The 138913-nt window shown below is 31.9% G+C and overlaps 17 protein-coding genes, 1 long non-coding RNA gene, 4 other non-coding genes and 2 pseudogenes across 38 annotated transcripts; 15 read left to right on the forward strand and 9 right to left on the reverse strand.

Annotated features, from left to right (window-relative positions):
• Nucleotides 1–8557: 8557 nt before the first annotated feature.
• On the forward strand, nucleotides 8558–16097 carry LOC111293168 (cellulose synthase A catalytic subunit 2 [UDP-forming]). The gene is made up of 14 exons (XM_022885937.2): nucleotides 8558–9023; nucleotides 10283–10478; nucleotides 10563–10789; nucleotides 10910–11012; nucleotides 11096–11279; nucleotides 11445–11711; nucleotides 11848–12193; nucleotides 12354–12491; nucleotides 13014–13139; nucleotides 13232–13444; nucleotides 13528–13798; nucleotides 13908–14104; nucleotides 14202–14552; nucleotides 15029–16097. Exons 1-14 carry the CDS (start codon nucleotides 8943–8945, stop codon nucleotides 15611–15613), a joined length of 3285 nt encoding a protein of 1094 aa, XP_022741672.2. The 5' UTR covers nucleotides 8558–8942; the 3' UTR covers nucleotides 15614–16097.
• A 1109-nt stretch (nucleotides 16098–17206) lies between these two features.
• LOC149516324 (uncharacterized) lies at nucleotides 17207–17842 on the forward strand. The gene has a single exon (XM_089766350.1). It carries the CDS (start codon nucleotides 17279–17281, stop codon nucleotides 17630–17632), a length of 354 nt encoding a protein of 117 aa, XP_089622476.1. The 5' UTR covers nucleotides 17207–17278; the 3' UTR covers nucleotides 17633–17842.
• Nucleotides 17843–20309: 2467 nt separating this feature from the next.
• On the reverse strand, nucleotides 20310–30337 carry LOC111291973 (uncharacterized). Of its 8 annotated transcripts, none has more exons than XR_016345508.1 (15): nucleotides 29599–30337; nucleotides 29055–29133; nucleotides 28851–28907; nucleotides 28218–28273; nucleotides 27130–27361; nucleotides 26702–26788; nucleotides 26533–26610; nucleotides 26302–26385; nucleotides 26075–26139; nucleotides 25809–26004; nucleotides 25618–25706; nucleotides 24800–24914; nucleotides 24348–24430; nucleotides 22904–23035; nucleotides 20310–20605 (listed from the first exon to the last, which is right to left on the reverse strand). XR_016345508.1 is itself a non-coding variant. In XM_022884129.2 (13 exons), the coding sequence occupies exons 1-13, from the start codon at nucleotides 30147–30149 to the stop codon at nucleotides 24395–24397; spliced, it is 1722 nt and encodes a 573-aa protein (XP_022739864.2). In that variant the 5' UTR covers nucleotides 30150–30337; the 3' UTR covers nucleotides 24186–24394. The 8 variants fall into 8 exon arrangements, 3 of the variants coding, with proteins under 3 accessions (XP_022739864.2, XP_022739861.2, XP_022739863.2); XR_016345510.1 differs by having other exon boundaries at nucleotides 20487–20605; nucleotides 22904–23023; XR_016345507.1 differs by lacking the exon at nucleotides 20310–20605 and adding an exon at nucleotides 22345–22661.
• A 729-nt stretch (nucleotides 30338–31066) lies between these two features.
• On the reverse strand, nucleotides 31067–35146 carry LOC111292862 (protein LIKE COV 2-like). The gene is made up of 7 exons (XM_022885469.2): nucleotides 34936–35146; nucleotides 33622–33674; nucleotides 33417–33526; nucleotides 32724–32891; nucleotides 32438–32535; nucleotides 31847–31973; nucleotides 31067–31540 (listed from the first exon to the last, which is right to left on the reverse strand). The coding sequence occupies exons 1-7, from the start codon at nucleotides 35050–35052 to the stop codon at nucleotides 31440–31442; spliced, it is 774 nt and encodes a 257-aa protein (XP_022741204.1). The 5' UTR covers nucleotides 35053–35146; the 3' UTR covers nucleotides 31067–31439.
• Nucleotides 35147–36921: 1775 nt separating this feature from the next.
• Nucleotides 36922–41674, forward strand: LOC149516325 (ribonucleoside-diphosphate reductase large subunit). Its single transcript, XM_089766351.1, has 17 exons — nucleotides 36922–37214; nucleotides 37289–37350; nucleotides 37443–37530; nucleotides 38059–38322; nucleotides 38429–38669; nucleotides 38760–38836; nucleotides 38928–39098; nucleotides 39188–39280; nucleotides 39379–39528; nucleotides 39619–39705; nucleotides 39873–40037; nucleotides 40124–40243; nucleotides 40368–40570; nucleotides 40655–40804; nucleotides 40919–41066; nucleotides 41183–41266; nucleotides 41366–41674. The coding sequence occupies exons 1-17, from the start codon at nucleotides 36987–36989 to the stop codon at nucleotides 41456–41458; spliced, it is 2424 nt and encodes an 807-aa protein (XP_089622477.1). The 5' UTR covers nucleotides 36922–36986; the 3' UTR covers nucleotides 41459–41674.
• An 8969-nt stretch (nucleotides 41675–50643) lies between these two features.
• LOC111292318 (ethylene-responsive transcription factor ABR1-like) lies at nucleotides 50644–52113 on the forward strand (annotated as a pseudogene). The gene is made up of 2 exons (XR_016345512.1): nucleotides 50644–51116; nucleotides 51312–52113. The product of XR_016345512.1 is annotated as an ethylene-responsive transcription factor ABR1-like (transcript).
• Nucleotides 52114–54714: 2601 nt separating this feature from the next.
• On the forward strand, nucleotides 54715–54841 carry LOC149516326 (small nucleolar RNA SNORD14). Its single transcript, XR_016346055.1, has one exon. It is a non-coding gene; the product is annotated as a small nucleolar RNA SNORD14 (small nucleolar RNA).
• Nucleotides 54842–54996: 155 nt separating this feature from the next.
• LOC149516327 (uncharacterized) lies at nucleotides 54997–56118 on the forward strand. Its single transcript, XR_016345513.1, has 2 exons — nucleotides 54997–55135; nucleotides 55909–56118. It is a non-coding gene; the product is annotated as an uncharacterized LOC149516327 (long non-coding RNA).
• Nucleotides 55284–55407, forward strand: LOC149516328 (small nucleolar RNA SNORD14). The gene has a single exon (XR_016345992.1). It is a non-coding gene; the product is annotated as a small nucleolar RNA SNORD14 (small nucleolar RNA).
• Nucleotides 55605–55728, forward strand: LOC149516329 (small nucleolar RNA SNORD14). The gene has a single exon (XR_016346039.1). It is a non-coding gene; the product is annotated as a small nucleolar RNA SNORD14 (small nucleolar RNA).
• On the forward strand, nucleotides 55912–56035 carry LOC149516330 (small nucleolar RNA SNORD14). Its single transcript, XR_016346054.1, has one exon. It is a non-coding gene; the product is annotated as a small nucleolar RNA SNORD14 (small nucleolar RNA).
• A 377-nt stretch (nucleotides 56119–56495) lies between the features above and the next one.
• LOC111292480 (exosome complex component RRP4 homolog) lies at nucleotides 56496–58822 on the reverse strand. The gene is made up of 6 exons (XM_022884889.2): nucleotides 58532–58822; nucleotides 58308–58455; nucleotides 58133–58222; nucleotides 57618–57683; nucleotides 57423–57491; nucleotides 56496–57015 (listed from the first exon to the last, which is right to left on the reverse strand). Exons 1-6 carry the CDS (start codon nucleotides 58684–58686, stop codon nucleotides 56578–56580), a joined length of 966 nt encoding a protein of 321 aa, XP_022740624.2. The 5' UTR covers nucleotides 58687–58822; the 3' UTR covers nucleotides 56496–56577.
• Nucleotides 58823–61230: 2408 nt separating this feature from the next.
• LOC111293053 (uncharacterized) lies at nucleotides 61231–61931 on the reverse strand. The gene is made up of 2 exons (XM_022885763.2): nucleotides 61798–61931; nucleotides 61231–61696 (listed from the first exon to the last, which is right to left on the reverse strand). The coding sequence occupies exons 1-2, from the start codon at nucleotides 61871–61873 to the stop codon at nucleotides 61539–61541; spliced, it is 234 nt and encodes a 77-aa protein (XP_022741498.1). The 5' UTR covers nucleotides 61874–61931; the 3' UTR covers nucleotides 61231–61538.
• A 4219-nt stretch (nucleotides 61932–66150) lies between these two features.
• Nucleotides 66151–74730, forward strand: EME1B (essential meiotic endonuclease 1B). Of its 8 annotated transcripts, none has more exons than XM_089766353.1 (13): nucleotides 66151–66614; nucleotides 66864–67019; nucleotides 67173–67261; nucleotides 67647–67829; nucleotides 67918–68071; nucleotides 68179–68288; nucleotides 69009–69184; nucleotides 69876–69939; nucleotides 70057–70175; nucleotides 71488–71577; nucleotides 71973–72087; nucleotides 73033–73208; nucleotides 74195–74730. In XM_089766353.1, the coding sequence occupies exons 1-12, from the start codon at nucleotides 66329–66331 to the stop codon at nucleotides 73201–73203; spliced, it is 1713 nt and encodes a 570-aa protein (XP_089622479.1). In that variant the 5' UTR covers nucleotides 66151–66328; the 3' UTR covers nucleotides 73204–73208; nucleotides 74195–74730. The 8 variants fall into 8 exon arrangements, 7 of the variants coding, with proteins under 7 accessions (XP_089622479.1, XP_089622478.1, XP_089622484.1 ...); XM_089766352.1 differs by having other exon boundaries at nucleotides 74155–74293; XR_016345514.1 differs by lacking the exons at nucleotides 73033–73208; nucleotides 74195–74730 and adding an exon at nucleotides 71042–71152 and having other exon boundaries at nucleotides 66243–66614; nucleotides 71973–72010.
• A 242-nt stretch (nucleotides 74731–74972) lies between these two features.
• On the reverse strand, nucleotides 74973–75676 carry LOC111291726 (uncharacterized). Its single transcript, XM_022883657.2, has one exon. It carries the CDS (start codon nucleotides 75457–75459, stop codon nucleotides 75118–75120), a length of 342 nt encoding a protein of 113 aa, XP_022739392.1. The 5' UTR covers nucleotides 75460–75676; the 3' UTR covers nucleotides 74973–75117.
• A 528-nt stretch (nucleotides 75677–76204) lies between these two features.
• On the reverse strand, nucleotides 76205–80096 carry LOC111292516 (putative serine/threonine-protein kinase At1g54610). The gene is made up of 5 exons (XM_089767259.1): nucleotides 79421–80096; nucleotides 79007–79291; nucleotides 78371–78688; nucleotides 77657–77878; nucleotides 76205–76557 (listed from the first exon to the last, which is right to left on the reverse strand). Exons 1-5 carry the CDS (start codon nucleotides 79817–79819, stop codon nucleotides 76447–76449), a joined length of 1335 nt encoding a protein of 444 aa, XP_089623385.1. The 5' UTR covers nucleotides 79820–80096; the 3' UTR covers nucleotides 76205–76446.
• A 1051-nt stretch (nucleotides 80097–81147) lies between these two features.
• Nucleotides 81148–84501, forward strand: LOC111291724 (TSL-kinase interacting protein 1-like). 2 transcript variants are annotated; one of them, XM_022883654.2, is made up of 8 exons: nucleotides 81148–81284; nucleotides 81915–82059; nucleotides 82195–82403; nucleotides 82493–82725; nucleotides 82839–83085; nucleotides 83472–83885; nucleotides 84037–84147; nucleotides 84287–84501. In XM_022883654.2, the coding sequence occupies exons 2-8, from the start codon at nucleotides 81930–81932 to the stop codon at nucleotides 84380–84382; spliced, it is 1440 nt and encodes a 479-aa protein (XP_022739389.2). In that variant the 5' UTR covers nucleotides 81148–81284; nucleotides 81915–81929; the 3' UTR covers nucleotides 84383–84501. The 2 variants fall into 2 exon arrangements, with proteins under 2 accessions (XP_022739389.2, XP_089622485.1); XM_089766359.1 differs by having other exon boundaries at nucleotides 81176–81284; nucleotides 81920–82059.
• A 331-nt stretch (nucleotides 84502–84832) lies between these two features.
• On the reverse strand, nucleotides 84833–86765 carry LOC111291725 (uncharacterized). Its single transcript, XM_022883656.2, has 3 exons — nucleotides 86434–86765; nucleotides 86046–86126; nucleotides 84833–85352 (listed from the first exon to the last, which is right to left on the reverse strand). The coding sequence occupies exons 1-3, from the start codon at nucleotides 86590–86592 to the stop codon at nucleotides 84957–84959; spliced, it is 636 nt and encodes a 211-aa protein (XP_022739391.2). The 5' UTR covers nucleotides 86593–86765; the 3' UTR covers nucleotides 84833–84956.
• A 1139-nt stretch (nucleotides 86766–87904) lies between these two features.
• LOC111292382 (uncharacterized) lies at nucleotides 87905–90492 on the reverse strand. Its single transcript, XM_022884748.2, has 3 exons — nucleotides 90106–90492; nucleotides 89936–90016; nucleotides 87905–88439 (listed from the first exon to the last, which is right to left on the reverse strand). Exons 1-3 carry the CDS (start codon nucleotides 90262–90264, stop codon nucleotides 88038–88040), a joined length of 642 nt encoding a protein of 213 aa, XP_022740483.2. The 5' UTR covers nucleotides 90265–90492; the 3' UTR covers nucleotides 87905–88037.
• A 1422-nt stretch (nucleotides 90493–91914) lies between these two features.
• LOC111292663 (UDP-rhamnose/UDP-galactose transporter 4-like) lies at nucleotides 91915–98011 on the forward strand. Its single transcript, XM_022885154.2, has 6 exons — nucleotides 91915–92067; nucleotides 93585–93811; nucleotides 95384–95568; nucleotides 95658–95858; nucleotides 96047–96208; nucleotides 97436–98011. The coding sequence occupies exons 2-6, from the start codon at nucleotides 93682–93684 to the stop codon at nucleotides 97763–97765; spliced, it is 1008 nt and encodes a 335-aa protein (XP_022740889.1). The 5' UTR covers nucleotides 91915–92067; nucleotides 93585–93681; the 3' UTR covers nucleotides 97766–98011.
• A 6042-nt stretch (nucleotides 98012–104053) lies between these two features.
• Nucleotides 104054–108351, forward strand: LOC111292204 (systemin receptor SR160). The gene has a single exon (XM_022884457.2). The coding sequence runs from the start codon at nucleotides 104491–104493 to the stop codon at nucleotides 108079–108081; it is 3591 nt and encodes a 1196-aa protein (XP_022740192.2). The 5' UTR covers nucleotides 104054–104490; the 3' UTR covers nucleotides 108082–108351.
• A 4518-nt stretch (nucleotides 108352–112869) lies between these two features.
• On the reverse strand, nucleotides 112870–116629 carry LOC111292173 (putative WRKY transcription factor 13). Its single transcript, XM_022884418.2, has 3 exons — nucleotides 116131–116629; nucleotides 115664–115882; nucleotides 112870–113289 (listed from the first exon to the last, which is right to left on the reverse strand). The coding sequence occupies exons 1-3, from the start codon at nucleotides 116445–116447 to the stop codon at nucleotides 113112–113114; spliced, it is 714 nt and encodes a 237-aa protein (XP_022740153.2). The 5' UTR covers nucleotides 116448–116629; the 3' UTR covers nucleotides 112870–113111.
• A 9550-nt stretch (nucleotides 116630–126179) lies between these two features.
• LOC149516331 (agglutinin-1-like) lies at nucleotides 126180–129243 on the forward strand (annotated as a pseudogene).
• A 453-nt stretch (nucleotides 129244–129696) lies between these two features.
• LOC149516332 (uncharacterized) lies at nucleotides 129697–134822 on the forward strand. Its single transcript, XM_089766237.1, has 9 exons — nucleotides 129697–129733; nucleotides 133055–133078; nucleotides 133544–133596; nucleotides 133717–133721; nucleotides 133806–133902; nucleotides 133950–134077; nucleotides 134222–134295; nucleotides 134363–134376; nucleotides 134493–134822. The coding sequence occupies exons 1-9, from the start codon at nucleotides 129697–129699 to the stop codon at nucleotides 134820–134822; spliced, it is 762 nt and encodes a 253-aa protein (XP_089622363.1).
• Nucleotides 134823–138913: the final 4091 nt, after the last annotated feature.

The raw sequence follows: 138913 nt of genomic DNA on the forward strand, positions 1-138913 counted from the left end.
AGAGATATTCAGACGTCAGGACAAATGTGTCCATGTAATATTTCTAATTAAAATAAGTTCATATTTGTATAGGGCTTGTGCACTTTTGTTCTATATATGATCTAGAATCATTAGGTTTTCTTTGATTGATATTTTTGTTATTTTTTCCAACAGAAATGAAAAAAAAAATTAAACTATAAGCTGAAAATAAAAATAAAAGTACCAACTAAACCAATTAACTTTACATTGCAACTATTTAATTTTCTCTATTGCAATTAGCAAAGGACAAAAAAACTCAATAAGAAAATGATTTTAACGGTGGTTAGGTAAATTAATTGAGTTAAATCTTAAATTCTTCCCGCTACAGAATAATTTTATGGGCAACGAAAGAAAGGGCACGGGGGATAAAGGCATAGAGGGAAAAGAAGAAAAAAAAAACATACATATTTATCACTTTACCATAACTCATTACACAATTATTTATTTTACTCAATTTAACAAATAATAAGAGTAAAAAGACTTGATTATATATGAGATAATTTTTCATAAAACTATACCGATTTTGTATTTTTAATTTGGGAGAAGATTATCCAAACATAGCAATATGATGTAGAAGATGAATGCCAACCAATTGGGTAAAACACTTGGTTATACTTATATAATTGAAATATTTAAGATTTTTTTGTACAAAATATATCATAGTTTGAGAATAAAGGAAGCAGTTGTAAACTTCAATATTATTAGATACCATCTTTTAAAATTATTATATAAATCAATTAAATTCAATTCAATTTTATATATATTTAGGATTTTTTGTTACCTTAATATAGCATAAAAATCCAAAATATCAAGGTCTATAATTTAGGATAATTAGTAAGATGAAACACTATCTAGCCTAAAATAAAAAAAAAAAAGACGATTTTGCATGATAATTGTTAGGGTATGTGGGGTTCAGCTCCATGTGTTATTTGACTATTCAAAGGCCATAGGGCTTATGTTTTAGGCTTTTTTAAGATAGCTCTACATAATAAAAGGTGAAAATTGGTTTTGGTGAAAAAGAAAAAAGAAAAAAAAGGAAGAAGGTGGCACTGCAAACCAAGGGAAAAAAAAGGTCAGGAAAATAAAAAGAAAAATGAGAAGAGAGAGTTGGTAGAACGAAAATCGATCCGTAGTCCGATTGAGTTGAAATTTTATCAACAGGCTTATGATTCAAAGTTCTATATTTTGAAAGTTGAAGATCGGGTTTAAAGCTCTCTAGAAACAAATCCAAAGTGTATTTGTTAAGTCACCTATTTGATGAGATTTCTCTAATTATCTCTCTAGTTATTGATTAGCTCTAATTTTAGCTAGAGAAAAACTTTGTATATCCATTATTTGATAGTGTAGATTTTTCGAGTGATCTGTAATTTTTTCCTTCTACACTGAAGGGTTTTTCACGTAAATCTTGGTGTGCTTTATTTTTCTTGCATTGTTGATTATTGATTATTATCTATTACTATGAGTTTATCGCGATATATTACTTCTACTTTATTATGTTTATTACTTCAGACCCAACAAGTGGTATCAGAGCTAAGGTTACGGATTCAAATCCTAATGTAGTACTAAGAAAGAGATTGTAGATAGATCAAAAGTTGACCACATCCATTAACTCTATATGCTCGAACATCGGTATGCAACAGGTTCAACTTAGATGCAGCAAGTATATAATAATATGTAGAAACAAAACACCCAAGTGGATAATGTGTTGAGTCAACCTAGAGTGTAAAGCTTGAGAGAGCATTGAAACAACTTCGGTGGTAAGGTTGAGTGCTGTGGCTTGGCCCAAAAGCATACTAGAGATGTGAAATTGCCTGGCCTAAAGGAGGTGTTGATAAGACTTACCCGCACAAGAGAGCCCAGGTGAGAATTGATTAAAACTCATAAGTGAACGGAAGAGATTGTTAGGATATAATTCATATGTGAGTAAAAAATCTCACATCATTAGAAAATCTGAATGAGACATCCTATACATGCATAAAGAACCCAAGAACCTAATAACTTAAGTTTTTAAGCTTAAGTGATGTCCAACATATATGTATAAGCTCTCTGATATGCTCTCATGGGCTTGTTATTTACTTAACATATCACCATCAGTTCCTTTAGGCTTTAACATTCTAAAAGAGTGTAGACAGGAAAAGATGCTTCACACTTTCACTTAAAAATTTTTAGGTGTAAAGCATTCATGTATGTACCAAAAGAATAGATGTCAAAGCTTGACAATAAATCCACACAGTGTGTGTTTGTAGGATATGATGGTGAGAAATTCGATTATAGTATATGAGATCTAATAAAGAGAAAGACAGTCAAAAGCAGATATGTGATCTTTTATAAAAAAAATCATAGCAGAACTTGAGAAAAATGAAAAGACTACACGAGTTACTATTGAGTGTGATATTTCGACACTGATAAGGGTTCTACAACAAAAAGGCACAAATGATGAAAATAAGCTAGAAACAAAACTTAAGGATATGAATGTACTAGCCATAATTAGTGATGAGCCAAATGCAATCAAGTTTGAGTAACAGAAGCAATATTCTCCATCAAAGAGTATTGAACAAAGAGAGCTACCTTTGGCATCGGTGATGTAGAGTCTCAACTTAGGAGATCTACTAAAGAGCACAGACGATCTACCAGGTATTCAAGTTTAGATTTTATTTTAATTATCAGTGAGAGAGAACTAGAAAGCTTTCAAGATGTACAGTCTACTTGAGATAGAGAGCCTCAATTAAAAGTAATGAAAGAAGAGATTGAGTCATTATGAAAAAATGATACATATGATCTTGTTAAATTTTCACAAAGAATGAGGCTATTGAAAAATAGATTGGTGTTTAAGTTAAACATGATTGTGATAAACTAGTGAGGTACAAGGCTCGATTGATGATAAAAGATTTTTTTCAAAAATCAGGCATCGATTTTGATGAGATCTTTGCTCTCGTTATGAAGATGAGTTTCATTCGAGTGATACTGAGATTAGCTGCTAGTTTGAATTTTAAGCTTGAACAACTTGATGTTAAAACTGTATTTTTTCATGGTGACTTATAGAAAAACATTTATATGAATTAACCAGAGGGTTTTAAAGTGAAAAGAAAAGAGCACTTAGTTCATAAATTGAAGAAAAACTTGCATGGCTTGAAACAAACCCTGTGATAGTAGTACAAAAAGTTTAATTCTTTTATAGTGAACCACAGTTATAAAAGAATGGCAGCGGATCCTTATGTGTATGTCAAAAAACTCTCTGATGGTAACTTCATTTTTCACTTATTATATGTTAATAATATGTTGATTATGAGACAAGATACTGATATAATTCGTAAGTTGAAATAACAATTATCTAAGTCTTTTGATATGAAGGATTTAGGTCTAGCAAAATAGCTTCTCAATATGGACTTTATCCAAGATAGGAGAGTTGAAAAGCTATGGTTATCACAGGAAAAGTATGTTGAACGAGTCCTTAGTAAATTTAACATGCAACATGCTAAATCAATTAGCAGTTCACTTACTAACTATTTTTATCTTAGTGAGAAATCTTATCCAATGTCTAAGAAAGAGCTATTAGTTATGTTTAGTATTCCTTATTCTTCTGGAATTGATTCTTTAATGTATCTTATGGTTTGTACTCGACTTGATATTGCTCATACAGTTGGTGTAGTAAGTAAATTTCTTTCTAATTCGGGAAAAGTTCATTAGGAAATAGTAAAATGAATTTTCAAATACTTGAGGGGCACCTCAAAAATATGCTTTAGTTATGAAGTTTTATAACCTATTCTAAAAGGGTTTACTGATGCTGACATGGCAAGTGATCTTGATGATAGAAAATCTACTTCAAGATATTTGTTCACTTTTACAGAAAAAGTTGTGTCTTAGTAGTCTAAATTGCATAAGTGTGTTGCTTTGTCAACTATAGAGACTGAGTATATTGTAGCAACCAAAATAGGTAAAGAAATGCTTTAGATGGAATATTTTTTTCTTGAATTGAGGTTGAATCAGAAAGAGTATGTGATATTTTGTGATAATCAAAGTGCTTTAAATTTGAGTAAGAATGTCCTGTACCATGCTAGAACAAAGCACATTGATATTAGATATAGCTGATTATGTTCAGTGATTAAGGAACAGCAGATGTTATTGAATAAAGTTCATATTGATGAGAATGTAGTAATATATTGACTAAGATACTTCGTAAAAATAAGCTTAAGCTCTGCAGTAACTTGGTCACAATGAGTTCATTAGCCAAGATAAGTTCTAAATGAAACTGCTATAGTGATAAATCTCCTCCTAATAGAGCTAGAGGGGGAGATTGTTAGAATATGTAAAGTCCAGCCCTATGTGTTATTTGACTATTCAAAAGCCATAGGCTTTGTGTTTTAGACTTTCTTAAGATAGCCTTACATAATAAAAGGTGAGGGCTGATTTTGGTGGAAAAAAAAAAGAAAAGTGGCACCGCAAACCAAGAAGAAAAAAAGAAGCCAGGAAAATAGAAAAAAAAAAAAAGAATAGAGAGTTGGTAGAACGAAAGTCGATTTGTGATTTGATTGAGCTAAAATTTTGTCAACAAGTTTATGATTCAAAGTTTTACATTTTAAATAGTAAAGATCATGTTTAAAACTTTCTAGGAACAAATCGAGGGTATATTTGTTGAGTCATATATTTAGTGAAATTTCTTCAATTGTCTTTTTAGTTGTTGATTAGCTCTAGCTTTAGTTAGAGAAAAATTTTATATATCTATTATTTGATAGTGAAGATTTTTTTGGCGGTCTGAGATTTTTTTTCTTTACATTGGAGGATTTTTCTCGTAAATTTTGGTATGTTTTATTTTTTTTTTGCATTATTGATTATTAGTTATTATCCATTACTGTAAATTTATTGTGATATATTACTTTTATATTATTATATTTATTGCTTCAAGCCTAATAATAACAAGTTATATATTAGAAGTTAAAAGCTTAACTCGTTGAATTGAAGGAAGAAGCCATAAACCAAGTTATAATGAAAATGACAAATAAAATATCACATACAGTATTCGAACTGCAAGCATACATTAGATAATAAAAGATTACAAATATTTTCTCATCATTTCAATATTGTGTACTAAATTTAACAGCAGCCAATTTTCAATTATACTATTAGAAAAGTCATTAAGAAAATGCACATGCATTAACCAAAAAGAAAAATAAATAAATAATGCATGGCTTGCTTATGATTTTTTTCCATTTTTGTTTTGAAGAAGCTATCTAATGTTTAAGGTTTTATTTGGATGACGGTAAAATTAATTTTGATGAAATTAAAAATAATAATAATTATTATTATATTTATGATTGAAAAAAAAGTTACGGTAATTGTAATTAAAAAAGTGTAATAAAAAATTTATATTGAATGAATCTCTCTAAAATTAACATTTAAATTTAATTAATAATGCAATGAAATTAATCACACTGCATCATAAAAACAGTGAAATCCAAACCGTGCCTGAGTATTTAGCTATCGAATGTTTTGTTTCAATCCATTGACACTTCTACTTGTGTAGGAGGCCCATGAACCTAAAGCCTGATGACTCTGGGTCGTTCTAACATCCTTCTTTAAGGTAAATCTTGCTTAAATGGCCCTGGAAGCCATATCATTTAAATTCGTCAGCCTCCACTCAAACACATTAATTTCTGAAACTTGGGCTGGACTATTTAAGATTCTTAAGGTCACAAGGGAGGTTGATGGAAATAAATTTATTTAATGAATATTTTGAATGAAAGTAAAATCCTTATATTTAAACTAAATAAATTTATTAGTATTTAAAGTAAAAATTTAGAAATATAATTAAAAGGATGTTCATTTTCATTAGTTTAAAAAATTTTCAACATGTGTTTATAAATTGATATTAAAAATTAAAAATTATAGATATAAATTATATACTATATTATTATATAAATACAAATATAAAATTATAAATATAGTTGATTCTATGAACTGGCGCCAGGCTGTTTCCAATTCCCATTTCAAAGAGAAAGGACCAAACCAAAGAAGAGTGATTCAATTCTGTGGTTTTCAATTCACTTTCCATCCAAGCAATCACTATTGACAGCTGTACCCTCTTTAATTTTACAAAATAAAATTAAATAAAAAACCAAAAGGGTCCCATCTCCCATCTAAAAAAAAAAAGAAAGCACTTTTTTTAGTTTAAATAATTAATCTTGATGGGACGCAATTAAATTAGGGCAAAAACTTGCTCAGATCAAGGACCCCATCATCACATGTCTTACCACGTGGCATGTTTCAAGACAAGACCACTTGGCCAGGGCTTATAATTAAAGCGAACGAGCTCCATTTCTTTTTCATTTTTTTCTTTTTACTTTGGGATCATACAATAATAATTTCCCCAAATAGATTAAAAAGTCATTAACGAATTGATACTTCTCTTCTGCCTTTGAATTCACGTTGTGAAAACAAAGCAAATCAGAAGAAAAATGCTTATGCCCTAAAAGGGTTAAAAGGGGCCAATTACACATCTCCAAGTGTGTTAGTTAATGATCACAAATCCATAGATCATAAAGCTTTGGGGATTACTTTTCCTTTTTTTAGGGTTGAGATCAAAGCTTAATACAAATATTTGTGGGCAAAATGCACATTGATGATGTAATCATAAAAAAGACTTACAATAAAAAATAAAAGGGAAGGAGGCTAATTGCTCCACCGACAGCCTATAAGCACATGTGGCATGAGAAGCACAGTTACTGCCCATCTATCATGAAAATGACTTGATGTGGAAGCCCACACCCAAAAACAAAAGTGACTTTCTTTATCATTAAATTTTAATAAAACTAAACTAAACATTTTCCTTTAAAATATTTTTGTTTTAATATTTGCACAGAGGTTTTTGTCGGCTGCAGATGTCATGGTTGTGCTGTTAGGATAATTGAATCCATGAGTTAGGGTGATGAGCTTACCTCCCTTCTATTATTGTCTGATGCTGACTTTGAAAAATTAATTGATGAAAGCTGAATTTGCAATTTTAGGTGAATCACACTCCAAATCTAAGTTTGACAGACAACTAAAAACTCTGGTTTTGCAAAATAAATATATATGTATATTGTCTAAATTATGAGCTTTGGCATTGTTACAAAATGAGTTTCATTGCTCTTCTGTTCTCTTGATTCATTCTCAATGATAATATATTATAAATGCATAAAATCAATTAGATTTAATAATATAATAATATAAATATAATAAGAATATAAAATAAAAAATAATATAACTTAAAATTTTAATAATAATTATATTTAAATTTAATAAAATAAAAAATTTATTTTATATTTTTATATTAACATAAATCAAAATATATAATTTTCAAATAAAATATAATATAAATATGTAAATTTTAATATTTGATATTATATAACTACACAAATCATCAAATTTAAAATCAATTACCCAAAACAATATAACTAGTAATGAAATTTTTTTGTATTTTCAAGTAAAAGTTAGAGATGGCAGAAGATTTTTCCCAAATTACTAAACGTGTCAATGATGTTGAAGATTTCTGTGGCCCCCTCTTTTTTTCTTTTCGAAGTTTTCATTCTGGCATAGGTATGGACATTAATGAGGACAGGGGGACATTTATGTTCCAAAATTATTTAGAAGCAGTGAGCTCTGAATAATCAGAAAATATATATAATTTGTTGATATGATGGGAAATTGCTGTTTTTTTTCCTTAAAATTTTATGGTTTAGATAATGATATTTTTTTAATAATATATATCATATTGAATTATACAAGAGAGATAAAAACGCCTCTTTCAATTTATATCATCGTATTGGATTACATAAAAAAGGACTCTTTTAAACGATGAAGACTTGTAGTAACAAATAGAAGATATTTTCAAAGGTACTCTCAATTTCTCTCCTTTTTTTTTTTTTGTTTTTTGGGTAATAAATATAAAATAAAAGTTCAATTTTCTGACAAAAATTTAAAACCAGAAGTATAAAAAAAAATCCCAAAAAACAAACCTAGGAAAAAGGGTTAAAAAGAAGAAGAACCAACCAGATCTGAAACCACTCCACCTCCCAAAATCCTCAACAGTCAAAAACAACTCAACAGTCAAAACAATCCGTACGACTACGTTCTAAAGTCATAAACAGTGAAAAATTAACAAATATCCTTTTTTAATTTATATTAAAGAAAATAACACTAAAAAAATGCTAATTACTATAATAAAAATTAAAAAAAAAAAGGATATAGGATGTAGGATCTGCTCACGCGGCGCACATCATGCTTTATTATTATTATTTTTTTTAACAACCTGCCAGTTTGCGCGTTTTCTGATTTCACTCACTCAAACCAAAAAAAAAAATCCTTGAAATTTTTAAACTAAAAAATAAAATAAATAATTTTATTTTTAATTAAAATCTGTCCGCCAACTGTGGTGGGGCAACACTCCAGCGCCACCGTCCTTTTCTGGACCCCACCATATTTGCTTGCCTTTTTCTCTTTTTTTTTTTTGGCTATCTTCTTTCTCTCTCTAATGAGATGTGTTCTGTCTGTCATCTCTTTCATTGTGACGCGTCCGCATTTCAACATTCTCGTCACTCTTTTTCTCTCTAAAAAACTTCTTATTTTTCATCTTTTCTCTCTCTCAAATTGCCATTTTAGATTGAGACCAAACCAGCCAGGTTACAGAACAGACTTGGCTTGCTTCTCAATCCAAAAACCCTCACCCTTTCTCTTCGTTGCCTTTGGCTTTTCCTTTTAATTTTGTTATTATATCGTTATACCGTCAAAGGCTTCTCTCTCGCAATAGGTTTCCTGTGATGGGAGGTGAGGGGACCAAAATTGGATCTTTTCAAGGAACTTGGTAGTACTGAGACTTCATTTCATTCGCTGAAGAAGAGACCGAGTTTTTCTTAGTTGGGTTGTTCTTGTTTTTGTTGCTATACTGAGTTATGGACACTGGAGGTCGACTCATTGCTGGTTCTCACAACAGAAATGAGTTTGTTTTGATAAATGCAGATGAAAATGCAAGAGTAAGACACTCGAAATCTCAAAAAAAAAAAGGAAAAAAGAGAAAATTTCTCATTTTTGGCTTTATTTGTTAAATTGAGGAGTACCCATATGCTTGTTTTACTGTTTTATGAATTGAGTTTTCCGTTTTGGTGTGTATATATTGCTAGAATATGTGAAAAAGTGGACTTTTTCTGATCCGGGTTTCACTAGAAATGTAACAAGTTAGGGTTTTTTAAGGCTACATTTACACAATTTGGTACCTTTTTCATGCTATTTTGAGCCTTAAATCTCTAAATCTTTTCGTTTACTTTTTTGGGGTTTTCTTCATAGGAGGATACAAATGTTGAGCTGTTCGATTTTTACTTGGTTAATATACATTTCCATAAACATGGTCAATATATCTTGATATAGGTGAAGAAGGACGGTTTTTTTGTTGGTAATTGTATGATTTGTGATTTTAATAGGTGACTAAGATTTATCTTTTGCATTTGAGGTTTCGTGTTCCTTTTGTTTAGATTCTGGGAATTTGGCATGATTTGGAAGAAAGCATACGATTCTGATTATGGTGTACATGTTGGTCATACCAAATTGTTGAATTTTTAGAAATTTACAAATGAATGTTGTGAATTTATTGGAAATGCTGAGTGAGCTCTGCATTTGTTGGAAATATTGATATAAATTTTTAATGAAGTAGCTTATAACATTTTTAATCCTTTCAGGATCCTTATGCATGTATGGTTTAAGCTATTGAAAAACATGTTAATTAATTCCTTCCTCTCATCCTCTTTCGTTTCTCACATGTTAATTAATTCCTTCCTCTCATCCTCTTTCGTTTCTCTTCTCTTTTTGTTCTTTGTTTCTATAAACCCGCAACACTCTCAGAAAGGAGGAAATGAGGAAGGAGGCTGGTTCTATAAAGCTATAAGCATCAAATGTGGATAATTAGAAAAATTAGCATGGAAGTGAAGAAAATAAATTCCTCATATCTGTAGGTTTATTTTATTTGTGAAACCTTGTCTTGTTTTCAAAATATTGCATGGTAAATGGAAATGGAAATGAAAATGATGGTAGTTTTGATTGGTAACTAATCAAGGTTTGATGTAATTAGCTAGTTAGCTTCTTGTACATTAAACATTTGTGAAATTCAGTGATAACTATGTTCCTTCATGGGTGTGGAAATAGAGCATTCATCAGTGATTTTAGTTTTTGATGGATTTGTTGTTGTCACATTTAATGATCTGGTGCTGATGGTACTCTTTATGGTTGTGGTCTGTATCAGATAAAGTCTGTGCAAGAATTGAGTGGGCAAACATGTCAGATCTGTGGGGATGAGATTGAGATTACAGTGGACAGAGAGCCCTTTGTTGCCTGCAACGAATGTGCTTTCCCTGTCTGCAGACCCTGCTATGAGTATGAGAGAAGAGAGGGAAACCAAGCTTGCCCTCAGTGCAAAACCAGATACAAACGAATCAAAGGTGAGATTGTTACTGCAATATTTGGTCTACATTCGCAGCCAAAAAGTACTTACCAATGTCCCTAACTTGTGATGTAAACTGCAGGCAGTCCTAGGGTTGAAGGTGATGAGGAAGAAGATGACATAGATGATCTGGACAATGAGTTTGACTATGATGCATTGGATCCTCAACAAGTTGCTGAGGCTATGCTCACTGCACGCCTTAACACTGGCCGTGGTTCCCATCCTTATGCCTCTGGAATGCCCGCAAACTCAGAGCCAGATTCTTCTCCTCCTAGCTCTCAAATTCCTCTCTTGACCTATGGTGAGGAGGTTAGTCTATCTTCTCATTTCTCCATTTACACATATTTAGAGTTCCAAATTACAGATGCACTGTGTTTTTACACTTTACTGCACAAACAATAGTTGCATTATAACATTGCTTTTATTTAGGGTTCGGAGATTTCTGCTGATCATCATGCCCTCATTGTACCCCCGTTTATGGGTCACGGAAATAGAGTTCATCCAATGCCTTATACTGATCCATCCGTACCTTGTAAGTCATTATCCTTCTGTTGGTAACCTATTTTCAATAAATTGTCTCTCTAGTCTCGAACCTTAGTGTTTCTAATGCTGCAGTGCAACCTAGAGCAATGGTTCCTAAGAAAGATATAGCAGTATATGGTTATGGAAGTGTCGCATGGAAGGATCGGATGGAGGAGTGGAAGAAAAGGCAGAATGACAAACTTCAAGTAGTTAAGCACGAAGGAGGGAATGGTGGAAACTTTGACGGAGAAGAGCTGGATGATGCTGATTTGCCAATGTAAGTGACTGTTTAATGTGTATGGTTTGAATTTTGCTATTAGTGTCTATAAACATTGACAGTTTTTTAAGGCAGATTTGTTTCTGAAATTCTGCACAATGGCATCCCTTGCTTGTACCTGTAGATTAGTTTATTTGTCATTTAACAAGTTGTTTGTCTTTTCAGGATGGATGAAGGCAGGCAACCACTTTCAAGGAAGTTACCCATTCCTTCAAGCAAGATAAATCCATACAGAATGATTATCATACTCCGTCTTGCAATTCTTGGCCTCTTTTTTCACTACAGACTTCTGCATCCCGTCAGGGATGCTTATGGCTTGTGGTTGACATCTGTAATTTGTGAAATATGGTTCGGTGTTTCATGGATTCTGGATCAATTCCCAAAATGGTATCCTATAAAGCGTGAAACATACCTTGATCGGTTATCTTTGAGGTTTGTGTTGTTACCCTGTGTTTACATGATTATTTGACAAATTCAGATTCCCACTTCCACGTTCCACATTTAATTTTCCTTCATGCTATTTTGAATATGGTGCCACTTTCCTTGCTAATTTTACCTTTATGCACAGGTATGAGAAGGAAGGGAAACCATCAGAATTAGCTAGTATAGACGTTTTTGTGAGTACGGTGGATCCAATGAAAGAACCTCCACTGATCACTGCAAACACTGTTCTGTCCATCCTTGCTGTTGATTATCCCGTTGATAAAGTTGCATGCTATGTATCAGATGATGGTGCTGCCATGCTCACATTTGAAGCTCTTTCTGAGACGTCTGAATTTGCTAGGAAATGGGTTCCTTTCTGTAAAAAATTCAACGTTGAGCCCCGTGCTCCAGAGTGGTATTTTTCTCAGAAGATAGACTACCTTAAAAACAAAGCCCATCCAGCTTTTGTCAGGGAAAGGCGAGCAATGAAGGTGTCTGACTTCTTGTAATGCATTATAACATGTGTTCTGTTTGATTTCTTTCATATTTTGAGTTCTCAAAATCATCTGCAGTTTCTAATCAATCTGAGGTTGTATTTAGCAATTATGGTTTTTTGCTTTTGATAGCTTAGTTTGTTATTTGATTATGCAGAGAGAGTATGAAGAATTTAAAGTTAGGATAAATGGGTTGGTAGCCACAGCACAGAAGGTTCCTGAGGATGGTTGGACAATGCAGGATGGAACTCCATGGCCTGGAAACAGTGTTCGTGACCATCCTGGCATGATTCAGGTGAGATGGTGTTGCATTTGACTTGCATTATTTTCTGTCATTATATTCTGAAGTGCTTGTAATTCTGAAGAATGAAAGATGTAGGAAGAACTACTGTAGGGAACACAGGACCTTTAGGATTGATGCAGTCCTTGATGATATGCATCATTCATTGTTACCTTCTCTTAACTATTTCTTTGATTTCTTTTTGGTGGCCATGCACGTGGGACAGACTTGCAGAATTGATGTTTGATTGGGAAATTGGGTTTATTTACATTTTTTGTGATTTGTGAAAGTAGCTCATGATTTAAGACTTGATTCATCTTTGGTGCCTCGTATGTGCATGGCCATATGTTAATCCTACTTCATCTTGTATTTTGAGTTCTCTTATGAGAGATTTTTTTTTGATACACAGTATCCTGGGACATAATTTGTAGGGACTTTCGAGTTGCTTGCTATTTTGATTTAGGGGGTACTGGTATATCTCATTCATTCATTGATGTTCTTATTTGCATAACATAACTAAAATTTATCTTCTGACAGGTTTTCCTAGGTCACAGTGGTGTTCGCGATATTGAAGGAAATGAGTTACCCTGCCTAGTTTATGTTTCTCGTGAGAAGAGGCCAGGGTTTGAACATCATAAAAAGGCTGGGGCCATGAATGCTTTGGTAAGACACAAGTTCTTTGTTTTTCTGTTTCATACTCGTTTGGCAGTTAACACATGGTTTCAAACTTATGAACTTTCATTGTTTGTGTGAAGATACGAGTATCAGCAGTCCTCTCAAATGCTCCTTATCTTCTGAACGTTGACTGTGATCATTATATTAACAATAGCAAAGCACTTAGAGAAGCCATGTGTTTCATGATGGACCCAACATCAGGGAAGAAAGTTTGTTATGTACAGTTTCCTCAAAGATTTGATGGAATTGATCGACATGATAGATACTCAAATCGGAATGTTGTGTTCTTTGATGTAAGCTTATTCCATTTCTTCCCTATTAATTATCTGTTCTTTTCTTTTATCTTTCAAAACCTAATCTCATAAATCTAAACCAGATCAACATGAAAGGATTAGATGGCATACAAGGACCAATATATGTTGGAACAGGGTGTGTTTTCAGAAGGCAAGCACTTTATGGCTATGATGCACCAGTTACCAAGAAGCCTCCTGGCAAGACCTGCAATTGTTTGCCAAAATGGTGCTGCTGCCTGTGCTGTTGTTCTAGAAAGAACAAGAAAACAAAGCAGAAGAAGACGAAGAAGTCTAAGCAAAGGGAAGCTTCAAAGCAGATACATGCTCTTGAAAACATTGAAGAAGGAATTTCAGGTAAGGGCTCCATTATGAGGGGCCAACTGACAGTTCCAGTAATCTTACTATGTTTCTATAGTGTATTTTTAATATAACATTCTAAACTAGAAGTCTGTGTCACTGACAGAGTCAAACTCTCAGAAGTCATCTGAGGTGTCACAAGTAAAACTGGAGAAGAAATTTGGTCAATCTCCTGTTTTTGTGGCTTCTACTCTTCTGGAGAATGGCGGAGTTCCTCAAAATGCAAGCCCTGCATCATTACTGAGAGAAGCAATTCAAGTCATAAGTTGTGGTTATGAAGATAAAACAGAATGGGGGAAGGAAGTAAGTAAAAACTGGAAAATCAATCTGAATACTTAATATAGGCAAGTTGTAATTTATTAATATTCATAATCATCAAAATTTTCAACTTGCAAACCAGGTTGGCTGGATATATGGCTCTGTGACTGAAGATATACTGACAGGATTCAAGATGCACTGTCATGGTTGGAGATCTGTGTACTGCATACCTAAACGACCTGCTTTTAAGGGTTCAGCTCCTATTAACCTCTCAGATCGTTTACACCAAGTTCTGCGTTGGGCTCTTGGATCGGTTGAAATTTTCCTGAGCAGACATTGTCCGATTTGGTATGGATATGGGGGTGGGTTGAAATGGTTGGAACGATTTTCCTACATTAACTCGGTCGTATACCCATGGACCTCCATTCCCTTGCTTGTTTACTGTACCCTTCCAGCTATTTGTCTCCTTACTGGGAAGTTTATTGTTCCTGAGGTAAGAACCTACATTGTCTTGTTTTATGCTTCATACTAACATTCTAAATCTAGCTTTTAGAAAGAAAAGTTTGTTCCTGTTGACTCATTTTGAATTGATATCAAAGCAGTGATATCTGTTTGAAAACTGAAATGTGTCCATGTGCCCATGCCAGCATAATAATTGAAGCTCTAGATGTGTTACTCATTGGTCGACCATGTCACATTATCATGATTTGCATATTTTCGAATTCTCTTTCCTATCTGTCATATGAATTTTTTTTTCTTGTAGGTAGCATTTTTCACTTGCTAACCTCAAAGAAGAGAACTAGGTTGCTTAAGTTAGTTTCTTTGTTGAGTTTTGATTTTTCATTGTAAGCTAGTCCCCACATATATATGGTGGATTGCATTGTTCACTAAGCTATACTCTGTTGACTTTTAACTTCTACTTACTAACTAGGGCCTTGTCTAACATGGAATTCTGACTATCACTTGCAGATTAGCAACTATGCCAGTCTTGTATTCATGGCTCTCTTCATATCAATTGCTGCAACCAGTATTCTTGAGATGCAGTGGGGTGGTGTTGGAATTGATGACTGGTGGAGAAATGAGCAGTTCTGGGTGATTGGAGGTGTTTCATCACATCTTTTCGCCCTCTTCCAGGGTTTACTAAAGGTTCTGGCTGGTGTCAGCACAAGCTTCACTGTGACCTCTAAAGCAGCAGATGATGGTGAATTTTCTGAGCTTTACCTCTTCAAGTGGACAACCTTGTTGATCCCTCCCACCACCTTATTGATCATGAACATAGTCGGCGTCGTTGTCGGGGTCTCGGATGCCATCAATAATGGGTATGATTCATGGGGTCCATTATTTGGGCGGCTATTTTTTGCCTTTTGGGTTATTATCCACCTTTACCCCTTCCTCAAAGGTTTACTTGGAAAACAAGACCGGATGCCAACCATTATTTTGGTGTGGTCTATTCTGCTGGCCTCCATCCTAACTCTCGTGTGGGTCCGAATAAACCCATTTGTCTCCAAAGATGGCCCTGTATTAGAAATTTGCGGGCTGAATTGTGATGACTAGGAGATTGCATGAATAAAGAAACAGCTATGGCTCTTCAGTCATCTCATTTGCAATGGTTGTTGCCAAATTGTTGCAAAATCGATTTGTGTTACTTCTGAGCTGCTGAATGCTTCAGGTTATGTTCCATTTCATGATGAAGCCTTTTTAACACGAGCAAACCAGAAATTTTGTGGGAAGCTAAATTATAGGTTGCGGTTGGTGTTGTAGATATAGAGGGGTGGAGGGCTGACACATTGTTCTTTGTCCTCTTTTTTTTTATTAATTCTTTTATTATATTTTCATGGGTTTTAGGTTTTTTTTTTTGTTATGTATTTATTAATTCCCTGGTCAATTTGGGGGATTAGGTATAGGTGTGTCTCAAAATTTATTACCAATTTATATTTCATTCTATTGTTATAACGTTTCGTCTGGACTCTAGAGTTTGTCCAATGTACGCTCATAAACTGAAGTTATGAATATTATAAAACTGTATTTTGTTCCCTCATGTAATTTGCCTTCATTTCTTTTTCACTTATTTACAATAAATTTTGGCTAATGTGATCAATGCATTACATGAAAGAATTTTGTTTATCTAGTATTTAAAAACATTCAAAGTTAGCTAAATTATTATTTTTATTTGAATTTACCCCCAAAAGTTTCTAAATATTTTCATTAAAAAAAAAAAAACATCGCTATTACGGCGTTATTTTTTTGTCCGTACACCAATTAAGGATTGGTATCGCTTTTTAAGAGTATTGAAATTAACCGAGGTTCATGGAAGTCGAGATGAAGTATTGAATTTTTAATTTTATTTAATTTTATTGAATAAAGTTCGATCTTTGACGGTCTCAACAATTGATTAAAGTTTCAATTTCGTTCTTCCTTGTACCTTCTTTGTAGCCAAATGTAAAGTAAAAAAAAAAAAAAAAAAAAAAGGGGGAAAAATTGCAATACTTGTTATGAAAGAGAAGAATTTTTAGCCACCTTTAGAAAAAGCTGAGTCAATATTTCCTTCAATTGACTTTATAAACCATATTTTTGTCACTGTCAATGAGTCATGATCCATTTCATAGAAAAAAGTGTACGGGCCATATAAAGACATATACCCCAATAAAAATCATCCTATAACTTTGACAAATTCATGATCCAAGGTTCAAAAATCCCCAATCAAAACTTGATCAATCCAGAACAATCAACCATTTGATGGCTGATCATGAAACAAACTTGCAAATTTACATTTACATTGGTCAAAATTTTGATGGGGGTCCTATCTTCATATTCCCAATTAATTTCTTCATTTTGGGAAGACCAAGATTACAAGCAAAGCAACAAGAAGTTAGGGACAAGTTTTTAGGGTGTTTTTCTTGTATGATGAGAAATTAAGTTGAAAAGAGAGTCAACGCTGCAAATAGTCAAACAATCATACGAAGTATTGTGTTTTTGGAGTTGTGTATTAAAATAGAATCGGAAGCATTGGATCAAGATTTTATAAATATTTTATTCGACCATATGATCTTCCTAGCAAACTCCATAGCAACAACGCTGCAGTTTCGTTTTCTTCCTTAACAACTCATACAACACGTACCCTCAAAACGCGCTCTACGCCAACCCCATAAAAGCAAAAAACCGTTCACAAAACAAACCAAAGAAGGAGAAGAAATTAGCCATTGTTTTTGTTGGTTTCCAATGTCGGAATCGAAGTCTTTACTTAAGTTGCAAAGGTTATCGCTGATATCGGACTCGGACATGGCAGCAGCGGCTCAACAGCTGATGCAACTGAGCGATGAAGATAACAACAGTAGCAGCAGTAACAGCAACGGCAATGACAACATCAAAAACAAAGTTAAAGAAAAAATCAAGAGCAAGAGATTCTTTGAACAAAGTCAGGATGAGATAACTTCTGCAAAGATTGAAGAGATTTTTGGGAAAGAAGAAGAGATTTTGAGACCAATTAAGAAGCAGAGGTATCGATTCCTTGAGAGTATTTACAAGGAGACAAAGCCTTTGAAGGTTAGCTATAGCAAGAATTTATGGTATTGAAGAAAACACTAATGGGGTTTCTCTCTAAGATATATTATTAGGCTAATCAAAGGCAAAAAGGAGAATGAAGACTTTTTTTTTTTTTTTTGCCTTGCTTGTTAGGGAGTAGAGCTGAGCTTCTTAAACATCGGGTTTCTTCTGGGTTTGGCTTATAAATCATGATCATGAAGCTTCAACTGACTTTTAATAAATTTTCTGTTTTACCTTTAACTTTTAATTAAGTTTTAGATGGCCCATGTAACTAGATTTAGTTTGTTCAATATTATTGCTTAACAGCTTTCAAGAGTAAGATTGGAAAAATGTCTATGTTTGAGTAAAGGTTAGTTTTTAGATGATTGAACAGAAAAGTTCAGCACAGCTTGGCAATGGCTGCCTTTCCTTTCAGCTGCCATGCACATTCACCTGTCTTTGGATTAATTATCATTTCATGTGGGATCTCTAACTCTAGGTAATTTATTACTGATATCGCATGTGAAAATCTTGACAATGAAATCTTTTGATTTGGGAAGATTTTTTCCCATCAATGTTGTTACTAATGGTTTAATGCCATTAAAGACCGAGATATACGATGAAAGCGAAGCTTTTTTCTTTCTCTGGTGCACGCATGAGAGTGTGAGAGAGATATATTTTAGATTGAACTCAATCTAGTTCAATTAATATAGGGTCCGGGCAGTGCAAAAGAAGTAGTCTTTTACGTACACACAACCGAGAGCTTGACAGATCTTGGCTTCTATTATAGATATTGTTTGCATTACAGGTTCAGCTAGCTTCCTTGATTTTTCTTGGTTAATGTTGCTATTTTATCTTTCTCAAATATTGCTTTTGATGTCTTTCTCTTTACATTATTAACTATGTCTTAATTTGTCCGTTGCAAATTGATGAAGGATTAGAAAATTTCTGCTTGAATGTGTAGAAAATATAAGGAAAATACTTAAGCAGACAGCAGTCACCTGCTTCACCATGAAATCCTCACATACAAACATGTATAATTATTATTATTATTATTATTTAACTTTCTAACAAATACATGTGTGGGATAAGAGTAAAAACCTGTTCTTAGCTATAAAAAAATTAAGACAGTTATTAATCTTAGAATTTATTAGTCATCAATTTGGGGTTCTGTTGTTTTAGGATGAATAAGCAATATCGCATGAATATCCAAAAAATTGCAAATGCATGCATAGAGAAAAGATATATAATTTTTAGTTTCTTTTTATTTTCAAATTTTTATTCTCTAAAAATGGTTTCCCTCCCCCCTCCCTCCCAAAAAAAAAATTTACTAATAAAAATTTTAAACAAATACACAAGAGTTCTATGAAAACAAATGAATCAAATCAAACTTAAGTTATCATGTAACTAGGTTTGCATGTGTGTGTATATATATTTCCTGATTAGAGATTTCAACTTTGAAATTTCTTTTTGAGTTTGTTTTGTTTATAAGATCATGAGTGGGTAAAAGTAAAACCATAGTTAAAAAGATGAAGGAGAGTTAATTATCTTTGAATGTTATATGAATCAAATGAAATATAAAATGTAAATATTTTAAGAGAATCGAAAATAATGGAGCAATAAATCATTGAAAATAAAAAAAAAAAAATTACTTGAGATTCATTCACCTATAAATAAAAGACTTTAATAGATAAATAAATTTGTTGGTGAAGTGAATCATTCCCTTTATAGTAAAAGTAGAAGATGATCTTCTCTCATCTTTAATTTTATGTTAATTGGGCTTAATTGGCTTTTATTCAAATTCATCTGCAAAGCTAATATATATAAGAAGAGAATTTCACATCTACTACACCATTGCTTCATGGTCGGTTTTCAACAAAATGCATTAGATAACACATTTTAAAATTCACTTAAAATAAATTTTCAATCAAAAAGTGTTAAATAAAATAAGTAGATATAGACTTACTCATCACTTAATACAAAAATGTTCAATAAATTTTTCTTATAAATTTTTTTGAATTATTATCTGCAATGAAAATAAAGCTAAGATAAAATTATAAATTTTCAAAATTCAATATTTTATAGTTATCAAAGAATATATTTATATTCAGTATTTAATCAATAATAAAATTTCAAATTTTAATATTTTATAGTTATCAGAGAATATATTGTTCTCAAATTATTATATTTCCCCCCACCAAATCAAAAATACAAAGCCCAAACAAAAAAAAAAAAAAAATTGGGTTTGTTGGGTTTACCTTATCTATTTGCGGAAAAAAAAGAGTTATTACCTTTGTTATATATGCATCTCCTTCTATTTCAAATCAAATATCTTATTGCGAAAAAGATGAAAAAAAAAAAAGTTTAAGAATAAATTATGTAACTTTTGGTATTTACTCAGATTATAAAAGGTTGAAAAATAAAATGATTAAAAGATTATGTAATGAACATTCGATTTAGAATAAAATACAACAATATAAAAACTTTGGCTTGATGCGCAATGGCCCATCAAGAAATGATGAACAGCAAAAGTTACATGTAATATATGAATATATCAAGCAATGTTGGCCGAAATAGCCTTTCGCTTCATGCTTCAAACATGAATTCTTCTGGAACTTGAATATATTTTAATGGTCCCTCGAGATATGATCAATAATAGAACTTAAATACTTACAATTGAACCATTAAAATCGATCGATTCAAACAATTGAAACAAAAATTATATATACAATCGATTCAATATTCGATTCAATTATTATAATTTTAGTTATTACTCTGATATCGAGCTTTTTCAAAGCTTTTATGATCCGAAAGTCTACTAAATCTTCTTCTCCCACGAGATAAAATGATCAAACAAACAGCTAGTTGCCTAGATAAACAACAAAAGATTAGCCCTTTTGGGGTGTAGGAGGTGTAGCTTGTTGGCTTCCTTCATTATACCATCGGTTGCTTCGCAAGCCTGGTGACTGACCTTTTCCTTATTGTTTGCTTCGGAAGCCGGTTGAATAACTTTTCCTTTACCTTCTGCTTACAACAAAATACAAATATAAATCAAAATCAATTTGCTCAATATATAAAAAGGATGCACACTAACACATATAATTTCATTGTCTCATTTATTTTGACTAAATTATCCATTTAATATGATATAAAATAAACATATGTAATGAATTAATTAAATTTTACGATATTAAATACGAAGTAATGAATTAAAATTTATAATCGATATATAAAGGAAATTGTAATAGCATAATGCCCCTTTTTCAACTGGAATGGATGTGTATTGTTACTCAAATATCATGTATATGTATCGATCGAGTTTACCTTTAATATATATATATATATATTTATAGAAAATTTGATGGTGTACGTGTACCAGGGTTTCTTGGGTCCGGAGGTGGACAATTAAAAACGAGTTGGCAATGTAATTGACAGATGAAACTTTCAGGCATCAAACAGTATTTTGTGTTAAGAATGTGGGTCCTGCACCATTCCTTTACACCAATTAAAGGCCACAGGTCTTACTCCTTTTTTTACTAAGTCCTAAATAAATAAATAAAAAAGGGGTTGTGTTTTAGGAGTGGATGAGAGTGTGGCGTCGAAAACTGAGAGGAAAAAAGAAGAAAAGGAAAGTCAGAAAAATAAAGATAAAAGTGAAAAAGAGAGGTAGTTGAATGAAAATTGATTTATGATTTAATTGAGTTAAAATTTTATCAAATAAGATTATGATTTAGAATTTTATATTTTGAATGAAAAAAATCAAATTTGAAGTTTTTTAAGAATAAATCTAATTTATTGAATTATTCATTTAGTGAAATTTTTTTAATTTTAATTCTAATAAAAAAAATTTTATATGTTTATTATTTGATAATAAAAATTATTTTTGATAATTTGTGCTTTTTATCTTCTATACGGAAGGAATTTTTACATAAATTTTAATGTGTTTTATTTTTTTATTATTATTAATTATTGATTATTGTTATTATTATAAGTTTATTACATATTGCTTTTACGTTGATGCATTTGTCATTTCATGCCGAACACTTTGTCCCACAATCTCGCATGCAACGTGGGTTAGCTGTTCCTTGTGTCTTAGCTACTTGAACCACGTTTGACGATATTAAGGAACACAAAAACAACCTCACAAGGACAATTTTCTCCACCTTTTCTCCCAAAAAAAAAAAAAAAAACACTTTCATTTACTTGTTCCCATTTTTTAAAAGATGTCCAAACTTTTCGAGTGCTCGATTAAATTCTAATTCAAAGAAAATTAATTAAGTACTTGAATTATTGTCTAATTTTTTCAAAAGAAGAAAAAAAAGAAAAAGTAAATTGCTAAGTGAAGGTTTGATTTATATATCATGAATCTTTCTAAATTTACTTAACGTTTCTCCTTAAAGATCTCCAGAAATTGCTCTTTCTTTCTTTTTAATTAGAAGGTCAATCTATCTCAAAACTTTTGCTTTTTTTTTAGAGCCAAACGTATGTATCTATTTTACAACTTTGATTATCAACATGTCATCACTTTATAATTACTTTTTTAAAAAATAAATGTCATATTTTATATATGCACCATATTTGGATTTTAATTTTTTGTACATATCATATTTGAATTTTTGTACATATCAACAATAGAACTTAAATGCTTGCAATTGAATCAGCCATTAAAATTAATTGATTTAAATGATTGAAGCGAAAATTATACTTAATATTGATTCAACATTCGATACGATTATTATAATCTTATTTATTACTCAGAGATTGAACTCTTTCAAAGCTTATATGATCTGAAAGTTTACTACATTTTCTTCTCCCCCAAGATAACATGATCAAACAACAATTAGTGGCCTTGATTAACAACTAATGATTTACCCTTTTGGGGCATAGGAGGTGCACCTTGTTGGCTTCATTCATGATGCCATTGGTTGCTTCGGAAGCCTGTTGAATGATCTTTCCCTTTTCCTTATGCTTACAACAAAATGCGAATATATAGCAAAATCAATTTGCTCAATATATAAAGTGGATGCACACTAATACAATATAATTGCATTGTCTCATTTACTCTAACCCAATTATCCACCTAATACGACATGAAATAAGTGTAAGTAATGACTTAATTAAATTTTACAATATCAAATACGAAGTGATGAACCAACATATATAATCAATATATAAGTAAAATAGTAATAGCATAATGCTCATTTTTCAACTGGAATGGATGTTTATTATTTATTCAGATATCATATGTATGTATCGATCGAGTTTACATTTTAAAATATATATATATATATATATATATAAATAGAAAAATAGATGGTTTACCTGTACCAGCGTTTCTTCAGTTGGAAGGACTTAATTCCGGAGATGCGCATTTATAAAAGAATTGGCAATGCAATTGACAGAAGAAACTTCCAGGACACAAACAGTACTTTTCCCCACAATCTTGCATACAATCTGAGTTAGATGTTGTATGTGCATTAACTATTTGAACAACGTTCAACAACATTAAGGAAAACAAAAGCAGCCTCACAAGGGCAATTTTCTCCATCTTTTCTCAAAAAAAAAAGAACACCTTTTACTAGTTCCTTTTTTTACAAACTTTTCGAGTACTCCGTTAAATTCTAATTCAAAGAAAATTAACAGAATACTTGGATTATTGTCCAATTTTTCCAAAAGAAGAAAAGAAAAGAAAAAGTAAATTGCCAACATCTTATGAAAATAGAAGTTTGATTTTTATATCATGAATCTTTCTAATTTATGTAACGTTTCTCCTTAAAGATCTCCAGAAAATGCTCTTTCTTTTTCTTTAATTAGGTTAATCCATCTCAAAACTTCTGATTTTTTTTTTTTTTGGAGCCAAAATTATGTATCTATTTTACAACTTTGATTGTCAACATGTCATCATTTCACATTTTATAGATGCACCATATTTGGTATTTGGATTTTTTTGTTTTTTTGTACATACCATATTTGGATTTTATAACTAACGAAGATTTAAGAAATAGAAATAAATTAAAATTTAAAACTTAATTCAATTTGTTCGTACAATTATCATATATATATATATATAATTTTATAGCATCCAATCATGTATTATAAAATAGAAAAATCCACGGTGTCACGAAGGACATTATAGGTTTTACATATATTTTAATGGGTTTAAGACAAACAGATAAACTGGTTTACAATAGAGGAAACAAATAAATTGAAATAAAGCTACTCACGTCGAGTTCATAAAATTTCTCCTTAAAAAGGATTAAATAAAATAAATTCAAGTAAAGCTATTTATGTTAAATTCACAGAGTTTCTCATTAGTAGTTAAATAAAAAAAAAAAAACATAAAGCTGATTAAATTATCCTTATCTAGCAATTTCAAAATAACAATAATATATATAGTAAGAAAGATCAACTTGCTTGTCCTAATTTTACTTATCTCTCATTTTTTAGATTTATTAAAATCAAAAATTAAAAAATATATAAAACTTTTTTAATTTTTATGCTATATAAGATGATTCTTCCTTTTATATATATATACACACACACACACGCAGATTGCTTTTGACTACAATATGACCCATTTGGCGGCAACCAACTGACAACGATGTTGAATAGCGATGGCATTGGTTATGGAAATTGCCAACAATAATTAAAATTCAATCACTAAAAAAAGTGTAAACAAATAGCATTATCTTACATTTAGGTCATTGTGTATGATTATAATAAAAATTCTAAACTCAGAACAAAACGAGTTCAGATATAAACCTACCGTCCATCAATCCAGACATGAGAACCAATCCTGCGAGCCAATGTTGTTCAACCCTTAAACCTCGCCTCATACTCGTGGGGTTGCTGCAAGAGTTCATGAATTTAATAAATACCAAAATTACTCCCCTAAAACGTAGAACCAGAGATCCCTAGACCAAAGTGAACACCAGAAAACATACTTGACTAAACCTAACTATCAGGAATTGGTAGTAACTCCTTCACTGTATCTGTCCTTAATTATCCCTAAAGATGCATATGACCATTGCTAGGTGATAGTACCAACTAGTTTAACCTGGTTAGTCTGAATGATAAATTAGAGAACAAGGTCAATTCAAACTTCAGTAAGGATTAACGAGACCATGAAAGCCTAAAGGATTTGACTGAAAAAGGATGATGAATATATTTGGTTCTGTGCAAATGTTTGAAGTATGTCAGGGTGGAAAACACATTTACCATAAATAAAGCTGATATTGATCTGCCTGCAAACCATCTCATGTGCATTGAACGTTGAACTTTAGCCGCTGCATCTGCCGAGTCAAATTGAAGATAGACATAACCAGCACTGTTTCTGTAGAAAAGATAAAAAAGTGTTACAAGAAAAACATTTTCCATTAAACTGCAGTTGGGAAATGAAAAAGCAAATCCTTATTTCATCATAAAAGTTCATAACAATTTTCAGTTATTAATAAAATATGAATTGGTAAATCAGACAAGTTAAAATGAAAAAGCCTGAGAATGCTTTAGAATACAAGTCACTGATTGGCACCGAAAGATGTGAGTTAAGCATGATGAAATGACCACTTGCAGTATGTAAATTCTTCTCCTACCTTGTAGAAAAGAAGGTCAACTACCACCAGATATAGACCATGCATAATCGCCATAACTTGCACATGTCTAAATAGTTTCTTAAAATAATACTAACAGATTAATAGACATAAAAGATGTGACCATCCCCTTGCATTAGATAATTCCTATATATCCAGTCTATGAAGAACCTGATTGATGGAGACACCATTGATAGCCATTCAAAATGGGAACTCAATTATTAATTTATAGGTTAATAGAGTTATCAAGTAAAGCAAACCAAAGCATAGATCGACAGAACTTTCCCCTTGTACAACATAGATACACCATTTGCTCTTTGTTAATAAACAATAAAGAATAGCTATAAAATATACTTATACACATTTCGAGAGCATAATGATGAAGCTAACTACAAAAAAAAACAGCTGTAAAAAATTAGTTTATCCAATTGACAGTGTAATGCTTACTTGTCCACATAAATATGCTTCACCCTGCCATATTTACTGCATTCTTCTTCAACATCCTCTTTAATTTCCAAATCAAAATCTGGTTCCGTCTGCAATTCAACTTACAGAAAATCACTACGCGGTAAAAGGAAGGAAAGGAGACAAAAAGTAACAAGGAAATAGCATGTTTAGAACAGAAAAAAATTTCAAACCTCAGTTGCAGGATCAAACATATTCTTCAACAGCAAACATCCACTGGACTGTCCAATAGGATCAAGGGCTGTAGTAGACATGACTGGAGGTAGAACTGGTGCTGGATATGCACGTAGTCCATTGACAGGTAATGTAGCAACCTGTGGATTTGGAGCTGACCCATTAAGGAGGGGTACTCCCAGGGAGCTTGTAATACTGTAAATCTATTACATTAGATACATAATATGATTAAACTAGAAAGGACTATTTGAAAGTACAAACCAACCTTGTCGCAATACCAGAGCGATCCAGTTTCTGCATAAGTGATGCTCTCGATTGAGCATTCAAAGACTGGATAAAAGATACAGGAACCAATTAAGCAGAAAGAAGAAGAGCAAGGGAAAAAAAAAACAATTCGTAAGCAACTACTATTAGAATGAGACAAACTCGGAACAAATCTATAAACACCAATATTCATTAAATACCACTATAATAATATGCATTTTAACTCACCAAGCCACCACCCTCATCATCATCAAAGTCCACAGATTTTGCTGCAGTATCTTGGATACCAACATGATCAGTAACAGATGAAACCTATATGCAAATTTAAACACAAAGATGTTAATTTGGAAGACTACAATAAAAAGACAGTTATAGTCACAGAAGAACAAACACACAACTGATACTGAAATTAGACTACTATAACGTAATGCTACAAGTTCATAAAATTAACAAGCCTACCTTAATGGTTCGACCAGCAATCTCCAGTTTTCCATTCATTGCACTTTGAGCTGCTTTTGCATGCTCAAGTTGTGCAAACTGTAAAAACAAAAGGCAAACAAGAACATGCATAATTATGACTATACAGGAAAATAGACATTATAAACTCAAGTCTTCAGCTATAACTAACCTGAACAAACCCAAAACCTTTGCACTGCCCAGTCTCAAGGTCAAGCGGTAGTTGCACAAGCTCCATGGGACCACAGGGTTCAAATATCTGAGCCATTAACATAAGATGAAAAAAGGGCTTGAAATGAAAATAATGTACCTTTAAATAACAACAATGACAACAATAAAACAGGATAATATCAACATGGAAAAAAGTTGAAGTAAAAAAAAGACATCTCCAACACATTCATGAAACTCCTTCCAAACTATTTCCTAAGCAACTACTTCTAGAATTTGCTTCATCCACAATTTTTCTTTTAACAACAATCCAGTCAGCAATTAAAAAGATAGTTTATAGAACATCAAAAAATAAATGATTAACAGTCATTGATAAACCAAATCAAATAATAGTAACTTCTAATTCAGCTGAAGAGATAATGGTCATATTACCTGTCTAAGCTGAATTTCTGTCATATTGAAGTGCAAGTTCCCCACATATAATTTTCTATCAACAGCTCCATATGGTCCAGCAACACCATCTGCGGCTGCACCAGAAGTATTGGACTGAACAAGATTCTTTTCAGCTTCTGAAGGTTTAACCATCACAGGTTGACCAAGAAGCAATTGACCAGACAAGGCTATCGCCATTGGCACAGACATCACATCGTAAAACTCAATATACCTGCAATTTTATCAGTGACTGTAATTAGTTTCTCTAAAAATATGAGGGAAAAAATTACAATCAAAACTTACAAAGCATATAGCAAAGAGATCTAGGGAAAGAAAAACTGTAGTGAAGAGGGCTCATGCTGAGTTATCTTTTGTTGAATCTGATGGCTCATGCAGTAAAAAAAGTTAGCTCAGCATAACAAGATTAGAAAATCAGAATAGATATCATACACCACAATAATCAAACAACACAAAAAGATTCGAAAAGGAGGTCAAAAGATTGGCATGTCATTTTCAACATCAACAAAAAGCAAAAGCTGGGGACGGCACCACCTTATCGCTTAGATTATACTCATAGAACAAAGATATCAGAAAGAACTCAGAAAACTACCAAAATTAACAATGAAGTATCAAGAAAACATCCCTCTTTCTTTCAACCTCAACAACCACAAAATTTAAAAAGAATATAGTAGAAGAAAAAGAAAAAGCCTAGCAGGGAGTGGCTAGTTGTTAAGAAAAAACCACTTTTAGATTAAACTGTTTGTAGTATCATTAAATCCTTATCAGAACCACTAGCAAGTTAAGAATTGGAATAAGGAACCCATGTTTATAAGTTGCCTTTAATGCATAGAAAATTCAAAGTAGAAGAGCGGAGGGAGAAGAAAAAAATTCAGGTTTATGTCATCTACCTTGTGAACGCAGCATGAATTGATTAAACATGAGTGCTATTTCCATCATCCCTCATCATTATCGCATTGCTAGTGCATTTAAGAATACAGTTAAACTTGATTCTTGAAAACGAAGATGCTAATACTTATTTCACAAGACAGCAAAAGAAAGTATAACTTTGTTCACATAAAGGCACATACCCAACTCCCTTTGATCGTCTTGAATTCCTATCCATGATCAGTCGAACATCCCTCACCTGGAAGTAATTAAGGGAAACAAAAAATTTGAGTTCAAACAGAAAATAATAACCTCAAAACATTAAATTTACGGGGAGATTCCAGACTTTCAAGCTTCCTGATGAAACACTTATCAAGGGGTGTCTGCAAGATTCTATTGTTCAACACATGTGCTTTTAACTCACCCCACATATATAGTATGTTGAGACACAACAAAGTCATAATACTACTTGTAACTGAAGGCAGAGGAGCACATACTGCAAGAGGAAGCAGATGTATCTCAATAATATGCATTCAAATCATTCTAAACATTGTTTTATGCATTAACTTATGGTTATTATCAGAAATGTATAAAGATACAAATGAATTTGAAAAAAAATTGCAGACTATGAAAAATGAGATTGCAACATACTAGAAATCTTAATAACGAGTGTTTTAATGGAGATAATCCTAGTATTTCAAATGTCCTTTCATCATTCCATTAAAATTTTTCCAAACCAATTAAGGTGAAATCCAGGCATACTTGAAAGAATGGTGTAGAAATTATGGTACAACCTTCATACAAGAAATAAAATACCCATGTTAAACCTGACTAACCTTGCCTGCTTTTGAGAACAATTCATAGATATCTCTCTCAGTTGCTTTTAGAGGCATCTGTCATCAAGCAATTCAAGGTGAAGAATAACTAATAATTAGTACAAATGAAAAAAAATGCAAGTTTATACACACATAAATATAACATTAATGCCTAATAATCCTTTGAAGACGAAAGCAAAAGACCAAAAAGGACAATGCATCTACCTGGTAAGCAAAAACAGTTCTCTGGTCCCTCTCAGGATCAGCTTCAGGCTCCACTACCTCTTTCTTCTCCTTAAATCTTCTGCAACATCCATATTCATTAAATAATTTAGAATACCACAAAAATCATGCTCTAAAAATAACAAGTCTGCACAAATCTATAACAGCTTGCCATCCACATCATAGCAAAAATATGCATCCAAATGGCACATTAGTTATATCACTCTAAAGCACAAAACTAACTAAGAAACCCTCCCTTCCCATTTCTTCCCTTATCAATCACTCAAATAAACAAATTCTTGACCATCAAAAAATAGCATGAACTTCATCCCCAAGGGGACACCTGAACAATGAGCACCCCCACCATGTTTTTTGAACTTGCTTAGATCATGTCAAAGACAACACAATGCAAATATATATTTAATTGAATTCAGCAATCCTTTAGTCATCTCTACAATCAGCACAAACATACCAAAAGTCCCACATTGGTGATCGAAAATTCATTTTGCGCATATACTTTACAAGAAAATTAATGATAAAAGGATACCTGCTATCTCTGATGTCAATTTCACGTTCTCTCTCCCGCTCCCTCTCTCGCTCGCGATCACCCTCGTGCCTCCTTGACCTACTGCTGCTTCTCTCTCTCCTCTCTCTCTCCCTTTCCTTCTCCTTCTCCCTCTCCCTCCTCTCTCTCTCCTTTTCCCTCTCTCTCCTCTCCCTATCCCTCTCTTTCCCCTTATCCTTATCCCTATCTCTCCTTTCTCTGTCCCTTTCCTTTTCCTTTTCCCTCTCTCTACTGCTCCTCTCTAAATCCCTATCCCTCTCTCTCTCCCTTTCCCTTTCTCTATCGCGGCTGCTTCTACGCCGATCCTTATCCCGATCTCGGTTCTCCTCGTCGTCCTCATCGCGGCCGCCTCTCGATTTCTTGCTGGTGCTCTTGCCTTCATTATCCTCTTCCTCTCTCTCGCCATCCCTCTTCCTATAGCTTCTCTCGCTCTTGTCTCCCGATCCTCCTCCGTCTTTCTTCTTCTTCTTCTTCTTCGAATCTTCCTGCTCTTCCACGGTTTTTTCTAAATACTCGTACTCGTCGAAATCCATTATCCTTCTTTTTTTAAATTCGAAGATTTCAGCTCTTTTTCTTCAAGGCATTTGAATTAGGAACCTTGAAGAAATCAATTGCAGGGATAGTGCTCGGAAAGTTAGGGTTTTGTTGAGGTTTCGATTGAGGGGTTTGGCTGTTGGGGCTTAGGTTTGTTTAATTTTGGTCCTCGAAATTTGGGAAGGGTGCTATTGGAACAAAGTCCGTGGGTTTTAAAGAGAATTTGCTAAGAAATTTGCAGCTAGATGTACTAAGGTATAAATTTTATAATTTAATTGAATGGTCGAAATTTATCATTAATATGATGTGGTTTTATTTTTATTTTTTAATTTTAAAATAAACTTATCATTATATTTTAAATTTTGAAATAATTAAAAAAATATTTATTGAAAATTTTATTAAAAAACTATTTTATATTAAATAGTGGGTAGTTTTTTAAAAATTAAATGAATGTAACTTTTAATTTTAAAAAAGTAAAATTAAATAAAAAAATCTAAATTTTTATAATAAATAACATTTATACCATTCATTTTATACGTTTACTAATACTTAATTAGAGTTTTTCCTTTTTTTTGTCAATCCTTATTAACTCTGTGACACAAACTCATAAATTTTATAACTTATAAATAATAAATATATATATATATGAATTTAAGGAAAGCTCTTCGATTGAAAATTTGTTTTTCTAAATAATAAAAAAAAAGGTGTATATGCATCACCCCTTTAATCTTAGAGAACAAAATATTATCATCATTCATGTAATCAATTAATAAAATTTATATTCTTAACTCTATTCAATCGCTTTATCTTTATTTCTTATTTTTCATTCATGATTTTTATTGCACAATTTATTTAATTTTATAAAGGGTTTTTTTTTTTAATCATGTAAAGATAGTTGAGAAGGTGGCTTTAAGTATAGAACGAAAAATATATTTAAAATTGAAATATCAATGGTAAAATCTCTTGTACATATGGTGAATATATGATTATAGTTAGAAGGAGAAATACACTGTTGATACATCAGCTCTCTTAGATGAGCTTAACACAAAGATTTGAGAGATAGAACCGATATTTAAGACATACGTTCTCCGTCAGAGTGTTGTCTTTTGATAAAATTATTGATGCAGTAAAGAAATACAATAACAGCGGTGATAATCAAAGCTACTATTTATGTAATTATGTAAGTGCTGACGATGATAATTGCTGTCAACAAAGAATATTTTCACGCTGGAACTTAAGTGAATGAAAACAATTATAGAGCTACCTGATATTCCTCTTCTGTATATGTATTACGTCATTCTGTTCAATGGGAATCTTTCTTTCTGCCGATCAACCCTTTCTTGAGGAGAAATTACTTGTGGCATTGTCATACCTCCGGAAACGATGATCTCTGCATTATCACCAATAATTAAGAATAATGAATATACATAGTTGAAAATAAAGTAGAGATTGATTGTTCATTATTGGAAAGCTGGAGTACTACTGCACAAGTTGTTTAAACCATGTTATGCAAGAAATTATGGATAGGTATCAATTGATTTTTGTACATTGCTATTACTCAGATTTGGTATCCTAGCAAATTTTGGATAGCTTTGTTTTTTGTCATGTTCATTCTTGCACATGAAATCAACAAGGTTAGATCAACTACAAGCATATGGGTCTTGGCATAAATCAACAAGAAAAATAGAGAAAATACCTATGCCTTCTCGGATCGACAGATTGGGCCTTATGATCTCTTTGGAGTTCACCAGGAATATATCACCAATGTAAAGATGGTTTGTTGGGACAAAAACACTGCATAGCTCTTCGTCCTCATTTTCTCTCTACACAATCAACAAGCAGAACTACTAAAGGAACTTGTACGCAAAAAACAAAAATTACAGAAAGGAGCATTTTGCTATTTACATGCCTCAAAAAATATGACAAAGAGCAGTGTTTATTCAGGGATCTCGTAGAACAATCGGCATGTTATAATCATCCCAGTAGAGCTAGCACTATATCATCAAAGCTCATCTTGATAGAGCATTCCATGAGAGAACATAAAAAAACACCCATGGATAGTTACCATAGAGACCTTCCCATGCCAATTTGTTTTGCAGAGCATATCAAGTCTTGTTTACCATAAGAAAAGCCTTAATCATATTCTTTGTTAAATCAATTAGACAGGCATATAAGAGGCAAATTTAAGTTTAAGTGGCCATTTAATGATCACATGGGAAGCTTATATGGAATACATGGAAAAGCAGTGTATGTTGGCAAAACAAGAGATAAAATATTAAAATAGTACCTGAAGGATGACAGTGGATGTAATAAAGCCAAATGCATATTCACCAACACGTGGATGACGAATGATAGCCACCTCCTTAAATGCTGTTGTATTTTGATCTACAGGGACAAAGATAAAATCATTGTATGATTGAATCAAAGTCATCTAGTAACTATTCTTTCATGCCAATAAAACAGTATATCTTGGCTTATGAAAACATGTAAAAATAATTTTGTTGATGCAAATCACTTATTGAACTAAATTTATGACAAAAATCAGAATATCAGAGTAGTTAATTAGGTATAACCTGGAGATATAGCAGCACTAATTTGTTTCGAGGCTGAGTATATATGCCTAACAAAGGGCATTCGCTTTATAACCCATTCTCCCACTGAGAAAACAGCAGCTCCCAACCATGATGAAACAAAAACACCAACAAAGAAGACAAAGAGCAAAGATGTGATAAATCCCAGTCCTGCAAAAAGTAATCACAGCTCAGACAATCATTGCTTAGAGCATAAAAATCTCCAAAGAGATCAACATAAAATGCAAGAATGAAGATAAATAAAAGTTTTTGTCGATGAAGCAGTATGTCGTGGCATGTACATATAATAATCATTCCAAATTGATCACAAAATTTACAAACTAAAAATTTATACAAATCATAAACGCTTCAGATGATATTCAGAAAAAGGAAAAAGATGTCAATTTTTGAAACCCTCAGGCTACAACTTCTAGAAGCAATGTTCACTATGAAGTTAAAAACCTCAATTGCAATCTTGAGTGCTATCCTTCCTTGAATTTCCTTACAGAACATTATATGATGATCTGCTGATTTCAATTTTTGCAGTAAACATACATTTTTAAGTTATGAATAAATTTTGGAATTTGATGATAGATAAGCATGGTTAACTAGTGATAATAGGAAGCAAGAACTTATAAACTTAGCCATACTTGACTCATCAAACATCGAAGCCATGTGTAGTACAGTTAAACTTACCAAATATGTCAATGCCAAGTTGTTCATATAATGGACTGAAGAAACCGTCAACAAACTGAATAAACCACCAAGTAATGAAAAATGTAACTGCCACAGGAAAAAGGACCACACTGCCATTTTGCATGTCAACACACCATTAGGCTGGAAATATCAAATAATATAATGAAGGACTGAGGACAATTTGGGAAATATAAAAGCTTAATACCATCCAGTCATGAACTTCTTTGACACCCAACTCTGGAGGACAAAACAACAAGCCTGAAAAATCATTAAAACACAAATGCTCAGACTTGAAAATAAAATCGCAAGTATTTCTCACATTATCAACACAAAATATTTATTCTAAAAAAATGCTCTAATTGCTCCCATACTTTCTAAGACTTTATTGAAACTAGCACATAATTATTCTTTTTTATATGGTGCAAACATAGTTACTTTAAAACCACTAAAGTAGTCAAAATCTGAACCGTTCCTACTAATGACTTGAAAATATTTAAATTCCTTTAAAAATAGAGTGCTTGAATTTCCATAAAGTATTTCAACATTAGAAATGTCAAATTAGTTTAACCAAGAAATGTATAAACCATAAACTTTATATTGGAAGCACTCCATTGTACAAGTCATTCAAGGTGTGTTTGGTACATAAGATTATAATAGAATAGGAATAAGATGATATTATGATTAGTATTAGATTAAATAATGTCATATTATCTTGTGTTTGATATATGCAAGAATTAAGATAAGATAATTTATTTATTGGTCAAAATTATCCTTCCTCAAAGTTTATATAATTTAAATTATTGATGTAATTTTTAAAGGTATAATCAAACATATAAATTCAATCCCATAAATTAAAAATAATCCTTTTCACTGTGAGAAAATTGAATCATCCTATGCCAAGAGGACAATTAATCCTCATTATAATCTTATTCCTTTCTTTAGATACAACCCAAACATAATATAAAATGATTATTATCCTACCTTATCCATCATCACATGCATCAAATATGACCTCAAATTCTTAGTATTTTAGACAAAAAAGGATCATTCAAATTCTAAGCCACAAACATTTATCCTAAGCACTTTCATTCTCCCAATACACCGCTGTTGATTAGTTTTCCACAGTAAAAAGACCAGCCAACTTCATCAGCGCATCAAGATTTTCCCTCTTAAAGGTTAAAGCCAGACGGTCGAGCATTCAAAAACAACAAATTTTCTGGATATAACAGGGGATCCAACCAGTTGACAGCAATTAAACATAGTGAAGAAGAGATTATGAAAAATCTTTAGCGGTATTTGACCATTTTCCTTTTCTGCACTCAATTTTTCGTTAGTCACAAAGTACATTATTTCCAAAGCTTCAATTACAATTGCATTTGGATTAATAATTTCAAGATAAGTCAAAGAACAAAGATCTGAAAACTCGGTGTGAAATTGGTCGATTATTGAGGGAAGTCAAAGCTAAATTTTAAAAGCGCATAAAAAAATGGGGGCGGGGGGGTAAAAGGGCGAACTGGACCTTGCGACTGGAGGAATTGGGGGAGCTAGGTGGAGACTTAGCCGGATCTTCGGGATCGACACCACCATTTTCGGCTTGGCTCAGTGGAATCGACGTTGATTCTTTCTCTTCCGCCATTGGCTTTTCTTCTTTTCCAGTGAGAAAAAATCTTGACTAAGAGGGATGTGGGAAGATGCAAGTTAGAATGTGAGAGAAAATGAAGGGATTTTGATTTTTAAGTGTTACTGTAATTACTAAATTTAATTTAATTTAATTATGAAGCTTGGACAATAAGGAAAAAAATATGATTGGATAGGAATTCGGGGTCAAAGCCAATTTTGCATCCTTAAGAAATGTCACGTGGCGCGCGGGTTTGGGTTCGGCTTAGGTTTCTCCCTCGCAAAGCAAGTAATATTTGGTGGCGGTATCACGGTTCGGTGTTAATAAAGATTTTTTTTTTTAGTTTTTAATTTATTTTTAAATTCTCTATTTTATTATATATTTGATTAAAAATAATGTTATATTTTTTAAAATTTATAATTTTTAAATATTAATTATAATAATATGTCAATTAATTTAAAAAATAATTGACATAACAATTTCTTCATCAGTAATAAAAATTTTAAAATAATAATATTTTTAAAATAATATTAATTAGTTATTATAGACATTCATTGATAGAACCGTGTAACCTTACTTTTGTCAAATCCACTTCAATCGGCCCTCCTAATGATTTTAAAATTGTTATTTTACTGTGGATATTATTTTTGTAATGTATAAAATCCACGTACAAAATTTTTTTATGCAAGTAAATTTTAAATTAATATCTTTAGTTTAAAATATAAATAATTAAATAATAAAAAATTTATTGTAACCAAATTTGACCAAAAGTTTTCATAAAAGTTCAACAACTAAACCTACCGCTTCCATTTCAATTTAAGTAGAGCGCATGAAGCTATTAATTGCAATTTGTACTGCAAACCAGGTGATCCCTAACCCTAACTTAAACGGGTTCAAAAACCCGCCAATAAAAAAGAAGCGCGCAGTCCAAGATTCACTTTCTCCACATCTAAATTGTCTCCCAAAGAAATTGCTAGAAATCAAAAGTTAAATGAATAATTAATAAAAGGGTTAAATATAAAAATATTTTTTAATTTTTTAATTTTTTATAATTTCAATATTTGAATAAATAAAATTATTAATTTAATATTTTTTTATTTTATTATCATATTAATATTTTAAATTAATACTATTATTTTATTAATTAACGTGACATTATATTTAATAAAATATTGATATGTATTAAAAAATTTAAAAATTTTTTAAAAATTTTAAAAATTTATACAAAATTCATAAAAATTAAATTTAAATATTTTAAAATTTTACTAATGTGTTAATTGATAATATAAGATTAATTGAATTTTGTGACACTTGTTAAGATTTTATTGGAAGATAATATTAAGTTAATAAATTAATTAATTAATTTTAAATATCAAAATGAATGATAAAATAAAAATTATAATATTAAATTAATAATTTTATTTTTTAAAATATTAAATTAATAAAAAATATAAAATTAGGTTGATTTTTATATTTAACCCTTAATTAAACAAACATCAAATCAGATCTGAGCTCAGTCGGGACGGCTTTCCTTTGAATCTTCTTTCGTACTCTTTACTTTTTAAAAAAAAGAAAGTATAAAAGGATTAAAACGTGGACCCCACTCACCAGCTCTTCTCCCATCACCCGCCACCCACGCGACAACAACAACTCAAACACGAACAAACGCGCACTCAAAACTTAAAAGAACCAAAAAAAGCCATTCAAGTTCAACACTCCCAACCTAATCCATCCATTTTTGGCGGGAAATTTTCAAAAAATCCCAAACGCAATGCAAAAAACGAGGGAAACCCAAGAAAAAATCAAAACCCAAACCCCCAAAATTTAAAACCTTTGTAGGTTTTCCCCCTCCTTATATAAAGTTCGCTTGGGGTTGCTCATTTTTCCGCAAGCAGTGAAACCTGTTCGACGAAATTTCGTAGAGAGGGTGCCAAGAAAGAAAGGGTTTAACAATGTATGTGATTAAGAGAAACGGGAAGCAAGAGGCGGTCCATTTTGATAAGATAACGGCGAGGTTGAAGAAGCTGAGCTATGGACTTAGCATCGACCACTGCGATCCGGTGCTCGTGGCTCAGAAGGTCTGCGCTGGTGTTTACAAAGGGGTTACTACTAGCCAGCTTGATGAGTTGGCTGCTGAAACCGCCGCCGCTATGACAGCTAACCACCCCGATTATGCTTCCGTAAGTTTCTCTTTAAAGAAAAATAATTTTCAAAACATGCGTAAATTTTTACTGATTAAAATGTGTAATTGCAGTTGGCGGCGAGAATTGTTGTTTCTAATTTACATAAAAACACTAAGAAATCATTCTCTGAGACGTAAGTGCCTTTAATTTAAAGTAGTAATGCTTGTTTCTTTGTTGGGAGAGCGACAATTGACGTTTTGATAACGGGTGGTTGATAAATTGTAGGATTCAAATCATGTATAATCATTTCAATGAGAGATCTGGACTGAAGGCTCCTTTGATTGCTGATGATGTGTATGAGATCATCATGAAGGTATTATAAGTATCCTCCCCTTTTTTATGGTTGTTGCTTTTGACGTTTGTTGAAATGTCTAGTTTGAATCATGTTACACTTTATAGCTAGTCTATGATTCAATTTCTTCTTTTAATTAATGCCAAAATTGTGTTGGTCGTTCAAAATCTTGGCATGTTTATGGAATTGGAATTATGGAAATGGAAGTGATCCAATTGTAATATATTGATATTGTGTATCTAGCTTATGGCATTTGATGGTGATTGTGCAAACATCATGGCCATACAAAATCCATATGGTCTAGTAATCCCCTAATTCCTATGTACGTGAATGTGGTTACATAATTGTGAAAAATAGACTGTTTGAATTTGTTGATTATTTGTTTGTTCAATTGTTAGCTTTCTTTTTGTAGATCTTTTTTCTTCAGTTTTAATGCCTTTAAGTTATTGGTATTTGTAATCTTTCTTTACGTATTTTTCTCTTTTAAATTCCTTTTATCTGTAATGGGTTATATATAAAATTTAATTTTATTAATTGTTTTTGTTTTAGAATGCTGCTTGGTTGGATAGTGAGATCATATATGATCGGGATTTTGACTATGATTACTTTGGCTTCAAAACCCTTGAGAGGTCCTACCTCTTGAAAGTTCAAGGGAAGGTTATAGAAAGGCCTCAACACATGTTAATGAGGGTCGCTGTTGGAATTCATAAGGATGACATTGATTCTGCTATAAGAACTTATCACATGATGTCTCAAAGATGGTTCACTCATGCTTCTCCCACGCTTTTCAATGCTGGAACTCCAAGGCCTCAAGTATGTTTTTGTGTACAAACATGAGATTAAGTTCCTCAGCTTTAATGCCATTGTTTGTTAAATTCTTTTGCTTACATGTCTAGTTCTTTGACTTGTGTTCTGGCAGTTGAGCAGCTGTTTCTTGTTGTGTATGAAAGATGATAGTATTGAAGGAATATATGATACTTTAAAGGAGTGTGCTGTTATCAGCAAATCAGCTGGAGGGATTGGTGTCTCAGTTCACAATATTCGAGCCACAGGCAGTTATATTCGTGGAACAAATGGTACGTCTAATGGCATTGTCCCAATGTTGCGGGTGTTCAATGACACTGCTCGTTATGTTGATCAAGGAGGCGGGAAAAGGAAGGGTATGCCCAAATTGTTGTACTTTCCTATATTATGTTTTGTGACAATGTTTGATTATCCTTTTATTAAAGTGATGTTTTTGATGCATTTAGGTGCCTTTGCTGTATACTTGGAGCCATGGCATGCTGATGTTTTTGAGTTTTTGGACCTTAGGAAGAACCATGGAAAGGTTATTTTATATAGTCTGAATTTGTTTGCATGAGCTATATTATTTGTTAATTTTTATTATATCCAATAATGTGTTAGTTTTGCTGTTGTAGGAAGAGCACCGTGCTCGTGATCTATTTTATGCTCTTTGGGTGCCTGATCTTTTTATGCAAAGAGTCCAGAGTAATGGGCAATGGTCATTATTCTGTCCTAATGAGGCTCCAGGCCTGGCAGATTGTTGGGGTGAAAAATTTGAGAAGCTTTATATTCATTATGAAAGAGAGGTTAATACTGTTGTACCTTTTGTTAATGGTTGCATATTTTTCTCTCAACTAAAATTCAGTTACTAAAAGTTCTTCTGTTTAATATTTAGGGCAAGGCAAAGAAGGTTGTCCAAGCACAGAACCTGTGGTTTGAGATCCTGAAATCACAAATAGAAACTGGGACCCCTTACATGCTATTTAAGGTGATTTGTGCAACCAAGCTTTATATTTTGTGGTGTATTTATGTTCTCTGATGAGTATTATGATCTCAACTCTTTGTTTCCCCTCACTTTTGTTTTAGGATACTTGCAATAGAAAAAGCAACCAGCAAAATCTTGGCACCATCAAATCTTCAAATTTGTGCACTGAGATAATTGAGTACACAAGTCCAACAGAAACTGCTGTTTGCAATCTGGCATCTATTGCACTACCAAGATATGTGAGGGAAAAGGTAGGTGATACATAGTGCTTAAGTTGCACATGGTTGCTCTCTCTTGGGTCTGTCGCTAATGCATTTAACCTTTTTAACTTTTTACTTCAGGGGGTTCCACTGGATTCTCATCCATCTAAGCTTGTTGGGAGTAGGGGTTCTCAGAATAGATATTTTGATTTTGACAAACTGGCAGAGGTTTGATTCTTTACCTTGCAAATGCACTCATCCATCTAACTGTAGATGGGGTACCATCCATCTAGCATATCTTTGTGATGGTATAGATGTATTTGTATTGTTGTGTGATGTCTCTTTTAATATTATTAATAATGATTGTGTTTTCCTTTCTTGGGCTGTTGTGATAGGTTACTGAAATTGTTACAAGAAATCTTAACAAAATAATTGATGTTAATTACTACCCTGTTGAAACTGCCAAAAGATCAAATTTGCGTCACAGACCAATTGGTATTGGGGTTCAGGGGCTTGCAGACACATTCATCTTACTAGGCATGGCCTTTGATTCACCTGAGGTATATTTGATCACAAATATATTGATTTGATATGCTTTTTAACGTGAAATAGTTTTGTTTAATAGCTTACTGGCTTTTAATTTCAGGCTCAACAGCTGAACAAGGACATATTTGAGACCATATACTATCATGCTCTAAAAGCTTCTTCTGATATAGCTGAGAGAGAAGGCCCCTATGAGACATATGATGGGAGTCCTGTTAGTAAGGTATGTAATTTTGATAATTCTTTGAAATGGATGCAAGCATCTTGGTTATTCAATGTGATTCCAATGTATTAATAAATTCTCATTTCTTTCTGATCCGTTTTGCTCGTTGTCTGTTAAATTGCAGGGTATTCTTCAGCCAGACATGTGGAATGTTACTTCTTCAGACCGTTGGAATTGGAATGCTCTTAGGGACAAGATAGCTAAGAATGGAGTGAGAAATTCACTTTTGCTAGCACCTATGCCAACTGCTTCAACTAGCCAGATTCTTGGAAATAATGAGTGCTTTGAGCCATATACCTCCAATATCTATAGTCGCAGAGTTCTGAGGTTTGTCCTAGCTTCTTGTTAAGCATCTCCTTCCATTCATTCGTTATCCATTGCTTAAAATGTATTTTTTCTGTTTATCTCCAGTGGAGAGTTTGTAGTGGTGAATAAGCATCTTCTTCATGACTTAACGGAGATGGGTCTTTGGTCTCCTGTTATTAAGAACAACATAATAAATGAGGATGGTTCTGTTCAGAATATTCCAGAAATACCTCATGAACTGAAAGCAATTTACAGGTATGAATTGCTGTTTTCTCCATGGCTTTCCTCTCAAACCCCCAGGCGCTTATTTGTTTCATTTATTACTTTTTTTAGTGAAGCTACGGTTTACTTATCTTTTTAATTTACCAGGACTGTTTGGGAAATCAAGCAAAAAACATTGGTTGATATGGCTGTTGATCGTGGATGCTACATAGACCAGAGCCAAAGCTTAAATATACATATGGATCAACCTAATTTTGGAAAACTGACTTCCTTACACTTCTATGCCTGGTCTAAGGTATTAAAACATTGGTTTTTATTGTGATCAAGCAAATGTAAATGCCAGTGGTCTCTGGTTGCATGACAATTTACTGATCCATGGTTTCTATTCATGTCCTTGATTATATATAATAGGGTTTGAAGACAGGTATGTATTATCTAAGATCTCGTGCTGCAGCTGATGCAATCAAATTCACGGTTGATACTTCCATGCTTAAGGTAATGAATACGGATTTGTGTTGAAGTTACATCACCCTTTCCAATGTCATTTAATTTGCGAATCCTATTGATTAAAATTTGTTATTTCTGGTAATATAGGAAAAGCCAAAGGTAGAAAATGATGATACAAAAATGGCACAAATGGTATGTTCCCTAACAAATCGTGAAGAGTGCATGGCTTGTGGGAGCTGAGGTTAGAACTTAAAAGTGAAGCAGCTGCAGCAGCTTCGAAGGACTAGAATTGGTTTCTTTTAAAAGTTTTGGGAGTGTGCAAGCAAGGAAATTGAGGGAGTTAATTTCTATGTACAGTTATGCAATTCAGATTATCAATGGCAGTTGTGTTGAAACTTGCTTAATGTGGATTATAAACTGGTAGTCTTCCATGAAAGTAAGAAACATTGCTTGAAACTTGATGCATGGAAAGAATCTGATTGACTGACTGAATTTCAATAATTTGTCTGAACATGAATTATAAGCACTGCACCATTTATTGACACCGAGTAACCAATAGCGTCACCAAAAAACATTGAGCCCAAGGGATTAACCAAGTAGTGCAATTTGGGCTCCTTGTTAACATTGAAAGAGTAGAACCAAAGCTTTAATGGGCTATAGGGTCGCCTGTATCGTCTTGCTACACGTAATATATCCAACTCAAACCCAATAGTTTGGGCTAAAATTCTTCTTCAGTTGGGGTCCGATTATCGGTGGGCTAAGCATTCGGGCCAAATGAGAAACGACGCCGTTACTTATTCTCTCCGTCAACTCTTTTTTCAAAAAAAAAGGTCTTACAGACTACGTTTTGCTTCCTCTCTCTGCAATAAATCTACCCAAAAAAATGGAAAATAAAGCAAAATCCAAGAAAAAGAACAAGAAAGATCAGAGTTAGAAAAAAAAAAGTATTTTCTTTTTTTTATTTTAATTTTTTCTTTAAATATACAAGGAGAAGCTGGAAGAAGATCGGATTGCCAGCAAAGCCATCGTTTAGCGGGAATAATTGGGTCGTTGATGCTTCACATTGCCAAGGATGTTCTCCTCGGTTCACATTGCCAAGGACCTTGAAGCCCATGTAGCTCCACCCAAAACGATGAAGTCATGTCATTCAGGCTATAAATGGGCTTCACCCAAACCCTTGAACCACAATTTGTCACTCTAATGCTTGGGGTGTGATGAAGAATGTTTAAAATCAAATTTTTGTTGAATATTTAGATGTTGATTATTGCAATTAGTTCAACAAGTATATGTATTTCTGTATTCAAAAACTGAAGTTTGAATCTCCTTTCCCCAAAATAAATAATAAAAAAAATGTTAACTGTCCATTGTACGATCCATTGTTGAAGTTTTTAGCCCTCACATTCTCATGTCAAACTCTTTATATTATATGAATGATGGTCAAACAAAGGTTAGTTGAAAAAAATAGTTCTTCGTAATAAACAAAATTGTATGGGAAGAATTGACCACACAATCCGCAATTAATATAACATATAAACTTTTAGTTTTAGTTGAATTTTGAGCTGTTGCACTTCAAACTTCATGTTTACTTTTAGGAAAAGAAGGGTTTTATTTTAATCTTCTTTTGACAATTATAGAAGCACAAATGGTGTGTTAGCCACTGCTTTTTGCCTTTTTTTTATTAAAAAAAAACTAAGAAACTACAAATCGGTTAGCATTCAATATTCATAATCTTATTTTATTTCAAAATAGAACATGTTTAATTTTCTTGGTCAAATCTGCCAAGTGCCGTAATCAAGCAAATTATTATTTTTTTTTTTGTTTTAGCCTTTAGGTGGTTTGTACAGCTTTTTTGGAATTTTAAGTTATTAAATTCATGTCATTTGTGATTGATCCATCCATTAAATGACTCTTAATTTAATAGTTAAAACAAATTTTTATTTTGAAAATTTTAAGTTTGAATCTCAAAATTAATAAAATAAATTTTGTAAAATAAAAAAAATTATTATGTAATTTAATATCAAATATATATTAAAATAAATAAAAAAAAGAACTCTCCAATCGAATAGCATCGTTTATATATCATTGGTAAAGAATGCATTAAAAATGGAGGCAAGAGACCGATAGGATAACGGTCATGAGAGGGAATTATCGTCCAAATACATTTCTTAACCATGGGGGTGGGCACTGACTTACAGCACCTACCGTGAGTTTGACGCTTTGTTTAAGGCAGAGAACGAGGGAAACTTTAGCAAACTTTAGCATGTGCCAAAATCTAAGACCATGGCCATGCCCAATCATATTCCTACATCCATGTGCTGCTGGATTTATAATATAAAACACGATATAATGACATAATATAAAAATAATATAATTTAAAATTTTAACAAAAATTATATATAAATTTATTAAATTTAAAATATATATTTCATATTTTTATATCGATATAAATTATTAATATTTTACAATATACAAATAAATAAATTATCAGATCAAATATGATTTACGATTGAATTTTATCATATTTATCTAAAGATGACAATGAATCAAGTTAATGTGAGTTTTTGCTCATTCTAAACTCGATTCGATTTTATATACACAATATTTATATCCAACCCAACTCTATTTTTTTTATTATTTTTTGTACTTGAACTCAAATTAATTTGATATTATATAAAATTATATCCAATTTAATCTGATTTAAAATTAATAAAATATTTTTTAATATAAATATTAATATATATAAATAAATAAATAATTTTATATATATCAAGTTGAATTAGGGTGAGTTTGTCCAAGCCCGTTCTCAAAATTTTTTTACTACTATTTTATTTAATTCGATTAGATTAGTTTCAAATTTTAATTAAAAAAATTAATTTTAAAAAATTAAAACAAATCGAAATTCACTATATATGAATGGGATTATCATCTCTATTCTTGCCGATCCATACTGTAACTATTGACTAACTTCAATTCCCAGACTTGTTCAAGTAACTTTTAAGATCAAATATTGGGCGGCCAGCCATGTAACTCTGGAGCTTGGAAATTAATTTTCAATTCTAACTAAACTAACTTCATTTCGTTGAAAACTAAACATTTCTCTTTAAAGAAAACAATCAACTAACAAAAGTTGGTCAAAATGTTAAAAAGGCAAAGAATGAAGAAATAAACCAGGCGCCAAAATCAAAGACCAAGTCATATATATGAATCGATTCTACCGTCCCCAGTCGCCTCCCCATATTGTTGGAACTAAATGCAATTTCCAGACTTAGTTCAAGTAACTTTTAAGGTCAAAGTTTGCCGGCCACAACTAATTAGCAAGTTCAATCTCATTAAAAAAAAAAAAAAGCCAATTACCAAAGAAAAAGTGTACTGTTAGTTAAACTAATATACATTTGCTTCGACAAAATGTGATGAACATGGAACAAATTAGTCTTTTCCACTAAATTTTGTTAATTTTAAAGCAAACGGTTTTTTTTATTTTGGCGGCATTCAACTTTGTCTCTGTCCGGCTCTCATGTCATTTTCTTGGCTATAGTTATAGGCTTTCCGAGGATGGGGATCTATCTTAGGATGTGATATATATATATATATATATATATATATATATATATATATATATATACGAGTGTCTTTTTTTAATCTTAATTAAGAATAAAATTTTTCTGATCGCGAATTTCAAAATTTTGAAATTATAAGAAAAAAATGATTTGAATAAAGATAAGAAATATTTTTATATTTACGCTTTAATACTCAAATAAAAAATTAAAATTAAAAAGATTGAAAAAAAATTAGAAAAAGTGAGTTTAAATTTATAATACATGGATGATGTAACTTAATTAAGGTGATAGTGTATTTATAAGATTAATTCAAAAAATAAAAAATATTTTTAATTATTTGTTGATGGTATTCGATAAAAAAATAACCAATTTATTCCTTAAACCCAAAATTGCCCCTAAAAAATTTGTCGTTGCCTTCTTGAGATTTTGTTTCAACATTGATCGAAAAGCTTTTTTTTTTTTTTTTTAATTCTTATAAAAATTCATGTCAAATTGAAAGTCGTCATAGGGAGATATTCAACTTTCATCCTCAAAATTGAAATATATATATATATATATATAATTTTGGATATTCTGATGGATATTTCAAATGGACGTGACTTGACAAGAACAGTTTTATACTATAAAACAAAAACAAATCCATAGCAAGCAAACGTTGATTTCGTTTTGCTTTTTCTTTCTTAAAGCGAAAGCCATCACAGCCATATAGCAAGTTGACAACATGTATACTGTATTATATTGAGACGTATAAAGGTTCTTCGACTGTGACAACGTTTTGGTTTTCTGAAGTTTTTTTTTTTTTGTATTTTTTTCCACGCCTCTTCGAAAAGTCTTCTCTAGATATTATTTTATTTATGGCTGTTTTCTTTTTGCCCATCCATTGTTTAAACTTTGACTTTGACTTGCCTCGTAGATCTTCTTGGGTAGTCAAGGTACCTAGTAAGGTATTTAATTATCCAAATACAACCAATCAATCAAATTGATTAAAAGATTTAATAAACTTAAAAGATTTTTTAAATGATTTGGATTTTAAGGTAAGAGGTAAGGAGTGTGATTGAATTAATTTGAGTTTATAAGATGTCAAATCAAGCTTGGTTTGATAAAAATTTCAAGATTTGAGCTTAATTTAAGCTCAATCAATTTTTTATTTTAGTTTAAATTCGATAAAAGTCGTTGAGTTACTTAAACTTGATGCAATTAAGTTTGATTATCCTAAATTTATATAAGAGCTCAAGCTCACACTTGAATTACATTTTCAAGGGTAAAAATTTAAATATAACTTTTAAATAGTAAATAAAGATTAGTTCAAATTTACACATATAATAAAAAAAATTCAAAAACACAATAAAAATCGTGAGTTACTCAATCCAGTATTAAAAAACACGAATTGCACTTGTTACTTAGTAGTTCCATAATGATTAATGAATGATTCAAATTTAAGTATTCATTCAATAATCTATATATAATAGCTTTCTAATTTTTTCCAATTTTTAAAATATTTATTTAAATAATCTATATACCTTTCTGATATTTGAAAATTTTCTCTTAAAAAAACAATATACTCATGCTAATTTATTGAAATAAAAAAATATAAAGTTTCAAAAAGTATAAAAAAATAATAATAATTAAAATAATAATCATATTTAAGAAAAAAAAGAAAGAAAGGGCAAACTAACCTCAAAATACTATCCCCTTAAAAAAAAACTATAGAAAAATGTTATTTTAGGATAAAAGAGAAATAAAAAAATTACTTCTACCGACTTAAAATTGAGTTGATCACATGGAACAAATTAGTCTTTTCTACTAAATTTTGTTAACTGTAAAGCAAACGGTTTTTTTTTATTATTATTTTTATTTTGGACTCGTTCAACTTTCTCTATTTAGCTTGGACATCAAAAAATATATATACCATCAATTAAATTGAAAAAAAAAATAGAGGTATTCCTATTTATGAGTTATGACAAAATGAAATAGGATTTTGGATATTCTAGTGTATATTTTAAATGGATGTGACTTGACCGAGAACAGTTTTATACTATAAAACAAAAAGAAATCCATCGCAAACTTTGATTTTATTTTGCTTCTTCTTTCTTTCTTAAGGCCGAAGCTAGTACCGCCAGTTAGCAAGTTGACAACATGTTTAATGTATGAAGCTAGTACTGCCAGATAGCAAGTTGACAACATGTTTAATGTATTACATTGAAATATAAAAAGGTTCTTCGACTCTTATGTCGTGGCGTTTGCTATTTCAACCTTCTTCAATTCTTTATCTTCAAAAACTCTTTTCAATTTTTTTGGTTTTGTTTTTTTTTCTTTTTTTTGCACCGTTCTTCATGAAGTCTTCTCTAGATATTATTTTATTTATGGTTGTTTTCTTTTTGCCCATCCATTGTTTAAACTTTGACTTTGACTTACCTTTTAAAATTTATTGGATAACCAAATTATTTAATAATTTATATTTATTTTGTAAAAATCTAAAATGTTTTTAATTATGAATAAACATAATTATTATTCATAATCTAATTATATAATTATTAATATTAATATAAATTTAAATATATTGCCACAAAGCACAAGAATGGACATATATATGATTTTCTTTCTTTAATGGTTTAAGATTCTATGTAGAAACAAAGTGTACATAATAGTATAATTTAATAACCGAATAACCCACGTTGAGAATTTTTAATTTAATTTGCAAATTGCAAGTTGTAGGCATGTTCGATAGAAACAACTCTCGAACACTTTCTTCTTTGAGTTGTAATTCTTGTTTTATAAGTTGGACCGACTTCCAACATTCCTAGCCAGACATGTGATCAATGAACCTAGACACTACCAAAATAATTATTTTATTATTTAATTTTCGGTGCCGAGTTACCAACGCTCCAATTCACATTTATAATATCTTTGTTTGATGAATTTAAAAAAACTTTGACATTGAAAAATTAAATATTGAATAGATATTTTGTTGAAATTTTATTAAGTATTTTGACATAAATAAAAATTATAAGAAAATTAATTAGTTAAAAAGAATGAATATATGATTAATATAATGAAATAATTTTTATATGTGTTTTTTCTTTTCTTTGTTAGGTTTTATTAATTAATACTAGCTATTTATTATATAAAAAAAAGTTAATAGCTACTTCATCTATGGTTCTAATGAATTAAGATTAAATTTGTTAATCTTTTCTTTTTTTTTTCTTTTTGTTTTTCCGATTGAAAGTTTATTTATTTATTTTATTTTAATTTTATTTTAACAATCAATCCAACTAATCTTAGTGGTCAATGCAACTTGTCTGGAAATACGAAAAGGATGTAAAGCGACAATGCCACAACTTGATTAAAAATTGCTTTTTTGTTCAATCAAATGGATAGCACTCACATATTTATTGGCTATTTCTCTAGAACTCCCTAAGTGTTTGTTCTTTCACAGCGATCCCTCAAATTTTAATTAAGGAGAAAATAAATTATACGAACCGTCACCATATATAAATAATTACTATATCAAATTAAAAAAAGAAATAATTAGCCAAATCAATAAACCAACAATTGTTAAAAAATTTTAATAAAAAATCAGATAAAATTAATTCGTTTGAAATTTGAATTTAAGACCCTATATTGTCTAATAATATGCTAGCCAATTTTTTAAAAATTATTTCACGTGTGAACATATATTTTACATTAGTGGATAATTAAATGTTGGAAAGAGACATTTTCCGAGGGGTTTAATTGAACAAAACTCATGAGACGATGGGCTTAAAAGAAAAACAAGAAGAAACCAGAAACAGATGTACCAAACAAAAGTATATGTCGACAGTCTAAACCATAAATGCGAACAATGTGATCCCCACTCCACTGTTTCAGACAAATTGGGGTGGGGGCCCCACCCAATCTGTTCCAGTAACCGCGTCTTAAAGATTGCTTCCCTTGACTTGTGTCAACCTTTGACAATTTGATTTTGGCTAAGGGAACACCACCGCTGTGTGAACCAATCAGACAATGCCACGTAATATATCACCAATGGTTGACATTTTTATTGGAAGTGTAGTGAAGAAACTATACATTTTTGCACTCCCTTCTTACGTTGCCGATTATTTCAATATAAATTTTTAGGAATTTTGCACGTTGGGTTTACTAGAATTGAAGTGGATCATATTGATTGAATTTTGAATTAAGAACCAAGGATTCATGATTTTTTTTCTATAGCTTTAACTAAAGCTTTTTGCAAGTTGTGTTTACATTATTTTGACAACATGGAAGAAAACTAACTTCAACTTTTGATTAGAATTGAAGTATACAATGTGAATTAATTTCGTTTTCTTTTTCTTCTTAATAACATTTATGGGTGTTCAAAATTCATTTTTAGTAAATTAATAAATCAAATGGATTTAATTTGATTGATCGGTTGATTATTGAATTAATTTTGATTATTGAAAATAATTTTTAAAAAATTTTAATTTTTAATTAATTTGGTGAAAAATTAAATTAATTGAAATTTTAACCTAAATATAATAAAAACTTATATATAAAATTAAAAATATATGAAATTACTGATTTTATCTTAAGACATTAAAAATTTTAATTTAATACTTTGGTATTTAAATATTTTTATTGGGTGATTTTATTTAATTTATTTTGAATATAAGAAATTAAGAATTTAAAATATAATATAATTTATGTATTTTGTTATTAGATTAATCAAAAAAATTAACAAAATCAATTAAATTAATTTCGATTGATTAATTTTTAAAATTAAAAAATCTAATTCGGTTAATAAAAATAAAATAAATAAATCAATTAATCTGATTTTGAGTAATTCGATTCAAAATTAATTAAATCAATTGAATGAACACTCTTAATAACATCTATCTAATCATGATTGTGACTAGATAAATTAGTTTCTCATTAAGATTAAGATATTTTATCCTCAACTCTATTAATTTGTATTTTTTATTAATAATATTAATGAGTTACATATCCTTTAAACGAATAAGAAAAAACTGGTAAATAATAATTTGATGGAATTTTATGTTATTGCTTAATAATTCGCGGAAACTTTTGACTATTCGACTTTTAATTTTAATAGTCAAAATTTAAATTTCGACTACTACAAGTGCTAACAATAAATTTTATGATTTTTTAAACATCGGGGAAAATATAAAAAAGAAACAAGAAAAATTCAAACAAGGGTTTGTTTAAGATTTGAAATGTTTGTCTTTTTTAAAAATTTTTATTAGAAATAGAAAACGTTTGTCTTGTAATGTTTTTTTTTTTTTTTGGGTGAGGAATATAATGTTTGAAAAATTAAGAGTAAATTAAGAATTAAAAAAAAAACCTCACTAATAAAAAAAATTATGCAATTAAAAATCAATAATGAAAGATGAATTCGGCCAGAACCCAATAAGGCCCAATGAGCTTTGTAACTTCGATTCATGTCGGCTAAAGCAATACATTAATTAAGTTTAAAAAAAAAAAAAAGAACAACGCTCAAAACCGGCCAAGAGGCCCAAGACGGTTTCCCATGACCCGGTTCACACTAAAAAGGACAAATTATCTTGACTTTTGCAGTATTCACGTCTCAAGTCCAATGCAATCCTTTAAATCCCAATTTGACCACTTGCCATTTCACTCTTGTTCTTTCATTTTCTTTTTCAAACAAACAAAAATCTAAAATTTCTTTACAAATAATGTTAAAAATAGTTTCTTTCAAGTTTAACCGACTGTCCAAGTCCTATGGCGGCAAAGTGTCCGAATCCGACAAACTTTGCCATATTGCCTATATAACTGTCTGTTTTTGAGCTGGTCTAGAAAAAGAAAGAAACTTGGTTAAGTTTTGTAAGAGATTTTTATACGTAATTAGTTTTAGGTAATATTTCTTTTATGTGTGAGATAGTTAAAAAGGTCGCAGAGACTAGTCGTTGAGAATAGCAGGGGAGATGCCATCGACCAAGACAATCAATGGTTGTTGATGTATCAGCCGATGATGATGAGACAAGAAGGGTGTTCGTCGTCGATGCTATCTGAGGTTAGTAGGGAAAGGGAGATGTCAGTTATGGTTTCAGCTTTGATTCATGTCGTAGCTGGCGACGTCCCTGAGCAGGAGCTGCCAGGAAATGAGAACTTGGATGGTTTTGGTTCAAATACTATTGGTGATAACGATATTACTTCTTCACGGGGGTTTGGTGGGCAAAAGAGAGGAAGGGAAGAAGAGGAAGCTGGCCCTAGCGGTGGCGGTGGAGCTAGTGGAGGGATGGCGGTTGAGTCTGTTACTAAGCTTTATACGCAGCTTGGTAACTTCCCACATGGAGGAGGAGGCTCTTCTTCAGCTAATGTACGAGGTAAGCAACATAGTTGAAATTTCAAACTATTATTAATGTTGTTTTAATTAATTTTTTCATTCATTCAAATTATTTTTCCACTATTATTAATGTTTTTTTAATTAATATACTTGGGAAGTTATAGACTTTCACATATACTATTATTAATATTTCTTTTTTTGTTTTTCTTACAAAATTTCTATTATGTAAATGCAGTGACAGAGGCAAACACCCCAGCAGAATTGATCCCAACATATGAATATAAGATCAATGAGAACAACAGAGAAGAGCCAAGGAGGAGATACAGAGGCGTGAGACAGAGGCCATGGGGCAAGTGGGCAGCAGAGATAAGAGACCCCTTCAAAGCTGCTAGAGTTTGGTTAGGCACATTCGAGACAGCTGAGGCTGCAGCCAGAGCCTACGATGAAGCAGCTCTACGCTTCAGAGGCAACAAAGCCAAGCTCAACTTCCCTGAAAACGTCAAACTCGTATCACCTCCCCACATTAATCCAACAACAACAACAACCCACTTGCCCATTTCTGATTCTCCGAACACCCTTTTGTCCATCCCAACGTCAACTGAGCCAATCGTTCACTCTCAATCTCATTACTTGGTTCAAAACTCTCAAGATTCCGGGGGCTATTTTGACTATTCTCAGGTTTTTTCGGGTTCCAGCGGCAATTTTCCAACACAACAACAGTAGCAGCAGCAGAAAAAGTCCATGAATCCATACGACCAACTATTTTTGTCAACTTCTGTAGGTTCACATGCACAATCTTCTTCCTTGTCTTCTTTTTCACCTTCTTCATCTTCACCACCGACTTCATATCCTCGTGTTTTCCCGATTCAAACGTCGGGTCATCACCTCAACTTGGGTAGTAGTCAAGGTGGCGGTGTTGGAGATTCTTCGGTAAATGCTTGGTCATCAGATTCTAGTCATTACACATCAACCACAAGATAGTGTCCTTCTTTACTAATAATTTTTGGCTTTTTGGTCATTGCATGACCCTTTTGTTACCACTATTGTCATTACCTTTTTCTATTTTTGACGGATTCGATGTTTTCTTTTGTACTAATTATATTTTAGGAATTAGTGACTTTTTTTTCTTCGAATGAAATTACACATACGATATAAAAGTAAAAATTATGATTAAAATTAAATTTCATAAATCCTATTAAAATAATATTTTAATGAAATAAGCCAAATAAGTAAGTTAACTAACACCTCAATATATAACTCACAAATTGAACGTAAAATGATATTTTAATATAAAACTTCAAGATATTAAATCTCTTTTTTATTACTAAAACGATATCTAACGACTTATTTTTTTATTAAGATCTTGAAGTTTAGACTCAATGGGAGGGAATTCAACTCCATTATTGAAACCGACTTGGATTCTTACTTGTTGGGAGGGGCAATATTGAAAGGTTCAGAACTTATTTTTCTCAAGTGTCCCGTGCGTCTAATAAAACTTCAAATGGATGCTAGTGTTTAGTATGGAAGAGAAGTCAAACGCAATAATTTCTTACAACCATAGTCCTATATTTTCAAACCATATATATATATATATATATTTTTAACATAATAGGGTTAATGAAAGTTAAATATGGTTATATAAATTATTTCTGATTGCTCAAAATCAGGATTGTGTAATGTAGCCAGAAAGGACAGCCCAAATTGGAGATGATAAAAGGATTGGGATTGAACGGGAGGGGCCCTTTGGTTTTAGCAGTTTTTAATGAAATTGAAGAGACAGAGAACGGTACGAATCTAACAAAACCGTGTGAACTGAATTAAAAAAAAATGGTTAAAAAGCAGGAGGAAGCTTGACGGGAGAGGTTGTTCCTTGCGTCTCCGCAAAGAAGTTTTGTTGTGTCAGTGAAAGAGAGGTGAAGACGTACGTGTATCAGACGTGGATTTCCCATGTTACTTCGAGCTATCGCGTTTCCAAGATTGAAGTGATCTTAATCTTAAATTCAGCTTCCAAGAACAAACCATGGGCCCGGACAGAGTTATCTCTAATAACTTTGTTCTTTCTTTTCCTCTCCCTTTCTATGATTAAAGTGCTTTTTAGTTATATCTTCCATTCCTTTAACCTTATCTTGGCCTCCAGATAATATAAATACGTGTAGGTTGATGTTTGACAAAACCTTAGGACTATCACAAGGATCTCAATCTTAATACTTGACTCAATTAACAAGTATTGTTAATCTTTTACATAAAAATTTTAGATTTAAATTTAATTGATAATCTCTTATTAAAATTATCTCAAATATATAACTTTTAATCATTAATTTTATATTATTAGATACAATATATATTTTTTTGGCTTTAGAGACTTGACGATTGAACAAATATCTTTGGATTTTTTCTTATTAAAAATAAAATAGATTCCATAAAAAATAAATGTTAAGATAGTTTTCGATAGTATTTGTTTGTGTGGTATTATTTAATATCTAATAAATTTTTAATATTTTGTAATCTTATATTCAAATTGAGTTTTATCATTGGATTTCTTTATTTACTATCAATTAGTTTTAAGTTTGATGTTTTATATGATATCAAAATCAAAATTTTCTTTCTATTATCTTTTTTTAATTAGTCATGTTGAAGGCTTATTCCATATTTGCTTACGCGTGATAGAAATTTTTTAGTGTAGTATTATCTCACATTTAATAAATTTTTAGTATGTTGTAGTCTTATATTCAAATTGAGCCTCTTTACTTGTTGTTAATTGATTTTAAGTTATATGTTTTATAAGAAAATAAATTTTAAATTATAAAAAAATTTAATATGATATTTAAATTTTAAAAATATTTAATATAATATTTAAATTGTAAATTTTTTAATTAATATAATATTTTTAGAATTATTTATCGTCATGTGTGATACTTTAGAGTTAATTATGTTAATGATGGGTATCATATTAATTAATAGTTTCATATTTAGATAACACGTTAAAGAATTTTTAAGTTCAATCCTATGTTGTATATTTAATTATAATTTAAGTACCATTAATGATATTAATTATTTTTTGAAAAATTATTACTAAACTCAATATTAAAAATGTAAAGCAAGAAAAATGCATAATAAAGTAAAGAAAAAAGCATAAAAATGTTTTAAAATTAAGATAATTATTAAAATTATACGTTAATTGTGATTTTTGAAATCTACTTTACATATTTTAAATTCATATTTATACTTACATGAAAAAGTAAAAAATAAAAAAACCAATATTTCCAAGTTGAATTGAGCCCATTCAATTCAAGCATGGGTTCTCTCTTTCACACGAGCTTCTACTAAAGCCCATAAATCATGAATTAGTTTAAGCCCAAAAATATGGGGTGACCCGTGACCCGAAATTTACATCGATAACCCGACGAATCTTAGCCGTTCATATCTGTAAACCTGTAATAGAAACCCTAATTCATTAAAACGGCTAAAACCCTAAGCTCAATTCTCTTTATAAGCCCTTTTCCTCGTTCTTGTATTCTCATCGGTCTCCCTGAGCCTTCCATTGCTCAATTTCGTTTCTTTACTTCATTTTATTTGTTGGGTGTTTTTCGTTTTTAATAATTTTGTTTAGTTTGATAAAATAGTTGAAAAGAAGATTGGGTCGATGATGATAAATCCAAAGGCTTGTTTCTCAATGAACATTCGCAGTGGCCGCCTGAGAGCTTTCGCCTCTCGCCGGGCTTGAGAGCTTCTGCTGTTTCACTCCTTCCTTGGATGTCTGAGACCCTTCTTTCACTCTTTTTTATTTATATCTTAATTTGCAAAATGGCAACGCATTATCTCAATCTATTTTATGCTTGATCGACCCAAATCACTCTACCAATTTTTCATGTTCCTGAATATTCTGTCAGTCTCTGATTGCTTTAGCTTTTTCTACTTGAATTGGTTAAGTTGTAAAAATTCAATTATTTGTGGAATTAGCGGCTATAATTTATCTTTTTAAGGTGCTTTGGATTGAGATTTTGGGTGTTGTGAAATTTGTTTGCATTAAGTTGATTCTGGATGCATTACCTGACATGGGTAAGTTAAATTTTCAACAATGACCTTAATTTGGATTATCAAAGTGTCATGGTAATTTAAATTTGAAGTGTTTTAGTGTTAAGTGTGAGAAATGGTATGTGTAATTGTAACATATGAGGTTTGTTAAGTTTATGGAGACGGTAAATAAGGTCAATGATGACAACTTCAAAGGCTTGTTTCTCAAAACATTCGCAGTGGCCGCCTAAGAGCTTTCGCCTTCGCCAGGCTTGAGAGCTTGTGCTGCTTCAATCCTTCCTTGGATGTCTGAGACCTTTTTAAGACTCCTAAATCAGTGATTTTGTATTTTAGTGCTTAAAAAAGCTACTATTTTATTTAGTGTTTTCTTAGTTACTCCATTAATTGAATCCTTTTTGTCACTTATAAGCTATTGTAGTACTCTACTACTATCTTCACTTGATATTTGTTAACTCATTTTAATGATGTTTTGATAGTTCGGTACGGTAAATAAGGTCAATGATGACAACTTCAAAGGCTTGTTTCTCAAAACATTCGCAGTGGCCGCCTAAGAGCTTTCGCCTTCGCCAGGCTTGAGAGCTTGTGCTGCTTCAATCCTTCCTTGGATGTCTGAGACCTTTTTAAGACTCCTAGATCAGTGATTTTGTATTTTAGTGCTTAAAAAAGCTACTATTTTATTTAGTGTTTTCTTAGTTACTCCATTAATTGAATCCTTTTTGTCACTTATAAGCTATTGTAGTACTCTACTACTATCTTCACTTGATATTTGTTAACTCATTTTAATGATGTTTTGATAGTTCGGTTGATGATGACAAATCCAAAGGCTTGTTTCTCAAAACATTCGCAGTGGCCGCCTAAGAGCTTTCGCTATCGCCAGGATCGAGAGCTTTTGCTGCTTTAATCCTTCCTTGGATGTCTGAAACTTTGAACATAATTTTCGTTTTTGTTGATCACAAGCATTTTATATACGGTCTTTACTATTAAACAATGCTGATTCAATTTTGGTACTTGAATTCTATTTTCTTTGTTTAGCTATCTGTCCTAAAGCAGAAAGTGCAGCTTTAAAGAGCATTGGACTCTCCTTGGCTTGGACTTTTACGTTGGTGTCCATGCTATAAGCAAAACTTTGGTGTTTTCCAATTTATTTGTACGTGCAGTTTATGTAAACTAGGTGTTTTTGTCATGCCTCTAGATCAAGGCCTTAATTGTACCTTAATTCAAATTTGAAATGGTTGATTAGTACGTGTTTTAGCAATCCCTCTGAGATGTTGATTTAATCAGTTTGTTTAATCATACAAAAACTTAGCCTTAATGAATAGAGGAAAAACTAATTTACTTTCAAGGAATAGAGGAAAGTTATTTGTTTGAGTAAAATGCACCAGTATGAGGAAAAGCAATGATATTTATAACATTTAGTAATGTTTCGTGAAAGAGAGCTCACACTTGGTTTACAGATGAATCCCGGATTATCTTATCCTCTTTGTCATCAAGCTTCTATGTACAGCTTCCTTTTCTGCAACCAGAACATGAAATTCTGATCCAAGCATGTCATGTATATCAATATTTACAGCGCTGCTCAACTCAACTGTCTCCATGATCAAATCTGCATCTACATTGAAACCTAAAGTAGACAATACACGGACAGCATTTGCAATTCTGCATATGTTCTGCCTCATCTCTAGAGGGGTATAAGCTTGGTTTTTTTCTTCAGGAACTGTGGATTGTTCAGAACTACTAGGTTGATTCACTAACACACTGTCTCTGGCTTCAACATGTTCGCCAACCCATATGAATCCATTTCGTCCAAGTATCAAGTCAACGCCAAACTGTTCAAGGTAATGGAAATGCAGTTTGCTTTTCTTCACCAGGTAAGGATCAATTATGAGTAACTGGCCCTTCTCAAGCTGTATACACATCAATTCAGTCAGCAACAGCATTGTATGGACATGCAAAGAGAACTAAAGCAATAAAATTTAGGCAAGGTAACAAAATGCAAAGAATGTACCTTGTCAGTGTACATTGCAACATAAAGATTTTTCTTGCTGAGATATAACTTCCTATTCTAGGAAAGTTCTGACTTGGCAAAGTGTAGAGACAGAAAGAAATGACACAAACAGAGAACAGCTAAAGCATAATTCCCTCCTTTTTATTCTGATTAAGTAATTATTTTTTTCATCACCCATTAACACAAAACTTGGTATATAGTCTCATTCTTCTGTCCCATATTGCTTATGTTAGAGATAAACAGAGATTGTAAACAATAAGCTATGCCAAAGCAGAAGGAATAAACAAAAACTTTCTAACTAGATACCTTTCCATATTTCTGACTTCTTGCCTGCAGTTGTAAGCTGCCATCATGCTGGAAATTAGGAACCTCAGCCTGAGAAAAAAGAATGTTATTTCTAACACTGAAATGTTTATTATTTTCTTCTATTTCTTCTTATATAGCATGTTGATCTATGAATAGTATAAAACAATAAATAAATCAGTGCTCCACTGGACTTACACAGACAACATCATTCTCTTCAAAAATACTACGCATGTTGAGTTCATCCAAAGCAGTTCGCCGCCTCTGAAATCAATAGAGCGAAACTTAAAGTAGGAAAATTTGTAAGCAGCAAACGCAAAAACAGATAGACAACTCAGAGATTAGCGACTCTGCGGCATCAAAATGCAGCTGGCATACATTTCCCCCATTATAACCACGCTGAAACATACTCATTATAAATCCGCGAGTTAGTTTGAACTAATCAAAATAAACAAGCAATGATGAACTTATAACTGTTATTCAGTTCAAACCCTATGAACAACTTCCGACATGGTTTTACATCAATGAACATTCTGAAGCATCAAACCAACAATGGAAGCTCAACTAAAAGGTTTTGCTAGTCTAAGGATATAGAGGGACAGCTAAACCCCCAATTAATCATCCTACCTCAATGGAATTTCAGTATATATATGCTCAATAATTTTCTGCTGAACACAATCTAATGGTAATGCTACAAGGGATATACAAGTTACCTGAATACCATCAGGCATGTTCATCGAAGAAAGCATTAAAACTGCGTCTTGGCTGAAATTAATTTCCAATCTCCACCGCTTTTGAGCAACCTGAAAATCCAAAAAAACAAAATTACAAAAATAGTATAATCAATTAGGTTTGTTTCCAAAAAAAAAAGAAGTTTATAGGTCTTACCTCCACTACACGCCCCACTACAATATCCCCAACCTCTGGCTTGTACCTAGCGCGTAAGGCGCGTACATAGACCAGTTTGTTGACGCCCTCCACCACGCCACAGACAGTTGCCACCAATTCGCCGTTGAGGTCCATTGTTCCATGTCCCCTTCAAAAAATTTTTAAAATATCAAATACAACGAAAAAATCAATTAGTTAGTCGAATTTGGGGGGTTTAGGGGTACTTGAGAAAAGCGTCTTCGTAGTTGACAGGAATAGCATCGGCGACGGTAACAGAAGCGTCGGAATTGGCCTTAGACGAGAGAGAATGAAGCTTTTCGAATGCTCTTTGAAGTCTTACTCTTTGCGTTTGGTTTAACGGGAGCTGTAATCCTCTCATTTTTTTTCTCTGCTAATCAGCAAAAGCTCGTTGCCGGAGTCTTCAAGCTTCGCCTGTAAAACATAAAAACCCTGAACCCTAATGCCCCAATTATTCCCCAATTTCTGCCACTAATTGGGCTTTTCAATGGACAACTAATTGGGCTGGTTAAATTGATCGTATTATTATAATTTTTTCTGAATTTTTTTTAAAACAGAAACCTAAATTTTGTTGTTATTAGATTTTAATTTTTTTAAAATTTCAATTAAGCACGTTCTTTTATTATTTGCTTCCTGTGTTTTATATCCTTTAATTTTGATATATTATATATTTACTCATGCTTCATGAATAGATCTATCCATGAGTTATTCTGAATTGATCTTTCAAAAGATTCATCGTATTTAGAAACTTAAAATTTTAAAATATTTATTAAAATTAAATTTAAAAAATTTAATAAAATAAAATTTCGAGCCTGATTTCTAATTCTAAAACTCATGTTTAGAGTACAGCCCAAATCTAGCCTGGGTAGCCTGCCGTATACAGATCTATTTTCAAGTAAACACAATGGCATAACATTTTCCTTAACTTCGGATAAATAAATGATTTCTAGTTGACATTTCCGCTTTGTTTCATTTTCTAAGGATAATTCCAACAATTTTTCATAATCTTAGAAAGATGCAAAATAAACAAAGAGGGAAAATTGATGTGGGTTCATGAGGCTGGGGATTTCTGCAAAAAACTGGTTAATTCTTTTTGCATAAATTAGATGAACAATTTTGAAGTATTACAGATCAAAATAACTACCCTCCCCGATTCCGCAATTAGAGGCAATTTGAAAGACTTTTACTCTGAAAATTAAAGGTAAAACATACAGTTCCACTTCATATACTTGGCTCCCAACGACTTCCATTGAAGAGTTCTTTTATGACACATGAAAACACCAGCCGCAGCCAACAAAGAAACATCCATTTCCTTTTCTTATCCCCGCCTGCCATTTTACCAATGCTGTCTCGTCCATTTGTTTCTATACTTTCTATATCTTTCTATGTTTTCCTACACAATATATATTATCATACTAACTTGCATTGATCCGTAGGGTCTCTTCCAAACTCCGGTGCCTGTAACTCTCTCTATCTTGTGTGTGTCTTTGGCTAAGCATCACCACTGACGGTCCTGCCAGATTTTGACCTTAACAAACCAGAAAATGCAGATGCCGATCTTTCTGCTTCGTTTACTGTTGGCATCACCATTAATTTTGCATCATCAAACCAACATATTACTAATTATATGGCGTTGATTGATGCACTGAAACTTCGTTGAAATTTTCCACTTTTTGTATATATGTATCTTTTCATGTGTTAATTATTGTGTATAACATTTATGTCTTGTTGAAAAGATTGTGGCTAGTGGCTTTTGTTGGTTCTTTTTATGTAGATGGCCTCCATCATGTCTTGCTGTTGCTAGCCCTCCATTTCTAACCAGGAGCACATCAAACGCATAACAAACTCAAATTTCTAGGATTTTCTCAACACCATACACCTATATAACTTAATTAAATTGGATCATATCTCTTAATCATAGGCTTTTTTTTTTATTGTTACCCTTATTTGGAAGGAAAAAATGTGGGATTTAGGAAAGAAATAAGGGATGAGAGTCAAGCCAAAAGTTTCTTAATTTGACGCTCTTTTCCTCTCCTGTTCTTTTTAAAGTGATCTAAATAACCAGAATCACCCCTTCTCATTTCCCTGTCCTTTGTCTCTCCCTCCATTTCCTTCGGTTTCCCTCGAAGTCCCCAAACATAGGCTTAATTATTGTCAGTTTGGGGAAAAACTAGTCGGTCTAGGAAGCTATATTATGTTGAAAACAATCATCAAAACTTTGGCTTACTTCATCTAAACCGAAACCATTTAGAGTCAAGTGAGGAAAAAGGACTGCAAAGAGATTATTATACATATATACTTTTCTCAAATGAACTTTCATCATTAACCATTGAAGCAGCAGGGCTCATATTCTACATTTCATATCAATCAAATGCTATATTATTTTTCCTTGTCGCGTGGCAACAGTTAGAATATGATTAATAGTATATTTAAATTAAATTGATATTTTAAAGCATGAAAAATTTCCTACTTTCTGGCTGGAAAAGACCATATCGTAACAGTGCATTGAACTTTCCATGGCAGTGCAAGCAAGGTTTGTTTGTAACTAATTTTTCTTTATTGCAATAGGCATTTGTTGTGTACTGTGATCTCTAATCATAATTCTGACGAGTTCGGTTTACCTTTATTTCTCTAAATTTTATACAAGACAAGGGTTTTTTTTTTTTTTTTTTTTTTGTGAACTTTCGAGGGTTTAATTTCCAAATTGGTATCATGATCATCAATAAACCTGATCCAAAACTGATCATACAATTTTATGCAGCAGAATTTATGAAAACTTGGGCTGTCTTTTGTTATTTGCTGCTTGATATATATGTTTCATGCAGAAGGTTTCTGTCAATTTTGTCCCTTGTCCTGCTATTGCACCAATATATTTCAGGTGGGGAAGCATAGCCTGGTAGATTGATTTTCAGTTTAATGATTGAAACAGGTAGGTTTTTATGTCTCCATTACTAAAAGATCCTGATACAATCCAAGGCATCTCTATAGCTACTATATATTGAAAACTTGCATGACTTATTTACAAAAAAAAAAAAAATTGCATAAACCCTAGAGGTATGTGAATGTCTACGATTCTGGTCATATTTGTAAATAATTTTTTTCATCGTTTTATCCTTCTTACTATGCATAAATGTGTACACTCAAATTTATAAAGTTAAGAAAAAGGAAACAAGAACTAAACTAGCTAGAACTTGTTTTACAAAATTTTGCTAATTAGTTATGGATTGGAGGCTTCCTGGTTGCTGGAGTGTAGTCCATAGATACTAACTCATCAACATTAATATTAGGCGCTCCATGATCTTCTGTTGCTGTTATATGCACCCGATCATCATGGACTTTCTGAGTTTCCTTAGCCACTGGCATATTTCTTGCTGAAAAACAAAAACAAAAAGTTAAGACAATGACTCCTGCATATGAAATTAATACTGAACTTATTAAAGATATACAATTCAAATGGGAATTCAAAATTTACCTCTAGCCGTTGTGGAGATGAAGAAAAAGAGGAAAATAGCAACAACAAGAAGACGCTTGCAAAGAACCCTAGCCATCTTAGTATTTTTTCTTTCCTTTTTTTTTTCTTATGGTTTATTTCAATCTCTTTGCTGTGAGCAACATGTTCAAGTTTGCCTTCACTTATATAGAAGCAAATTAGTACTGGCTATCTCATACATGGATCGACAAGTGGTGTATTAATCGAAAATGACATCAAATTTTGTAGAAACTCTACTTGAGTAATGTGGTCTTTCAGAGTCAACATCAATGTTTCCTGCTGTCTTTGGCATGAACATATTGCCATGAGGCTCAGAAAAGAAAGCTCCAGTTAACCATTAGAAGTACTACTGAAGGTGTCTTTTGGACTGTTATGGTTAAGTTGGTAAATGTATCCTCATAGTCGAAAGCCCAGGGGAGAAGTAATAATAAAATGGTCTAATACCCAAATAAGCCCTTAAACTTTATTTTAAAATGCAAACAAACCCTTAATCTTTTATTGCATTAAATTAAAGTTATAAACTTTTATTTTATTGTAATTAGAACCTTGATGATATAAACTACTCAAATTTTTTGTTTGATTTTTTAAATGGATCATTTAAGTTGTAAAAAATGTAAAAAATGCTTACTTAGATTCATTTAGATGAGTTAAATAACAAATATTTAAGAGAATGCTATTTTAAAATTTCTATAAATTGGATGTTATTTATCTAATTTTAAGATTTAATGAGTATAATTATAATAAAATAAAAGTCTATAATCTTAATTTCATGCAATAAAAAGTCAAAACTAGTTTGCATCTTAAAGTGAGTTTAAGGGATAATTTGGGTATTAAGCCTAATAAAATTCCAAGGGGCCTTGCAATAATTATCATTTTAGATTATTCCAAGAGGGAGGGATCATAAGGAAAATTCCCCTGTTTTACCCTTGTTGGGTTGATAAAAAACCATTCTCCAATTAATCTTGAACAAATTAACATTGAAAAGAAAGTGAATTAACAGGTTTATGATGAGATAGAGCTTGACAATTTAAGAACTTCAGATAGAAATAACAACCTCAAATATTCATCTTTCATATAAAATTTTGCTCTATTTTTCTTTGTTTAGTTGGTCTCATCTTCTCTATTTTGCTTACTCAACTTGTATCAAGAAACAGGGAGCGGGGAACAGCTTCTAGCAGGACGGATTTGTGGACCTGATTTTCCTATATACCACAGTGCAACAGTAATGGCCCTGCATTGCCGAAGGGCCAGCAGAATTTGTAACAAGACATAAATATGGCAACTGCCAATGTTCATGAATCATGCACAAATGTAACAAGGTAAGATGACCCTTTGGAGAAAAATATATGCATTGCTGCGGCAAGTGAATGTCCTGTTTTTTAATCACAGTCGAACTGTTTAGTGATTAGATCGTGATTTTTGCTAATTAATCATACGAGAAAACAATTCATTAATTCATGGTGGGAGAAAATCCAACACCAGGTGGGGCTGCAATCATTTTCAGATTGGATGATCGACAATTTCATGTACAAAAAATCACGTGAAGGGAGATCAAAATTATCAGCTGAAGTGGTCCTCCTTGTCCTCAAAATGAACATACATTAAACATGATTTATTCGGCTAATCAAGGCCTTGAGATAGAGACATTTTAAGGCAGAGTAATACAGGCAATTTTCAGGCTTTGTTGTTGCAATGAAACAAAGATTATGTTTGATTCTGTTCATTTTCTTTTGCAACTAAATTTTTGTGCAGATCTTCCTGAGGTTGTGGTTGCATAAATTCTTTTGGATTTTGATGAAGTGGATCCTGATAAGGTATTAGTAGAACCCCTCCAATTTCTTGGAAGCTGCTTGAAAATTCAAAGTTAATGGTTTTTTATTTCAAACATCATTAGTGGAATGATCAATGATTTGCAAAATGGAAGTGATGGCTCTGGTCTGTACTGTTTAAGCCCTATCTTTTTGAGCCCACATGTCTGGTGTCTAACAAGGCCAATTTAGCCAGCTCAGGGTGAACCCAGCCACCATCCTGCAGCACCAAAAACTTTGAAAATATTGCTCTGCAATTTCTCCTACAACTTGGGGGTCCCTTGAATGCTGCAAGAAACCTACCAATTTTAACCATTAAATCCAAATACAGATCTTTGTGGCATGATATTTTTAACTTTTCCTAGTATAACATGTTTCTTAATTTTATTTCCCTGTTGATGACACACTGATCAATAACAGCCAGCAACTCATTGCATTATTAAAAGGAAGTATAAATCATTGAAAATAATGAAAAAAAAAAACTAATTTAATCAGACTTCTATCATTCATACATGGTGAAGGCTGGCTTCACTTACATTTGCATGGCCTAGTAAAAATTTTAAACTCTACAAATAAAATTAAAAAAAAAAACTTAGTTATTATACGATTACAATTATGAGAATCTTTACTCGATAATAATCCAATATCAAAAGATAAAAATGGGTTAGTCAGCTAAGGTCTATGTGCAATGTATGTGATTTGTTATATATTTGATACGAAATGAAAACATTATTAAACTTTCAATCATGTAATAATGAAAAAGTAAGGAATCAGAAGTAGAATTACTATTACAAAATAATGATAAGATCTTAGATAGCTTTCCCCCATGGTTGACTTGAAAGGAAAAAAACAACACAAATTTTGTATTTCTTGGTGCACCCAAGTGATCAAAAACAGTGGCGATTTAAAAGCTCTACGGATAATGGTCCAGGCAGTGATTAAACAAGCAATGCTTCAAATCAAAAGGGTTGGTATGTCAAGGGAGACAATATAAATGTGATTGGGGCTACCTTGTGCCCAAAACCATGACAACCTCGAGATGTAAGTGGATGGGAGGATTGTGACCATGTCTTAATCCTTAACCAAATTCATTCTCGATCCCGACCCTAGCTAGGGCCACCGTCACCTCTATTTCTCAACTCATGACGCGTATGGAATCGAAACTCGTCATGTCCAGCCATGAGGGGCTGGCATGCCATGGCAGGCATGAATAGACAGAAAAATCACATAAAATGACTTGAAAGGATCCTTTAGAACAGGTGATTGTTCCATTTATGTTGTGGTCTGGCATGAGCCGAAGCTGTAGGAACGCATGGTCCATCACGTGCACCAACCCGGCGTCCCTCACGCTTTCATTGTCAATGCAAAGGGTTCTTCTTTTTTTTTTAAAATGATTTTTAGATCAAAATTTTGTTGCCCAAACTTAATCATAATGATCATAATTATGTGATGGATTACGTATTTATTAATTAGATGCAAAAAATATTTAATATTGGATTTTTTTAATAATTTGTATTACATTGGACTTTCATTGGATTAATAGTAAGAAATTTTAGGCATAATAAACTAGTTAATCCTTCCTTATGAAAGGTGTAATAATATTGAAGACAAAGAAAAAATATAAGGGCACAACTCACGTGAATGTGTTGGATATACATAGGGTTGGGCGGTGGACAAAGGCAAGTACCGAGTACCATGCAGCAAAGAAGCAACCAAAGGCAGGAAATGGGTTCTCGCTTTCCCTTTCTTTCACGTGACATTTGACACTCCATCCAACAACTCGTTCATCAATTTCTTCAATTGAAAATTATTCAATTAATTAATATTTCTTGAGAATTTTATATTGCAAAATATTAATTTATTAAACTAATTTACTCAACTTTTTTTATTACTAATAAATAAAATTTTCTGTTTCAGAGAATTTTTTTAATTTTAACGTTTACGATACATTATTTTAGCTTTTTACACGTTCATTATTAATTTTTTTTTAATAGGCAACGAACTAAAAGCTTGTGATAAACTTTTCATTAAAAATATTCAAATTAAATTAAAATTGCAACTGATTTTGTATCCAAAAATTAATTAAAAATGATTCAAAATGGAAATTGTGGATTTTACAACCTCAATAACTTGATAATTTCATTTGGCTGTTTGTTATTATTATTTTTACCTATTTTTATTATTTAGATTTTACTATCTCAAAAAATTACTATATAAGTAAATATATCCCCAAAGGACATTTTGCAATTAGAACTTAAAGATTCTGTATTGAAATTATGAGTTAAATTTTAAGATGAAGGAAATAAAATTATTTATTTTTATATATTATAAATTTTTTACATAAAAAATAAAATTATTATATTTTCTTATTCAAGTAGCTTAGATTTTAAAATTTTAAAGATTTCAATATGCTAATGTTTTTTTATACAATCAAAACTTTTTTCTTTCACTCTATTTTTTTTTTTTTAAATGCCTTTTATCCAAACAAAAATTTTGGCCCAAAATCCAGGACGGATAGATTACTACTAAAATTTGGGCTCTGAGCCTTTTGTGGAAGCCCTAAGTTCTATCTAAACCAGCCCAGAAATAACTTAATTCCCATTACCAAACACAACTTTCCCTTCAAGGATCCCGCGCTTATTCGAAGCCAAGCAAACTACAAAACTTCCCCAAATCAGTCCAATTAGCAGCGTACAGTAGCTTCAATGTCGGATCCAATCATCCTATCCGATGAAGAAGACCCAAATACCCCACTGCCATCCATCTCAAAGAAGCTTAGAATGGAACCGGACCGTCTTTTCCCTCCAGTTCTGGTCCTCGACGATGACCCTACCCCTGAAAAAACCTCGTTGGGCCCCGCCTTCACCTCCTGTTCCACTCCTTCTATCGTGGCCGAGACTCCGATGTCCGAGCCTTCGGTCGTCAGGGTCTCCAATGCTGGCCCTTCCGTTAGGGTTTTGGATCCTCAACTTGAAGATCGCAAGCTCTCTGGTCTGTTCCTTTCCCCTTTACTTCCATTTGTTTTTCGTTGAAGTTCGGTTTAATGTTAGGGCTGTAGTTTGGGTTTTATTATTCATTTTAATTTTAATTTGAAATGAAAATTATATAATTTTGGTAATTTTGGCTTGTTTTGAGTGATAATCTGATTTTCTATTTGATTTTGTTCAGTCCTTTGTTGTTTAAAAATAAACGCTAATGGGTCTCCACCGCTTGCCTTTTTGCTTATCATTTTCCTAACAGGAATAAACAGATTGATATGTTTGGAATCTGATAATGAGTCTGAAAGCGGTTCTAGAGGGGACGATGAACAGGAGAAGGGATTGAAGGGTTCTGACATTGATGAGTCCCAGGAGTTAGAATGGCCTTCTAGATTTGTTGATTATGAATCTCATCTAGGTTTGTTGATATTTTTTTTCATATATATTTTATGTGATCGTCTGATTCTTGAAACCTTGCTGTGATTTTGAAAATGCAAAAGGAAGCATATACTGTAGTTTGGAATCTATTTTCTTTTATGTTAATGGAAGTTACAGGAAGTTTGTTTTTCAGGGAGCCCTAATCTAATCCAAATGTGCAAGGAAAGTTCTACTCAGCCAATTTATAGGCCAGATGATGTTGATCTGCTACTTCCTCTTGAGGTATGATTATAAAATGGTGCATCATTCAGCTTCTGAAATAGCCAAAAGTGTTGCGATCTTGCTATTTCTAAATTGTCAAACCATAGCAAAATGGAATACAGAAATTGATATATGTTTTATGCACTTAATAAAGTTGAACCTATATCTTACTTTATTTTAAAAAAATCACATCAGAACTACGCTTTGAAAAGAGATTATGAACAACCCTCTCTCTCTCTCTCTCTCTTGTGCACACATGCTCACACACAGACCTAACTTGAAGACACTTGCTCATCTATTTAAATTTTATAAGTTCAACAAGATTTTGCAGGACTTTAGGGAGATTTAGGGTTTTAGGAATTGACAACTGCTGTACTAAACAGATACTTTGATGATGTTGGATCAGGTAAATGATAATCTAGACAAAGAAAATTGTAGCATGGAGCAGATGGATAATGCACAAAATCAGAAAAGAAAAACGAAAGCCAATTCTGATAAGAAAAGTAATACTCATGGAGCAGCTGTAAAAAAGAAGATGACAAAGGAGGAGCGAATTCATATGTTGGAAGAAAAGAAGCTAAAGAAAGAGGTTAGTACTTTTTTAATGTTCTAAAAAAGGGTTTTAGCTTCTTTTTGGTTTTGTGTTCATAAGTAACTGATTAAAACCTATCATGCAGCAAGAGAAGTTGCAAAAAGCAGCTCTGAAAGCTGAAGCTGCAGAATTAAAAAAATTGCAGAAAGAAAGGCAGAAATGGGAAAAAGGAAAGTTTGCACTAAAATCTATTGTAGCTGAAATTGACACTAAGGTGGTTGAACTGGGATCAATAGGTGGTAAGGGCATAGTTGATGTTTTGGATTTTTCATGCTAGTATTTGACTTATGCCTTTACTTTTCTGATCTGGTTATATGCTGAGAAGTTCTCTAGCTTCGTTATGTAGGACATTTAATTTCAAGGTTTGCTGATAAAGGCCTTACGTATCGCATAACATCAAATCCAATTGAAAAATCAATTGTATGGACCATGACAGTTCCCGAACACATTTCACAGGTAATAGGTTGGATGAAGTTTTGCAAATTCTGATATCCTAAACAGTCTTTCTCGTTGTAGTTTACTCTCATATGTATGCCTTTAATATCCTTCATCCAAATCTCTGGCCATTATGCAAATTTGAAATTTTATGCCAGTGGCTCAGATTAAGTGAACTCATAATTCTATATGGTCAGATTTTGATTCATCTTCACCCTTGTGGGTTAGAGTTGATTTCTTATCTTATGCGGAACATATCATATTGCATTAACCATCCATGGCCTAAGTCACATTGTGCTTTTAAATTAGTTCTGCTTCTTTTCTTTTCCCCATTTATTTACTTCAAAGTTTTTGTTAATAGTTTGATATGGTGGTGCTAACTGTTTAGTAGCATGAGGTTTTAGTTTTTGTGTAGTCTTTATCACCTAGCCATCCTGTCTAGGCTTACCTTTTATAACTTTAGACACATTAAGCTCACCTAGACCTTTCATGGCTGAACCTGGACTGTAAAATGTGACTCAATAGTAGGTTAGTACTGCTAAGGTGCAAAAATATATTGCTATTTCTGTGACTGATAATTTCAGGCAAAAATAGTTCCTCTACAACCGACTCTCTAAATAGACTGAATTTCCAAGTTGGAAGTTTTACTTTTTCTACCTTTCAGTTGGACATTGTTCAATTCTTGGCACATAACCTTGCTAACTGTATCTTGACATAGATCATCTGTGTTTCCTTTTGCAGCTTTCTCCCGAAGGACTAGAGGTTCAATATGTATTAGTTGTATATGAGGCTGCAGAGTTTTGTGATCTAGTAACTAATGACACACTCCTCGATCACGTTTCTAGGGTCCGAAGTAAATACCCATCTTATACAGTCTGCTATCTGACAAATAAACTAATGGCATACATTAATAAAAGGTGAGAGTTGCTGAACTTGACCTTCATATAGATGTTCAACCCTTTATGTTTTAGAAGGTTCTGTACTTCCTCTCTCTTGTATGTTTGATGATTTCTTTGTGCCTTTTAGCTGTGGTTCTCATGCTACAAGGCTATTGTATTGTTTTATGGTTCTTGTTGTTAGCCATTTCCCATTTGTATTTTATCTTCCCTTTTTCCCTTCCCCTATTTTGATAATATTACTTGCAAAGTTGTACCATTTCTTTGAAGGAAGGCAGTATTTTCTTTTGCCTTAAAGATGAGGTTGTGAATAATTGCATGATATCATTTATGCTCTCCTGATAAATATTTTTGTTGCTAGAGAAAATGCCTTAAAATTCTAGATTGGATGAAACCATATAGACCTAGGAAATGTTCATAAACTTTATCGAAAATTTCAAATTTAAATACTCCTGTAACTTTTCTTTTATCAATGCATATGTGATTATCCTTTTGAACTTTCTTTTCATTATTTATATCATATAAAAAAATAGTTTTCCCAGTTTATACCAACAATCATAGGGAAGTGGTACTTCCATACATGTTTCAGCATCTTTGTGTTATCTTTTGCTCCTTATATTCGATAATGAAGTGATTCACTGGTTTTGTTGGCTATTTACTTCATGATGGTGCAACCTTGTGATAAAATCAAATAATCTTGGCAATGTTTTAGGGAAAATGAACAATACAAGAACCCTGCAAATGATAGTGGTTGGAGACGTCCACCGGTTGAAGAGGTCAAACTTCTAATTGCATATGCATTGAATCACAACTAATAATCTTGTTGTTTGAGCTTCTCTATTTTTTTAACATCATATTGTATCTCATTTTGTGTCTGAAAATTTATCTTATAGGTGCTAGCAAAACTGACCACTTATTATACTAGGATACACTCTAGGCAATGTGCAGATGAAGCTGAAGTGGCTGAACACATTGTTGGTTTCACGTGCAGTCTGGCCTCTTGTCAATTTAGGTACCACTCGAGATTTTAAAATGAATTTCAATGTAAATCATTCAAGTTCACTTATAGCATAGAGAAAAGTAATAGTATTGTGGTCACCTAATGGGGGTTTCGGCCTCATTGAGCAGGGGACTTAAAAAACTTTGGATGATCCATTACATGATTTTTTTTTGCCTTACCATGCTCTTGTTATAGGTTGTGAATAAATAGTGATTGTCTTTCTCTTTGTAAAGTAATTCCTGAAATCCATAATATGTACTGGTTGTCCGGTAATTGACATGTGCCATGCCTGGTGATTACCTTAAATTGTATTAATCAAGCAGTTGTACTAGTTTCTATCACTTTCAGTAGGGTAACTCACAACTATCATTCACTAAAAATCTAAAATTTTGGTTGTGTGGAATCTACTATTGGCCATCCAATCCTCTAAGTCTAATGCTGTATTTATATGGGCATACTTATCAATGTTGTAATGTAATGGCCTACATCATTTTCAAAAGAAAATCTTATACCATCTCAATATTCATATCATTCTATCTTGAAGCAGGTCAGATGTATTGGTCTGTCTGAGTCATATTGGCCATATGATTAGCTTACAGCTTTTGTGCCGAAAATGCTTACAATTATTATTTTAATAGTGGAATATTTAAACCAACATCCAATACCTAGCCAGCATTTTTATATCCATGATATGAGTTCCTAATTTGTACCCCTCTATATACAGGAGAATACATCATTTGGTGATAAAATTGCATCAATGAGACAACTATCTTGTTAGAAGGAAGGATAATTGTAGTTTTATTTGTATTAGTGCAGAATAAGAACTTAATTGGTATGGCAAGTCAAGGTTAATCTCATTTATAACTTTTCAATTGCAGCAAAACTTTAATTATGTCATCACTTTTGGTTGCTGTTTACCATATCCAATTATTAACATGTCACACGCTTCGAATCACGAGGATGTTTGGACACATACTGGTTACTTAAGGGTATATTTTCTTGCAAGCAACTCATGTGGCCAGTGTTTTTTTGTAAATTTGAGTTCATTTTGGAAACTGAAGGAAGAATTTCTCACCATTCTTAGGTGGTTGGAACTAGTTCTAAAATTATTTTACGAGAGTTTAGTAATTAATAATTACATTTCTCATACCCTCTAACTTTTCAGAATTATATCTACATTCTTTGCTTGCTTTGCAAGAAGTTCAGTGGCCTCTTTTCTATAATTGGCAAGCTCTATATATATGTTCGTGTCCTAGTCTGTTCAAATATTTTCAATACCTTCACTGAGCAATAATCTGAATATACTTTATTTATTTACTTGCAGAAAGAAGTTAACAAGACTCTCTGTAAGTGCTAATGGAGCCCTTATTTCTAAGGACTTTTTTGACAAGAATTTAATAAAAGGGAACCTGTGGTGAGTAAAATCTCAAGCGCTTGTGTGCTTGATTTGTTTCTATTTACGTCCTTAACTGTCCATCCTGGAGAAAAGAAAATTTGGTTTTAGAGAGTAATATAACTTTATACATTTTTAATGGAGGTGACAAAGGTTTTGTACTAATTTGATTTTTATCTTGTTTACATTTTGGTGATGTGATGCCTTAATTGTTCAGAATCAAAATATGACTCCGGCTTATTATTTAGTTGAGAAAACATCAGATGCTACAAATTGTTTAAAGTAGTTAATGTTTTTCTTCATAGTTCACTGTATTTTTCTTCAATTATAATCTTCTTTAAACCTTCATTGACTGCAATTACTTCTTTCTCTTTGGGCATTGCATTTTTTTTGCTGATTTTACTTTTCACATCCAGGTTAAAAGCTTTGCTAGCTATCCCAAAGGTCCAGCCACGATTTGCTCTTGCCATATTGAGAAAGTACCCTACCATGAAATCTCTTTTGCGTGTTTACATGGACCCTACTAAATCAGTAAGTCCAAGCAAAATAGCCACCTTTGTATTTGCAATTTGCGCCGGTATATAAAGCTTTTCCCTTTGATGTTACATTATGATTGGACAACATCTCATTCAATTTTGAGTAGCTTTTGTTCTTGGAAGCTAATCTGCTTACTGTTCTTTAAGATGGTGCAACTGACCGTAGCATGGAAGATTTTGGTGTTAACCTCTCTGAGTTTCATGATAGTTTACTTCTGCACCTTTGGTTGCATATATGGTTTGTGAGGGCCTAAGATTTGCTATATATGGAATATTTTAGAGTGAGCTATATCAAGGGCGTAATTAATCTGATGGGAGAATTAATGCTTTAACTTACTCTCTTTTATGTACCATCAAGAAGTGGAAGGGAAGAGGAGGGTGGAAGGGGAAATTCTAAACAGAAATAAACTTACATTTTTCACTGGTTGAAAGCGTGGATATGTGAGGGATTTGGCCGAATTAGCTTTTCTTTCAAAATCATGCTGTGAAGAATGTATTTATCTTGGGGAAGAATTGTGAGGATTAATGGCATTTCTTCAAGGGTTCAACTCACATCCATTGCTTTCCAATTTGTTCATCTTTACCATTCAAATATGTAGGTTCTAGAACAAATGATTGGGGTCCCACAAATGTGAATGGTAATGATAAGTGAACTAGAAAGCAGAGGATAATGGAGGGGATTTCAACCTTACTTACAAATCCTGGAAAACCCTTGCATGAAATGTCAATGGAATCAGAAATTCATCCTATTTAAGAAAAAGAACATTTACTAATTTCTACTGTTCTATTAAACTTGTTCCCTTCATTCCTGTCCCTCAACCAAATGAAAGGATGGTAGACAAGTTCCATTTCTTTATCTTCAATCCTCTCTCTTTATTTCCTTTCTCCAATTTCAGGACCATTAGTCAAGTCTTGTTTTACTTTTGTATTGTAATGGCAGGTGCATGAAAAGGAATTTCTGCTCAAGGACTTGGTGATAGAAGGATTACTAGGTAATGACAGAAGGTTAGGCGAGGTTTGTTCGAAGAGAGTGTATAGAATACTCATGGCTCAGAGCGGAAGTATCAAAACTGATGATGTTGAGGATGGTGCCGATTTCTTCAGACAGTAATAATAGTAAACTTCTCAGACTCAGTGTATATTTTCTTATAGGCAAAAATAGACAAGCATGCTTGCTTCATTCTTCTTTCTTTCTCTCTTTCTTCCCTTTTGCTTGAGTGGCATTTAGAGGGAGAAAAATGTGTTATGTCACATCTTTGCTAAATACTAATCGCAAAATTGTTGAAATAATGCTAGTTGAGGAATCCTTGCTGGAATACTCTTTAAAAGGGTGGGGGGCAAGTAGCAATTATTTCATGGTATATTAATTTAAATTTGGAGTTTTGGACGTAGTTTGGCCCCGCCGCCCACAAGTGATGGTTATGGTTATGGTGGGAATGTGCCACTTACCAAATCCCACCAATTCTTTGTTGCAAAAAAAAAAAAAAAAAAAATTGTCTAGTTCTTAGTCTCCACTCCCCACCACTCTCCAAGAAGTTAGTGGTGGCCGGGCCTATCTTATCTTTGTTTAACAGTTTTTTCCACTTGATACTCTCTCCATCCTATTACAATAATAAGCATATAGGAAATTTGAAAACAGATTCACAATTTTTTTTTGGGTGCAAATTTCATGTTTAATATTTATCCACAGGATCAATGCTAGAATTACACATGTTCAAATAAAACTTCACTTCATATTAGGGCAGCTACAAAAAAAAAAAAGTACTAATGTATATTTTTTAATTTTATAATTTTAATCTTCCTCATTTTAAGATTTGAAATATCTTCTAAAAACATTTAAATAATCCATGATTTTATAGGTTATATTTTTCCATCCAATCAAATCAACCACCCCGCAAAAGAATCTGGATGATTCTATTGTTTATGCCACACCAATGCCCATGCAGACCGCACTAACGTGCACCTTGGATATTTCTGCTTGATAATACATTACTTATTAGTTGCTATATATATAACTATATAAGATGGAGGAGAAGGCTTGACCTAACTTCCTCATATATAGATATCTGAATTCACCATGGAGAAGAGCAAATCGTTTTCAGGGTACTTGGAGGTTCGGCGGAGCTTGGAGGACCGGACCAAATCATACAGTTTCAATGGTCCTATTTCCGGCAGCAAGGCTGATGTGTTAGACACTTGTGGCAATCCAGAGCTCAAGAGAAGAAAGAGGGTGGCCTCTTATAATATGTATACTACCGAAGGTAAACTCAAATCATCTTTGCGCAATAGCTTCAAGTGGATTAAGACCAAGTTCACTGGCGACTTCTATGACTTCTGAATTTTCACTCTGAAATGGAATTAATGTATATTTTCTTATGTCCGTCTGCATCAGCCTGAGCTAGCTGCACTCCCATTTCTCCTCGTTATGCCATCTTCTTGTTGTAAAATATGAAAAGATGGTTTAGTCGTGTAACTTGTAGCAGCAAGTCAGCCTCACTCCAAACCAATGTAATTAATCTTGGCACTCACTGCCAGTCTGTGCATTTGCATTCTTCCTTTGTTTGATCTGAGTACCTATGTATGTTGAAGCCAACACTCTTCAGTAATTTGTTTTATAAAACTTGTTCTGTTTCAAGTTTGCATACCCTGCAATAGATAATAATCTCAATTCCCTGAATTGAATTTCTTCCGCAAGTTTGCTTTATTCACATCCGCAATTAAAAAAAAAAAAGTTTGTTTGACTCATGGACAGAAAGCCTATTGAGGATTGTCATAAATCGGCAACTAGACAATTCGAATACAATAAACTAACAGCTAATATTTCTTATTGGGTTTAAATGCATTAAATGTTCTAAGTAAATGGTTTGTTGCAATAACTTGTATTATATGACTAAACAATAAGTCAACAGTGTTTATTTATTTATAACACAAATCATAAAGGAAAAATTCAGGCATAAAGCTGAATATATTACTGATTCATATTACATAATACTTTGAGCTCAATAGAGAGATCATACCCCATCACCTACTCTTGATCCACACCGTAAAGTTTTGATATCTTCTCTAGATCAAGGGTTCGCAAATCCAATGTAGAGATAGACCTGCGGTGTTGAGAGTTGCCAAGTTTGTTTTTCATGATATCTGCTATGGAAGCGTGTAAAAGAGCGAAATTCTGAATGTTCTGGGTAGCATTAGGATGAGCCTCAGTTCTTGGAGCTATTTTTGCATTGGAACGTAGAATAGGAGAAAGCGATGCAGATAGGCTCTCTCCATGCCTGATTGTCTTCACACTATAAGAACTGCTGCTTACACTAGTACATGTTTCATGTCCTTTCAGCTTCTCCTGGTAAGATAAAAAGAAAGACATTCATGGATGCAGTAAATGCATGGCAACTATTTTCTCTTTTTATCAAATAGACTACAAACTAAATGACAATCTCAATTGGATCTAGTTTGCTCAGTTGAAGAAAAAGCAAAACAAAAGGGTAAATTTAGTTTAATTCGTGGTGTCAATCAATTCTTCCTCGTATCTATTTGTCTAGAGAAGCACCAGAAAGGAATTTCAGAAGCTTCTCTTGAAGGATGAAACTAAAATTTTGTGACTTCTACAAGACAGGAGCAAATCAATTATAGTAGTAGATTATACTTTTCACAAGCAGGCAGTTTTTCTTACTTAAGTTGCCTCCAGTAACATTGCTCATAGTTTCTTAGCTGTATTTTGCTTTAGTAGGTAATTCAGTGAGGGTAAATCTAACCTCAAATAAGTTGTTCCTTCAGCCTGAATTTCATTTAAGTTTTGCCAAAACTCGACAGGTTAGTTTGTATGATGACTCAATACCATGTTGATAGAATCTTTGATGGAAACAGTAAGTGGCAGCTAGAATGAAAACATAACCACGTATGCAATGCATTTTGATAGAAACAGTTGGATGTTTTGTATATTAATTCAACCTTGGGAAAACTTTTCATTGGCAAATGAAATAGAATTGAATCGTTGTTGCATTCAATTCCAATTGAAATGCGATTTTAAGGAGTGAACAGAAATTAAAGAGCAACTTTTTACCCCCCTGGAAGTATCAGTGTCATCTTTCTTTTGTTCTGTCATATGGTCCTTTGCCTCATGAACTTCATGGTTCTTTCTATAAGATTGCTTTGTTTTTGAAGTTCTGTGCCTTCAATATGAAAACGCACAATCAGTAAAATATGCCTGCTTAGTGTGTTAGAATTCCAAGGAATTCAGTACAATGAAATGTTTGTCTGAATTGAAAAGCTTTCCTCTCCATTAAAGTATAAGCAGCAAATCAATATCACAATATAAAACTTGTCAATATGTTTTGAAATCAAATTCTCATATTTAAAAACTGACATACTTCTTCCGATCTTTGGTTTTAGATGGTTCATCCTCCCCTTTATACATTACTGGTAGACCTGACAGGTCACATGCCAATGGACTTGAAGAAAAGAACTGCAAACAAAGAGGATAATATGACGCAGCAGGTCAGGATATTCAGCAACACAATTTTGCAATTTTTTTCTGGTTTTTATGTATGTCCCAGTACAATGCACAAATTCCCTTTTTGAGTCTTCATTCAATTAGATTCCTGATCATTGAAAGTTAAAAAGCTCACAAAAATGAGAAGGAGATGAATCTATTTACTTCTTTAGGCACTAAATGGACAAATCTCAAGAAGTTAAGACTCCAGGTGCACCAATTCCAGGGAAAATACAAGCCTTAATAAACACAATTAATACATGTTATCGGATTAACTGATGAAGAGATGAAACTAACAACTACCATAGGAGCGCAAGGCTGAAAGGTTGAATTAAACAATTAAATGAAGAGGAAGAAAGATGAAGAATATAGCTGCTAAAGGAAGAGAAAGGGAAGTGCTGACAAAGAAGAAGATAGCCAATAAGGAAAGGAATGAAGTGAAAATATGGAAACTAAGCAGCTAGTAGAGAGCGATTTTCAACAATCGATTTTAAAACTTCATAACTATTCTAGGATACAATCTTTCATAATTAATTCAGTTAAGGCTGTTTGCAAGAATGAACGATAATGAATTCATTAAGCAATAACGTTTCTTGGACAAACATGCTGATTAATCAGTTCAGGAAATGATTTGCCATGCCAAATTAAGTAATTGAGCTAGAACTCAGGGTGAAGAATTTGCCATACCTTCAACTTTCACAAAATAAGTTAATATTTGAGGATAGCATGGGGCAAGAATTTTGTCATACATCCAATGTATCCATGCTAAACAATTTTTTAAATTTAGCTGAGTTAGCAAGAATCAAGCTGTCCATTTAGAAATAATTTTTATTCTTAGCTGCAGCATGCAAAATTTGTACAAATTGTTTCAGCTCATAACCCTCCTAAGTCCTAAGCTTCCTTGGTTTCTGAGAGTTTTTGAGCTCAGCAGCAAAAACATTTAAATGTGTAAACTCTTAAAGCCCTTTTTCAGTAATCAGTATACCAGAGAATTGTTCAGACAAAAAGATTAAGAGGCATCATACCAGATTAAGAAATAATTATGTAGAAAGTGTTTTTTTTTTAAACTTACTTCACTCTGAAGCGCAGAAGCTGCAGTGCCACGATATGATGGGTCCAGAGCTAGAAGCATTGTCAGGAGACCAAATGATGAATATGTGAAGTCTCCAAATGCATCTAGATATCCAGGCTTGTACTGCTGTGGAGGCCGAAAGCTTGCTGGTAGCTTCATCTTTTTCCAGTAGTCCTCTGAGGGCGAACCACAAAGCTTAAAAATTCGATGAAGCTGCTCTACCTGAATGCACAAGAAGCTTAATAGACTGAATAACATGTCGACCATAAGATCATCACATTTTTACCCTAACCCAAAAAACATGAGTGAGGATTAAATGCATGACAGTTAATTTATACATTCAGCTGTTGTTGCACCCTCTGGCCCTCTCTTACGGCCATCTTTTTTCATTTTCTATCTTTTATTTCACTTTATAAATTATAAGATAGTAAGTGCATAAGTGTTAAGAAGACATTAGATGTTGCAACTATGATATACTATGACCAGAGGTCTAGTGATCAATCATTGTTATTACTAAGCACTTTTTGATTTCCATTTGAGATAATGCATTGCTGCAAAGTACTAATATAAATATATAGGAATGAAAAGTGCTTTTTTTTTTTTTTTTCTCTAGGTTGCTCACATTCATTCATAACAATAATATTATATTCCTTCATTGGTGTTTAAACCATTCCCTTAATCTAAGTACAAATAGTGATGTGAATGAAGGTTTACCTCTGTCCTACCAGGCATAATTGGTCTTCCAACAAACATCTCAGCTAACAGGCATCCTGCACTCCAGAGATCAATCCCAACACCATAATCTGTAGAACCTAATAGTAGCTCTGGAGCTCTGTACCAAAGTGTTACAACCCGGCTCGTAAGTGGGCGATTTGATTTGGGATTGAATGTATTGGCAAGACCAAAATCTGCAATTTTCAACACCCCATCCCTGTCTATCAACAGGTTGGAACCTTTAATGTCTCGGTGCAAGATTCCTCTTTCATGACAGTGCTGGAGACCTGATAGCAGCTGTTGCATGTAACACTTGATCTGCATGGAAAACACTAATATTATAGCAACAAATTTCATCCACTCAATCTGAAAAATATATAGACTATCTAAAGATATTACTCATTTCCTAGAACAAAGCTATATAAGCAATAAATAAAATCTAATTGATGTATGCTTATTGATTATTTTTCATATATATTACTCCCCACTTTTTCTTTGATCTTTTCTTGCAATACTTTCTGATCGATACTGTTTCAGACATTCCAAACTTTCATGAAATGAAAATCTTGTCAATTCTGAGTTCATCAGATGAAATTTGGAGCTTCAGAAAGCAGTTAGAGTTAGAGAGATTCCAACCTGGGGTTCAGTGAGCCGCTCGCCTGGACGGGAGATAACTTTGGTTAAGTCTGACTGCATGAGATCGAAAACCAGATAAAGACTGTACTGCATCCTTGAAGTGGCTAGTCCTTCAAGGCTGATAACATTTGGATGGTTTAGCTTTTGAAGTATCATAATCTCTCTTGCCATAAATTTAACACTCTCAGGCTCTGAAGTGTTAAAACGGACCTTCTTCAAAGCAACAATCTTTCCAGTGTCCTTGTCTCGAGCTTTGTACACATTGCTATAAGTTCCTTGCCCCACCTGCAAAAATGATCGAATAGGTGTCCAGTTTCATGAAGTTTGTCTGACCGGGTTGCCAAAGAACCCAACAACAATACGCAATTCTCTAACAATCCAATCATCAATGTCCTGGAAAACATTAATACTTACCTTGGCAAGCTTATCATAGGAATCAGCACTCCTTGGAACCAAACCAGACAAAACCTCACCAGGGATATTATCAACAAGCCATTTAGGCCATCCACTAACAAGCTCGTCACCTCCAATCTTCCTTGGCACATTTATTTTAGAAACATTTCCATTAGCACCATTCTTCATGACTGTCTCCACTTCCCTAGCAACCGCCTTTTCGCCATTTCCATTAGCCCCATTAACCATGCCAACATCTTTATTGTCCCTTTCATATCTAACCAACATTGCATTACTACCCTTCCCTGGCAATTTCTCCACTTCATTCCCTCTCTTAGCATAACGATATTCTTGTTTAAGCTTCTCTAGTCCCCGAGAAGATGAGTAGGTTGAAGTAGACTTGCCCTGAACACATCCCATAACTGCTACAAGGCCTCAGTTGCTCGCCGGGAATCGATGCTCCGGTAACTGCTAGATGGCATTGATGAAAAGATGGAACAATATTGCAATGTGAAAAGAAAGGGAAGTACCTAGCCGACCGACCTTCAGGGTGGCATTTGTTTGGAATTGTGGTAAAAATCGAACAAAAGGATAAGTTCAATTTTGCTGCTCCATTTTCAATGCCTTGACTGTGTTAACAAGGAATTTGATAGTTTTTTTTTCCAAAATTTTGTTATTAAATGAGTAAACTAACATTGGCGGGTTCCAGTTTTTATAAATAAATAAAAAATAAATAAAATGATGAAATTTCCAACCAATGGTCCCCCCAAGTATGATAATCATGAGCATAACCTTCAAGCAAGCAACCAATTTTTTTTTCAGCCATATTGATGCTTGAAGAAATTTGATATTCATTAATATTAAAATTTTAAAAATATTTTTATTGTAAGTTAATTTAATCTTAGGAAACAAAATCTGAAAATCAAGGTAAACAATAATTTTTGTTTATACAAAAAGATTGTAACTTTAGATAAAAAAATAATTTAATTTATCATATATCATATTTAAAAAAACGAGTATCTTAATTAAATTAATCTCAAAATTTTAAATCATAATTATTTAATTCGTATTGTTAAATGTAAAATATGAATAGACCAATTTAGATTGCAGCATTAAAAAATTTGTCGGCTTCACATAATAATATTTAAGTTTTTAATATCAAAGTAATGGATAATTATCTTACAAAAATACAAACAATATTCTTGTATTGAAGTTAACTAAAGCATTTTATTCATAGAATAAAATAAAAAATAAACAAAGCCGGACTTTCTTTTGATAGCAATGGTGGAGTTGGTTCAAAATTTTTTATTATCAAAATTTGATCCAAATCAATCGATCTTATAATCTTAAATTAAAGGTAATTATAATTGATCAAGTCCAATTGACCTTTCAAAATCTTTGCTTGTGACTTAGTTCAATGAATTCAAGAAGCTTAAATTTTTTTTTAAAAATATTTAAAATATTAGAAAAATTAATATTTTGAATGTATTTTAAAATTAAAATTAAATAAAAATAATTTTTTATTAATTAAATTATTGCCCTGGCCAAGCCGGGAAGGGCCTATAAAACTTGGACCTGACTTAAAACATGTTGCTTAGAGCCTGGCAAAGTCTGCTAAAAACTGATTTGGGCCAGGCTATTGACCTTAAATGGACTACCAAATGAGTGGGCGGGCCACCTTTCAGCCGTGGCCATAGCTGAAACGGCCGTGGTCTCCAAGTATAAAATGATTTGGCGGCATTCCGCTTTGAACTCTATTTTCAACTTTTTGCCGAAACAAACACGCCCTTAAAAATTTTCTCGGAGAACTTCAAATTCCCGCCAATTCTTATCACCACTTTCAAATTTCTCTCTCTCTCCCTCTCTCTGCTCTGATTCGATTCAGGTGAGAGTAAAACTCTTGTTTTTGAAATTTATTTTCAAATTGTTCAACTTTAATTACCAAGATTTTCGTTTTGATTTCTATCCTTAAATTTCAACATCTGTTACTAAAGATCAATCCTTATGTAACTTACTCGAAAATTTCAGATGATTTGTAATTTAAATTTAGATGCTTTGATTAGATCCTTATTTATTTGCAGTTAATTGCACAAGTTCGTTATGCTTTAATATCTTCTCTTGTAACCCTAATTTGAGAACTAGTGTTTGACTCTTGGGCAATTTAATTGAATCCGCTTTGGCTTTGCTTTAACTTGCAGTTCAAAGGTTTGGTTTTTTCTTTGCCTCTGTTGTTAGTTCTAAAATGCTAAACTCTAAATGCTCCAATGAAACCGAAACGCTAAAACTAAATAGGTCTTGTTTGAAGTTGGAATTTAGAGGGTTTGTTTTTAATTTTTGTTTTTGGAGATTGAAATGTTATGCACTGATTTTTAATTGAAAGCTAGCGGTGGCAGATCCTCATAGAAATAGGGTTTCAGCTGGTTTTTCGTGTTGATTTTTATCTGCAGTGTCGGTGCATATTTTTGATAAATTACTTTTTCAGTTTTATCTTGTTTACAATCGGTTTGGTTGATAGGAAAGTTTTGGCGACATGGGAACTATCAGAAAGAGAAGGGTAAAGGCCTTGGAATCGTATGCAGAGGTTAATGCGAGCGTAGGTTGTAATGAAGTTGATAAATCTAGAAAGAGAAGTGTTGGGCAGCAGTTTCAGAAAGCAACAGGCAGGACATTGGACCTGTGTTTTTATACTAGTCTTGTGGAAATTTATCTTTTTAAGTATGAATGCTGACCGTGTTTCATAATTTGATGTGCTTGAATTGTGCTTTTAACTATAAGTTTTTTATCTTCTAATTTAGGAAAAATTGAAAAGGATGAGCATTCATCACCTCCTGGCTCAGGTGAAGCACTATCTTTGAGGTTTGCAACTACAACTACAAGTTCTGTGGAAGAAATTACAACGTCACCTGAACTTGACCTTAATACAAAAGAAAGACTTCATCCTTCCGCCAAGCTCAAGTTGCAGCTTTTTCCAATAGATGAAAGCACTCGTCTAGGATTAGAAAAGGTAGAACTTTAAAAATTAAAACATTTTAAACAGTTTAAGAACGTTTTATAAGATATGCATAGGCTGAGGTTAACTATTCTTTCCTCTAGGATGGGTTTCATCCATACTTGGAACTGACTTTAAGTGCTAGAAAGAGGATATCGTCTGTACTTAAGCACCTTGATAGTAAGTGGGGCAGTTCAAGCATTGCTGTTGGGGAGCCCATGCTTTTCCCATATATAGCAGAAAATCTGGCCGGTTACGGATGGACGAGAAATGACATTTGCATCAGTGCCAGGGATGTCTATGCAACAATCGGAAGCCCAGCTGTGTTTCGCTTAAGGTCCAATACTTGATTACCTTTCTTATTCTTTATTTTTGGACTCTCCTTTTATACATTAAGTTTGTTGTCTCCTAGAAGTTTGTTCTTATACCGTGACCAATTGTACTTTGAAGGTATGGGTGGATGTCTGATCTTGAAACAAAAACCTTGGGAAGGGCTTCTGTATCAGCTCCCTTAAAAGCCTCCTCAAAACTTGAAGATGTACAGAAAGGTTGCAATACTCACATGCAGAATACATATGGAAATGGTGAAAAACCTGAGGTAACAAGTGAAGAGTCTGAAAAACCAATCATTATGAGTGGAGAAACAAATGCAATTGTTGCTGAGAAGATGCCATCTAATGGAGGAATTGATTCCATGGTACATTGTCTATGTCCAGTTTTCTGATTATTTGCTCACCTAGAGAATTAGTATTGTAAATGTCTTTTTCTATGTTATTTTTGGCAGCAGTGCATTGTGAGTAACCTGGATCAAACATTTAATAAGGTTACAAGTTACAATAAAGACATGCGCATGGCAATATATTAGATGATCATGTGAATTTTGCCTCTTATATTTACCCCTTTATTCTGATGATAACAATTTTGCAGGCTTATGAGGTAATGCTTTGGGATCACACCATAAGTTATTTGATTATGGTGAACTTAGCGCAAAACTAAAACTTTTATGTCCAAAAGAGTACAAGGTTGCAATAAGTTTAATGTCAAAGAATTTTCCTTTCTGAAAGTGCTTTTTTCATCTGTTAGGAAAATGAAGTGAGAATAGATAATAGGATCGGACAATCATTGGCATTGTGGGCAGACAGTCTAACTAACATTAGCATAGGAGGCCTGCTGTCAGAAGCATCAATGCAAGGCAAGTTTGGTAATTGTGATCCCAAATCAAATGGGGGCATTGCCGGCTTGCAATCATCTCAATTAATCTTTGATTCATTTGATGCTTTCCTTGCTGGTCAAATGAATCCCTCTCAAAATCCAAGGCCGCCACAGCAGGACTCACATTCCTCAATTTTGGATGCTGAAGATACATGCCATGCATTTCCATTTCAAAAGTTTTCTTCTTTAGGCAAAGATGCTGTAGGTTCGGGTGGAAATGCTTATTCTCATGCCGACAGCCAGTACACCAGTTCTAAGTCATTCAAACATCCCAATCCAACAGAGGTTTGCTAAATTTTTATTATAATTGTCACCTTCCATATATTTGAAATTTTTTTCGAAGCACTTATATTTTGTTTATTAGGATTTAGAATTTAAGGTTGGATTATTTTGAGTTATGACATGCATAAGACATTCCAAGAATTCCTTTTCACAGGCCAATATTCAATCACAAGGCCAGGCTTGTCGACAATCAGACACAAACTTGCTACTTTCTTCACGAGTATATAACAATGAAAGCAGCCTGGGGCTCTCAGGCATCAAATGGGTACTTCAATTCATTATCCCTTTTTTTTGTCGCTTTTCTCTTCTAAGACTTTGATTTCCATCGGCAGGTAATGCCGCCATTTTTGCTACATTTTATTTATTTTTGTTTACATTCTTCTTTCAATGGAATGTGAATGCAGACAGACTCCTTAGGACCCTTTGATCTCGGCCTACATTCTTCCCGCAAAAGCACTAGCGGAGACAATACCAGCACTAGTGGCATTCTCAATCAGTAGGTTCCTCTTGCAAATTTGCTGTTGGTTCTGTTCATGAGGTTCAGAAACACCACATTGGGAATGGGAAACAAACAATATTGATTATAAACCTGAAATGAAAGTAAAGCAGTTTTTGTTCATATTGTGTAATTTGTTATTGAGATACCAACAGGGTGATAGATGTTAGGATGTTGTTTCAAGTCAAGGAGCAGAAAACATCAGAAATGGTAACTTCAATCTTCCAGGCTATTTCCATGGCCGGACTGCCTATAACTTTTCTTATCTCAAGGTTAGAAATTGTCTACCTTTCCTTTCTGAAGGAGGCCAAAGAAATACCTCTACTCCACTTGTTGCCAATGAAATGTTGATAGTTGCCTTGCTGCCTCAGCTACCCTGAGAAAACGTCTCAAAATCTCACGGTAGATTATCGATATCATTACTATAATCAATGAGAAATGAAGCTGAGAAATGTATAATAATTAAAACTCAAGAATTGAATTTGCACTATAAATGAAGAGGATTCCAGGATTTTTAACCACACAATAAACTTTCACCAGAAGAAAAAATACAATATCCTACTATTGACCAAACAGATTTAATACGGAAAAACATGGCCAGGACCATCAGCATGCATGTCCATAGAGTCATTTGAGCTGGGGGAATTGCCATCCCTGTTTTGTTGATGAGAATGGTTCTCGTTATTGCATTGTCCGTTTACAGATGGTAAAACATTGTTTGAATTATAACCACCCTGTGCCAAGTGGTAGTGCTGAAGGCTCCGACGAACAGGGCTCGAGAGGGCATTTGAGAAAACAGAGTTCTTAACTTGGTTATCACCAGATCGAACTCCCTGCCCAATGATTGCAGATGAAAATGGATTGAAGGAAACAGGGGCACCTAAATTGTTCAATTGTATTGCAGTTTGGGAGTGTGGGTGCTGCAATGGCAACCTTGGGGACATTGGAGGCTCCTCTCCATCTTCGAGCTCATTCTGCAGAAATATTAGACAAAATTCCAAGGTATCACTTCATTATAACAATAATAAATCGATCTTTATGTCCAACTACATTTGAACAAATCAAAATGAAACAAAGGAACTGTTGAAACGCGAAAGCTCAAAGACGAAAGGAGAAAGGTTGATAAATCCAGATGAAACAAATTCTATATCTGTAATGAGAAAGGTCCCTTCTCTGAAGTTCTCTTTCAATTCTGTTTCTTCCCTTACCCACACAATCTTCAAAATTCTATTTGGTCAAATACCTAGCACCAAGTTTCTCTAGTCCGTTTGTTACAGTATTTCACACAGAATCATCTCCAAAGATCTCAAAATGCAAAACATGCATTATTCTTAGCCAAATGATCAACTTTCCAGTGGTAGCAAAAATTCCACTAGTTAAAAGATTATAACAACAAAGTAAGCCTTTTTTTTTCTCCTACAAAATGCGATTAAACATTGCCTCTCCTAAACGGAACTAAGCAAAAGTAACACCAAACAAATAAGCTAAACTCGGAAATCTTCAATTCTTCAAACCTCCGGAGAAAGAAGTAAAATTAAATAAAACAGTGTGGTCAACTTATTATTTAAAGCATTGTCTAAATCATATGATCCAATGACTCATGGATAGCATTTTAAAAGGCACCTAAGCATAGATCCAGTTCAATCACAAGAAATAACAAAACAAACCTGCAAATAAGAAAGTATATCACCGGTTGTCGCCCTTGACCCTTCTTCTTGCTGCCTCAGAATCCATTGATAGAGCTTCTCCTGAGAAGACAAAAGTGGATGCATAAATTACACTGACAGGAAGGCAATTATCATAAACCAAAACCCACAATGTATAACCAAATCATAAGCAAATCAAAAGAAAATTCATATAAAATAACGAATGATCGAAAGATAAAAATATAACAAAAATAAAAAGTCAATTATTATTATTATTATTATTATTATTATTATATATTGTAATCAAACAAATATATATAAAGAGATTTCAGCTACACATAAAATTGATTTATTAAATAAATAAAAAGAAAAAAAAAAACCGAAACAAAAAGAGGGTTAGGGAGCGGACCAGAGCGTGACGTTCACCGGCCTGAAAGGAAAGGCGTTGGTGGTTCATGGCCTGAGTGTAAAGCTGGGAGAGGGAGTTTGCAGCGCTAGAAAAGCTGGTGTACATGCTCCGGTCAACCTCATCAAGGCGCGTGGCATCGGATTTTCTCTTCTTAGCCATTTTTATATTTATTGAAAATAAATTAGAAAATATAAAAAATAAATAGATAAAACCCTAGGAGAGAGAGATATTACATATTAATATGCGTTATATTTGTGAGGTGAGAATGAGATGAAGAATTGTAGGTTTTGGATGCTTCACTTTGAAGGAGACGATTACAATTTACGAAGCATGACGTAAAGTTTTGAGCTGTCCCATGGGCCGCCTTTCATCGCTGTTTTAGTTATTGCTGCCCTCTTCAACTTTTAAATTGGGCCTGCCTATATGGTAAACAAAATATTTTAATGAAAATGTTTTTATGGATAAAAATACCAGGACTAGTATAATTTTTCCTTACACTGGTTGCTGTGTGTCATGTTTGTTTACTCGGTTAATACACTCAATTTTTGTGTCATTCGTCAATGCACGTACAATTTTCTTGTCATCTTACTTCAAGTATTGGCTTGTCCACGTTAATGAAGGGCACGATTCAACAATTTTATTAATGGTTCATCGAGATATTATTTTAAAATTAGATATTTAATTTTTAATTTATTTAAAATTATTAAATATTATTTATATTTATTTAATATCTAATTTATAATTATTTATGTAAATTCTTCTAAAGTTTTATATAAACATATTATCAATTATTAATTATTTCAATCCAATAATCGCTTTTAATCTTATATATAAAATAAAAGAAAAACCAAATATATAAAACTTAAGTATTTTCTCTCCCTTTTAACTTCTTAAGCACACTTCACTTTCTTTTCTATCGTAAACATACTTAAATTTTGAAACACGTCCCGAAAAACTAACTTCGACCCTTTGACAATGTTTTGGTTGCAAGTCCAGCTTTCCTTACCTTCAACCTTCGTCTAATTTCTTTCCATCTAATACATCCAAAAATACAATCAACACTATGAAATATTAAAAAATAAAAAAAAATCTGACTACAATAGTATTTACCGAATATATATATATATATAGTATTAAGTATATAATGCAAAATTTCAATAATAACTTAATAAAATTGGCCTATCAGGGAAAATTTCAAAATGATATTATTATAAACGAAAAAAGAAAGGAAAGATGAGCTGCTGCTTGCAGTTTCGGCCTTGCGAAGTAATGGATGCCTAAAACAAATATAAAGGATTTTTAATTGTTTTCGTATTTTACGACTTTACCTTGCTCATCGGCAACCTGGTTTGCCGGAAACGCAAGGTTATCGAAGTTAGTAAACCTAACACGCTATTCTCTGAACCTTTCAACGGTTGTTTCTTGCTAGGTTGGGCTCGCTACAAGTCTACCCCAGCTAGGCAAACCACTATTACATGAATATAATAATATATTAACATTGAACATGCATTACATTTTGCATGGAATTTTGAGATTCCCAACCTTACAAGAAATTTTACCAAAAAATTAGCAACAATAAAAAAATAAATGACAAGCGAGAAATTTCAGAAAGGAAAAACATTGCCCGGAGTCTCAGCATGCATGTCCATGCAATCGTTTGCGCTTGGGGAATTGGCTTCCCTATTTTGTTGGTGAGCGTAATTGGTCTCATTAATTCCAGGTCCATTGCCAGAAGACACAACAGTATTTGAATGGTGACCACCCTGAACTAAGTGGTAGTGCTGAAGACTCCACCGACCAGGGCTGGAGAGTGTAAAAGCCATAGCTGAGTTCTTTGCTTGGTAATCCCCAGAACAAACTCCTTGTGCAATTGTTGCCAGTGAAATCGGAGTAGAAGAGAAAGGAGAATTTGAAGTATTGAGATGGGTTGCAGTTTGAGGGTGCTGCTGCTGAAATGGCAGCCTGGGAGACATTGGAGACTCCTCTGCTCCATATTCAAGCTCATTCTACAGAAATTAGGAAAAGATAATTATCATGAAAAAAGAAAATACTCCAAGGTCACTTAATTTTTCCATACATAGTAACTATTCTTTGTCTTCCACCATATTTTGAAAACGTTAAAAATTCCAAGGAAACAACGTAAGCTGTTTGTCTATCAACTACATATCATATACGAACAACATGTTACATGTCAAATACTAGACACAACACAATGGTCCTGGACTAAAAATTGGAAATATCTTGCCTAACAATCATCACCATCAAAGCCATAAAACCATTATTGATGAAATGGTTACTACATCTTCATGTCCTTGATATTTTTTAAAATAACAATGCGTAGCATGACTAAATAAGTTGTGGACATGATAGTTCAATCACCTTAATATGCAATGTTAGTTTGAAATACAAAGAAATGTCAAAGCCAACCTAATTCAACACACGGCCTGCATAAATAACCCTGATTATACATTAATGCCCCAAGTTAACTATATTTGTCCTTCATTAGTTCAGAAACCAGGTGCAAGACAGTAGACATGTCCAACACAGTATTAATCAGAGGGTTAATTGTGCTTGAAAGCACCAATGTTCTTCCAGTAGATAACACAATACACCTCCTATTTTTGCTTCACTCAGATGCAACGTGTACATTCAAACAGCAGGCATGTCCAACACACTATGTGGCTGCCAACTACTGTGTGGTCGGTTAACATAGTGCTGGCCTCTCAGTTCTAGTTACCAGGGATTAATCCTTGGCAACCTCAAGTATAAAAACACACACACACTATGCGGTCGTGTGTACCTCATATCATGTTGTTACCAGTGGCAGATAGCAATAAGGCAAGTTTTTCCTAATATAGATCTCAGAATTGCAGAAAAGAAAACAAGACCATATTACCCTTTCACTTTTACCCCTTGGGAGTAAAGATAGCAATAGTTGTCTGAGATGTATCACAAGCCTAAGCCTACTAACTCACCTTACAATAACTAGTAGCACTACCAGTTCAAACCTGAACAGATATAGATTTCCAGGAAAGTATCATTATCAACTTATAATCCAGGATCATCATTCTATCAATTAGGAAATCCAGCAAAAGGATAATAGTATCTTCTAACCTATGCTATCCTCCTCATCCTCCCGCAGACTTACTTTACTCTCGTTTCCAGTCAAAACCCCAAACATACTTCTAAGTTCTAACCCCCGCCAGGATCATGCATCTATCAATTAGGAGTTCCAGCAAACTGGTAATAGTCTCTTCTATCCTACTTTACCCTTCCATCCAATGATCCAAGCACCCCAAACATACCGTTTCAGTTATGTGCTTAGCTGTCAGAACACTCCAATTAAATTCACCAGAATGATGCAAAAACATAACATTGGTTGAAGCATTAAGTTCAATACAAAGGATACAAAATTGAGTCGAAGAAAGGTACTAAAGAAAAGGAACAATCATTCACCAAACAGATTCATCAAAACAATAAGAGCAAGAGCCACAAAAGATACCTGCAAATAAGCAACTATATCAGCTGTTGTCACCCTTGATCCTTCTTCTTGCTGCCTCAAAATCCATTGAAAAAGTTTCTCCTGTACCAAAAAGAAAATTATAATAAAGAGACAGAGATATGAGATAAGAAAAAAAGATAATCGAATAAAACAAAGAGATAGAAGCAAACCGTCGCGTCACGTTCACCGGCCTGGAAAGAGAGGCGCTGGTAGTTCATGGCCTGCGAGTAAAGCAGCGAAAGCGAGTTAGCCGTGCCGCAGAAGGTGGCGTACATGCTCCGAACCACCTCATCCAGACACGTAGCTTCGGATTTCCTCTTCTTCGACATAGCCTTTTTTAAAAATTATTTAGAAAAACAAAAAAAAAAAACCCAAAAGAAAGTAAAATAAAACCTAACAGAGAGAAAGAAGAAGGGAAGACCAAAAAACCCAAAAACAGAGAGGATTGAGTTAGGCGCGTAATAAGGAAGGAAAAGAAAGCATAGAGAGGAGGGTGTCGTCTGTTGTGTGCAAAATGCTGATGAGCTGGATAGTCTAGGAGGCTGTCTCTTTGAATATTTCGCCACGTTAGATACACGTGTCTTGCCCTTTGCATTACTGGAACCACCGTCTTCGGCCCTCCGCCGCCACATGTTAGTACACACGTTTTCTTTTTCCGATTTTATATTATCAACAACTAATATTGGACCTCCACCGCAGTTTGTTAAGCCTGCGGTTAAATGTTAATTTAAAATTTATTTTAACAGAACATATATATATATATATATATTAAGTGTGAAAAAAATTATAAAATTAATTTAAAATTATAATATTAAATTTGATTTAAATTTTTTTATTTAATTTGAATCAAATTTAAATATTAAATATATATTAAATTCAGATCGACATGAAAAATTAAAAAAATTAAATTAAATCAAATTATATATTATTTTTAATTTTTATATATTTTAAATTATTATAAAATAAAAATAATAATTTTATATCAAAATTTACTTAAATATATTAAAATTTTATATTAAAATAATATATATAATAAAAAAAATATAAATCAATAAATCAAATAAAATTGAACTAATAAAATTTCGTTCGATTCAATTCAATCCAAATTAAACCGTTATTACTCTTAATATATGTAGATATATATTTAGTTTATTTGATATTTTTTATTTAATATTTAATAAAATATAATAATTGATAATATATTTTTGTTCGAATTTAGTAAACTGAATGCTGATTTAAGTTGGGCTTCAATAGGCTCGGCCCACTTTCTTTTCCCTCCCTTCTTTTTTATTATTGGTATTAATCAGTTTTGATATGCTTATAATTGCTATTAATCAATAAATGGGTTGTATGGGCAGCAGGGCCCATTAAGGCCTAGTGCTAGGCCCAGCTAAACACCCTCCATTCCACTAATTTTAAAAGAGATAATGTGTAAAGCGAAATATTTAATATAATATTGAAATTATAAATTTAATAATTAAAATTACATCTAAGTATAATTTATTTGTGATTTATCATTATTTAAAATTAATCACATTAAAAATGAGTAGCATGTTGACATTATGAATAGAGCAATTAGGACAAGAAAAAAAAAATAGTAAACTAGCCATCAAATTATAAATGAATTCATTTTCATTATAATTGGAAATAATATATGTTATTGACAATAATAATTCACATTGTCAATGCTGAAACCAAGAAAGAAAATGACTGATTAAGGAAACAAACACATTTATGCAAAGATTCAATCTTAAATAAAGGACTAAGAAAATGACATTTATGGACCGCCTTAATCATCCAAATTCCTAATTATCAATCATATAACATAAGAAAATCATAAATCATTTGCATCCCGATTTTTTACATTACTGTCGCTTTACTATCTTCACTCCGCTTAATTTCCTTTTAAAATTTTAATTTATTAAGTAAGAAAAAATTAAGGTAAATTTTTATTTTCTTTCCTCTTTAGTCTAAGTCTCACTCTCCATTTCTTTCATGGCGAGACAAGGAAACGCATTTGAAATCAAGCTATAACTGCAAAAATAAAATAAAATAAAAAACTCCTATTAAAGCGCAAATCCCGAGAGGACCGCGTTGGACTCTCTTCTTTCTTCTTCTTCTTCTCTTCTCAGGTTCGTTTTCTTCAGCTCCGTTCATTTTGTGGGAATAAATAAAATTTTCTTTTCCTTTTCCAAGTATGTTTTGAATCGATATCTTTTAATGCTTTGTTGTTTTGATCTTTTACGACTTTATTTTTTATTTTTATTTTGCTTTGATGTTCTTTGTGTTTCTTTTAATACTGTACTTTTTTTAATTTTATATTTTTGGATTGAAATTGTTTGTGAATTTTTATGTTTTACAAATGAAGCGTAATTAAATAAATGTTAAGAGTGATGGATCTGCTTACTTACAAATAAATGCATAAAATTTGAATTCGATCTCTTTTTTTTTAAATTGAAAAATTGTTAGTTTGAAAGTTTTCAGTATTAATTTTATAAGTTTAGATCTTAGCAAGCAGGTCAAATTTATGTAGCTGTAAAGGTTTCAATTTATGATCCCTTGCTTGATTGTTGTTTTTAACTAAAAGTGAGCAATTAATATGTCCTAGTTTGCTCATTGTTTGTTGTCTAGGTTTTAATGGAATAAATAGTTAATAGATTGTTATAAGGAAAGCTTAGAGAAAAAGAAAATGGGGCCATGTTTGTTTTGCTTCTTTGTTTCATCATTTCTTTTATGATGCTTTTGCTATTAACACTGCTTAAGTACTGAAATTTGGGTTGCTCTGCTGTTCACTGTAAAGTGGATAAATTTCTTTGGTTTCATTTTGGGAACCTAAATTCGGATTTGGATATCAAAAGTTTTTTACTTGCTTAAAATTATTGAATTTGAAACTATTAATTGGATAGATTTGAGATTAAGTTTTAAATGGATTGGATTTGACTTGAAAAGTAATTTTTGACATCTTAATTTTGGCCCTTTTAAAAATTCTATAGGGAATTGGCCCAAATGCAGATCCAGCTTCTTTAAATCGTTCTCAAAATATAAATTTGAAGTTTTAAATTTCAAATCCTACTTCTATAATGTTGGTTTCCCAACAGAACACTGGCTCTCCAAAGTTGGAAGAGATCATTGTACCTTCTATCTTTTCCTCGAAAATTGTTACTTTCCTATAAGGTTGCATTTGGTAAATCGGATTTAAAAGAAAGGATTTGGATTTCAAATTTAGTATAGTTTGTATGATAAAGAAGATGTAAATAAGACATTCATGATTATTTTCAAATTCATGGATTTGTTGGATACCTATTTGGCTGTGAATTTGAAATTCCTATAGGAATTTGTGAACTTGAAATTCTTCTTTTTACACCTTTTAAATATATAAATATATTGAATGTTAACTAATTTGTGCATAATGTGTGCATTTCATTCTCACAATCTATATAGCAAATCAAATCCAAGTCAACTCCCTCAAATTCATCTTTCCCAATAATTATTTTGGAAAATGTATGTGTTGTAATTGTTTGCAGCTTTTTAATTTGTTCCTTGTTTTTATTTTTGAAAGATGAAGCTTTCTTCATTGTCTTAATTACAAGAGGATGTTTGTTTGTTCTTTCTTTAACCTTCTGCTTTTCCAAATGATTTGTTGATACAGGTATAGCACCTGGTCTTTTGACACCTGACTTAATTTTTGCTCGCATAAAAATTGAGAACAAAGACTCTGCTTGATAAGTTGGGGACTATAGCTAAAAATGTCATCAGTAAGCAAGGCTGATAGGAAGGCAGCTCTAGATGTGGCCTCCTGGTTTTTCAATGTTGTCACATCTGTGGGTATAATCATGGTCAATAAAGCCTTGATGGCTACATATGGCTTCAGTTTTGGTATGTTTTGTATGAACATTTTACCTGCAAAACATAGATAAACTTTGCGTTTGCATTACATATCTAATAGATCAATCACTTAATGTTAATTGTGCCTCCATAGGTTCTTGTTCTATGGGTTCACCTCCACATGGTCAACCTTAAAGGAAGGAACAGAGTGGCATTATGAAGTAACATACATTGATTTGGTTTTCCTATTTGTTCAGGTTGTGTTTGTTGATTAGAAAAGGAAAAGCAAAGAGAGAAATTTTATTGAGTAAAAGATTATCTTTCTATATTCTATGTTCCTTTTTATATCTTAAACAATAATAATTTTTGAGAATTTCAATCCATTATTGAAGTAGGAAGTTTTTTGACCCATAGCAGAAATTTTTATTGCCAGCTAATTGCCTGACAATCTCAAACTTTACATACAATCCATCTTAAAAAAGCACCCCCTTAAACTAGGACAGAGCCTCCTCTTCCAATTTTTTGGTTTAGATTTTGGATGGAAACAGCTTAAGTTCTGTTTAGTTTTGAAAAATATTTCTCATTTTCCCTTTTGGTTTGTACTTTATATTTGAAAGAAGATAATAAGTTGGACAGTTATTTAATTTTTTTTTTAATTTTCCATAAACCAAGAAAACAAGGGTTCCACAGATTTAGTTGTTTTCATTTTTTTCTTTGATTATCTTTAAGGTAAAAGTGGAGATGAAAAATGGAAAATACTTTCCAAATCTAAGCAGGCCCTGAATTTTGGGAAAGGCTTAGTTACTCTTATATGCATGAACAGATTATGCTAACCATTCTTTATAGAACGATATAATTTTGTTTTGGAGATATGTAATGTCATTTATGTGGAAAGTTTAATGCTTGATATTGCTTAAGAACCCTCTGGACTTATCTAGTTGGTTGAAGTTATTTGATGATGTTTTGCAGTTGCATTTTGTCAATGCAAATATGTATATCTGATTTTATCTCATATGTCCAAGCACGTTTTTAAAATTCAATGGTTACATATGTATAAGAAATTGATTGGAAGATTCCAGATTAGACTTTAGCATTACCTGTATGCAGAAGTATAACACCTTTCTAATGGGAGAGCTTTTATTAATAGATGAAGGTTAAGAAGTGAACAGAACTTTTTACGGTCGGAAAAAAGTAGAAGTTGTATTTCATTACCTGTACACAGAGGTATAATGCCTTTCTAATGGGAGAGCTTTTATTAATAGATGAAGGCTAAGAACTAAACAGAACTTTTTACAGTCGAATAACATAGAAGTTGTCTTTCATTAGCAATCTTTTTTTTCTTCTATTTATACTTGAAAAGTCTCCAACGGTACACTCCAGCAATTAGAACTTGGCCTCCATCTTGGAGGTCCTGGGTTTAAATCCTAGGATGGACAGGGTGAGACTCGTGGGATGAGAGAGAACTAGCTCAAATCCTATAAATACCGAAAAGTATCTTACATATGAAGAATATAAATTTGTTTTGAATATGTTAATTCTGATGAAGCAAGTCAAATGTTAACAAATTTTACCTGAGCATTCTCGCAACCGTGATTTTGTGTCCCATTTATTACTGTGATGCAGCTACTACACTAACGGGTTTGCATTTTGCCACAACAACCTTGTTGACTGTTCTTCTTAGATGGTTGGGTTATATTCAGGACTCTTATCTACCATTACCCGATCTTCTCAAGTTTGTCTTGTTTGCAAACTTTTCTATTGTTGGAATGAATGTGAGTTTGATGTGGAACTCAGTGGGCTTCTATCAGGTCAGTTTTACTGCTTAGGTTATTATTCTTTTCTATGTTTAATCTTTTGGAAGTTATGTTACATTATTTTGTTGAAAAATTATTCTCAGATAGCAAAGCTGAGCATGATTCCAGTATCTTGCTTTCTGGAAGTTGTTTTTGACAAGGTCCGCTACTCGAGGGATACAAAGCTTAGCATAGTACTAGTTCTCCTTGGAGTTGCCGTCTGTACTGTTACAGATGTGAGTGTCAATGTCAAGGGTTTTTTAGCTGCTGTGATTGCAGTCTGGAGCACAGCCCTCCAGCAGTATGTAAGTAACTTTGCACGACCATTCTGATTTTACATAAGGTGCACTAAGTTCAAAGAAGATTTTGGATGGTAATATCAAATAATTTTATGATTGAACCTGGTTCAGAATGCATTTGTCATGGTTTGAGATCTGTTCATGGATTGATATTTTGGGTCTTTCCTTTTTTTTCTTCTTTATTTTTTTTGCAGTATGTACATTTTCTTCAACGCAAGCATTCTTTAGGATCTTTTGACTTATTGGGACATACTGCTCGAGTACAAGCTGCAAGCCTGCTTTTAACTGGTCCTTTTGTGGATTACTGGTTAACAGAGAAAAAGGTTTATGCCTATGACTACACTGTGATATCAGTGGTAAGGTTCTTATTATAGTTGACTAGAATCTAGTTGGTAATGATACTGCTCCATTCTCATAGAGTCATTGCAGCGGATTCAAAATATTTAATACATGATATGTTTATGGTTTTAAATTAAGTTATATTGGTAATTTTACGGATAGATTTCCCTCTGTAATGAGATTCACTCTTTATCTGCAGCCTTTGAGTGTTCATAAAAACGTCCTTCATTGTCATTGCAATAGCTGACAGTCCCAAGTGTGGCTGTTATTATATGCATGAGCTTATTGAATAGGAAATTAAGAAATCTAATCTATTGTCAAAGTTGGCGCTATTGCATGTCTATAACATATTAATGTATTATTTTGGTGCTCACTTATGCCACATCTAATTGGCTCAAAAAGGAGGACAGGAGGATATACCTTACAGACCCAGAAAGAGGGCCTGTGGTTGCCAACAATAATTTGAGAATGTTGTGTTCATGCTGAAAGGTTATTTCCATTCTTGCATCTGGTTAAACAAGGATTCCAAGCTAACTGTCCTAATGCAAGGGCAGGAATACCTCTAGAGCAATACTCTTCTTGCCTCGGATAGCTATTTCATTCCTTTCGACCCATTTAGCTTACTAAAATTCCTGATATTAGACTGAAGAAGGAAGGAGCCAATTTCATAGCATTGAAGTTGCCATCATCAAGCTATGTGAAGTGCTTTTATAATGTTCTTGATGAAGCTTCATTGTTTTTGAAGTGCTTTATATGTAGATATTACTCTCTTACTCATGGATATGTAGTTTGCTTTAAAAACTACCAGGCGAAATGATCTCAATGAGAAAGAGTAACTTTGTCTTCCATTTAAAAGAATGATTTTGCATTGGATGTAGTTGTTCATGATTTTTCCTTTAAAAAATAAGTCAACGATTTCTTAATAGCATTTAGTTTCCTGCCTTCTCTTTGGTTGGAAGAAATGATATCCAAAATTTGTTCTTCTACAATGAATTCCAGGGTATTCAGGTGTATAATTCGGTCTATCTCCTGCTAAATCCTCCAACAAGTAGGATTGATTGTGTTATCAGCTTAGCATATTGATACATGCTTTGTTTTTCATAATACTGTTTTTAAGTTGGAGGACCATGGTTGTGAACTCTAAATTCTGAAGTGCCTGTGCAAATTTGCATCTGAATTTTAATGGATTTGCTTGCAAGTAATCATGACTATTGTAAATGATATGTGATGCTTTTTTCTTGCAGTTTTTCATAATCCTGTCATGCACCATTGCCGTGGGGACCAACCTCAGCCAGTTCATCTGCATTGGCAGGTTTACCGCTGTATCATTCCAAGTGCTTGGCCATATGAAGACTATCCTTGTCCTGATCCTAGGGTTCATTTTCTTCGGTAAAGAAGGTCTTAATCTGCATGTAATTCTGGGTATGATCATTGCAGTAGCAGGAATGATCTGGTATGGTAATGCCTCATCCAAGCCAGGAGGAAAAGAACGGCGGATTTATTCAGCTCCAAGCAATAAATCACACAAACAGGATGAGTTATCAGATTCCACCGAGACAGACGAGAAGGTCTAAAAATTCAGTTACAAGTTTAACAAAGTAAAGGGAAAAGATATATGGAGAGAGAAACTAAGCTATTTTTCCACATTATGATTTCTATTGTTTTCTTTTTATTTTTTCTTTTTTCACACATCAAGGTTAATCAGTTTCTTATGCCTTTAATTTATTCAAGTGAAAGAATGGTGTTGATAGAGGGAGCAAATTCCCTGTGCAAAAACAGCATTTTTCCCCGCACTAATAAATTTTTTCTGTTGTAATTTATTATCCTTTGTCCATTTGTCCATTTGTCCAATAATTCAGGTAGCCCCACTTTTCGGGTTGATCCATCATTAAGTTTCTCTTGCATTTGAGACATGCAACAAATAAATTCCAGGCCATTTGTTGGAATTGGTACTTGGGCTAACAAATGCGAACACTGTCCTTACTAAATGCTCATATTTGTTAGGTATACAAGGGGAAGAAAAATAGGGGAATTCCCTGATTAATTGAGCCTTTCCAACAGGAATTCCCTGATTAAAGCCACTGCTGTTTGCCCATTCATTCTTCTAACAACTGTGAAAATTTGCCAGACCCTCTGATAATATTTACCCCTCCCGTTGTAGGTTACAGGGAATGACGCATTCATGGCCAAAATAGTTAATTTTGTGGTTGATGCAGCCATTAATGGTGTTCGAAGCTGCTGCACTCGTGCACGTTGATGTGTTTTAATCTCTTTGCATTTATAGCTTTAGGGTTTGAATATGCTCACATTGGAAGCAAATTCAGGGAAAGGATGAACTCAATCCCCCCTATCTTCTTCATATGAATCAAAATTCGTTACTATCAACTCGTCATTTGTTGCTGTAGATGTATAATGTCTTGACATTGATACTAAAACCCTTGAATGAAATTTGGGTCTCAAATAGTTGATATTTGTTAGAGATTCTTGTTTGACCAAGAATTTTTTGTTTTTGAACATAAAACTCACTGTTGGGTCTCCTACTGACCATGTGATGAAAAGAAGAATTTGATACATTTTCAAGATTTCATGTTTCGAATCAAGATTTATAAGATCAAACGTAAATACTTTAAGACAAATTGCAAATACGTGAAAATAGAGATGTTGATTTCGATTTATTTAATTAATTTTGAATTAAATTAATCTAATTATTTTATTTTATTTTTATTAATTGAATTAAATTTTTTATTTTAAAAATTAAAATTCAGTCAATTAATTTACTTAAAACCTTATTCTAACACTCCTAGAAAGAGTTTTGTGCATAAAATTGAAAGAAAAAAAGGGAGTAGCAAATTGCAATGGCGTAAGCCGACAAGTTAGTTCAAAAGCCGCTGCCATTTGGGTCCCCCCGATTGTTTGTTCCACCCTGTGGATAATAAGTCTTGGTGTGGCCTAACATTTGGACAGCTGATGGCTGGGAACAGCTGCCAAAAAAATTATTTAGTAACTGGAGATACAGTTTAAATAAATTATTGTGGATTTTATTCATTTAAAAAAAAAATAAAATTGAAATATTTCACATAAAATTTCATTAATATAAGCGGCATATTTTCTTTCTTTTCTTATATTTAAATTTGTTAAAATTAAAAATTTAATATTCTATTAACATATTATATGTTCCCGTATTTTACGGATACAAAATTCTTTGAAACAAAAACAAATTTACGTGTTCCAACTGGGCATCTAATACAATGCACACAAAATCTCTTTTTCCATGATTTGGTTTCGTAAATTTGGTTTTTGTCATTTGGAGGACATTGACATCGTATCAACCTAATGTCTCTGTCTTTGTGTCAACTGTGTTGTGTCTTTTAAGAGGTTGTTCCCCTAACTTTGTAGCTTTAGTCTTTGATTTTATCTCTTATTTACGAGTCAAAGGACATATTTTTCAACTGTTGTACAATGAGAAATACTATTGTCTAATCCGTTTGTGACAATAATGTATTAGTTGGACTACTATTTCATTCATGAATTACTTAATTTACTCATAAATTGATAAATTTTATTTTTGAATTTTCAATAATAACATACTGTTTTAGAGACTAAAAATAGTTGAAACAAACGTGATGAGACAAACAACAAGACTTCCTGTTGTAGTAGAAAAATAAGGACTAATACAATCAAATTATGATCATCTTTTATATTTGATGTTTTTAACTATTCATCAATAAATCGTTATAATTTCCATTTAAACATAATTGTAATAATTTTATTAAAATTTAAATTTAATAATTTAAAACACGATATGATGATACGATATAAAAAAATATGAATAATATATATATAAATAACATGATTTAAAATTTTTTTAAAAATAATAAATAAATTTAACAAAACAAAATATATATTTTATTTTTTTGTATTAATATAAATTGTAATATGTAATTTTTATGTAAAATATGATATGAATATACGAATTATTAATATTTTATATGATATGAATATATAAATTATTAGATGTACTAAATTTGATAGTAATGAATATCAAAACTTATTATTTTTTTTATTTTTTTACAAGTTTTAGAGCTCAAAATTCTCAAATTCTTTAGTAAATTTATATATAAAAAAAATGTGACAAGGTTTCAATTAATATTGGGTTTGAGTCGAATATAAGCCCAAAATGTTGAAATCCAACTTCATTTTCACATTATGGCATTTTCTTTCTTGCTTGCTTTTATTTCTTTTCTAACTATCTATTGAGAGCAAAATAATTGTTCATGTCATCATCTCTCTCTCTCGCGTGTGGCATTCATTTTCATTCTCATTTCGCCCTTTCTCTTTTGTAGTTTCCATTTTGATAACAAAGAAAGACCAAAAAGAATGTGACACCCACGATCCCTTCCCCTAATTCTCAAATTTTATCAATCAACAAAATCATCCGCTTTTTTAAGCCTTAGCTCCTTCATCAATTAATCATTATTAAAAAAAAAAATCTAACCCTATACAAAATAATTCTTTCTTCTTCTCTTTATCCTAAACACCCCCACTTTATTTTTGCTATTTTTTATAAAAAAAATTAGAATTTAAAAATAAAAAAATAAATTTTATAAATATAAGTTTTTAAAAATAATTAAAAATCAATCAAACCAGTTTAATATGCTGAGAATCATTTATAAAAACTATTATAAGAATTCCTCGAATTAAATTCGATCATAATTTATTTTTATTAACAAACCCAAAGAGTGGGCCCACCCAGCCACTCAAGTGGGGCGCTCAATTATTTCATCCGGTTGTTGGCGCACGTGTGGTGTTCCTTTCTCTTCTTCCATCCTTTCCTTTGCACATTGTTTCGAGGGTCAATTTGCCAACTGCAGTTTGTGGCTGTCACTTTATAAATTCTTTTGTTGCCCTAAATTGCGATAAAAACAAAATACAAGGAAGACAACCGAGTGATTTTGAAGTTGATGATTTTTTATTTGGGATGATAACGATTGAAATTGAATAGGATTTGGTTTTTTTTTTTTAATAATACATAATAATATAATTTTTTTAAATTTAATTCGAACATGAATTAAAATTTTTTTAAATTGATTTAATATGAATTGAATTTTATAAGTTTGATTTGGTTTATTGGTTTTTATTTTTTTATTATTTAAATATTATTTTAATAAAATTTTTAATATATTTAAATAAATATATATAAAATAATTATTTTATTTTAAAAATATTTAAAAATATATAATTAGATTAAATTCATTTTTTATATCTTGATTCAAAATTTTATATGAATTTAATATATATATTTAATATTTGATTTTAATTTGAATCAAATAAAAAAATTTAAATTAAATTAAATATTATAATTTTAAATTTTTTTTATTTTTTATCCCTATTTCTTAAATCATAGGTACTACTTTTGTATTTGAATATTTAATTTAATAGTTAAAATTTAATTTTTAAATTTAATAAATGAATTACTTTCTTTGTTTCATTATTCTAGTAAGTAATGTACATACATTTTATGTAGCAAATTAATTCATAGATCCGTTTCTCAATTTTTCAGTGCCCAAATTTATTGTGTAATTAATTAATTAGTTATTATTTCAACTTTTTAGATGAGGAGCCCATCAATTGTGGGACCCACTTGAGAAATGATAAGGTCCTTGTGGGTCCCAAGTATTACCATGAGAGAGTGAGAAAGAGAAAGTGAAGGTGACAGACTGACCGTTATATCACCCCGTCCTCCTCGCCCTTTCGCTTCGTCATAAGAAATTTTCATTTTTCTCACCACTGAAAATGCTACTGTTTAACTTTCAATTGCCTACTCGCATATCAGATTTCCAAGTGTCAAACCATAGTCTGCAAAAGGTTGTAAGAAATCTGTAAGTGACGTGGCAACAAAGAGAGCGAGTACTAACGTCTTTAGACAAAAGAGAGAGTGGAGTGACATAGGATTTAATCGAAAACAAAAAATCCAAAAGTAACCGTAAAAACTGATATAATTACTATTCTGTTTTTGGGAGGAGTCACTATTTCCCCTTTTGTTTTTGCTATTTCCAGACTAGAGACAAGCTGAGTTGAAAAATGATGTGTATAGTTTCTCATTAATTTTTGCTATTGTGAAACTTCTTAATTAATCTCTCCATAAACTAAAGCAGAATAATTTTTTTAACTATTTGCTAAGCATTTGTCGTTAATTTGGAGCAAATTTCGGATTGCCTTTTATTTCCCTCAAACCTTTATATTGGTTTCAATCATATAAACATTTTTTACACAAATTATATAAAACTCGAAAAGTATACTACATTAATGAAAAACTATGTAGCTGGGCCAAACTAGCTAGTTGCTTGGCAGGTTAGCCCAATTTCAAACCCAATTCAAAATTATTTAATCAAGTATTTGTTAAGTTTTTTTTTTTTTAACTTTGTCAAGGAAAATGTATTTTTAATATTGCTCGAATTAAATTTAAAAATATTTTTATTATAATATAAGATAAAAATTAAAATATATTTTCTCAAGATATATTTTTTAAAATAAATAATTTAATATATTAATAAACAAGAAAACTTGATATAATATTTTACTTTTGTTAAATTTAAAAACTTCAGGACTCTATGAAATAAAAATCAAAACATAAATTTTTTTTATTTTTTTGCATTTTAATTTCCAACGTCCATAAAAAGAAAAAACCACCTTAGAGGCGATATTATTGTAATGCCCCCTTAAATTCTTCACATTCAAGGGGTATATTCGTCTTTAAATATCTAGAGTATGTTAGATTTACTGTTTGTTTTTATGGCCATTTGTTAGATTTACTGTTAGATACGTTAGTGACAGCAATTGCCTTGTCTCCTACAAGGTCCCACCTTGATGAAATAAATGAAATCACGACCGTTTAAATTTGATCAACGGTGAGTGTTGAGAGAGACGTCGGCCTCGTTCGTACAGTACCACACCACAAAGAACAACCATAAATATTCACGAAATGAAAATCCGAATCCACCGGGACGAAGGCTCGTGAAAGAGAAGCGCCAATTATTTGGGGAATTGGAGTTGAGTCAAGTGACCTCAACAGATAATATGATTTACATACGAGAATGTAGTAATTTTCTTTTATCGTTTATTTAAATTTACACCATAATTTACATATTTGGTTTTTTGTAAAATATTTATTATTATATAAAAATTATATATTATAATTGATGTTATTATGTATAAAATATATTTTGAATTATTAAATTTATATATCATTGAAAATGGTGTGATAGAAAGGATTTTTTTTGCCTCGTATATGTCGTTTAATGACTTGATTCTTTCAACACGCGTCCAAAGGTGCCTTAAATTTGATTTGGGTGAATGTTTAAGAATAATTAAATCTTTTGTTTCAATGAAAAAAAGAAGGGAAAAGAAAGGAAACCCGGTGATACAGAGGCACGTTACGTTTAAAGGAAGGAAAGAAGGGAGGGTGGGGAGGGAGAAGTGCATGGCAAAGAGCATGAGGATTGAGGAAATTTACGTAAAAACCTTTTTCCGATGTGGGAAAAGGAGAACTCTTATTTAAAAAAGGAGTACATAAATTGCCAAAATGACTTTGATTAATCCTCGTGAACCAAATAGTCATATTAAATTAAGAGATTGGGAATCTTCCCATTAATTGACAGTGATGGATCAATCCTTCATCACACGTATGCTTCAAAAGCTAGAGAGACAAACACTTGGTTTCCTTTTTTTTTTTTTTTTTCCTAAAATTAAGGCAAGTAAGAGAGAAAGGAGTAAACAAAAGATTAAAATAAGATTAACCCAAACCAAAACCAGCTTTTTATCTGAAGAAACAAACGGAAAGGGAGTGAAAGAAAATGAAAGGATTGATACCGTCCTCCTGATCTCAAGCACTTAATCACTCATCTAGAGAGACAAATTTATTATTTTAACCATTATTAAATTACATTAAATTGTTGGAGTAGGAGAAGATTTATTAAAGAATTGAGCTTATTGAAGAAATGGAGAAAGAAAGAGAGGGAGAGAGTCACATGGCATGTGTGCAACAGCTGTCTCCACTCCCCCACTTGATAAATACCCCTCTTACCATTGTTACTCCGTCTTTTGACTCTCTTCCTCTTTCTTTCAGTAACACAAAGCCAAATAGAACAAACAGGGACGAGAAGAGAAAAGAAAAGAAAAACCCGAGCTTTCTCTCTCTAAAACCAGAGCTCAAAGCTTTATCTTTTCTCTCTAATGGCAGGGCTCAAACCCTAAACTCCTTCTCTCTTTCTTATCCCAAAAAATAAAGTTTCCCACAAAAATGAGACCTTTCTTTGCCTCAAGAATTTACTTTTCTCTCCTCATTCTCACCTTCACCACCGCCACCTTTCTTATTTCCCTTGAAGCTGCAGCTGCTGCTGCTTCTTCTAACGCCAAAGATTCTCAGCTACTGCTCAACTTCAAAGCCAGCTTGCCTAATCCATCACTTCTTCAAAACTGGCTTCCTAACCAAGACCCTTGTAGCTTCATAGGTGTTACATGCCAAGACTCCAAAGTTTCCTCTATTCAACTTAGCAATACCTACTTAAGCACAGATTTTCACTTTGTTGCCTCCTTCCTTTTAGCCCTGGAAAACTTGGAATCCCTTTCTTTGTTAAAAGCCGACATCTCTGGTAACATTTCATTCCCTTCTGGATCCAAGTGTAGCTCCCTGTTAACCACCGTAGATCTATCTCAAAACACCTTGACTGGCCCTATTTCAACTGTTTCCAACTTGGGTTCTTGCTCACACTTGAACGTTCTCAATTTATCAAGCAATAGTCTTGAGTTTTCTGGTAAAGAATCCAGGGGTTTGCAGCTAAGTTTGGAAGTTCTTGATCTTTCTTTCAACAAGATTTCTGGTGGAAAAGTGGTTCCTTGGATTCTTTATGGTGGTTGCAGTGAGTTAAAGCTCTTGGCTTTGAAAGGAAACAAGATTTCTGGTGAAATAAATGTATCAAATTGCAAACATTTGCAGTTTTTGGATCTTTCATCAAACAATTTCTCAATGGAGACTCCTTCATTTGGAGACTGCTTAGCTTTGGAACATCTTGATGTTTCTGCCAACAAGTTTTCGGGTGATATTTCACGTGCAATTTCTTCGTGTGTGAACTTAAATTTCTTGAATCTATCAAACAACCAGTTTTCCGGTCCGATTCCAGCTTTGCCAACTTCCAATTTGCAGCATCTTTATTTAGCTGAAAATAAGTTTCAAGGAGAGATTCCTCTGTATCTCACCCAAGCTTGTTCAAGTCTTGTTGATCTGGATCTTTCTTCAAATAATCTTTCTGGCATGATTCCTAGTGGCTTTGGTTCTTGCTCTTCTTTGGAGTCTTTTGATGTATCTAGTAACAACTTCACAGGTAAACTGCCCATTGAGATATTTCAGAATATGAGTTCCTTGAAGAAGCTTGGTTTAGCTTTTAATTACTTCTCTGGTCCTTTGCCCGAGTCTTTGTCTAGTCTTTCCAACCTGGAGGTTTTAGATCTCAGTTCAAATAAATTTTCAGGGTCAATTCCAGCCTCTTTGTGTGAAAATCCGACAAGCAGTTTACAAGTTCTGTATTTGCAAAACAATATCTTAACTGGTTCTATTCCTGCTAGTCTCAGTAACTGTTCCCAGCTTGTTTCACTCCACTTGAGCTTCAATTACCTCACGGGAATAATTCCTCCAAGCTTGGGTTCTCTCTCCAAGCTTCAGGATTTGAGGCTTTGGTCGAACCAGCTCCACGGAGAAATCCCTCAAGAGCTTAGTAACATTCAGACACTTGAGACCTTGATTCTGGACTTCAATGAGTTGACAGGAACAATACCTTCTGGTATAAGCAACTGTACCAAGTTGAATTGGATTTCTTTGTCCAACAACCAGTTGACTGGTGAGATTCCTGCTTGGCTTGGCAAACTTTCCAATCTTGCAATTCTCAAACTCAGCAATAATTCCTTCTATGGAAGAATCCCACCAGAGCTTGGAGATTGCCAAAGCTTGATATGGTTAGATCTTAATACCAATAACTTGAATGGAACTATCCCTCCTGTGCTGTTCAAACAATCTGGTAAAATTGCTGTCAATTTTATTGCTGGGAAGAGGTATATGTATATCAAGAATGATGGAAGCAAAGAGTGCCACGGATCAGGAAATTTACTAGAATTCGCTGGAATTAGACAGGAACAGTTGGATAGAATTTCCACCAGGAACCCTTGCAACTTTACTAGAGTCTATGGAGGTCACACGCAGCCCACATTCAACCATAATGGTTCTATGATTTTTCTTGATCTTTCTTACAATTTTCTGTCAGGGACAATTCCGAAGGAGATTGGGACAATGCGATATCTCTTTATCTTGAATTTGGGCCACAACGATATCTCTGGAACCATCCCACAACAGATTGGGAATTTAAACGGTCTTGGCATTCTTGATCTTTCCTACAACAGGCTGGAAGGGTCAATTCCACAATCCATGACTGACATTACATTGCTCATTGAGATTAATCTGTCAAACAATCTTCTCTCTGGCATGATTCCTGAAATGGGTCAGCTGGAAACATTTCCAGCTAATGATTTCCTAAATAATTCAGGTCTCTGTGGGGTCCCTCTTACTTCCTGTGGTAGAGATCCAGCAGCAGGTTCAAATTCTGAGCATCAAGAGTCTCATCGCAGGCAAGTTTCTCTTGCTAGGAGTGTGGTAATGGGATTGTTGTTGTCTCTCTTCTGCATCTTTGGTTTGATTGTAGCTGTTGTAGAGACGAAGAAAAGAAGGAATAAAAAGGATTCTGCTCTTGATGTTTATGGGGACAGTCATTCCCATTCAGGCACCGCAAATACCAACTGGAAGCTAACCAGTGCACGAGAAGCATTGAGCATCAACCTGGCCACATTTGAGAAGCTCCTTCGGAAGCTCACCTTTGGTGATCTTCTTGAAGCCACTAATGGCTTCCATAATGACAGCCTTATTGGCTCTGGTGGTTTTGGTGATGTATACAAGGCCCAACTAAAAGATGGGAGTGTTGTTGCAATCAAGAAACTAATACACATCAGTGGACAGGGTGACCGAGAATTCACAGCAGAAATGGAAACCATCGGGAAGATTAAGCACCGGAACCTTGTTCCTCTCTTGGGTTACTGTAAGGTGGGAGAAGAACGGCTTCTAGTTTATGAGTACATGAGGTATGGAAGCTTAGAGGATGTTTTACATGATCAAAAGAAGGCTGGGATCAAACTGAATTGGGCAGCAAGGAGAAAGATTGCCCTTGGAGCTGCAAGAGGTCTGGCGTTTCTTCACCATAATTGCAATCCTCATATAATTCATAGAGATATGAAATCAAGCAATGTCCTGCTTGATGAGAATTTGGAGGCTAGAGTCTCAGATTTTGGGATGGCAAGGCTTATGAGTGCAGTGGATACGCATCTGAGTGTCAGCACATTAGCCGGTACTCCTGGCTATGTTCCTCCTGAATACTACCAGAGCTTTAGATGTTCCACAAGAGGTGATGTTTACAGTTACGGTGTAGTTTTGCTCGAGTTGCTAACAGGGAAAAGGCCTACAGATTCTGCTGATTTTGGTGATAACAATCTTGTGGGGTGGGTGAAACAGCATGCGAAACTTAGAATAAGTGATGTCTTTGATCTAGAGCTCATGAAAGAGGAGCCAAGCCTTGAGATTGAACTTTTGCAACACTTGAAGGTAGCCTGTGCTTGCTTGGATGATCGACCATGGAGACGACCCACAATGATTCAAGTCATGGCAATGTTCAAGGAAATACAAGCAGGGTCTGGACTAGACTCTCAATCAACTATTGCCACAGATGATGGAGGTCTTAGTGCAGTCGAAATGGTAGACATGACCATAAAAGAAGTCCCTGAAGGTAAGCAGTAGATGAAACAGGTTCTACCAAAGTTTCATGAGAAATTCTTTGAAGATAAGAAGAAGAAGAAGAAGAAGAAGAAAGAAGAAGCAGATGTTGATGATTCATTCAGCTCCCACAAAATTTTCCCTCTTCTTTACAACTTTAAAATGGCATAGAACTGCCTTCTGTATCTCTACCATTTGACGTATCTTGTATCCCTCCCAAAAATCTTGTTATACATAAAAAGGTTGTTTAACTTATTATAAATGTGTAAATATACAGTTCTCAATTGTTATGCTCTTTTGTTTCGCAGTTTTTTTTTTTGTAAGAAAACTTTGTTTCAGATATTGAATCCTCAAAAGGAACCTCTTAGATTGGATCAGTGACATCAGTGATGGTGACTAAGTGAAGGCTCTTTTGGCCTCTTCTTCAGGTTTCTTGATTTTTTTTTTCATGCCCTCTTTTATCGTATTCCTACTTTATTCCATACAAATATACATATCAAGCTATGTCTTTATATTTATTTAAGATTTATACTACAGAGGGCAACACATCTGAATCTAAATTGAGAAGTGTATTTGAATTAAATGGTCATAAAATTAAGTTGCAGAAATAAATATACTTGAAGAGTAAAACAGTTGATTTGATTCACCGGTCTAGAACAAAATTTTGTTCAAAATTTGTTGCCTTAGGCTAATTCTTACTCATGTTTCCCAGCAATTTTCCATTCTCTTGCCTAATAATTCTCCTAGAAAAAGTTTGTATTGATGATGATGATTCATGGACCATTTCTTCCTGTGAAACTTTTCCGTACTCCTTTTATGTAGTTTTCCCATTACAAATTCATACATCCAAAGGCTGGAGCTGGACCATCCCATCCTTAATCAAAACTAACACACACACATTCACTAGATTAAAGAATTCAAATCAATAAACTCAAGGATTTTTCCTTACAATTGGTTAAATTTTGTCCTTTTTTATTCATGCACCGCACGTGCTCCTGCCCATGCATGAGGACAAATTTCTTCTCTAGATTTCCTCCTAGGCTAAGTGTTTGCTTCCTTCTTGAACTTAGAGCTTTTTATTTATTTATTATTATTATTATTATTATTATTATTATTATTATTATTATGAAGTTATAATTATTTTCTCTGAGTATACTGATTTTGAAAAAAAAATGTGAAGGGTAATTACTCATGGGTTAATAAAATATTTTTAGGATGAATATACTGTCTTCTTGAATTTGATGAAAATAATGCATTAAATACAAAATTTCTTTAAAATAACATTTTAAATATACTTAATTAATGTTTATGCACATTCTTTAATAGGATCCTATTAAATATTAGTTAATTACACTTGCATTTTGGTTTTGTTGACCCTTTACACTTTGTCCCAAGTTATATATAAATTCAGATTATGAAAAATTTTTGAAAAAAAAAAGAGATTTTTTTTAGAAAAAAATTGATTATATTAGTCGTACATAATAGTAAAGATTAATTCAATCATAAAATAAAATAAGAAGGTAATATAAAATTTGATAAAATAGTTCTCTTTTTCATTTTCTTGCATGTGAGATTTAGTTGGAAATATAGAATCTATGTTCACATCGGAAGAGAGCAAATTGGTTTGACAAATTCTGAGATTTTTTTTTTGCATGAAATTTAGAGTTTGATCATTTGATGGAATATCTGTATGGATAAAGTGAATGAACTGACTTCTATAACAAATAAAAGGTATTCACTTTTTGCTTAGAATAGGGTAAAAGGTACCCATAAATGTGTTGCTGCTTTAAAAATAAAAGAAAAGTTGCGTGAAGGAATGGAGAAAAAGATGCTGGAAACCTAGGAAGAATTTGGGCAAATATGGTGAATGACTGAGGAAAAAAAAAACTATTTTTCATTTTTTATAAACATTTTCAAAGAGTTAAATTGTACTATAAGACCATTAAACCATAGGGAAAAATTAAAAAAGAGAAAATAAAAATAAAAATAAAAATTTAATACAAGTCATTAACCACACACACATCCATGGAGGTATGCATCTGAGATCCCATCAGAAATGAATAAATTTTGAATTTCTCTCTCACTATTAATTAAACTAACCATAATCCTCCAATGAATTTATAATTAAAATGTATTAATTTAATTGGTGGCCCTTGGCCGTCCAAGCAATGGACCGATTTGTATTAAATGCCTATCTGTTCTGTGTTGTCTCGTGGCATGCATGGATTACAGCTTGCTTCAATTGGTAAGCAAATTTTAGTTATTTAATTATAATCTGTCATTAATACAGTAATATAGTGAGATCAGTACATACGAGTACTCTTAATTGAACATCTCAAGTTGTGGATTGGTACGGAAATGGTACCTTAATTAGTACCTAATTTTATATACATATCTCATCTCATCATTTTCAATAGTTCTTAATGCAATATTAATAATAAAATGTTTGATTGAGTTTGATATCATTATTTTTTTATATTTAAAGATATTAAAAATTAAATTTTAATTATTAAAATTAAAATTTTATTATTTTATTAAACATATTATATGATTATTATCATTTTTATTTACATCCCCCAACTTTTATAAGAAATCAAAATGCAGAAAATCAAATGCCGTATAGTGCCTTCCTTAATTGCTTACAAAGCAAATTGAAGGTTTTTTTTTTTTTTTTTTGTGTTTTATTTGAGAAAATAAGAGGCCCAAATGGTGGAGTTGATGTCACGTGGCTCTCAAAATCTTAACTAAAGCTTTCATGGAAACACACGCACAGTGGGCGACACGTGGGCCAACAGGGCAACATGGTTTTGTCTACTCGGTTTCCCTACAACGTCGCCTTCCGTAATCCCATGCTATCGCTTTCTGGTCCCACCCTTAACTGACCACTAAATTCCTAATTCATCTCTTCACCGTTTGATCATCATTCCTTAAATTATAATGCCATCAACTTTACTTCCCATTATAGATTTCGCGGTATAAGAACTCGGCACCGTGGTAAATCAAAGGCTTTTTTCTTTTGAATTGTTATGTATGATTCATCACTTAATTAAAATAAGATAAGTTACTTAATTATATCATTATTTTTAAAATATTTATATAAATCAATTAAATTAAATCTTTTCGATTTTAACTATAAAAGCGGTAACCTTTTCATTAGGTCTCCGAACGAAGTCTATGGCCATTTTTCTCTTATTTCTACAGCTATGCCCGTCTTATTCGAAAACAGCATAAATTTTTTACACCCACAAATGAAATAATTTCAATGAAATATTAAACTTTCAAGTGATCAATAGATTTAGATGTATCATTTTGTATATTTGTATCATATAAAATATTAAAATTTATATATTTATATCATATTTTATATAAAAATTATATGTTTGATTATGTTAAACCTAAATATAATTATTGTTAAAATTTTAAATCGTATCATCCTCATATTCTATATTCGTATTATATTTATATCATATAATCATATCATATTTTAAATTTTTAAATATATATGAATTAAAATGCTATATAACCTTGTGAAAAATATCAGAATAAATCATAATTAAAATATCAAAGTTAACTTCAGGAATTTCAAGACTCTTGATATACAGTACAAACAAACAAAAAAGAAAGGACAAAATTCAGAAATAAAGTTATACCTACTAATAATACCATGTATAGTCAAAAAAAAAAAAGGCCGGAGGGGCTCTGCCTGCTTTTCAGTTTACAGAAAGTTAAATACATTTACGAGATTGAAATGATTCCTCATTATTATCACTAAAAATTACATATATAATTACAACGAAGAAATCACCATTGGATATTTGTAGTTTAGGTTATGATTGCATCATTGTTTACGTGATGATATTGGAATTTTTTTTTTTTTTTTACAAAGAATGTTGTAATTTGATGATGAGATTTGTACAAGATATTAGTTATTATTATTAATAATACTGTTTTTCTTCTGTGATTTGTTAGAAAGAACAAAAAAGGAAAAAAATAATTCATTTATAAGTTAAAAAGGAACAAATATGCATCCTTCATTGTGTCTGATTTTCTATTTATAGTTTTTCTTTGAAAATTGAAGCAAAAGATTTGTAATTCTTTGTATTTGGGCTGTCAAGGAAATAATGTCGAATAACGTCCTTGAAGGCTTTAGGCTTGCAGCCGAACTCAACCCCCAACATTATGTGGGCTGTAAATATTTTTACTTAATCTAAAAAAAGCCCAAATATCCAGAAAAATCCCAAAAAAGTCCAAAACCTTTGCTTTTTAAAGGAAACATCCAATGGAGCCTTCCTTCACCAAATGAAGAGAAATTCAGTATACATAATAATCTCTCCTTTGTACATGTTGGAAAAAAAACCAAGATCATTGATTTTGACACTGTTTTATACCAAAAAGAGAAAATAATATATTAATTTTTTGGATAAGTTAAAATTTTATTGTCTAGAAGAAGTGAAAAAAGGGTCTGCTAAGAGAAAAAAAAAAGGTGAAATTATTATTATATGGCTTATGTTATTATTGTTAATGGACGCTCACGTGCAAGGTTTCTGTTACAAGTCAATAATTTGCTCGTCTGTTCTTGTGTTTGAAATTTTATTTTTAAGCAACAAGAGGTAATCATTTCAGAACATGCAAAAGAGAGAATGCAACAACAACAACGATTGATGCTCCTTCCAGGGTTGAAAAACTACTCCATCCTAGCCACTTAAACTTCCAGGTTGCTTCCTTAGGTGATCAACAAATCGATCAACTCATCCATTAATTCCACCCCCCAAAAAAAAAAAAAAAAAACTCAGCTATTTTCATATACCATATAAAAAACAGTGGAACTTAGACCTGCAATATTATTATATATTCTACAAAATTTACAAAAAACAACAATGAAAAGTTATTGTTCATTTTATTTTGAATGTTTTTCTAAGAGCCCAAAACTATGTCTCGAAAAGACAACAAAAAGTTCAAACACAAACCAGAATGGAGAACATTTAAGCACATTAGTTATATAGAAATATGATATATGATTGTTAAGTAGTAATAATAATTGCAGGTGTGGGTGGCTACCAGAAGAAATTGTTAAGCTGAGAATTAGGCTGTTGCGAAGAGTCTTCAAGATCGTGAGACGGCGAATGTACGTGCCGGCCTTCGTACGTGGTTATTACCATTCTTGGATCTTCTGCTAATCTCTCCACTCGTTTCTTTACCCGACAGTTATCTTGCGTACACCTATAGTAGCTCCTGCACTTGCATGTATACCTTAGTTTTCCAATAACAAATTTAATTTAATAATCAACGTACAATTATTTGCATGTGAAATTCATTCAATAATGCAGCAAATGGAGGAGAAATTTGTCGTATGTCTGCTATAAATTCATACATAAATGCCAGGGGCTTGTTTTTTCACCTATGCATATTCTGATAAACGAGAACTGCACAAAATTCTAAAATTTTAATAGCATATATAGATGGTGCTGGTACATATAGGATCACATATAGTGTGATCACCATTTCAATGGAGGCTTTTAAATGCTGTGCTTTGAACCAATAAGCAGGTAGAAATTACAAGGACTAATACTATTATTTCTTTTATTACGAAAAGGAAGAAAGTGAAAAGGAGAAATTATGGTAACAAATTAAAGAAATCAATTGAGTAAAAAAAGTTGAAAAGAAGGGATTCTTGTGAGCATCTGAAGGCTGCATGAAGGTGGATAGGATCACTGTGTATTTTCATGATATTCAAATTAATCAAAGCTATAATAAGCCCTAAGTTATGATGATTACCAATTAAAATGGGGGCTACCAATTTGGAGGAGTAGGGCATCCTCTTACATATAGGGGAGGGCCCTACGAGCTCCATCCTGTTTATTTTGGTTATGATCCAAAAGCAAATACTTGAAAATCCCCTAAAACGTGTTCTTCGTATCTAACATGGCTTTGCAGACGGAAGAATTTTTTAAGTTTTTTTTTTTCCTATTGACTCGTATACTTAATTCCCGTCACGTAAACAAGGATTTTTTTAGTAGATAAAAAGTCAAAAATGATCATAACAAACAGTTGAAAAAACACTAACCCAGGACAATGAGACATGATTCAGCACTAATGCGGGGCTAAAATTTCTATGGAAAATTGAGGACATTAAGCACGCTTTTGACCCGGCACAGTTTTCTCTTCAACCCGATAATTTTAGAAAAACATATGATACTCAAAACCCCAAAACTATATACATATAGGTCCATAATTATGCAATCTTTAGTCATTCAGAGTTGAAATCATTGCCTTAGAAAATTTCGCTACTTTGTAGGCAAGTCACATTGTGACAAATCAAAAAGCGAAATTCATTGTCAAAGTAAATGAGTAAAATACACTATTTATCATAGCAGCAGCTGCAAATTGCTTAGAATTCATACCATATAAGACACTCAGGAATGCAAATCCTACCGTCTATCTGTTGCATTCCATATCTTAATCTTTTCTATAATCCATTTATATCTATATATAATGTCAATTAGCTAGGCAACTTAGCATGAACTATCAGTGAAACAAAACTTTGAATCCACGTTTACTTTCTTTTCTACTAAGTCGTTAATTTAAGTAAATGTTTGAACTCAAACTTTCTTTATCTATTTATCAAAAGAGACGGTAACATATTGTATATAAATAAGACTAATTGATGACTATTATCATCACTAAAGTTCAAACGGAAAATTATTCTAATGCGAAAAAAATAGTTTCATAAAAATATATCTAATGAAAATATTACTCATCTAAATTTAAAATTTAAGTTAATTAATTCATGCAGTCATTTTAATTAAAATATGACATATAAAATTTAAATCTTAATACATTTAATTATTTTTTTATTTTTTGGTTCTCAAATTGCGGCTTTCTTCATACCCAAAAAAAAAAAAAAAAATTCCCCTCCAGCTACATTATTTTGCATATCATGCATGTTGAAAGAAATATGTATAGTAAATTCTTTGTGGTAATGAATCTGTACACCAACGGTTTCCCGTAACTGTTCTAGTCTAGATCTTCATTATAAAATTTTCCTAATTATTATGTTTAACTTTTTTCACCCTTATGATGGCTGCTTAATTTTCTCCTGGTTAATGGCATGAAACAACATATATATATATATATATATATGTATATCATATTTATTCTGGCATTACCAATTTGCTATCTACCTCTAACTTTTGGCATTGTTGAAGATCTTATAGCTTCCTCTTTATGGTGCATTATAATTGATCAATTGTTGTGCACTACTTTTTTTTTCTCCTTTTTATCTTCACTCTGTGATTTTGTATCTTTTGAAGGTAATAATTAGTTCTTTGAGGCTTTTTATTTTCTTTTTTGTAATTTCATGATCAATATCTCCATAATCACCCATTCAGATCTCATGCAATATCAGGCCTGTAAAGCCTAATAGTCATGATAACAAGTATAATTACACGACAGAGAAAAAAAGGGGAAGGAAACATAGCATGTGTATGGGGTACAACTAAGGCTAAAGCTTGATGTGAATGTTTGTAACTTTTCATTGAGATTTAATTGTTAAAAAGCAAACAAACAAAAAGAATTTTTCTTTTTTGAAAGTGTAATCGACATATACCTGGGATGCTGTGTGTTCTTTACCACTTTCTGGCCGTACTTTCTCCACTTATATCCATCATCCAATACATCCACATCGCTCATGGTCTTGAAGCAGAACCTAGGTTCCCTTACCTTTCTTCTTGCTTTAATCCTTTTCATTTTCATTGCAGGAACGCCTAGATGATCATCTACACCAATTTTCTTGCTTCCCAAACACTCGTTTACCTCTCCCCATGCCCTAAAACCATATCAAACAAACAAAACCCCAAATATCATTGCTATGATACAAGAAGAGATATCTGCATGGAAACCAATCTTTTTTATTTTTTCTTGGGTGATTGAAATTAAACAAATTTTATCTTATGAAGAGTTCGTAAATATTTACTATTTCATTTTACATGCAAGGAAAGAAAAGAAAAAAATTAAAAAAAAAAACCAATGAATAATCTTTACATAATTATTCATTTAAAAGTGCAGTAATTTTACCAGAAATTAGCACTGGATCTGTGCAAGGAAAGGAGTTGGGGTCCTCCAAAATCAGAAGCAGGGTCGTGTCTATGCTTTTGAGAGGTAGCAGATGAGAGTAGGGTTTCAGTTAGAGTAGCAGCAGAATTAGGTACTGCATCAGCTGCAAGTGAAGCTGCTGCAGCAGCTATATTGGAGACTTTGAGAGATTGATGGCAACCCAACGGAGGACAATTACTCAAGCTTGAAGGAAAGATAAAGAAATTACCCATCTGAGTAGGGATCTCTTGTTCCTCAAACAAGCCCTGGTTTAGCATGGCTTGGGAGGTAGATGACATCTTCTATCTATCTCTCTATCTCTGGAGGCCTGTGGAAGATGATCTGGGACCAAATAATATTTGGGTGTTGATTCCAATTATATATATGGGAGAAAACTTTGGGAAACAGCTAGGGATTTTTAGATGATCGACTACAAATAGAAAGAGTCTAGATTAAAAGAACTGGAGGAAGGGTCTCTCTCAAACTTCTAGTATAGCTGGACAAAGAGAATTATATATACTAAGATTTACTATTATTATTATTATATGAATGTAATAACAAAATACCTTTAATGTGACCAACCACTTTTCTTTTTTTTGGCTCGGCTTCTTTTTTGTTAAAAACTAAAAAGATCCTTTTAATTAAAAAAAAAGGAAAAAATACCATTAGAAATGATGGTGTTTGTGTTTTATGTCCAACCCTTCATTTTGGAAGTTTTATGGACATTTATTTTGAATTTTAAATGGAATATAATTCAAAAAATGAAAAAGAGTGAAAGTGAAGGTAATTAAAGGCAGTAAACTATGTAGGTTTTTAAGTTAAGTAGTGCAAGACATGTTACTTTGACCTCAAAAGCATGGAAATTAATTTCATGTCTCATTTGTTAGTGGAATTTTCCTGTTTAAAGGAGGTCAACAATAGACGACAAATTGCTTAATTTATAGACGCGGTCCCTTGCTAGATTGCATGGAAAATTCATGCACTCGGTTGGCATGATCAAAGTTGGCTACACCTACATTTCAAGGTAAAAAAAAAGAGTATATAATTGGGGACACAATAATCAGTGAAAAAAATTATACAAATAATTCATCAGAATCATATTTTTCTGTCATTTTCTACTATTTCTTTTGTGCGTATAATTTAATTTTTTAGGGGTTTTTTGAGCAACTAAAAGAAAAAGAAAAAGGAAAATATCAAGGGTAATGATGATGAATCTTGGGTGCAAATCTACTCCCTCTGCAATCACCGGTGAAGATATCATTATGATTGATGAAAGAGGCCCCTATTTGACTTTTGGGAGAAAATAAAGCTTGTTACCTTTTTCTTCATCCCCTCTCTTTTACTATTTCACTTTTTATATATACTTCTCCTCCGAAACCAAAACCAAAACCCAACCCCACTTTACCCACCATTTCTCAAATTCCAAAACCCACCCCCCATTATATTGCTATCATCATCTCTTCAATTTAACATAATAATCATAATCCTTTTGGTAATTCCAATTCTTAATTTCCTAGGTAAAATATTCCTTGTGGACCATATGCCATTGCTATCATCATCATTTTGATTATTGCAAAAAAAAAAATAATTATCTCTCTATTATTCAACAATTATGTTAATGTGGTACTTTTGATGGTAAATTTTGGCAAAATTAATCATCAACATTCATTTCTTGGAAAATAATGAGTGTAGTAGGCAAAAGATGGGTTAAAAATCATAGACATGTAGAATAAGGTTGTAGTTTTTTTTCTATGGCAAAGGAAGCCTACAATTAATAATGATGTATATTATAATTATATCATGCAAAAGAAAACAATAATTAGAATGCCCTTTTATTTATTTTTAATTGATTTTTCTTTAAGGGATAGAAATTTCAATCCACTTCATATTATGAGTACTTTTTAATATTTAAAGAAATCTCAGTAGTATTTGTAAACATCCCAATTTGTCTAAGGTTTTATTTGTTTTTATTAATTAAATACTAAAAAATAAAAAAAATAAAAAAGAAATCAAGCGGTTGAGTTTAATTAAAATTGTTTGTTTGGGTTTGAGTTTAACTTAAAATTTGAAGGGAGAGTTTAAAAGAAATCAAAATCCTTTATGGATTAAGGTTCTTTGGATTAGAACTTTATAAATACAAACTTGCATCTAACATCAAAAGGACACAGATGAGAGAAAAAAAAAAACACACAATGGCGGCTAGAGAGTACGAAAATTTGTTGGGAGATTTTTTGTAAAAAAAGAAAAAAAATTTTAATTTTTTTTTTGAAAATCTTAGTTTTCGGTGGATTTTTTCGACAATCTTTAAAGATTTCGATGACTTTTCTGCTAGGTTTTCAGTCTTTAGTTTTAGTTTTTCAAAAACTGATAAACTTCTGACGACTCAACCCAAATTTCAGTGCAAATTTTCAGAATCTAGTGAAGATTCAATTAGTATTCTTGTTTCTAGAGAGAGAAAAAAAGAAAAAAAGAAGAAAAGAGATAGAGAAAAGAAAGGAGATACGAGGAAACAAAAAGTTTTGACCTTTTTATATTGCCCAAAAACGATGCCATTTTTGCCACAGGATACGTGTGTTTCTATTCAAGTCGACTCAACCCAAGCGCTAACCCACTTCTTTGACTTGAGTCCCTATCCTTGGCTTGAGTCGAGTCGAGTCGAGCAATGAAGTGAGCCATTCCAACCGTTGTCCATCCTTATAGCCAAGCCATGCCACAGCTACTAAGCCAAGTTGCTTTTTGTTTTTGGTTTTTTTTTTTTTTTTCATTTTGTTGTTATTTATTTATTGTATTTGTTTGATTTTTTCAAAGTATTTTTGCATGGTTAAATTTAGAAAAAATTAAAAAATATTAAAAAATATAAAACATTAACAAATTTTTTTGAAAATAAATACTAATTATCCAATGATGAAATTTTTAGAAATTTAAAATGGTAAATTTCTAAAAAAATTTTAAGTGAGAAATTTTTCTAAATTTGTCCAAAATGGTAGAATAATTTAGATAATATTTCAATAATAATAATAATAATAATAATAATAATAATAATAATAATAATAATAAATATTTATTTTCAATTTAAATAAAATAAAAAAATTTTGGTTAGAAATATTTGACAATTATCCAATTATGAGATTTTCAAAAATTTTAACTGGTAAATTTCCTAAGAAATCTCTAGGTAAGAAATTTTTTTAAATTTGTCTCAAATGGTGAAAGAATTTAAATGAAACTTCAAAAAAAAAATTTCATATTATTTTCTTTCCAAATATATAAAAAAAGAAGAATTTCTAAATAGACCCAAATAGTAAAAATTTTAAAAATAAAAAAATCTAAATAGATCCAAATGATGAAAAATTTAGAAATAAAACTTGTAAAACAAAAAATAAGTTCAAAGAATAAAATTCTTAGTAATCACAAATGGATGATTATCTAAGAAATTTTTAGGTGAGAAGATGTTTTTAATTAGACCAAAAATGATGGAATAATTAGATATATTTTCAATATAAAACCAAAATAAAAAATGATTAAACATTTTTTCAACGACAGAGCCTCTTAAAGAAAAAAAATGAGATTCTTAAATACTCTTGAAGTGATAAAATATTTTTAAGAATTTTACTAAATTGATGAAGAGTTTTAAATGTCATTTTTAATATTTAACATTAAAATTTACAATCATCATAATCACGATTTTATGATAATTTAAAATAAAATGATACTATTCGTTGGATGGGAATATAAAGGTGATATAACCTTTTTTTATATGTTATTGAACTTTCGAATCATGTTCTGATTAGTAGATCATAACCTATTCTTTTAGAAACTCTTAGTCAAACTTATGAGTTTCTTAAAAGAATAGATTCATTAGGTGATCAATCATACCTAATTAAAAAAAATTAATAATGACTTTTCTTGTTAATTTTAACTATAGATCTATATGTTATGACAATATTAAAGTAATTATTACTAAAATAAATAATTTTTTATATGCTCTTTTAAAGGGTTTTTTTTTTTTTCATTACTTTTGAGGTAAATTTGAAGAAATTTAAATTATAAATTACGAATTTGTTTTTATAAGTCATGATAGAAAATAGTATAAATTATTTAAATAATTTTTTGTATCCTTTTTTCTTTTTTTTTTTAATCGTAATCTTGTATCAAATAAACTCCAAAACAATTTATTGGCTTGCAACAATACTTAATGGATGTATCTAATAATAATGTTTATGAATTGGATTTAACTAAATCAAATTGGATTGATTTTTGAAAATTTTTATCAAAAGTTCCTTTGGTCTAATAAAAAAGTTCAAAATTTTAAAATAAATATTATAATATTGATATTTTAATAAATTTAAATAAAATTTAAAATTAAAATAAATAAAATTAATTTTTATTAATTAAATAATTTATCAAGCTAGAATTGAACTTAAAAAATTATCTCGAATATGCTAAATCAAATTAGTCAAACTCATTGAACTAGGCAAATAATTCAACTCATTGACTAATTTATTAAGGAATAATTACAATAGTACTTATTCATTATCTAATTAATGCATAAACTACGAGGAAAAATTACAACAGTACTTATCATTATCTAATTAATGCAGAAAACTACGTACTAAGTATTAAATAGAAGAAAATTTGGATAATAAAGTAGTTACACTTTGCATTTTTTAGGTTAAAAATGTATATGTTTTGTTAAATGCATGCAAAAATTTTGAGAAAGTCACTTGGCAAGTAAGTCAAAATTACGATATAATCTTATTTTTATATATTTTATTATATTGTAATAATATTGGTAATAGGCAAGAGCAAGGCTAATTCTAACCCAAAAAGCAATGCTAATTCTTTTTTATTTTTCATTTTATTTAAGGTGTTGAAGCTGGCGTGGGACTAACGTAGTCATGATGTAACAATGGTACGTACCATGGGAATAATAATATCAAGCATAATTTGCAGTGACCTTTTTTGGGTCTTTTGAAATATTTTTTTAAAATCTAAGTTTAAAAAATATTACAAAGTAATGTATGGTATTAGTATTCTTTAGTTAATGGGCCCTAACGAGGGAGGAGATAGGCAAGTTTCATCATTTCATTTTGTCTCTGTTTATAGCTGGTCATTATGTCACAGATTTTTTTTTTTTTGTTTTTAATTTTGAATAGCAATAAGATGCTAGAATAGTTACGGTGCAAAACATAATTGCAAGAATCTTTATTTCACTTTCTTCTGGCAAATTTAATCTACAGCAATTTATATAATTATAAATGTATAAATATAATTTGTCTGTCTGTGTGGAGATAAATTATTAAAATTTAATCTAAATAAAAAAAATGACCTTACCTTAGTAAACAAGGGTTTAATAAATCATTAGGGATGAAAAGAGGTGAAATGAAAGGAGAATAATATTGTATCAGCATGTGAATGGAAATCAAAATGAGGTGATATTGGACCAGTTTGCTCGTGCAAAAGGCACAGCATTGGAAAGGAGAAACGGAAGAATAACATGAGTAGCCTTTGAGTGGGACATAAAGGTTAGATATAAATCATCCATGGACCATCACTTTTTTAACTGATTTGAGGAACTCACAAGTCACAGCAAAAGTGTAATTTTCACATTATATTTTTCTATATGATATGGGGATAATTAATAGAAAAATAAAAGAAAAATAAAGTAACGTGGATTGAATGGCAGGGTTTCCAGGTTACGATCAATCATCTCAAATTCCATGGAATGATGACACCACGCTCTCGAAACTTGTATTTTTCTTCTTCCTTTCCTTCCCTCGTCTATGCAAGTATAATTTCTCTCAGCTAATATCTTTTGTCTGGATCCTGTCGTTGAAGACAGTCGTCCCATGCCATGCCATACCATATGATCCAGGAGCAAAGCTGTCAATGACATGACCTCTCTCTCTCAGTGCTTCTCTGGGTCTGGGGCGTGGGATTTTTAGAGTATTTTTTTTTCTTTGTTGTAGAACAAATAAAAAAGAAGAAAGAAAACTTGGGTATGTGGTTGTAGTGAAAATGGTACATTGGTACAGTAAGTTTAATGATGAGCAAACAGCACACTACCAACTTCTGAATTTCACGTGCCTCAGGAAGTGTGGGCATTAAGCATTGAAAAGAGTAAAGAATTTCTGCTCAATTTGTATAATGATTTTCCATCTTTGTGCATGAAATTGTATTTCTTTTTTCTTCTTTTAACAATTTTCAGCCTTTTCATATATATATATATATATATTTATATAAACAAACAAAAAAAAATTGCATCCATGCCCTATATCATGGAATGGAATCAACCTGAAAGTGTATAAAGCAGCTTTTACAGAAACGAAAAATGAAAACTGCTGCATATCTCTTCACTCGCTGCATAATAGGCAAGAAAAATAAAACGAATAAGGGTTGAATATTGAATGATGAAAACATAGGGTGTGACAATAATGTTCTTGTTATATATAGCTAGAAAGCATCACATCAAGGAATGATGGTCGTTTATAATTTTGAAAGTGATTGTTCGATGCGAAGCGGGCAAGAGTAACATAAAGAGAAAGAAAAAAAAAAAAAAAAAACCACCTTCAAACAAATTAAAATGATGGGGGCAGTGGATTGATGAAGGTGGGTGTGTCAGTCAGGTGACATGGGTTAACCAGCCACCAACCTCAACACTTTGGTACCCTGCGATTGGTGGCGTATGACCCTTTTCTTGCTTGTTAGGCTACAAACTAGAAACCTCAAGTCCATTCTCAAGTCATTCTAAGGAAATATGTATTGTGAAAGGATAAAATGGAAACTTGTGAAGCATATATATACACTAAAATTTCATATAAAACCATAAACTTGCTCAATTGCTTAAGTTGACAAACCTATAATATACTTTTGGGAAAGAAAATGCATCGGGTTATTATTATAATACTTAGTAACTAGAAGGTATGCTTTTGCTCCCCTGTAAGTGAACATTTTAGTTTAATCTATACTATTTATTAAAATTTTGGATTGAATTTATGAATCAAATGACTCTAATTCAATAGAAAAAATTAAAATTATTTTAACAGATAAAAATTAGTTGTTTGATTTTTTTTACTTAAAAAAACTATCATATACTTAACAATTATTTTTTTTCTAAAATACAAAATTTTAAATTACTTTTTCTCCCACAATTAATCTTGGTAAAAATATTGGGAAATAAGGTCAACAAAAAAAAAAATGGTTTGACGTAAGGCTGTAGTTTGGGTGAAAATTAAGAAGAAAAGGTGGCCCAAAGAGGTTCATAACTAATTTGTGAAGTAATACTGTAGCAGTTAGAATTGCACAACACAATTGGTACTGACACCATGATGAAGATGGTCAAATTAACGTTTAGCAATGTACTAACGGCAGGTAGATTTCCTAGGCATGCATCTTAAAGATGGTCAGTACATTGTTCAATCTCATATTGCTTAGTCATTTGTAGATTTTTTTGATAAAAATCTTTCAAAGAAGCAAATCCAACAATTTCTAGATATAATCAATTACATGAGTGAATTTCTCTAAGATATTATCCAACTTACACATCCACTCAAACAGTTGCTCAAAAAAGAACCACCCACGTGGTCTTAGATTCAAACAAATGCAGTACAAGCTTTGAAGATAAAAACAAAGTCACTTCCCACTTTAAAGATTCCTTCTGATGGAAAAAGAATATTGCAGACCGATGCTAGTGAACAATTTTGGTCAACAATCCTTTTAGAAGAAAAAGATGGAACCAGACAAATCTGTGGTTACAAGAGCGGAAAATTCAAAGATTCAGAACTCCATTATCACTCTACACTAAAAGAGATTTTAGTTGTAAAGTATGAAATCCAAAGATTTGAATTTCACCTCATTAGATTTCACTTTCTCGTGGAATTGGATATGTCAGCCTTTGATCAGATGCTCAATTTCAAAAAGAAGAAAATGTCAAATGCACAGTTATTCAGGCTATCACAGTAGTTCTCACAGTACTCCTTCACCACCGCACATATAAAAGGCAAAGATAACCTCATTCCAGACATGTTCACAAGACCTCCTTCAAAACCTCCTTCAAAACCTCCTTCAAAGACCTTGCAGGTTATTCCAATCTTTTGCACGATGACCTCCTTACCTTTACCTTTATCCTCTTTTGACCCTGTTCCTCAAACAGTAACCAATCTTTTTCTCTACCCTTACCTTTACAACCTGAAATATAAACCCTTTGTTCTAGATCCAGATTTTCAACCAATTTTTCCAGTTCACAATCTACCTTCTGAAATCCAGCAGATCATTACCAGAAAGACACTTGAAAGACGTGCTCATGATCTCATCTACAAAATATAGGCTATACTTATCAAAAAACGAGGTGATCATGGTCTCAGACTCATTGATTTTCATCCTCAGTTCCCTTTTCTATACTTATTTCAGATCCTTCATACCTCAGGTTTATTCAAAGAAGCCTTAGTTCTTTTATGGTATTTATGCCAACTCTACACCATTGCCATCGAGTTTAACTCTTTTGAACTCAATTTTGCCACAATCACTTTTGCTAATAATGACTTCTTTTATGAAGCTGATATTCATTTAGAAAACTTTTTAAAGTGGTTTAAACCCCTCCATACTTGGTATTCTATCACCAAACACTTTCCCCAACACTACTATGTTATCTTCTTCTTCCACCAACCTTGTGAACTCTCTAATAATTATGTCTTCTTTCAACCTCACTCAGACCTGTATGTGTGTAATCCATACTCTTTGTACAAATCTATCTTTTTCTATGCTTATGAGTACAAGCTTCTGTTAAAAAGACTCTGTAAAATCAACAACCTCCCAATACCTACAGAATTTCCTCCTTTCAAGAAAGAACCATGATGGTGGTACCCTCCAGAATACATCCAAAAATTACACATTCACCTAGCACATTGGATTTCTGAACCACCTTATGACACTTGGTGGAGTGATTTATCACAATGACTTGTTAATTTTGATATCCACTGTCCTTCAGAACTAGCAGAACTTCCAACAAACCCTTACTGATAGAATGATAAAGATCTCTCCAGATTTCGAGTAAGATTTGAACACAGAGTTTACAATCACTTATTCTAATATTATGATTCTGATCCTGATGATTTTGAACAAGAACTATACAGATAGGTAGATGATTGTCTCGTTCTCCAGTATCTTGAAGATTTTTCAGAAGATTTCCCAGAATGATGACACTCATGGTGCTACAAGAAGATTCTCTGTTTCAGTCTAATACTGTATAATTACGCGTGATAATTTTAATTTTCTCTAGAAGACTCTAAAAAGTTGATTATGATGCCTCTACATCAAGATAACTTTATGTCAAGTCTTCGTCAACTTTATATCTTAATCAAGTCATAATGAGTCACTGTACTTTAGTTGAGTAATAGTGATGAATCACCGTACCATAAGTGATGAGTCATCATACCATAATAATGAGTCATTGTATCATAGTTATGACTCACCGTCCTTTAGCTTTACCTTAAGCCATTTGTAAAGTTGTTTTGTCCTCGTCTTATCCTATTAAGTTACTATTTATTTACTTTTTCCTTGTATAAATAGGATGATACTTCTCCAAGAAGAAATCATCTAGGAATCATCGAAAGAAAAACCAAAAAATCCCTTGTAACAAAACCTTTCTTTATAAAATATGTTTGGCTAAAAAACTCTCTTTTTTTTTTGTAATTTTATCTTCCTTTTTCCATATTTAAATCTTTTAGCTTCATGATCTCTTCAAGCTATTCATAGTTTGCAGTGATACAAATTGAGTATGCTCTGCAGTTGTTATATTATTATGGATCCTCTACATCAGAAATTCTTGTTAATCCGTTAAACAGATCATTGATCTCTTTCCCTCAGTCAAAGAAAAGTTATACTGTCCCAAGATCATACTAATAGTAAGTTACTATAGTGAAAGACATATCTCCATAAAAGTCAGGCCTCCAATTCGACATTAAAGCCAAGAAGGCGTCAGAGTCTTGAACACCGGCTAGAATACCTTGGTTATATGTCTGATCTATGAAAAATTTATGGTTGATATTATCTTGCCAAGTTGGACCGATCTACACACTGTTGTCATAGTACCAAATAGTATTATCAGGACTCTACCACCCGGAAAGCCTGGAACTGAAGTCGTGTCAGTTGACAGAACCTTGGCCGTACTACCTGTCGCTGTGTATAGAAATGGTAACCTTTTTATAAATTCCCCCTAATTTGTTTTCTAGATCCCACTGTATCAGTCTTAAACTCTTAATTATCCCATGAAGGCTATCCATTTGAAAGGTACTGCAATGCAAGGGGCAAGTATTTGTTTGCAAATCACCAAAGCTAAGCTCAAGCAAGATTGGGGGACCATGAAAATAACTTTTTATTACAATAGAATAGAATAGAACAGAATAGCATGAATATCATCCAAGTGTATGGGTACATCACACAGCAAAATTACATATAAAAATCATAGCCTTTCTATGACATTCATCCATTTCTATGACATTCATCCATAACTTTCGTCCTGTGTCAGCCAGATTAATTACCTGAATCATTTCTATTTTGAGATCCTAAAATATAGACTTTCAATTGCTCCAACAACCAAAAAAGTGATAACCAGGATTTCTTGGTTTTTCTCTTTCTTTTTTTTTTTTTGGTGTAAAACAACAAGGGAGAGGATCATAAAAATGAAATACTTGAAGATAGAGTGAGCAGAGCAAGATTTGTATTTTTAAGTTGCAATAAATAAAATTACGGAAGATTAAAATAATGTACAGAAAAAGAACAAAAAACCTACAAATACAAAGGATAATAATATAATTCGTTTGTTTTCTCATTCTGTGTCACTTGAAATGTTGAAAAATTTTAAAACATGTAAAATTTTCTTAGTTTTGTCATTTTGCTTTTGAGCTTCATTGGCTACAAGTTACATTCACAGGACTGCACCATAATAAACCTCATTGTAGTCATCACCAAGAAACCTTGATCACGTGGATTTCATGGTTTGAAAGCTCAATAATTTGAGATCTGTACAATATGGTGCCACAAGAAACTCGTATTTCATGTTTATGAAAGATCTGTTCAATGCATTGACAGACCGTGCAGATAGAAGCGGAGACATACCGGTGTTGCCTCCTTCATCTGCCCAACCTACTGATTCCCAGCAATATCTTCTGGAGGAACTCTCAAATGGGTACCAAACCGTCACATTAGAATGCATTGAATATCAGTGATGTGTATATCTTGGGTTATCAATCAGGTGGAAGTGGAAGCTACTACTTCTTTAGCGATGTTCCCATTGATGCACGTAATGCTCTCTTCCCAAACACTCAGTCTCTTCCATTTACTGGCAGATATGGGGCAATTGAAGGTGCTGCAGAAGTACAGGTTGACAGAATGGAAATCCCTCTGGGAATTGGCGAACTATGCCAACATATTGAAAACATGAGTTATATCCATCGCAGTTCTGATTGTGGCCCCATATATCGCTAGAGCCCTTATAGTTCGTATCCAAATTATGGTTTCAAATGCTGTGCGATTTAGAAACATCCAACAAGAAGTACTTGCAGTTGCAGAGCCTAATAAGGATGGAATTTATAGAAAGATTTATCCACATAGTTTAATGATAGAGTATTAAAACAGATGGTGACAAATCTCCTCTGCCATCCAATCTTCAACGGATGGACTCTTCAGAACAGCTGTTCGTTGAGAATGTGATAGTCAATAATTGTTTTTGAGCAACTTGAGACAAGTGCTTTTCATTATTGCAATAATGCCATTAACATGCATAAACACGGTAGCTAATCTATTGCTTTTGCGCATGCCCGCATCGATTTCATCATTTGGGTATGCTTCTTCGTTGCTTATGGCTATGAGATCCACTAGCCTAGAGGACCAAGGAGACACGTGAAAGAGCGCTAGCACCAACCATGCATATTACTGGACAAAATAGCATGTGTGTTTATGTATACCAGGGAAGCTACCACAACAGAAACAAAATAATATTGTGAGAATGTGGATAAAATCAGGCCAATCAATTTTGGACGTTGAGATAGATGATAACACAATTCGATCAGGCGGAAAATGCTTAACCACTTATGGATACAGCTCCAGAAATTATGTGATGATCTATGATTGTGACACGGCTGTCTCTGATGCTACCAAATGCAAAATCTGGACCGACGGAAGCATAAGAAATCCCAAATCTGGGCTAGTCTTGACGGGAAGTAAAGATAGCTCAGGCACGATTATTCTGGTTGTAAATAACAATTTTTATGGTTCTAGACAAGCTTGGTATGCCAGTAATAATACGAAGCCACCAGTGGCCACCATTGTTGGTTACAATGGTCTATGCTTGCTGGCAAGTGGAAGTCGGGTGTGGTTGGAGAAGTGTGTTAGTAACATGCTGAACAACAGTAGGCAATATATCCAGATAGGATCATCAGGCCTCAGAAGAATCTAAATGGGTGTCTCAAGTATGCAGATGCAGGTGGGAGCTACAGTTGGAACGTGCGATGGATGGATTGAGGAACAGTGACGATTTCAGAGCGATGGCACCATTTTGCATGTGGTGACTGAATATGTGATGGATGTTAAAAATACTGGTGCCACCCTTCCTGAGATTATGGTCAATGGTAACAGCAAACAACGATCTAGCCAAATTTGATTTCAGGTGCTGTTGTGAAACGGACAGCACTGCTGGCATCTTGTAATATCCAGCACCATAAAAATCTCTTGAACGTCCTTTCCAAGAATAAACAATGGCATGGAGAAAGTTATGCGTGTATTCTACAAAGACTGGAAGTTAAAAGAAAGAAGGAAAGCAAAACACATGTTTAATTGGATGAGTTGTAGTAGAAGTCTGATAAAAAATAGTCTATAACAGCGACACTTTGCAAGAATATATCACTTGTTACAAACTACTTCGGCTTTTGCTGCTTATGACACTTGTTAAAACCATTCGATTAGTTCTGTTTTGGGCCATTTTTGTTTCACAGTCTTCATCCAGCTGCACTAGCCGGATGGGCCCTAGTTAGCGGAGCAATGCGTATCGTCCGAAACTCCGAGCACTGCGCGTTTGCGGTCCTTTTGCAAAAATGGGACTAATCCATATTATATCTATCTTCTGTAGTGGCCCAAATATTCAACTTTGGCTCCACTCAACATTCGCACGCATGCACACATTGGTTTCACGTTGTATTTCATATGCAACCCACCACTAGGAAAACAAGCAACAGCTTCCCTTTTCTATTTTCGCATGACATGGGTTGGCCACCACAATTTGACGTACATAATGCATGGGGGCTGGAGTGACAAATGGGTGGATTGGTTGGATTATTTTCAACAAAACAATGCTTTAAAACATAATTTAAAAATTATAATATAAACTATACATAACAGAACTTAAAAAAGAATCTTATAAATTAAATTCTAGAACTGCTAGAATGTGTTAAAAAAAATCTGCAGAAAAATTTTATATAACTTGGATTTTTAAAAAATTAAGCCTGAAAAGAAAAATAATTAAACTTGAAAAAATTATACTATATTACAGATTCGAATATGGGGCTGGAGCCAAAAAATACAGCTGTAGTTGCTGGTAAAGTAATTTGTTTTCTGTTTCCATTGTCATCATTCTTATTATCATATTGCTTTCTTCTATAATGATAAATGGGTTATTATCATATTGATAAATGTGAGAATCGCCACTTCTAAATGAGGGTGGACCCATAAAAACGGCGGTATTTGCTGGTCAAGTAAAATTTTTGTCCATTCCCATCTGGTTCTCCAGTTTATTCACTTAAAAGGTCATAATAAAAAAAAAAATTTAGGTGAAATTTTTTAGATAAAATTCATCAAAATTTTTTAATATAAAAATTAAAATTGATAAATTGAGAGATTTTATTAAACAGATGAAGTGTGTAAATTTTTAAAAAAATGTAGTAAAATTTGATATATTTTTTAGATAAATATTTTTAGTAAAAAATTTGATATAATTTTTATTGTTAAATAAATACTTATCAAATTTGAATTATAAATAATATTTTTAAGTATTTATATATATTATTAATATTTTCATTGAACTCTATTAATTTATAATTTTAATTTTATTAAATTATTTTTAATAAAAAATTCATAAATTTCACTTAAAAAATTATCATTTATCTTTCTTATTAAATAACAGCTTTTTTTTATTTTGAAATCCTTATTTATAACAAATCTAAACATGTCGCGAGGTAGCATGAGGTAGTTATTTATTAATAAATCCAAACCTGTCAAGAGGTTGCATAAGGTAGGTAGGATACAAAACAAATCATATATATATATATATATATATAAATATTATTACAATATACATAATTATCAGATAAAATTTATTAACGTGGACATTTATATGAATATTTTCTTTTTTCAACACATAAAAAAGTTTTTTTAAATTTTTTTTTAATGACACATAAGATATTTACTGATTTTAAACTATCTGTTAAAAGATATATTTCAAAAATTACTAAATTATGTAAAATTTTTAAAATTTAAATAAAAAAACCAATTTAAATTTAAATAAAATTCTCTTATCCCATGTATCACCTCATCCCTCATCACATTCAACAAACTAATTGGATGGACCTTCCATTTAAAAATAAATGTTTTCATTTTAAATAGTCTTCGACTTTCTGTCATGGTCCTGAGTAGTTTTAAAATGTTTTCAATTTTTCAAGCTAAATTTTCCTGCTTTTGGTGATTTCCAACGTAACTATACATCATGTTCGGCTGTTTCGAAGAATAAGAGACATGATATTACAGTAAATTAATTAATTATTGCTACCATATGTATTTGTTTGAATATTGCTTTCCTTAATTTTCCACGTCACTACTATATTTATGTTTTTATATGATATTTATAAATAAAGCATGCAAATCTTTTGTTTTTTTTTTTTACATACCAACTGAAAATGAATGATGAATGATAACAATAAAAATATAGTGATCGAATGAAATAGCCATTACTATTTTGAAAAGCATGTTAAAAAATAAATGTAAGTTAGTTGTAGGTATCATTCTAGTAAAAAATTTGGTTTATATATGGTGTTTAGCATAAAAAACACCTTCAATTTACAAAAAAATTGAATGAGTTTATTTAAAGCATTTCTGAAAAAAAAACACTTTGAATAATCCTCAAAAAATTTTTATGAGAGAATTATTAAATGTGTTTTTAGCCAAAGATGCCTTGAATAACCTCTATTAAAATTTTTATAAGGGATTATTCAGGCCATTTAAGGTGTTTTTGGCTAGAAACACCTTGAATAATCCCAAAACAAAAATTTAATAGAGACTATTCAAGACATTTCTGACAAAAAAAATACCTTCAATAATCCACTTCAATTTTTATGGGTTAATTATTCAAGGTATTTTTTTACTAAAAATCCCTTTAATATTTTTCTTTCATTTTTATTGAGGAGATTATTAAGTATATTTTTGGCCAAAAACGCTTTCAATATTCCTCTTCAATTTTTTAGAAGGGATTATTGAATACATTTTTTCTCAAAAAATACCTTCAATAATCCCTTCAAATATTTTTAGAGGGGATTATTCAAGGTATTTTTGAAACAAAAAATTTAATAAAAATTATTCAAGATGTTTCTGGTAAAAAAATACCTTCAATAATTCACTTCAATTTTATGAGTTGATTATTCAATGCGTTTTTGGATAAAAATACCTTGAATAATATTTTAAAAAATGATCACTCGATTTGAAAATTATTTAAGGCATTTTATGGGCCAAAATGCCTTCAATAATCTCTTTATAAAATTTAATGGGGTTATTGAAGGCGTTTCTGACAAAAAATATCTTTAATAATCCTCTTTAATTTTTATGAGATAATTATTAAACTTATTTTTGGTCAAAAACGCATTGAATAATCCCTTCCAATTTTGTATTAGGGATTATTCAAGTTGTTTTTTCTTAGAATATGCCTTGAATAATCCACTCATAAAATTGAATGGATTATTCAAAGCATTTTTTTTGCTAAAAACGCCTTTAATAAATTTTTTTTTAATTTTTTATTGAGGATTATTTAAGGTATTTTTTTACGAAAAATACTTTTAATATTCCCCACTCATTTTTATTAAAGAGATAATTAAAGGCATTTTTTGTCAAAAAAGCCTTCAATATTTCTCTTCAATTTTTTAGAAGGGATTATTGAAGATATTTTTACTCAGAAAATGACTTCAATAATCCCCTCAAATATTTTTGGAAGGAATTATTCAAGGTGTTTTTGACAAAAAAATGCCATGAGTAATCCCCTTCAATTTTTTATAAAACATTATTGAAGGTATTTTGGCTAAAAATGTCTTCAATATTCCCTTTTCAATTTTTATTGAAGGTATTTTTTGCCAAAAATACCTTGAGTAATCCTTCTAATTTTTTAGAAGGGATTATTGAAGGCGTTTTTAGTAAAAAACGCTTTCAATATTTCGCTTTCATTTTTATTAAGGGGATTATTCAAGGTGATTTTAGCCAAAAACGCTTTGAGTAATCCGTTTTAATTTTTAAGAAGAGATTATTGAAGGCGTTTTTGATCAAAAGTGCCTTTAGTAATCTTTTTATAAAAATTAGATATTATAATTATTATTCCAAAGAGATTATAATAATTATTTAAGATTTAAAATATGTGTATTCCTTTCAATCAAATGAGTGAATCTAAAAATAAGATGCTCTAAAAATAAAAGAAAACCTCGGTTATCGCATTTTTTTATGGATCATTTTTTTCCCTAGAATCTACGATTTCGTGAACTAAACGACCCCTTAAAAGTTATCAAAATTACGTAAGACAAATTTTTTTGTCATAAATAAATGCTTAAAGAAAATGAGATATTGTGAGTATTCTTACTTATTATTTTTAAATGGTTGTATGTGATAGTGACTAATGTAATATCAGATAAAGGTATTAAGACATAAAACATCAGATAAACTATCAGAAAAAGATATAAGATACTAAAATTTAAGTATTATTATTTGATTAGATATAATTTATAGATAAATTTATTATTTAAATAAAATCTATCTATTATATAGCTTGATTATAAATTTGGGGACAATTAATCTAAATATTTATTATATAAGTTTTTCTCATGCATGTACCCACAAAAAGATATTTTATATGTTTCATTATGCCAAAAAAATAAATAAAATTTATGTTTCTCATGTTAAACAAGTAATAAATCTTTATTCATGTTACACATGAGCTACTTAAATAAATATATATATTTTATTGTTTGAAGCCTTGATAAGTATTTTATTTTTTATACATATAATTTGGGGCATGCTTTACTAGATAAAAAAAAAAATAAACAAAATGAAAGATCATTAAGAGAGTTTAAGACTATTCCTTACTCTAATTTTATGTCAGTTGTTTATGAACGTAATTCTTTAGTTTTGGAGGAAATGAGTTATAATAGAGATGTGTTATTACAGGATCATAATAGCCTATATGGTGGACTCAACAATGAATAAAAAGCTATATGTTGTTATCTATTTTGTGGACAATGTTAGTGATGGATTTTTTTTTTTTGTTTATGGAAGTGGAGGTACTAGAAAGACATTTTTATGAAGAATAATTATTTCTAAGATCCAATCTCAAGGTAATATTGTTATTGCAATTGCATCTTTAGGTATTGTTGCTTCATTATTGTCTGGGGGAGAATAGTGCACTCTAGATTTAAAATTCCTATAAAGTTGATAAAGACACATGTTGTGATGTTAAGCAAGGTAGTCCATTTGTTGAATTACTCTACAGGGTAACTTTGATCATATAGGATGAAGCTCCAATGGCATACAAACATACATTTGAAATTGTCGATCATATGTTACGAGATATTATGCATTCTAGGGATCCTAATTTTGACCAAAAGATTTTTGAAAAAAAAAACTGTGATATTAAAAGGTGATTTTAAGCAAATATTGTAGTGTTTTCTCGAGGTAACAGAAGTGACATTGTAGTTACCATAATTTCTATATCTGAAAATTGGAAACATTGTCAAATATTTACTCTTTCTATTAATATGAGATTGAGAAATCAATCATGCAGCTCAATATTAGACTTTAGCCAATGGTTATTAAACTTGGGTGATGGTAAGTTGCTTTTAGTTGGATCAAGTGAAAGTGCAGATTCAACATAGATTAATATTTTTGATGAGTTTTTAATTCTGCATGAAAATGATTCAATAAGGCAAATTGTTGATTGTACATATCCTAATTTAGAAAATATATTCAATAATTTATCTTCTTTAAAGGATCGAGCTATATTAGCACCGACTAAGGAAGTAGTTGATTAAGTCAATACTTACATACTTTCAAAGCTTCCTGGTGAAGTAAAAAAATATCTCAGTGCTGATAGGATTTCACCTGCCTTGATTATTGTTGAAGAACAATCTATTTTATATCTTCTAAAATTTTTGAATTCACTTAAGTTTCATGGGGTACCTAATCATGTAATTGATTTGAAAGTTGGGGTTTCTATTATTCTTTTGCACAACATATATCAAAGTGTTGGTCTTTGCAATGGTATTAGATTGGTTGTCACAAAATTAGGCTCAAAGGTAATTGAAGCTCAGACAACAATTGGGAGTAACATGGGGAATCAGTTGTTCATCCCTCCAATGAAAATGTCCCTTTCCGAATCAAAATGATTGTTCACTCTAACATAAAGATAGTTCACAATCAAATTTTATTTTGCAATGGCCATAAATAAAAGTCAAGGACAAACATTTGAAAATGTCAGTGTGTATTTGCTAAAACTAGTTTTCACTCATGGCTAATTATATGTAGCTACTTTCAGAGTAACATCACCAAAGGGATTAAAATTGTTAATTGAAAACGATGATCATGATAGTCATTTATTCACAAATAATGTTGTATACACTGAGGTGTTTGATGATGTTTTATGAAGGTAACACACTTGATTTAATATTTAATTGTCTAATGTATGCATATATTTGAAAATTTTATGTATTTTTATTCTAATTATATTTAATATTTAAATAATTCAAAATTTTCATTCTTTTCTTATAGGGCATAATGCAAGTTTACCAATACTTACGGCAAATTTCAATAATTTGAGACCAATGGAAGGTTAAAGTAAGAATCACTAGAATGTAGGATGCTGTGAATGTTAATAAGAATGGAGAAGTTATAGGTTTGGAAATGATTCTGTAAAATGAAAATGTGAGAGCTTTATTTATCTTAATTTGTACATAATAGATTATTCATTTTATATATCTCTAATAAAATTATTCAATAAACATTTTCTTTTTTTTACAGGATGATCATATTCATGTAATGGCATTCAAAAGTTTGGTAGACAAGTATCGTGCACTATTGATGGAAGGAAATGTTTATATGATTTTCAAAGTTCGCAATGTGTCTGGCTCTTATCGAACTGTGAAAATCGATTTGATGGTCTACTTCAAACCCAATACATTTGTTAAGATTGTTAATGGTTTGAATAGTTCACTTAAGTTGCATAAATTTGAGTTTCTGGAGTTTAATGCTATTCAATTACGTTATCATGATAAAACATATTTGACAGGTCCATTGACTTCAACTTTATATAAGTCTTTCTAATTTTGCATTTTATATTAATTTGACTAATTATACTTTGAAACTATTTCATTCTTAAAGATGTTATTGAAAAATTGAACAAGATAAGTTCAATCGGGAATCAAGATGTTCAAGGTGAAAAAGTAAATAAAAAGGTATTAGAAATAAAAAAATGCAAGGTATGCATTGAGAAATACTTAATTAGATAATGCATATGTGAAATTAATTAGTTAACTAACTATTTTGATTTTTTTCTTGTAGTGGAAACTTAATGGAAATTACTCTTTGGGGTGGAGTTGCATATCAACTTGTTGACAATATTTTGGCAAGCAATAATGAAACTATCATATTGGTTGTGACATCCACCGTTATCAAATAATTTAGAGGTAAGTAAAAAAAAACTATATTTTAATTAATTTAGTTTTAATCCCAATTATTTAAACAATGTTTCTTATATTTAATATTTAATTTAGGTAAATACAATTTATCATCTACGTTAGCAACAAAGGTATACAAGAATTTGGATATACTGGAAGCTGCCATAATTCTAAATAGGTAGGTGCATATTTATCAATAATAGATATTAAGTTATTTAAAAAAATAGTGAAGCACAAAAATGATATAATGTATTTTACAAAATATATATTTATAATTTATGATGCAAATACAGTCAAATTGTTGGTGATTTTCAAGTTTAAGAGTATTTGACACCAATAAAAAAAGTCGTATCTTCCAAAGAAATGTTATTTACAAATAGGAGATCAATAGCTGATATTTATCATGTTGTCATGAATGACAATTTAGGCAAGGTAAGAACTATAGATTTTAGTTAAATATATTTCAATTTAAATACAAATTGTATTATAATTAAGAAAAATACTTTTTATTTTTACTACCAATAGGAGAAAAAGTTCACTTGTCGATGTATTATAATGCAAATCGATACAAGGTATGGATGGTATTATTTGTCATGTGCAGTGCATAGAAAAAGGTGTTACAAGTTTATAGAGGTTATGCTTGCAAGGATTGTGTACATCAAACCCAACTTTCAGTTGTAAGGTATCATTAAATTTCATCATCATTATATGTCAATTTAAATAAAATTTATTGAGTTATTTTTAAATAAGTAACTTTTAAAACATAATCGTTTGGATATTTACTTTTTTTTTTTGTTTTTCTTCAATTGAAGGAAAGTTTGATTATTATTAATATTCCATCATAGGTAAAATTAATTGTCAATGTATCGAATGAGCTTGGCAATGCACCATTTATCCTTTTTGATGGAAAAGCTAATTGAATACTAAAGCATACAGCTAAACAGTTGTTTCAAATGAAAATAAGGTTATATCGTATTCAAAATAATTTTCTAAATTTATATAAATATCATTGTTATTTAACTAAATTTATATAAAACTCATTCACAAGAAGATGGAAATGCTAAAATGGAAAAATATTTGAAGAGTTGATAGGTCGTTCATATATTTTTGAAGTAGAACTCAAAGATTACAACATTTTTCATGAAAGTTCAAAATTGATTGTTACTCATATTCATGAGATACTTTATGCAGAGAAGAGTCGGTATTTACTTGAAAAAATACAAAAGATAAGTAGTTTAATACATTTCCTTAAAACTTTTTGTCAATAATTTTCTTAGATAATTGTTTATAATTTAATACTATTATTTAAAATTTAAAACTATTTTATTTTAGTTTTTACAGGAATATAATTCTATATCATATGTCAACCTCAAAACAATTAAAATGGATAAAGATTTGAAAAACCATATAGATGCTAAATATTATAATATTACCGAAACTCCTACAAAAAAATGTACACGGGAGTAAGTTATCACTTATATTATTTAAACATTTAAAATAATTATTTCTCTTAAATAAATAAAACTTATCTTAAAATTACATAAAATTGTAAGTGTACAAAAATGATAAAAGAAGTTAGAGATGATGCAAATTGAATAAAATTTATTTGAAGTGATAAGAATTTTAGTTTCTGTTTTAATATTTTGTTAGCATAATTAATAATAGTTTTTACAATATCTTCTGGATGTTTTTTCTTCCTCCAATATTTTTTATCATATATTTTAAAGTTTATTAATTTGTTAATTAAAATTTTTATTTTTATTATGATTTGATATTTTAATTATATTATTTAAATTTTATATATATATTGAACATGTTACTAATTTAATAATATTAATTTATATTTTTATTTAAATTTAAATAAAGTAAAAATAATTCATGCATTGTACGGGTAGCAAATTAGTTTGAATTATAAATTGATAAAAAGATTTTATTAGATGGATTAAGTATAAAAAATTTGAAAAAATTAAAAAAATTTGATATATTTTTCAAATAGGTATTTTTAATAAAAAATTTGACATAATTTTTATAATTAAATAAGTACTCATCAAATTTGAATTATAAATAATATTTTTAATTTTTTTTAGTATTGATTTTTTCATTAATATCTATCAATTTATCAATTTTGATTTTCGATTTTAATTTTTATTAAATCATTTTTAATAAAAAAATTCACAAATTTCACTTAAAAAATTTCATATAAAATTTTCCTATTAAAAACCCTCATAGCTTTTTTATTTTGAAATTGTTATTTATTAACAAATCCAAACTTGTCGTGCTAGGTAGGCCACAAAACAAATGTCTTGCCCATGTATGTGCTAGAATATTTACTTGCATCGATTCTTTTTCGGTTAATAAATTATATAAAGCTTTTACTATTTTTTTATGTAGATCCATAGAAGAAAAAAAAATAAGGGAGAGGCTGAAAATGAAATACTAGAAGATAGAGTGAGTAACAAGATTTGTATTTTTAAGTTGTAACAAGCTCAATAATTGGAGTTTTTTCTATTGTTTTGGAAGCGTTGCGTAACTTCCAATCCTTCAAGCTCCATGAAACAGTGATCACGTGGATTTCTTGCTATGAAATCTCAATGATTTCATTAATTAAACACTGCCAAGGAAAATTTATTAAGAATGGACTGTCCCTATCAAGTTTAGGTGAAAGACTCAAAGTTCTATTGTTATAAATTAAAGGCGCTCTCCTCCCATTAGAAGCACATAGAAAGCCGAGCATTGCAAAAATCTCTCTACTTTCTAAAGTCTTTCACCAAATATACTTCCACAGAAATTTTCTTGAACTGCAT

The sequence above is a fragment of the Durio zibethinus genome, chromosome 10 (assembly GCF_047325235.1).
Source record: "Durio zibethinus cultivar Kanyao isolate XHJ-2024 chromosome 10, ASM4732523v1, whole genome shotgun sequence".
NCBI classification, from domain to species: Eukaryota; Viridiplantae; Streptophyta; class Magnoliopsida; order Malvales; family Malvaceae; genus Durio; species Durio zibethinus.

What these genes read in the sequence shown, in the direction of transcription:
- LOC111292516 (XM_089767259.1), bottom strand. Translation starts at nt 79,819, where the DNA reads ATGGGATGTGTTCAGGGCAAGTCTACTTCAACCTACTCATCTTCTCGG. An exon ending in CCTATGATAAGCTTGCCAAG is followed by an intron (nt 79,292 to 79,420) that starts GTAAGTATTAAT and finishes TCATTTTTGCAG; the next exon opens with GTGGGGCAAGGAACTTATAG. An exon ending in AGCGGCTCACTGAACCCCAG is followed by an intron (nt 78,689 to 79,006) that starts GTTGGAATCTCT and finishes TTTTCCATGCAG; the next exon opens with ATCAAGTGTTACATGCAACA.
- LOC111291724 (XM_022883654.2), top strand. Translation starts at nt 81,930, where the DNA reads ATGGGAACTATCAGAAAGAGAAGGGTAAAGGCCTTGGAATCGTATGCA. An exon ending in CCAGCTGTGTTTCGCTTAAG is followed by an intron (nt 82,726 to 82,838) that starts GTCCAATACTTG and finishes TGTACTTTGAAG; the next exon opens with GTATGGGTGGATGTCTGATC. An exon ending in AACATCCCAATCCAACAGAG is followed by an intron (nt 83,886 to 84,036) that starts GTTTGCTAAATT and finishes TCCTTTTCACAG; the next exon opens with GCCAATATTCAATCACAAGG.
- LOC149516324 (XM_089766350.1), top strand. Translation starts at nt 17,279, where the DNA reads ATGTCGGAATCGAAGTCTTTACTTAAGTTGCAAAGGTTATCGCTGATA.
- LOC111291725 (XM_022883656.2), bottom strand. Translation starts at nt 86,592, where the DNA reads ATGGCTAAGAAGAGAAAATCCGATGCCACGCGCCTTGATGAGGTTGAC. An exon ending in CCGGTGAACGTCACGCTCTG is followed by an intron (nt 86,127 to 86,433) that starts GTCCGCTCCCTA and finishes TTGTCTTCTCAG; the next exon opens with GAGAAGCTCTATCAATGGAT. An exon ending in ATATACTTTCTTATTTGCAG is followed by an intron (nt 85,353 to 86,045) that starts GTTTGTTTTGTT and finishes ATATTTCTGCAG; the next exon opens with AATGAGCTCGAAGATGGAGA.
- LOC149516325 (XM_089766351.1), top strand. Translation starts at nt 36,987, where the DNA reads ATGTATGTGATTAAGAGAAACGGGAAGCAAGAGGCGGTCCATTTTGAT. An exon ending in AGGAGGCGGGAAAAGGAAGG is followed by an intron (nt 38,670 to 38,759) that starts GTATGCCCAAAT and finishes TGATGCATTTAG; the next exon opens with GTGCCTTTGCTGTATACTTG. An exon ending in ATATTCATTATGAAAGAGAG is followed by an intron (nt 39,099 to 39,187) that starts GTTAATACTGTT and finishes TTTAATATTTAG; the next exon opens with GGCAAGGCAAAGAAGGTTGT.
- LOC149516332 (XM_089766237.1), top strand. Translation starts at nt 129,697, where the DNA reads ATGGGGCTGGAGCCAAAAAATACAGCTGTAGTTGCTG. An exon ending in AAATACAGCTGTAGTTGCTG is followed by an intron (nt 129,734 to 133,054) that starts GTAAAGTAATTT and finishes TGTATGTGATAG; the next exon opens with TGACTAATGTAATATCAGAT. An exon ending in AAAAACTGTGATATTAAAAG is followed by an intron (nt 134,078 to 134,221) that starts GTGATTTTAAGC and finishes TCAATCATGCAG; the next exon opens with CTCAATATTAGACTTTAGCC.
- LOC111292663 (XM_022885154.2), top strand. Translation starts at nt 93,682, where the DNA reads ATGTCATCAGTAAGCAAGGCTGATAGGAAGGCAGCTCTAGATGTGGCC. An exon ending in TACATATGGCTTCAGTTTTG is followed by an intron (nt 93,812 to 95,383) that starts GTATGTTTTGTA and finishes ACTGTGATGCAG; the next exon opens with CTACTACACTAACGGGTTTG. An exon ending in ACTACACTGTGATATCAGTG is followed by an intron (nt 96,209 to 97,435) that starts GTAAGGTTCTTA and finishes TTTTTCTTGCAG; the next exon opens with TTTTTCATAATCCTGTCATG.
- LOC111292862 (XM_022885469.2), bottom strand. Translation starts at nt 35,052, where the DNA reads ATGGCGGAAGAGAAAGAATCAACGTCGATTCCACTGAGCCAAGCCGAA. An exon ending in CATCCACTGTCATCCTTCAG is followed by an intron (nt 31,974 to 32,437) that starts GTACTATTTTAA and finishes TTGATTGTGTAG; the next exon opens with AGAGAAAATGAGGACGAAGA. An exon ending in GTCGATCCGAGAAGGCATAG is followed by an intron (nt 31,541 to 31,846) that starts GTATTTTCTCTA and finishes GTGATAATGCAG; the next exon opens with AGATCATCGTTTCCGGAGGT.
- LOC111292382 (XM_022884748.2), bottom strand. Translation starts at nt 90,264, where the DNA reads ATGTCGAAGAAGAGGAAATCCGAAGCTACGTGTCTGGATGAGGTGGTT. An exon ending in CCGGTGAACGTGACGCGACG is followed by an intron (nt 90,017 to 90,105) that starts GTTTGCTTCTAT and finishes TTTTTGGTACAG; the next exon opens with GAGAAACTTTTTCAATGGAT. An exon ending in ATATAGTTGCTTATTTGCAG is followed by an intron (nt 88,440 to 89,935) that starts GTATCTTTTGTG and finishes TAATTTCTGTAG; the next exon opens with AATGAGCTTGAATATGGAGC.
- EME1B (XM_089766353.1), top strand. Translation starts at nt 66,329, where the DNA reads ATGTCGGATCCAATCATCCTATCCGATGAAGAAGACCCAAATACCCCA. An exon ending in TGAAGATCGCAAGCTCTCTG is followed by an intron (nt 66,615 to 66,863) that starts GTCTGTTCCTTT and finishes TTTTCCTAACAG; the next exon opens with GAATAAACAGATTGATATGT. An exon ending in TTAATAAAAGGGAACCTGTG is followed by an intron (nt 71,578 to 71,972) that starts GTGAGTAAAATC and finishes TTTCACATCCAG; the next exon opens with GTTAAAAGCTTTGCTAGCTA.
- LOC111292204 (XM_022884457.2), top strand. Translation starts at nt 104,491, where the DNA reads ATGAGACCTTTCTTTGCCTCAAGAATTTACTTTTCTCTCCTCATTCTC.
- LOC111292173 (XM_022884418.2), bottom strand. Translation starts at nt 116,447, where the DNA reads ATGTCATCTACCTCCCAAGCCATGCTAAACCAGGGCTTGTTTGAGGAA. An exon ending in AGATCCAGTGCTAATTTCTG is followed by an intron (nt 115,883 to 116,130) that starts GTAAAATTACTG and finishes ATATGGTTTTAG; the next exon opens with GGCATGGGGAGAGGTAAACG. An exon ending in AAGAACACACAGCATCCCAG is followed by an intron (nt 113,290 to 115,663) that starts GTATATGTCGAT and finishes ATGCAAGTGCAG; the next exon opens with GAGCTACTATAGGTGTACGC.
- LOC111293168 (XM_022885937.2), top strand. Translation starts at nt 8,943, where the DNA reads ATGGACACTGGAGGTCGACTCATTGCTGGTTCTCACAACAGAAATGAG. An exon ending in GGAATGTTGTGTTCTTTGAT is followed by an intron (nt 13,445 to 13,527) that starts GTAAGCTTATTC and finishes AATCTAAACCAG; the next exon opens with ATCAACATGAAAGGATTAGA. An exon ending in GGAAGTTTATTGTTCCTGAG is followed by an intron (nt 14,553 to 15,028) that starts GTAAGAACCTAC and finishes TATCACTTGCAG; the next exon opens with ATTAGCAACTATGCCAGTCT.
- LOC111292480 (XM_022884889.2), bottom strand. Translation starts at nt 58,686, where the DNA reads ATGAGAGGATTACAGCTCCCGTTAAACCAAACGCAAAGAGTAAGACTT. An exon ending in TACGAAGACGCTTTTCTCAA is followed by an intron (nt 58,456 to 58,531) that starts GTACCCCTAAAC and finishes AATTTTTTGAAG; the next exon opens with GGGACATGGAACAATGGACC. An exon ending in TAGTGGGGCGTGTAGTGGAG is followed by an intron (nt 58,223 to 58,307) that starts GTAAGACCTATA and finishes TTGGATTTTCAG; the next exon opens with GTTGCTCAAAAGCGGTGGAG.
- LOC111291726 (XM_022883657.2), bottom strand. Translation starts at nt 75,459, where the DNA reads ATGTCTTTCTTTTTATCTTACCAGGAGAAGCTGAAAGGACATGAAACA.
- LOC111293053 (XM_022885763.2), bottom strand. Translation starts at nt 61,873, where the DNA reads ATGGCTAGGGTTCTTTGCAAGCGTCTTCTTGTTGTTGCTATTTTCCTC. An exon ending in CATCTCCACAACGGCTAGAG is followed by an intron (nt 61,697 to 61,797) that starts GTAAATTTTGAA and finishes TTTGTTTTTCAG; the next exon opens with CAAGAAATATGCCAGTGGCT.
- LOC111291973 (XM_022884126.2), bottom strand. Translation starts at nt 30,149, where the DNA reads ATGGATTTCGACGAGTACGAGTATTTAGAAAAAACCGTGGAAGAGCAG. An exon ending in AGACGATCAAAGGGAGTTGG is followed by an intron (nt 27,362 to 28,217) that starts GTATGTGCCTTT and finishes ATAAAATTGCAG; the next exon opens with GTATATTGAGTTTTACGATG. An exon ending in AAGCATATTTATGTGGACAA is followed by an intron (nt 24,915 to 25,617) that starts GTAAGCATTACA and finishes TCTTTTCTACAG; the next exon opens with AAACAGTGCTGGTTATGTCT.